Source organism: Oncorhynchus clarkii, chromosome 13 (assembly GCF_045791955.1).
Source record: "Oncorhynchus clarkii lewisi isolate Uvic-CL-2024 chromosome 13, UVic_Ocla_1.0, whole genome shotgun sequence".
NCBI classification, from domain to species: domain Eukaryota; kingdom Metazoa; phylum Chordata; class Actinopteri; order Salmoniformes; family Salmonidae; genus Oncorhynchus; species Oncorhynchus clarkii.
In genome coordinates, this window is record NC_092159.1 from 25,638,429 (window position 1) to 25,748,185 (window position 109,757).

A 109,757-nucleotide genomic window follows, 5' to 3' on the forward strand; every position below is an offset into this window, starting at 1 on the left:
CAGGATGGCAGGACAAGGAACAGGGTAGGCAGAATGGTCAAAACCATGAACCAGACAGGCGCAAGGAGAAACCACTGGATGGGAATGGCATTTAAGGACATAGTGTGTCCTTTATTTGATAACATTTTGTTAACTAATATTGATTAATTTATAACTACAACAGACTACATATTTCAGCATGATATAATATTTAAGTGTGATTAGAAATTAATAATTGAATGGTTATGAAGTCGTTAATAATTATGTGGAGTATTATGTTTACACGTGACCTTTCAGTTCTGCAATAATTAAATTATGTTTATTTTGAATCATGGCATATTTACAATACATTAATGAACTATGCCAGTAGATTATTATTAAAGAGTAGAATGGTGATTTCCTATTCCCTCGCCTTGATGCTTGACAATGTCTGTATGTTGAGAATCTCTTTCAGTGGCCTAAACATTTTCAATTAAAATATTTGAATCAAGAGCCATGTGTCATAGATTAATCAGTTAATTTGGGAAATTTGGATTGTGGATTGTTTCAAATTAAAATGATTGAGGATTATTATAGACCTAAAGAGAAGTATGCAGTACAGTATATTTTCGTTGCTCAGTTGACCAGCTGCTTGAATGGGAGAACAAGTGATGGCTCACTCTTCTAACTGACCTAAAAGAAGCCCCCAATTTACTTGAGTCCTTTTCTATTAAGGTATCTTAACGTTTACTCGAGTATGGCAATTGGGTACTTTTTCCACCATTAACTACTACTCAGTAATTCTACAGCCAGTGCCGATGGATTTTAGATGCAGACTGTTCTCCGCTTGTTCATGAACTCTAGTATGCTCTGCTTCTCAAGCAGTGGAAAAACCAAAAGCTCTTGTTGCATGCTGGGTAATATTCGGAGAGAGAAGGGGCCAAAGTAGGATCATCATAACCGGCTGACTCAACCTAGTTTTCTCAGTCAGAGCGAAACCACTTTGCTGTCTTGTTTTAAGTCTGACAAGTGTCCACTTCATCTGAACCATGGGAATGAATGGTCAAGATCTTAAGGTATGCCGAAATGTTTATTGGTACACTGCCAACCAACCCGGATACGATGAGACTAGCTAAAGCAAGCTAGCGAGAGACGGGAGGACAACTTCATAGATAGCAAACAGTTAACGTTAGCTACAAATGTCAGTGTATTAGCAAGTTAGCTAGCATCATAACTACCTACCTACCTAGCTAGTTAGTTACTTTGTCACTCCTGTCCTCATATCGAATCAATGTAGAAAAAATATTTTCATAATAATTTAGCCTATTGCTAGTTAGCTATCCATTCGCATAGGCTACCAGGTTGTTGTTATTAGCTTGCTAGCTACGCCATTTGTGCTGGCTAGTGGTAGCTAAATACACAGGCTACGTATCTCGGCTAACTAGCTAACAGCCAGCTAGCTAGCTATCCCACTGCCCTCCCCAGCTGATGGAGAGTACGGTGTATGCCAGCCATGGCCTGTTTTCCGTTCTAGCCTAAGCCTGGAAGGCACGTATGGTGATTTATCTGTTAGCATAATCAACATAGTTAACTAGCTAGCTGAATAAATCATCTGGTTAACGTGAGCTATTTGGCTAGCAACTAATTTGCTTCCAGTTGCTAGCTAGCTACCTATCTTTGCTCGGCTAAAATGTAGCTAAATAGCTAGGTTGTGGGTAGTCGGCAACAAATTATCATAGGAAGGGTTGCGTGCTTTCTTTGTTTAGCTTACCCAGAGGTTTCTAGATAGTGGTCTGTCATCATCTGTCAGTTTTAGGCTTGTTGACAGACAGTCTAATTTGGTGAATGAATAACTAACTGGACAAGACATGGGGTTGGAGGACACCTGTTTCTGATGTGTCAATTAGTTAACAATGTTGTATTATAAAGAGATTCATGTTGCATTATGAATGTTTATGATACAACATATTATAACACATACCATATCATGCAATCACAGAGCCCATAATAAAGCAATAGGCAGTCTTATTTGTTGTGAATAGCTAGCTATCATATCAGATAATTTGTCTTTAATGCCATCTTGCTTTCATACACAGTATCAGAAGCCACTTCAAGTAGCCTAGAGATTTAACAATGTTTCAAATGCCTTCCAAGGTTTCATGGCAAGGCTTACTAGGCCTAAGATATCTAGTCAAGGCTTCGTGGGCATGAATTCTCTGTTCTGAAACATGTCCATATTTGTGTCCAGTTTTGACTCAGAATTGTACTTTCAGAGCTCTAGTCTGGATGCGAGTAAAGCACACTGTGGTCTTATAAGTGCATTGTGCAAGTTCAGCCTTGAGCATCCAAAAATAACATCAATATTCTATGCCCTATGTCTGGTTTAGTGATTAATTCAAAATTGTCAAGGAAATGGATCACAGCTGGACAAAGAAATTGATCACATCTGGAGGCACAACACGCCTAGGCCTATGCTCTAAATCTAATATTTCAAAAGGAGGCATTCTACATATCTTGACGGGCCTATGTCAATATACAAATACTACACACACACAACTCTTAGGTCAATGCGAACACAAATTGGGTACAAAGTTCATTGGTTGAAGTAATTAGGCCAGTTTAGATTAACATAACAAATATTTGTACTGATAAAATAAATTGTAGCTCATTTTCAGTTCCCATTTGCTACTATTTAGGTAGGTCATAAGAAATGAGTGCTCAACTTTGCCTTTCGGGCCTTTTCTACATCACAACACCACTTCACCATTATCACTTAATTACTGTCAATTTGAAAACAATGTGTCCACTCTTAGTCTGGAGAGCTTTGGTAATTTAATTTGGGTTTAATGCTGAAGCAACACACCAGACAAAGAAAACAGCCAAGATCCTAGACTCCCCCAGAGACCGCTTCTAGGTCTGTAGGCAAACACATTGTCGTTTTGTAAATTCTGACCGTTTAGCCTTCAGAAATGTGTTTTTAAGAGGGAAATAGTGTAATTTCTAGCATTTATATGCCCTTCATTGTTTGGTCACACTGACTAGTGTCTTTACTCTCTAGGTGTAACCTCAAGGCGTAGTGTGACTGCTTTAGGACCATGGAGCCGGACGTGATCCGCATGTACTCCTCCTCCCCACCCCCAATGGAGGACGGAGCTGAGGAAGAGGAGGACGAGTTTGGGGACTTTGGAGGCTTCTCTGGAGTTCCGACCAGCACCAGCTTCAATGAGTTTGACACCCCAGCGACCTTCAATCAGACCCCAGCCTTGGCTGCCACTTCACCACCTGAACTCCTCAACAATGGAGTGGTGGTTAGGTTGTCAAACCTCAGTTCAGGTCCCGTGGGAAGGGGTCCCGTGGTCAAGCGCGCCAACTCCAAGTCAAATGGTGTTGTGCCGGGAGGCTGTCAGTACGACAGTCCTTTGGAGAGAACTGTGAATGTGGAGGAGTTAAAAAAGCTTGCCGACCACACTCGAGCCAATATTCATTCTACCTCCTTGGACAAATCTGTGAGGGGTCAGACTGACAACATAGACAAGCCTGTCGACTGCAATGGTGGGGTCCCGGAAGTTCTGACCAACGGCTTTGTGACTTTTGAAATAGAGGGAATCCCATCTTTGCGGAATTCGAACCGCTCTAAAAAGAAAGGAACCAGCACAGAGTGTGCCGACAACTGCCCTCCCAGCAGCCCCGAGGAAGACTTTGCGGATTTCTCTGCTTTTCCTAATGTAGACGTTCAAGGACACTCCAGCGAGGTGACAAACCTCACCAGCGAGAACTTGGACAATAGCAACCGGGACGAACGGCTGGCAGAGGACACCTGCCAGCAGCAGAGGCAGCAGAAGCACTCTAATGTAGAGCAGGGAATCAGGTCAGGGGACGTCGTCAGGGACACTCCCATTACAACTGGATCCAATGACATCGCTAGCTCTGATTCTCTATCGCACCTTGCTGAGGTTCGAGACACTGATGAAGGCTTGAGCAACGGGGACGGGGGCTTTCAAAGAGACACTGCTAATTCTGAGCAAAGGAACATAGAGCCGGACTTTGCACACAAGCACTCTGCTACTGAGGTGATTGTTAGTGAGGATTCTGCCCCAGAGGAGGTTTGTAGTGAGGATTCTACCCAAGAGTTGGTTTGTGGCGAGGATTCTGCCTCCAAGGCACTTTATATTGACGAACCAGTTGCCCAGAACGGTGTGTATTTGGAACAGTCGGAAGAGGAGGCAGAAGAAGAGAAGGCAGGTGTCAGTGAAAACAGGGGTTCGCCCGATACAGACGATGAAGATGGGAATGGCGAGCAAGCAGACGAAAAGTCTGCGTCCGGAAACGAAACAGAAACAGAGACCGAAACGTCTTTCGGCCGACCGCTGTCCACGGATGCCCTTGAGGAGTACGGCGACATCAGCACGACGGGCTCTGTGCCCTCGCCACTGCTCCAAGAGGAGACGGCCACGCCTGCCGACCACAGCCAGCTGCTGGAGGACGACGACGACGGTGAAGACTTTGGTGACTTTGGAGACTTCGGGGACGCGGGCTCTTTTACCGGACAGGGCTTTGCTGACTTTGACCAGCCAGAGTTGCAACTAGAGGAACAACCTGCACCTCCCACACAGGAACTAGTGGACCACGACAAAGACTTTGGTGAATTTGACGCCCCCAACAGCCACATTGGTGGTGGGAAGGCAATTGAGAATGAAGATAGGGGGAAGTTTGCGGATTTTCCCAGCAGCAACAGTTTTGCCGACTTTAGCTCAGCTCCTGTTGGTGCGGACCCTGATCCAGATGCTGGTTGGAATGCCTTTGATGAGCCTGTACAGGGTCAAAAGGAGGGAAATTCCTGGGCTGCATTTGGAGAGGAGCCGACCGCCAATGCTCCTTTGGAAATGGGTGAAGACGAGTGGCAGGAGAATGAACCTGTAGCAGCCCGTTCATCCAGCAGCCATCAGATCAGTAGAAGAGACAGTCAGTCTGTAAGTTTTTCTGTAAGAGTTTGACCACTCAGGGTTTGAACTCGGTTCTCCTGCGCACCACAATAACATATTACGCCTCTCAGCTAAAGGCAAGATAACTCATCACGCAACCTTGTTTCTGAACCACCTCTGTAGCATTCAGAAATGTAGCATACTTGACAGGAAAGTAGTGGTGTTTTAAAAACCCCTCTTACACTAATCGAAGGTGCCCTATTGAATGTTGTTGTATTGTACTATCCAGGAAGAGTATGCTCAATGACACTTAGGGAAATTCTGACGCTCTCATGACGTTTCACTAGAGTTGTAGAGAGCCGTACACCTGCCCTCCCTTAGGAATGTGACCAGGCAGGGAATTCCACCTTTTCAAGTACATACCATTTAACAATGCCCCTCCTTGTCCTTGCTATTGGAGTCAAGCGCTACAATTTATTAAAGATTTGAAATGTGTTGATTGAATCACGTCAGTGTCGGTCATTGTTGGACATAATAGAATACGGCTTTGTTGTCTCGAAGCAGACATGAATATCTGAGCTGTCTATTTTATTGTGCATCCCCTGTCCAGCAATGCAGGCTAACTGCCAGCTGCCACGTGTGATAACAGAAGACTTATTCAACCCGTATCTTATTCAGCAATATTGATTGTTATTAAGTGTTTGTTATATCACTGAACCAGTGTCTTATTCAACAATATTGATTGTTATTAAGTGTTTGTTATATCACTGAACCAGTGTCTTATTCAACAATATTGATTGTTATTAAGTGTTTGTTATATCACTGAACCAGTGTCTTATTCAACAATGTTGGTCGCTATCATGTGTTTGTTATACCAGGTGGCGCTGTGCAGTCGGCTGGAGAAGCTTTTTCTGGACATTTTCCCCGACGCACCTGCTCCGCAGGTGAGGGTGGAGGTGGTCTCCCTCAAAACCCTGCTGGAGCCTCCTGTGAGGTTACAGCAGGAAGAGCATGAAATGATGAGCGGTGTGCCAGACAATGGGTGAGAGAAATACCCCCCTTTTTTTAATTAGGGCTGGGACGATACCAGTATTGCAATATTTTTTTTCTGTGGCAAAAATGAAAACACGAAGCAGGCCAAACTCCTTGATCCATAACCTGCTGTATGTAAAATATTGGAAAATAAACAGATGTGACTGGATGACAACATAATGTTTGTTTCCAGCATTAGGGCTGTTTTCCTAAAGCAATTAAACCACTTCATGTTTTGTTTCCTTGCCATGATGTCAACGAGTATCGGGATGCTAGTATCGCCTCGACCCTAATATCCCATAACTACACACAATCTCATCAATACACAGAAAGACTCTGGTCTGCTCTATCTTTTTTTATACAACAGAAATATACTGTTACTGTGTATACTATGCAGTCAAGAATATTTGCGTACTACTATGACATCTTTTTTTGTTCCTGCTTTGTCATCGGTGTCCGTTGCTACAGGGCCGAGGGGGACGTGTTGTGGAGACAACTGCTGGACATCCACGAGGCATTTGGCCTGCGGCACCAGTGGGGCGGCTCACATAGCAACAAGACACTACTCTGCTCCCTGGGCATCGACATTAGGAACATTGTGAGTTCTGCAGCCAGTCAGAAGTCATCACATTGTCTGTATCCCAAATGGCACCCTATTCCCTATATAGTGCACTATTTTTGACCAGAGCACATGGTGATATAGGGCATAGGGTGCCATTTGGGACATGCCATTCTCCCCCTTTCTGTGACCTTGTCCTTTTTTATTAATGGCTCTGTGAGAGAAAAAACACCAACCGTGATTGTATTTCAGATGTATTGCGAGAATGTTTTAACTTTTTGTCTGTCAAATGGAAAAAGGTTGTTTAAGACTATTTGCAGCAGAGAGAGGAGGAATGATTGTGAAATGTGTTCTGTGTTTTCCCCATAGCTTTTCACAGGTCAGAAGAAGCAGCCAGTGATAGTTCCCATGTATGCTGCCAGCCTGGTGAGTTAACTATACGCTGCAAGGATGTATTCATCTCCCCCTTCAAACCACCCACTTGCTCCCTCAATTGTTTTTGCCCTTCTCGAGGAAACGGAGGAAAGAGACAAATTAACTCGGGGATTATAAAATTGAAAAAATTCTGGTGACATTTTTGTCAATTGGTTGCAAAATGTTACAACATGGTTACAACAGGTTTTAACCAAAATTGTTCAACCCTATACACATACCAGTATTTAGTACGTTTAGGATGTAACCCTGCCTCTCTGTTACCTAGGGCATGCTGGAACCCACCAAAGAGCCAGTAAAACCCATATCAGCGGCAGAGATGATCACGTCCATAGCACAACAAGTACCTCCAGTGGCCCCAGCAGAGATCATAAGCACTAGTCCACCAGACACAGCCCAGGTTGGACTCCTACATTGAATCACTATGATCCTTTTGGGGCACAATGTTTGGAATCTTTTATATTTTGTGCTTTTTTTTTCAGGCCTTTTTAGATGCATTTCTTCTCATCAGTAGTCGTATGAGTATATACCAGGGCTCTCCAACCCTGATCCTGGAGAGCTACCATCGTGTAGGTTTTCAACCCTAATCTAGCACACCTGATTCTAATAATTGATTGATTGATCAGCAGAACCAGGTTAGTTTCAACTAGGGTTGGAGCGAAAACCTAGAGGAGGGTTGCTCTCCAGGAACAGGGTTGGAGATCCCTGGTGGTGTATACTGTATTGCAGAGGAGGCTGGTGGGAGGAGCTATAGGAGAACGGGCTCATTGTAATGACTGGAATGGCATAAATGGAACAGTGTCAATCCACATGTTTGACTCTGTTCCCTTTATTCCATTTCAACCTTTACAATGAGCCCGTCCTCCTATAGCTCCTCCCACCAGCCTCCACTGCTGTATTGACTGTAAGGCCAATTGTCACAACTGTATACAATGAATATAGAGTGTGTTTGTATGTGTTCTACAGTAATTGGTCTAATGTAGAACCTGAGGTGCTTTTCAAACAAGTTGGATAAATGATTTGGCTAGATCAGGTATTCCCAAACTTGGGTACGTGCAATGCTGTCGGGGTTACGCCAAATAAAAATGTGATACATATTTTCTTTATTCTTCACATTTTCAAATAGTACATTTATATTTTCCAACGGGACTATACATTAGGGTGATGTTTTTTTTTCTCGCCTGAGTAGCCTCGTTTCACTGCCAAAAATAAAATGAAACCATCTAGTGTTCAGTGAAATAACAACACAATGTCAAATAATTAACATCCAATCACATTAACCGTTATTCTCTCGCGAGAAACCTTCACTCTTGCACAGACATTTAGAAACTAAACATGACAATTTGAAAAATAAGCCACGGGAGTTTTTTGAGTGAGAATAAAGACGACTTTTGAATAAAGACGTACAAAAGCAACAGGTACCATTAATAAGAAGGGGCTAGAAGTGTCTTATATGGTGAGCTCCTGAGTGGCTAGGACAGGCAAGCCCCATACTATTGTGGAGGACTTTATTCTTCCTGCTGCCGCGGATATGGCTGGGACAATAGGCCAAAAAAACTATACAGACAATGCCTCCAAATAACACTGTTTCACGACGCATCAGTGACATAGCAGGAGATGTTTTGAAACAATTACTGTGTCGCATACAAGCCAGTGAATTATATGCGTTACAGCTGGATGAGTCAAAAGACGTGGCAGGCCTGGCACAGTCCATTACGTTTATGGGGGGGTCAATTAAGGAAGACATCCTCTTCTGGAAACCAGGACAACATGAGAGGATATTTTAAGTACTGGACAGCTTTGTGATGTCAAATGGACTTTGGTGGTCAAGATGTGTTGGTATCTGTACTGATGGCGCAAAAGCCATGACAGGGAGACATAGTGGAGTGGTAACACTCGTGCAAGCAGTTGCTCCCGACGCCACTTGGGTACACTGCAGCATCCACCGAGAGGCTCTTGCTGCCAAGGGAATGCCTGACAGCTTGAAAGATGCTTTGGACAGTACGGTGAAAATGGTTAACTTTGTTAACTTCTTGCTCCTACTTGAGACGCAGATGTCTCAAGTAGACACCTGGAAATGCAAATGCGCTACGCTAAATGCTAAATGTACTCGTTAAAACTCAAACGTTCATCAAAATTCACATGCAGGGTATTGAATTAAAGCTACACTCGTTGTGAACCTAGCCAACAAGTCAGATTTTTAAAATGCTTTTCGGCGAAAGCATGAGAAGCTATTATCTGATAGCATGCAACACCCCAAAATGCTTGAATGCGATGTAAACAAAGATATAGCTTAGCCGGCGCAACACAAAACGCAGAAATAAAATATAAAACATTCATTACCTTTGACGAGCTTCTTTCTTGGCACTCCTATATGCCCCATAAACATCACTATTGGGTCTTTTTTTCGTTTAAATCGGTCCATATATACCCAAAATAGCTTTCTATGGAAGCTGTGTGATTCAGAAAAAAACATTGTTTTAAAATTAAAAAAGTCGACGATAAACTTTCACAAAACACTTCGAAATACTTTTGTAATCCAACTTTAGGTATTAGTAAACGTTTATAATCTATCAAAATGATTACAGGGCGATGTATATTCAATAGCTCCTCGTCTTCAAATCAATGGCTGCCAATGTGCACATTCAAAACATCCTGGTGGAGACCGGAAGAAATTGAAACCAGTTAGTTGGATTTACCAAGAAAAAAGTCCCTGGAAAATGACGACAATGGCGACATCGTGTGGAATCTGTAGGAATTGCATGCAGGTCCATAATTAATTTTGTGCCCTTTTAACAACCCATGAAAGTGACGCATGGAAATAATTTTTAGCTTTCAGAGAGCAGTTTTTCTTGCGCTTTTCGATGAAACACACAATCTGTTATAGTCACAGCCGTGATTTAACCAGTTTTAGAAACTTCAGAGTGTTTTCTATCCACACATACTAATCATATGCATATACTATATTCCTGGCATGAGTAGCAGGACGCTGAAAAGTTGCGCGATTTTTAACAGAATGTTCGAAAAAGGAGGGGGTAGACTTAAGTTAAAGCACATCTTCGACTGTGTCATCAACTGATAGATTGCTATACCATATGATGTTGGTTAGCTGATACATAAAATACCTATCAGGCATTGTAATATTTGGCAAGCGTCAGCAATGCCTTGGCAGAGAAACGTGCCCATGAAGTGGTAAGCTGATTTGTTAAATACCTATCCAGGCGTTGTAAGATATGGCATCGGTCTGCAATGTAGTCTGGTAGGAACTCAATCTTAGACTGCTGAGTTGATGTAAGGGTAGAAGCCAGTGGAGGCTGCTGAGGGGAGGATGGCTCATATTAATGACTGGAACAGATTGAATGGAAGGCCAAATGTTTGATGTATTTGATACTGTTCCACTGATTCCTCGAGCCCGTCCTCCCTAATTAAGTTGCTACTAACCTCCTGGGATAGAAGCAGATCATTAGCAGCCTTCCTGACCACCTGCATAGGCGAATCACCTGTTGACAAAGCTGTTCACTTTTACTGAGTGTCACCACCCTCTTCTGAGCTTGTTTGTTCCTCCTCACCAGGAAGTGCTCCCGCCCGTCCAGTTTGACTGGAGCAGCAGTGGCCTTACGAACCCCCTGGACGGTAGGTCCCTCCCCCAAACCACCTGCTGAGATAATGAACCATTGTCCCCATTGGCTCTATCCAGAGCTAGCCTATTCCTTTTTTCCACCACTCTATCTGTTTTGTCCAAACACACAAGCAGCCTAGACCTGTTTTTGCCTGCTGTCTTCCATTGGACAACCTCATTTTATGTTTATTTCATCAACCATTGGTCATTACATGTTATAGTTTTACACAGCGTTACATGAATTTTGTTTTAAAGACTATAGTATAAGATTACAGACAATTCTTATCCACATGCGCCACGTTTTTGTGTATTTCATTGCCATATTGGACCATTTCTGATTTCACTTGTCATATCCATATGCATAAAATATATTTATCTCATCAAATCTTCTCCTTATGCCGTTTGTTAGCAACACATCATTTAGCTAAATTGCAAAATCATTTGTTCTGGACGGTTCATGCTACAAAGCCATGATGCCATTCATACTTCAAAAATGTCAATGCAGATTTTTTATTAACCTGTAGATAGAATCTCACAGTATTTTCTCATTAACACAGCTACGTCAGTTAGCTTGCCCTGGGTCATGTTCATTAGGCATCAAATGGAATAAAACGGAGGGACTACCTGGATTTAAGAACTCCTGGAGTTTCTTATTTTTCAGTCGCAAAATGTTTTCAAACCTTTCGTGCCTACTGAACATGAACCCTGTGCGCTTTCTTTGTAACTAACAATAATGACCAGCTCATCTGCATGTCTTTTAAGTGCGTCTCTTTCCTGACTTCTTCTCTGTGTTATAACCCACTGCCGCCTCGGTCTGCCTCTCCGCTATGTTGAATGTCAAGCGAGCGGAGGCTCGTCTCTGCTCAACCTCGATTTCTTTGGGCCCGTGGAGGACTCTGGGCCTAGCAGCTCCACCTCCATCCCAGGTCAGCACAGGAAACTCCAACCCCCTGACTGCCAGACTGTGATTTTTTCATAAATTTGTCTGAATCCCAAATTGACTGTTTCCCTCTACACCCTATGCAGACACCGGAGAGGATTGTAATAGCGGTAAAACAATACAGTGATAATTCCACCTATCTGATCGTAAGGCAAGGTTGACCTACTATCATATATGGCTTACACCGATTGAATCCTCATGGATCTTCAGAGGGTGTAGAGGTCTAGGAGTCCATTTGGGATAAGGCCTTATTCTTTCCCCGATTCCTCTTACCTCTGTCAAAATGCACTGGGGGAGGTCAGAGAGGAGGAAGCTTGGATCTTCTCCAAATTAGTTTTGGGAAAGAGGCGAGGACTGAAGGATGATGCGAGGAATGATAATTATTAAAGAGCCTCTGCCATACTCCGCTTTCTCTTCTACTATTTGTTTTAGATGTCTTCTGGTCTTCGCTTTTAGATACTGACCTCACTAAATCAAGGTCTTGTTTTTTCTGTGTTAATATTACCAACTGAATCAAACCTCCAAATCAGAATATCTACCAAAATATTTGGGAATTGGCTACACTGAAGTTGAATAAAGTGCATCCCCCTCCCTTGTTCTGAGTGGACTAGTAGACCATGTATGTGTCTCAACTAGCTCCCTATTCCCTATATAGTGTACTACTTTTGACCAAAGTAGTGCACTATATAGGGGATAGGCTGCCATTTGGGGCATATCCAATATAATGTGTTTGTGTGGTTAGGTGTGGACCCGGAGCTGTATGAGCTAACCACCGCTAAACTGGACCCCAGTGGCTCTGGGACCCGTGTGGCTGATGCCTTTGCCCGCCTTATGTCTACTATGGAGAAGACCAGCACCTCTACCAGGTTGGTCTATTACTGCACCTCAAAAATATTTCAGGGGGAAGGTGCTCAAAATGAAAATCCCCCCTTAAAAAAAAAAAATCTACTTTCATAAATCATATCCTGAAATTCATAACATACTAACTGACTCTGTAGTGCACATTTTTAAGCAAGCTACTTACAGTGCCTCCTAAAGACATGATTGACATAGGGGGGGACCTCTGAGGTACCAGAGCGCATTATATATGTATTTTTTAAACCTTTTTTATGTTAAAGTATTGCCTGCGTATCATTGCATTTACGTAGTGGCGTAGAGGAGCTTACAGAAGTTGCACACATGGGGACCATTTATAGTAGACTAGGGTCTGGGAGATGTGCCTTCTTTATAAACACATTTCATGCAATTCTACATCATTTTAAATGGCTGGTTGCAATCTTTTTTAATAGCGCACAAATGATTGAATTGACAGGCTATTAAACTGAGCATCAGAGATTAATACAAATGACCTTGTCTTGAATCCATCAATAGCTTAGGCCTAGGTGAGTGGAGACACATTTGCACAATAATAAAGAGGAAATTATAGTCCTAAAACCTTTTTTATAGTGCACTACCGTTGACCAAAAGTAGTGCACTATAAAGGGAATAGGGTGCCATTTGGGATGTGGCCAGACTCAATTGCAGCCCTTGGAGATGAGAATAGCAAAACAATACAAATCTAACACAACCAACATCTCACTCCCAAACATTAAATCAAGTTTTATTTGTCACATGCACCGAATACAACTGGTGTAGACTACTGTGAAATGCTTGCTTACGAGCCATTCCCAACAATGCAGAGTTTAAAAAAAGAGTTTAAAATATGAAGTAGTAACAAGTAACAAGGAATAAAAATGCACAATAGATTGGAGCTATATACAGGAAGTACCAGATCAGTGTGCAGTAATTGGGTAAGCAATGATGATATAAAGAGGATAACGTTAATATATTTGCCGTTAGTTAGAGTTTATACTTTTTTAAAGTCAAAAGTTAGTTAACCCTGGTATTTCTAGACATGCAGGGCTGGAATGACTTTAATTTAACCACATTCTAGTGGGGACCCTTTGAAACCGTTGGTCGACTAGATGGAGACAGATTTTCTAACGTCACTGTCGGAACCCCTTACATTTTAAACATTTACATTTTTATTTAACTAGGCAAGTCAGTTAAGAACAAATTCTTATTTACAATGCCGGCCAAACCCGGACGACGCTTGGTCAATTGTGCGCCGCCCTATGGGACTCTCAATCACGGCCGGATGTGATACAGCCTAGATTCGAACCAGGGACTGTAGTGATGCCTCTTGCACTGAGATACAGTGCCTTAGACCGCTGCACCACTCGGGAGCCCTAAAAATAGTCCACCCCAGATGGAACACGAACCCACAATCCCTGGCTTAGGAGGCCAGTGCCGTATCCATTAAGCCACTGGGGCGCGTGCATAAGCATGCAGACAGGCTGTATACGGGGGCGAGACAAACACATCTGTATTATCAGCCAGAGAGCGCTTGCTACATCTTGGCTTTCTCAATTCTCTTTCCTTGATTCCTCGTGACCCCTTTTTCTCCCCTCTGACCTTCTCCAATGTGTCTCGAGAAGGAGGTGAGGAAAGAGGAAAGACACATGAGAAAGGGGCGAAGCCCATTTAGAATCTGACTGTGGCTCATTAATTTAGTGAAGGGGGAAGGATGAAGAAATGTGTCCCTATTCCATTTGCACCTTGGTCAAACCTAGTGTTCCACAAAGGGAATATTGTGCTATTTGGGATACATTGTGTGTGTGTGTGTGTGTGTGTGTGTATGTGTTCTCCAATAAAAATGGTGTCCCTCTCCTTCTGCAGAAAGCCCCGGAAAGAGGAGAACTTAAGTGAGGAGACGTTGAAGGTGATTGCAGGGCTACCAGACCTGTCTTTCATGCAGGCCAAGGTGCTGATGTTCCCCACCACGCTGACCCCCCTGGGCTGCTCCTCTGACCCTGACCCCACACTCGACTGATCCACCCCGCCTCAACTCCATCAATGCCTCTTCTCCTCCTTATCACCGTCTGTCATTCTATCACTATATCATGAAGTTATATCCTTTTTGCTTCCATGCCATCATCCTTTTTTGTCATTTTCTCCCTTTTTTTTATTTGTTATTTTCAGTTTTAATCTTTTTAATCAAGTGAAGCATTTAGCGATTTGTCCTTGTGAATGGAGAATGTTTAGTCAGACCTGGACTAGGCTAAGCCTGTAAAGCGAAGCTTTGTCAATAGCAGAGCAAGAGAACATATTAAGGCAGTTTAACTTCTAGATCAAGGTCCTTGAGAGAGGCAGCTTGTTTATGATAGGAGAATCAATGTGTACATAATCAGGGACGAATTGTGTTGGTTTTCAAAGGTGGCTTTTACGTTTCTCATTGTGGCGGGCGTGTGTCAATGTTTGTCTTTGTGAGGAAATGAAACACTGGTTGAACCTCTTCAAAGCGAGGCTTGAGTAAAGTGAAGTGGGATATACACTGAGTGTAGAAACCATTAGGAACACTTTCCTAATATAGAGTTGCACCTCCTTTTGCCCTCAGAACAGCCTCAATTCGTCGGGGTGTGGACTCTACAAGGTGTCGAAAGCGTTCCACAGGGATGCTGGCCCAATGCATACCACAGTTGTCAAGTTGACTGGCACCCACACAATGTCTCAATTGTCTCCAGGCTTAAAAATCCTTTAACATTTCATCTACACTGATGGAAGTGGATTTAACAAGTGACATCAATAAGGAATCATAGCTTTCACCTGGTCAGTCATGGAAAGAGCAGGCAGTCCTAATGTTTTGTTCACTCAGTGTATGACTTGAAACCACACTGCCTGCAAAATCCAGCTGAATGTTTTTTTCCCTGTTGTGTTAATGGCCTTAGTTGTTTTGTCCTTTTACATAAGGCCTAGGTTTGATTCTTAACTTGATTTCTTAACCCATGGCTAAAAATGCGCTCTTAATGTATGCTCATTCGTTAAGCAATTTAACTGTAGCCAGTTTTTCTTGCGTCTCCCATTGATGCAGTCAAACAGCCATGAAAATGGCGGTATGTCACGGACGACTGTGTTTTGTGTTGAATTCTATTCTTTAGAACTTTATTCTGTTTTGGGGACGGGTGGTAAAAAGAGGGGGAATCATGGTTTAAACCACTGACATAGTCATTCGTATAATTTAAATAGTTTATATCAGTATAGCTGGTCTGAGTGAAGGTCAGCCTACATTACAAGGGAATAAGGGACCAATTTCTGCTTCCATGTGTCTGGTTATACACTTCTGAAGTAATTTTTATTTTGTTTAGTTTTGCTGACATTCTCTACCAATTTTTTTGTTGTTGTTATACCACTGTCAACCTGTTCCCGGGAGGATTTTGCACATTGTAAAGATGAAATGGATGTAATCATAGTTCACTGTGGCTTTAGACTGTGTACTATGGACTGTAAAATGTATGGGGAAAATTCCTATGGAAAAAAAATAACTTGAAGAGCCTGTGAAAAGGTTAACATGCATGTCCGGGTTCTTTTCAGACTTTAAGTGTGTAAATTTTACTTTTAGTGTACACAAGAAATTAAAATAATTTAAGAGGAAAAAGTACTCAGTGGTCCTTCATGCACCATTACTTCTCCCAACAAGGAATGAATGAACAATGAATTCATATTCATACAAACTTGTCTCTTGTGCATTTTATATTTATTAATTCCCTAAAACTCCTCTACTAAGTGGGCCTCATTTAAGACCAGGCCTAGAGAAACTGTTTTAATTCATAGCCATTGGGCTTGGTCCACAGTAGTTCTGAAAGGGAAAGTATGGGTAGCAGTGTGGTCTTACGAAGAGGACATGACACACTAGACTTGGGGCCAGGACTCTAGACAGCCAGACTACTGAAAATCCAATGCTTGGTATGTCTAGGTGTCCAAGGACTGCCCAAAAGAGTCAACCTGTGTATAGGTATGTACCTTGAGGCAGGCAGCTTAGTTTCTGAACTTTGACCGGCAATGCTGACCACCTGGAGTGATGGCAAGTATATTAAAGAAATCAAAAAGGTCCGTCAAAGGGATTCGGGTCCCACATCAGTTCAATCCGGTTTGATGTGCAGGAGCAGACCAAACGACCAGGTCCAACCCTCTCACCTCAAATGGGGTTTTGAAAAGGACAGGAGTCAAGAGCCTTTGCTCAATTCCTGTGTCTTCGCTCTCCACCTTTTTCAAAAATAATGAGGTAGCGAGGAGAGGGAAGGTCGACAAAAGGTGCTTGTTTGAAATGAGATGGTCCTTCACTCACGTGTCATGTTGATGAAACAATAGCATGATTTTCTACTCCGACAATCAACAGCTGATTCAAAGGGGTTGGGGCAGATAAAGCTTCTTTTGTGGGATACACTGAAATCACGTCGAACCACATCGGTTTCCGGGTCACAGAGAACAGACTTTTGACCAAATGAGAAAACCCTAAGGAAATGCAATTGAGATTCTCCCATGGAAACCAAAAGTCTTAAACCAAAGAGTGCACACTAGCCAGGCCCTTTGTCAACTCCAAAACAGGAAATTACCTCAGAGTACCTTTGATTGTCAGGTTATATTATGGAGGGAAACCAGACTGTGGTATACCAGCACAGGCCACAAGTAGTCATGGGCACATTTTAGAGCAAAGGTATTCAACTTTTATCTTAGAGGTCCGGAGCCTGCTGGTTCTGTTCTACCTGATAATTAATTACACACACCTGGTATCCCAAATCTAAGTCAGTCCCTAATTAGAGGGGGACAGTGGGGGAAAAAAAGCAGTGGAACTAGATATGGAGGTCCAGAGGTGAGTTTGAAAGTTATAGAGTGAGTATTAGTTCAAATGGGACACATGAACAGGCTGAGAATTGTTGACATTTCATTTATTGTATAAAATAAATCTACAAAAGTATAACTGCATTAAAGTCGTATGCACATTTATACATAAAAATAATCAGATTTTTCAGACCAATTAATACATATTGCATAGAACAAGGCACAGATTGAAGGTCAGTGTTAAAATACGGCCATTCTTGAAAACAGGTCAACTTAAAAACAAAATCGGCGAGATGACTGGAAATGACCACATTTGCTTCCATTTAAAAAAAAAAATAAGAATAATAAACAATAATGCAAAGAACAATAAGCAGCATAACATTTTTTTTGCCACTGACTGACGAGAAATGCTTTGTTTTAAAAGGCTTTGGATTACTACAGTAAATCACTGACAAAGTTGTTGGCTAACTGCTTCCCGACTGATCGATTGCCAAACACCAGAGACATAGCCCACCACACTGACTACCGGCATTTACTTCCCTGAAAAACAAAACCAGGGTCAAATATATTACACAGCATTTCTTCACACATTACTAGCAGAATTTGACTGCATGTTCTGTACAACCCAAATGTTAGTGTCGTGTTTTGAATAAATATGTGGTACACCAGAAATTAATAATAAATAAACTTCATAATCACTTAGTACAGATTATTTTCAACATTTCTGGATGTCTGCAATTGTGTTTGAACTGTGAACTAAAGACTTTGCAAGGTTACCCTTGTATATTTCACTTGATATCCTTTTGAGTCAGATCAGTTAAGCAAATTCAAAAACATGCCATAAAGGAAACCTCCATCTACAAATAGAGAGTTGAAAGGTCATACACAGCAGTATGATAAATTCAACTAACAAATAATGAATAATACATTAAAATATAGAAGAAAAAAAATAAACTTGAATGAGGCCTATGAAAAAGGTCAACGTTGATAAGCTGTCCACATACAAAATATTGTTAAAGTACCCTCAATTTGGACGCATCGGTGTATACCCATGGTGCTGTGTGCAAAAGATATATAATCTTTGCATTTGGAGAAGAGAAGAAAATTGTAGTACAGACAAAGGCACTCAAACTGCAATCAAATAAATGCATTCCATACAGTATATTCAACATTTTGTTTCCATTTTGGAAAGGCGAGCACAACGCATGCACAGTGTAGTTAAAACGTCTCTGGTGAAGTCTCTTACAATTTCCGGACATAGGAAAAAAAACTATAATAATTGTAACATTGCGCCGCCTACGGCACTTTTTATCGAGTTTGTCGTGTTCCTTAGGGCACACTGTAGCAAAACGGAAAATGTAAATGAGCATTTCTTATTGGACAAGCAACTTGCCGTTTCATTCAGTTTTCTTCCTTTTTGTGCCTATTGAACACGATCCCGATGTCAGTCAAGACCCCACCAGGACTTCCATAATGTGGTCGAGCTCAGCCAGGTCCATTTTGAAGGGCTGGTTTTGAGTCAGAGGGGGAGAGCCCGCCCCTCCCCCGCTGTAACTGGACAGAGTCTTGACCAGGTCGTCCGCAGTGACCATGGGGGTCGTTTTGGACACCCCCAAGTTCGGCGGTATTGAAGAGGCACCGCAGGGGAGGTTAAAGTCATACATGGAGGTGTCGATGTCCGTGAATAGAATGTCATCCAGGGCAAAGTCAGTGAGGAAGCCCCCGGAGGAGGGCGATATGTCTGCGTGGGCGCTGGGAGGGTCTGTTTTTGCAGCCTGACTTTCGTCCAGCAAGAGCGACTCCTTGTCCTTCGGGCTGTATGTCCTCCCTTCCTCTTTCATGTCTATCCCTGCTGGTAGAGAGAGTGGGGGCTGGGGTGAAGGTGGAGGAGACAAAGGTAGGGAGGAGGTAGTAGAGGTTGTCACTGCGATGGGGCACAGCTCCTCGATCTCCTCCAAAGCTGAGGAGAAGCTGTCCTTGGCAGGAGGCGGGGGGGGCTCTGACGGTCTCGGCGAGACAGGGTGGTGACCCAGGGGGTGGGGTGAGGACGGCGGCAAGGCGAAGAACAGTGGCGGGTCATCGTCCAGGAGCGAGGCCGGGGTCAAACCGACGACAGTGACGTCCAGCGACGACAGTGGCGAGAGGGGCGGGGAGAGGACGCCGCCGAACGCAGATGTCGGAGCTTCGTGGTAGCCCTCGTCCTCGGTGATGTTCGGCGCCGGCGGCGGGACGGCAAAGAAGTGTGCGCGCAGCCCCGCACCGCCTTCCTCTTTGAACTCGTGGTGGATGCGGCGGATGACGTTGTTGATGAGCACGCGGCGCTGCAGGGCTGGCTCAGTGGCGGGCGTCCGCGGCGGCCCATACAGCTTCATCAAGGAGATGTTTAGCACCGTCTGGCGCTGCAGCGTGTAGTTAACCCTCGAGTGGCTGCCCGCTGCTCCGGCCGCTGATGTGAGGAGCGCCTTGCCCTCCTCCAGGCCGTCCTCATCCAGTTTGCGCTTCACACCGTTACCCAACATATATCTGTGGGAGAGACCAGAAACAAGGTGTCAGGAGAAAAATGTATATGGTTGCTTTTACGTCATATGTGAAAGAGTGAGTAGTAGTCAGTGAGGCACAGCTATTATGAAAGAATGACTGCTGGGAGACATACCACATCAAAACGAAGTGAGATAGATGTCAGTTACACTTGTACGTGATATGAGTGTTTAAAATGAACAAACATCTGCGAGAGGAAAATCCCTCGTTCATCGTTTTATCAGCAATATAACAAGTGGAAAACACCCACTTCTCACTCAAACTACAACACAAGCTTCCTGGAAGCAGAGGGGCTTCCTTGCAAACAGTGACAAGAAATTAAATGAGCAAGCAGCGAACACACGCTCAGCGTCAGTGTATAGGGGGGGGGGGGTTGTGTCAGCTGACCAACTAGCATGTGAGGCCGCGTCAGCTGACTAGGTGGGTGGCAGCAAGCTCTGACAAAGTGGAATAGTCACAAATGGCACCCCATTCCTTTTATAGTGCACTACTTTTGACCAGCTCTATGGGCCCTAGTCAAAAGTACTACACTAAATAGGGAATAGGGTGCCATTTGGGACATAAGCAAGTTCCCAACTGAACCACCTGACTCAATCAGAATACGGTGCTAACAGACGTGTCAGCACAGGAAACTGACTTCCTGCCCGGACACAGCATAGAAATTGGGCAGAAATGGACCTGCTGTTTTATCGATTTACGCTTAAAATGGTCACATTTGGGCTTTAAAAAAATATGTATATAATATTATTTTTTTTAAAGCCCAAATGTGACCATTTTAAGCGTAAATCGATAAAACTTTTTACATGTTGCGTTTTTATATTTTTGTTCAGTATGCATGTAAGAGAGATATATCTCTTACATACATAATCAGTATATACAGTTGAAGAAGCGTCTCTCTCAAATGTTGTCATCCCTGTTAGTGACCATTTCTCCTTTGCCAAGATGATCAGTACGTCCAACTGGCTTCACAACCACGTGTAACCACGCCAGCCCAGGACCTCCACATCCGGCTTAGTCACCTGATTGATTGTCATTTTTTAAAATACATTTACAGACACACAGCGCAACATAACCGGACCCCCTGTCCTACCTATTGCAAACTAGGTAGGAAAGGAGTAAAATGCATAGATAATTATCATTGAGGTGTAGTTTCTGTCCTCATATCAATTCCAACTCATTCACTCACCTCCCGTATTTATCATCAGCTTGCCTTTCTGAGATGAGAAACAGATAGAGGTCAGAAAACAAAGAGGGAAAGATAGTATCATACACACTAGGCCAGGGGTTCCCAAATGTTTTGGGGCCATGACCCCATTTTGATATCTGAACTTTTTCAGGACCCCAACCATGGGAATTGTTTGTTGTTGTAATTCCTATCCAATGTTTACTTTTTTATTTGGGGCTATGGCAGTCAATTGATAATTTGTCTGACATAATGAATCTTCTCACCTCTGCTGTCACAGCCAACCTGGACCGACAGTAGATTTGAATCCAGACGAGAGCACCGATGGCGCTTTCAAGACAACTGGGAACTCTTAGAAATATGGAGGCAAAATCATGACGTCAGTGATCTTCAGGTCGGACAGTCGGAGCTATAGAAAGAGGCCCCGAGTTCCCGAGCTGGTGTATTCTGAGACGGATGACCATTCAAATACATTTCCCCCACATTTTTTGGGTTCCCCCCCCCCCCCTTGCTCTCCAATAATAATAATAGTTCTCTCTGGATCCACTGATCTGTAGAATGTTTTTGTATTTCCCCTGCATGCTTGTGTTCAGTTTCCCAAATATGTCTGTTACAAAAGGCAAGGAGACACTCTTTCCATTACACAGAAAGTCAACCAAGTCAATTTTCTTTTACAGCCATTGTGAATGACAACAGCTCCTCTCTCAAAGCGAAAAAAAATATTTCCAACACTCCCCCCCCCCCTCCCCCCAATAGCCCCAAGCCTCAATCTGAAATAGAACGTTGTCATGCTCTGATCTCTTATCTCCACAGTTTTGTGAACAGGCGTGTGCGCAGTGAATGTGGTTTGATGTACTTTACAAATCAGCTCTTTTACCGCCAGTTGCTCTCGATGTATCACAATGCATCCATATGGCAGAGGGCACTAGAGTGCAGAGTCCTGCCCGCCATAGATGGCGCCCCCATCTGTGCAAAAGCCCATCATTCAATACCATGGAACCTGTTTTACGTCAATATAGCCACGCAGCACACTTAACACGCCCTGTGACGTTTCATGCTCGTGAATCATGAGACAGAACAATATGTCCTTATGAATGACATCTCACCACATGTATAGCGAACAAAAAAGTAAATGCATAATCATCTCAGCCCTCACACACGGTTTTCACCATATCAATTGCGGCCGGTCTGCAGTAGTGTGCGGTTTCATAGCGTAGTGGGCAACGACTAAGTGCAATGACTAAGTGCGGCGCTCTCTGGTTTAATTTTATCTTCCATTTAGATTTTTAAAAGGTAAACTACATTACAATGATTGAGATAAAGACATCATATATATATATATATTTTTTTTAGAATGATGATTTCTTTTCAGGATTTGGGAAATTCTCCCACGGACCCATTTTCGTATCAGGGACCCCTAGATTGGGAACTGCCGCACTAGAATGCCTCCCAAACTGTCACCTAAGATGGAGCACAGAGCACACCTCTCCTGCAGTGCATTGTCTCACTGGTACGTGTAACTCTACCCCGCTACATAAACTACTGCACACAGCCTGCGAGAGACTCGCCCCTTTCAGTCCGTTGTGTAACGTGTGCTACCTTTATGAAAGCCAGAGGAAAAGAGATTCCCTATCCCATTTCCAAACCGTGTTCTTGTAGAGAACATTGCTGTGTGAGAGAGTGAGTGACAGTGAGAAAGAGAGAGGGTTTGAGTGTGTCAGCTTTGCTTAGAGCCACACACGCCAACTTGGACTCTGAACACTGAGCACACCAACCCCCCCCCCTCTCCCCGGGGCCCACACACGGAGGGAAGTGCATGCGTGTGGCTGGGGATAGCTCCACACTCGCCTGTTACCATGACGAATACAGTCAGCTGGGAATCCAGGGAGAGAGGGGGAGGAGGTATGGATGAGGTAGGGAGGAGGGACAAGCAAAGGAGGAAAGAAAGAACCAAAATGTTTCTTCACTCAGGCTGCCATCACCATTGCCGCTAGTGCTGCTGCTTAGATATGGAAGTGGAGGTAAGAGAGCAACTTGGAGTGCATCCAAAATGGCCCCTTATTCACTAATGCACTACTTTGATGTAACTAGGCTACATTTTGTAGTAGTTCCCTCACTGCAAATACTATGCCTCCCCCACTCTGTAAAATGATTCATCAGCCCCGTATTCCACCCCTGCTCCGTTCACTTATTCCTTTCACACGTGGGGCCCTTTGACGCTGCCATCTGCTGACACTGTCTGAAGTCAGTTGAGAGATGCAGAGAGAGAGCGAGAGACAGAGAATAGAGAAGACTGACAGGGGATTTCGGCTGACCGGGAAAAACAGGGGTGACAGAAAGACAGAGGAAAGGAAGGTGAAAGGGAGAGTTGAGAAAGAAGAAAAAAAAAGAGCAGCAATATAGAAATAGGAACACACCTTCCGTTGACAAAAACAACACAGAAGTGTCTGATTACAACAGCATTCCAGGCACACAGAAGGCTTTCTTTCACGCCATACTCGCAGCAGGCTTACAGCGATGGCACTCAGATTACACTCAGTTTGGGACGAGGCAATGTCCACCCCTCGAGCACATGACCACTTCAAACTCATGTCCCAACATGAACTTCTTGGTTCTCCCAAGAGCTCTGTGTTCCGATATACCAGGGTCATATTCATTAGTGCACACCGTAGCACAACGTGCTTTAACTGGAGAAAAAAATATATACTAAAACAGGAGTTCCTTATTGGACAAGTTCAAGCAGTCCCTCCCTGTTTGCTTCCTAGTGAATACGGCCCAGAATCCATCCACATGTTATTGATAATTATTTAGTAATGTTATTTCAGTGTGTACTTCCATGAAGTGCCAAGGATTTGTAGAGCCCCATCTGGGACAAGGTCAAAATGTCATTGGATTATATATTTTTTTAGGGTGGTAGCAGGCAGCTGCATGCCTTACATACTCAGCAGGCATCGTCATCTTGAGGAGGGTCTCGGTTGCACACCGATTTCTAATACAAACTCTGCTGTGCACACTTAGGCTGGAAGAGCAATTCCAGATCCTGCACCTTTCTCAATGGCACACAGTGCAGCCTGCACCGGAGATTGCAACCCTCATTCATCAACAAGCCTAATCATTCTATTTCCCACACTACTTCTTTAAAGTTCTGTCAGACTTCCAAGTCCTTCAAGATTGCAGTAAAAGTTAAACATTCATATTTGGAATGCAAGCATTTTCGGCCTCAATTTTGCTCAGAAGGTTCCTGGAAGATAATAATTTTATGCCAGGTTGAAAGACAAGGTTCACTGTTGGGCTCTGGTCATGCGAGAAACCACACTCAGAAGCCAGGCTGGCCTGGCATTAGGATTGTTTGCCTAGGTTTCTCCAGCAGGCAAGTGGATGCTTGTAGCACTGATTTACTGGGCTTGTTTGGAAGAGACTCCAATTGCGTCTGAAACGGCACCCTATATAGTGCACTACTTTAGACTAGGGCCTTGGTCAAAATAATCTGACTATACAGGGGATAGGGTGCCATTTTGGAAGGACCTAAGCTTGTTTGGAAGAGACGCAGAGTTACGGAGAGTTATTTTGATTGATCACCAAGAGAGAGATTTCAGAGCCAATTTGCTGAAATATTTAGGTGAACTTCAGCCCTCCTGCTCGCATAGTAGAAGAAAAAGGAAAAAGAGGAACGAATAGTGTTTACTGGAAACCAGAGCAGACAGAGTCAAGGAAGCAAAGGTGGACTTTAGTCACAGAGATGGAATGCTGAGTCTAGTAGTAGTGTGGACTGTGTGCCTACTGCAAATCTGTGCAGATTCCTTGTGGTTGATCATTGCATGTTGGTAACCCTTTGGGTGATTTCTTACTATTCTTTTTCATATTTTAATTAATACCTCACTCCAATTATTTTGTGTTTTTATGGGCAATTCATGCACATGTTAAAATCTTTATCATTATTAAATCAAATTAAGGAAATGTTGCATTAGGCCTCAGAGTTGAACTACGGCACAATCATTTCCAAATCATGCAACCGAACTCTACAAAAAGAGAAAACATCCATATTTCCCTGTGCAAATATGAATGTCACTCAGCCCTGCAGTTGAAATGCAAATAACACTTTGCACTGTTAGGTTCCTACAAGGCAGCAGCCAGAACTAGCCCTTTTTTACCACCCACATCTCTGAACCATCGCTAAACTATTTGGACATCTTTACAGCAGTAGTTAAAAGCTTCACAAAACGGTAAAACAAAACCAGAGGGCTGTATCAGATTAATTCAGAGGCCCCATTCCCCCAGTGAAGTCTGTAAGTATGGCGTACTCATTAACTTTTAGCCTAAACAGTTTGAAAAGGCATGTATGCCTTCTATTTTCTAAACTACTAGTTTAGCTTCCAGGACCTATGGCTCATCATATTCCTATAAAAAGGTGACAATGAGTCACTCAAACAACGACAATGTGATGACCAAATCTATATCCGATGAGTCACAACAAAGCTATGGGCAAGTCTCAAATGTAGAAAATATGCAACATTACATAACGCTCCTGTACTTACAAAGTAGCAATTGTACTGGGACCCACATGAACGGCAACGTTTTCAGTGAACAAAGCTATATTGGTGTGAAGTTCCTCCTCCCACTCCCTCAACGACTTACATGCCACCAAAAAGTGGTTCTGAAGCCAAGGCCCTATGATCACTGTTGGTATGACATGGCTCTAGCATTTGAAACGAAACTAAGTCACGCGTGGGTGTCACTTGCTCTTTCAAAATGTCAGAAAAACATTATTCAGACATTCCCACTACTGGAGCACTAAGACTGCGGGAAATGGTATGGATGACTAGCCTACTAACAACGATTGTATTTTTGATGCATCTTATACATTGAATGGTTTGGGTTCTCTTGATCAATTCACTGTATGAGCTGTCACTGACGTATTACTGTAGCTGTCACAACAGCTGCCCTTGACCTCCAAAGGCATACGCCACAGATAGCCTATGGCTGTGATGGGGGCGCCATAGCCTACTCACCGCCACCTGCCACAAAGTACTCAGTCGGCTCTTCACTGAACTGGAGACTTAAAAACAATATTACGTTCTGGTTTCAAATATTAGGGCCTCCTTCCACATGCAACGTAACAGACAAGTAGCTAAATGTAACAACAAAAAAAGCCACTCAGACAGAGGTGCTTTCTCCCTCTCGACTCAAGACACAGCAACAAAATGCGACAAAATGCTTATTTTTTTTTTTAAGAGAATGGCAAGCAGGTCAATAACGGCTAATAATTCATTTATACGTAAATTAACGCGTAATTATTCCATGTTGAAGCGTGTTTAAATAATTCTAACATTGGTGAAAGCAACGCAGTCATAAACTTACCACATGTAGTTCCAGCAAGGGTTTCAAATCCTGCATCGGGGTCAAATTGACGCCAAGAACATAGGCTCTACAACGAGGAACACCAGACATCGAACTCTTCGCCGTCTATACTTTCATTTCCCCGCCGCGGTTCTCCAAAATAGCCGTGGAGCTCTACACAATGGCAAGCTGTCGAGGAGACCGTTCACTGAACAGCAGGACAGGCACTGTCGGAGCTATTTTTTTAAATCTGCAGATAGACCTACAACTACACTAGCTAGGAATGACGTAAAGTGAAATTACGCTCTGAATTGACAGTGTTGACTGGTACGGTGGCACACGCCTCGCCCCCATGTAGCTTGGGTAGCCACTAGTGGGTGCTATGGATCTCAACTATCGTCTGGGCTTAATGTGCCCAACCGGTAACACACTAGTGTCCCCCGGCGAACGGATTGTATTTAAAACATTCGCAAAGGCTTCGATTTCCTCTGTAACTCGATTTAATGTCAAGGATACAAAAACGGGGAAAATATGCGTACTTTCTTTTTTGGAAACACCATTTCCCACCACCATGCTAAAAGTGACTAAATGTTAGTCTCAGATATAGCGTATCACGCTCAGCCAATCAGGTTGAAGCAGTCTGTTTTTTCCACCCCTAACATAGCAGCGTAAAAGAAACAAGGATAGTCGTGCTAAAAGTCGTAATAAAAGTCGTGCTTACTGAACATAGTTTTAAATGACGTATTGGATTTGTTGGCATGAACTCGTTTACAGAACATTATGTGTGAAAAGTGAAATTATAAAGTTACAATTTGATTGAGTAGAATGTATTTTTATACCCAGATGCAATATGCAATTAACGTAATTCTAGTTTTGTTTACAGGTTCATTACATTATATGTTCATAAACGTGTGCAATCTGAAAAGTGTAATTAATAATGAAAAAGATAAAACAAATCGGATCCGAATGCTCTTACTAATCACCCTATTTCTCTCTCTCTATGCCCGAGGACACCCTGGCCTGATGATCCCTCCTGGCTTTGCCTGTCTCAAGCCCACCGGGTCGTGCAGCTGACTACCTGGCGTGCCCTGGACTGATCCCTGACTACAATGACACTTACCACCACACCTACATACCTAACTTGCTAACTTAATTGCATCATCGGTGGTAAAACATATGTATTCTACTCTAAACCTCGTTTTAACTTTATAATTTCACTTCACAAATGTTTAACATTTTGCATTAAAACTGTGAACAATGTTCTGTAAAATAGTTCATGCAAAGAAATCCAATACATGTCATTTAAAACTGGATGTTCAGTGGGTACAACTTTTATTTCGAAACTATCAGACCAGGGCTGCAGTCCAAATATATGTTGAACCCTTCAGCCATCGCGCTAGCCACTTTCCCATGGGGAATCCACGTCGAAACCGGATGCAGGTCCAATTCACTAACGACGTTGCCCACTCGGCCATCGATTTAGCTCGACGTAGAAAGTGAAGAACTTTGATCACTTGTGGGGTTGATATGAACCACAATTCAACGCAAACACGATTGAATTTTCGGCAAGTCAGACAAAATTATTAAATTAGCTTGCTAAAAATATATATATAGATGGCACTGATTTTAGCGTTGGCAAATTGGCTTATTCTTGTAGTGAGGACCCATTAAAACTTAGCTAGCTCCATAAATATATTTTGGGGAATTCTGAAATTTATTGGAATAAATTACAAAACTATAAAACTAGTTAGCTAAAATTAGCTTGCTAGGTACATTAGTTACATTAGGTTAGGTGTGAGAAAACAGACTGCTGCAACCTGATTAGCTGAATGCGATATACAGTGTTGCCATAACTCCTCAGTAAGGAAAGTAGCTATTGGCTGTCCTAAAAGTCACTAAATTACGTCATCACATAATTTGCATAATTGGCCATGTGAATGTAATTGTGATGTACGCTGTAGGAGAGAGGAATAACGTCGTGGGAGAGACAAAAAGTGAGTGAAAACACCCTTAATATGTTTAGAACTACAAATTAACTTTCTTCTGTCGATTCTTGTTTTTTTAAATGTCACAATTCCAACCCTCCTCCTTTATCCAGGCTTGGGACCAGCAAAAGTGACCCAAAAGAGACAATGGCGGAGTTACTTAGTTTTTTGTTTGTTTTTTTGTTTATTTTTCTTAATTTGGTTTTTAACCTTATGGTCCACTTAGGAGCCTACAACAAGTCACAGTAAAACATGAACATACATTTTTTTGTATACAGTCTACATTAACAATCTAAAGAGACAATAGAAAAAACTGTCAATGGCAATGTGAGAAAATTATGGTAACTAGTCTGGCCCTAATTCAGGTTAATTTTTTTATGTAAGCCGGGGTGGGATCAGCCAGCAGCGGCTTCCAGCATGCGCGGTTCATTTCCAGTCTGGTCGCGGAGGGGTGAACATCGCCTCCTCTGACTGCAGCTGGGATGGGACCCACGGCAGCACCCGCTGCTCATTGAGAAGAGTAAGAACGATAGTGCTTTCCAATAACACCAGAAACAGTTGCTAGTCGCTTTTTTGAAAATGTGTCGCTAGAGGGGTCTCAATAAATCAAATCAAATGTATTTATATAGCCTTTCTTACATCAGCTGATATATCAAAGTGCTGTACAGAAACCCAGCCTAAAACCCCAAACAGCAAGCAATGCAGGTGTAGAAGCACGGTGGCTAGGAAAAATCCCTAGAAAGGCCAAAACCTAGGAAGAAACCTAGAGCGGAACCAGGCTATGAGGGGCGGCCAGTCCTCTTCTGGCTGTGCCGGGTGACTATAATACAACATGGCCAAGATGTTCAAATGTTAATAAATGACCAGTATGAGGATTCTGTGTTATGCACTATAGCCCGTTACCATATATGTGATTGAATATGATCTGCTGTTGGCTTGTGTGTATGTGTTATGCAACATAGTTGACTTGAAACATTGTTAACAGTTTCAGGGCCATGGGCCTTTCTCATGATGGAGAAATACAGAATAACATGAAGACAGGAACTGTGCAATGAGTTGGGGGGGCACATTCAGAATGTAGTGTTGCGAGAACAAACAGTATTTTGTTAGATAACAGGAGCCAGGTGCGAGGTAACGGTATCGAGCATGAGTGCATAGATATTCTTCACAGCAGCAGTTACATCTATCAACTGGAGCGCCCGGGGGCCGGGACCAGCTCTGCGCCAACGATAGGCTGGGTGAGTCTAAACCACACCCAGTCTCTACTCTGACAGGCCGGCTCGGAAGCAGGAACTATTTCTGTCAGAGTATATTTATAATATCTTTGTCAAGAACAAGTCAGTTCTCTGTTTTGCCCTGCGAGGTAGGACAGAGAGCCCGTATATACGAAAAATTGCATTTACCACTTAATGCTTAGCTAATAAACAATACATACCATACAATCGGTGACTCATTGTCATATTTATCCTGATACCAGATTCGAATTGACGCAACCCTGACACCAGCATGGTCAAATAATAATAATCACAGTTGTCGAGGGTGCAACAAGTCAGCACCTCAGGAGTAAATGTCAGTTGGCTTTTCATAGCCGATACTCTCCATTATCTCTACCGCTCCTGCTGTCTCTATAGAGAGTTGAAAACAGCAGGTCTGGGACAGGTAGCACGTCCGGTGAATAGGTCAGGGTTCCATAGCCGCAGGCAGAACAGTTTAAACTGGAGCAGCAGCACGGCCAGGTGGACTGGGGACAGTAAGGAGTCATCATACCAGGTAGTCCTGAGGCATGGTCCTAGGGCTCAGATCCTCCGAGAGAAAGAGAGAATTAGAGAGAACATACTTAAATTCACACAGGACACCGGATAAGACAGGAGAAACACTCCAGATATAACAGACTGACCCTAGCCCCCCGACACAAACTACTGCAGCATAAATGCTGGAGGCTGAGAAAGGAGGGGTCAGGAGACACTGTGGCCCCATCCGATGATACCCCAGGACAGGGCCAAACAGGCAGGATATAACCCCACCCACTTTGCCAAAGCACAGCCCCCACACCACTAGAGGGATATCTTCAACCACCAACTTACCATCCTGAGACAAGGCCGAGTATAGCCCACAAAGATCTCCGCCACGGCACAACCCAAGGGGGGGCGCCAACCCAGACAGGAAGACCACGAATACTCTATAAATATAGCGACAAAGTCTCTAAGTTGGCAACACTGGCATTTAGCCACTCTTGCATGGTTGTGGAAAATTGTGTTTCATGAAGAAAATATGCACATTTTCAAAAATGTTCCGCCTTCTAGCCATTAAATCAAGTTAAGGAGGAAATCGAAATCGAAGCCTTTGCAGCCAGAATGGTTTTTAGTACGAATTGGTCGCCAGGGGACACGAGTGTATCACCGGCTTGGCACATTAAGCCCAGTCTATAACGGAGATCCATAGCGCCAACTAGCATCTGCCCAGGCTACCCCAGGCTAGACATACATAATAGCCTAAAATAAAACAAACATCTAATGTTGGATTTTGCTGCGCTAGTGTAAATATCCTAAGCTAGCGTATATAACAAAACCCATTATAAGTGTAGGCTGCTTTCAGGCAGAATAATAATGATAACATGTAATTGAGAGAAATAGTCATAGCTTATTCTTGGGAGTATTTGTCAAGTTACTTGTCAAGTAGTTTTTCTGTAAGTGAGCAACCACAACTATGTAAGGCATCCAAGCTATTCAGCGTTAGACATCTTGGTATTAGCCAGTGCAATATTGTAATGCATTATTTTTGTTTGCTGGGGAAATTAAATGTGTTGACAATGATCACTCGTACAACGTAGCTCTAACGTACATCACAAGGTGTATTTTTTATTTTTTTTTATTTTTTATTTCACCTTTATTTAACCAGGTAGGCTAGTTGAGAACAAGTTCTCATTTGCAACTGCGACCTGGCCAAGATAAGGCATAGCAGTGTGAACAGACAACACAGAGTTACACATGGAGTAAACAATTAACAAGTCAATAACACAGTAGAAAAAAGGGGAGTCTATATATACATTGTGTGCAAAAGGCATGAGAAGGTAGGCAAATAATTACAATTATGCAGATTAACACTAGTGATAAATGATCAGATGGTTATGTAAAGGTAGAGATATTGGTGTGCAAAAGAGCAGAAAAATAAATAAATAAAAACAGTATGGGGATGAGGTAGGTGAAAATGGGTGGGCTATTTACCAATAGACTATGTACAGCTGCAGCGATCGGTTAGCTGCTCAGATAGCAGATGTTTGAAGTTGGTGAGGGAGATAAAAGTCTCCAACTTCAGCGATTTAGTATTACTTTTACGTCAAAGTGTAATTTGTTCCATTATAATGCTTAGAAATCAAACAAACCTTTTCTGAAACTCTCAATTGGTTTTAGCCAAATGCCATCTGTCACTCTGGCAACAGCTTCTTCAATGATAACTGGAGACAAATTTCAACTCGTCAAACAGGTTAGAACTATGCTGCAGCAGAGAGCTTCAAAGACAAACGCATGGCCACATGTCCAAAACACTTAGATAATAGAGCATAAGCAAACTGCAGAAATAATAATTTTTATCAAGGGATTTATCAAATGCTCATATGCCCAAAATGGACGTGGGTCGTTATGCGGCTATGCGCACACCTGTGTATCTGTTTGTGTGCAGATGCTCATTTAGGAAAGAATGATGTGAGCGCCATACTACTCCATTCTCTGGCATCTGTTCAATAATGTGGTGGTTATCCCCGAGTTAGGCAGAGCATGACATAATTGCAACCAGATGGCAAGAATAAAAACCGGAGGACTCTCCAACACAAGCAGCTGATTCCCTTCAAATTATTGCAGGAGCTGAAGATATGTCATTCCCCATCTGTGACCAGTGGAACCCGTAATGAACTTTGGACTGGTTCAAAGTTACGTTTAACACCTCAGTGTAAATCAGCACAAAAGCCAAGGTTTAAAGTTAAGGCCAGAAACAGTACATGAGTACTAACTAAGGGAAGTCAAATGAATGTAGTACAATTTTAAATAAAGAAAATGACAATGGCCATTAGGGCCCTGAAAGCGATGGCAATGCCACAGCTGGTAAACAGTCGTGACAGAAGGGCAGCAGTAGTCCGGGCTAGGGGTATTTCTGTCCCTACTAGGGGCAAGAGAGGGGGGCCTGGGTTGCCAGTTGTGAGCGGAACGAGCGCTGCTCTCCTATTTTGGGCCTGGCACCAGTTGAGACAGGGCTGCACGGCTCCTGCGGTCATCATGGTTTCTCTCCCCTCTCACATTTCACCCGACTGTCCACCCACAGACAGATGGACCTGAGACTGTACAGAGAACTGCCTTATGACTTCAACCCCAATCAGAGCCCATGCAGTAAATTAACATATCGTTACACATCACTTGTAATTACACGTGGAAACGAAATGAAGCTGAATGAAAGACGCAGCCCTGAGGGATGCCTACCTTTTGACACGCCAATAGAGTAGCAGTGGTCTAATCACAACAACCATGATGGTACTGGAGCAGAGTGGAAAGGCATGGCGAGAGACAGACCTCTACTCTGAGAATTATGTTTCTTGTAAGCAACTGGAAGCAATTTTAGGACAGGTTAGAGAACGGAAGAGGGTTGAAGTTACCCATATTTCATGGAACTGCCAAAGAAATACACCAAAGGTGGTGTCAATTAAGGCTCCTATTTTCTGCATACATCCTCCAGATTTAGTTTTGCGTCAACGTTTGGCAGATCCTGGGGTCAGTTCTTTTGGGCCTCTTACTTACAACAGACTCTCTGGAGCCAGTTCCACCACATAGAAAAACGCACGACTGGCACCCGGGCACTATTTTCAAACAGACCCCCCCCCTCCATAACGAACTGCCAAGGTTGACAATTAGCTCCCGAAACCCCATCCCACCCATCTCTTCCTCCTCCTGCTCTGAGAGAGAACACTGAGGGAGGGCCGTCAGGCTGGGATCAGGAAATGAACGGCTGCAGTTTAAGGTTGGCTCCTCCGCCGCGGGCATCCATCCATCACTATATTTTTCTTTGTTTTTTTTGTCTTGCCTAGCAAGGAACTACTAGGAGCTACTTCAGAGTGATATAGTATCGCCATTTGCTTTTTTGAGAGTAGCTAAAAGAGAGAGAGGGGGGGGGGGTGTAGGTCTCGCATGAAAGGATTAAAAGCCAAAATAAAATCTAGCATAACGGAGGCCTTCAATTTAAAGTGTGGCCTGGCTGGAATGAGCGTGTAGATGTTGAGGGGGAAAAGAGAGACATGTCTTTGATTATTTAGCACTCACTGTGAGGTAAATGAAATGGTGAGATAGTTGACATATTTGATGAATCACACCCCCAAATGCTTTCACTGGAGCTCACTGTACATGCATGCATGAACAAGAGGGTCGGGCACGGACATACTGTAACTAAAGCTAATAGGCAGCTCAAGTCATAGTCACTCAATTCATCACTGCTGCAAATTGCAAGATGCCCTTGTGGCAACTCACTTCCTGGAGATATGCTTCTGACCAAAGCAGCTTTAAACTCCCTGAAAAGATACATGTATGGTTAAGTCAGTGTCGCTTGAATAGTCAGGAATGAGTCATCCTTGTTTATGGGCTGTGTAAATACTCAAGGGGAGTGTATACATATGTAGGTTATGTAAAAACTCAAGTCAACTGAATTTTTGTTAATCCTATAGTCGGTGACTAGAAACCAGGTATCTTTTGTTTGCTCATCTTGCCCTGGCTCCCCCCCCAAAAAGTGTCAATGAAGTTTAAAATAGGCTGCCTTGTAAAATAAACACGCACCACTTACTTTTAGTCTACAGTGAATACAAGGAGGCTGAGTTGCAATAAAATAATGTGTTAGAGGCTAAATCCTTCAAAGGCAAGTAGTTGTACTGTTTACTCACAGTACTATAGCAGCGACTAAAAGTCAACCGCTTTGAGAACAGAATGCAAAACAACTTAGTTCCAATTCTAACAGACAGAAACAGTCACTACCGGTAGTCTAATTCACTGAGCGGTCCATGTAGACTTGTATTATATGTCAGTCGTTTCAGGCTGCTGCTAATTCAGATTCATCCAAAGAGAATCAACTGTGCTCTGCTGCACACTTAGCCATTGTTCAAAAGGGCGTCAGGCATACAAATGGGACTCCCAGTAGGGCAGCATGCTGTTCAGTGCTAGCTGACACACAGTCCACAACACCTCTCACTCCATTTGATGATGTTACACTACAAAGTATGGCCAAAGCCTGTCTCAAGTGCACACCTGCCGTCTAGGCATGAGTGAAAGAATTAAGATTGACATAATGGGGGCTTGATTCTCCATCTCTTATCCACAAATCCAGCTCACCTTTTTTGCTGTGGGTATTGTCTTGAGTGAACTTCACACATGGGCTAACGAGCTCCCTCCCTATCCTCCCCCACACCCCTTTCTCACTCTCTCTCTCTCTCTGTATTTTACCTACAGGGCTTCTTCTCTAGATCGGGGGAAAGGCTGCGGCCCCTCTACAGCTGTCACAGATGCTTTCCCCCTTCCATTGCCCGGCAACCATGAACAAATAAAGCCGGCAAACAGCCCATCCCTCCTCCCTCTTGCGCCATCAACTCTAAACCCCTCCTCAGCGCCGTTGCTGCTGCTCCCCATCCCAACTCCCTCTGAACCTCACAGCAAAACATCTAGCCCTTTGTCCACGCTGACCGGCTGAATGTAGGTTTTGTTTTCACTTAAAAGCAAATTGGGGTTATGCCTAGGAAAAATAGAAGACTCCAGTTCAACAGCTAAACAAGAGGCTGGCTTCACACTGCCTTTTACTATACTCCATTGACATAATTACAGGGGTCCGCTAGAGGGGAGGAGGGTGGAAGGGAGCATGCCAAGCAGTTAAGAGTGTGCCCCACCGCGGGCACCACCGCAACGCGGATGAGAGGGTCAGATGTTAATCAAGCGGGCACACAATGGGTACCAATCACAGGATGATCTGGTGGGTGCTCTACCTTGGGTATGATACTAATTCTATGACAAGGTTGGTGTGAAAGAATAGATTAAGGGTATCGATCACAGCCACAAAACAATGCCTTTGTCATGGACGTCAACGTCACATCAACTCAGATAGCCGTTCAACATAGAACGCCATGGAAAAGCCAATGTAATTCACGACAGCTGTTGGGGATGTGTAATCTAATTACTATTCGAATGAGGGCCCATTCAAAGTCATTGATTTGAAATTGTCCTTAACTCAGATTAAGAAATCCAAACTACTGGGAGACAGACAGTACAGCTTCAGAGATGAACTAAGCCACCTAATGCTGCCCTCCACTGGTACAGACCTGTACCAGGTTCAGTGTTTCAGTTGTCTTACTGGGTCCCTATGCATCTACGAACAGGATTACTGTCTTAACTCAATTAGCCACGAAATCCCTAGTTTGTTTTTCTGGTAGCTGTGCTGCGGCATTTTCCCCCACGTGGGCCAGCCCCCTAGCATTCGCATTCAACCAATGAGCTTCAACCCCTCACCATTTGAGTGACAGCTAGCAAGAGACATCATGAACACACAGCAGAGCGAGAGTAACGACGTGGTGCACAGATCTGCACATATGTTACGTAGTACACAATTTTAAGGGAACACTTTCAAAACTACTGGCTAAAAAGTATATTAAAGTACCAGATAATCCTATTAACTGTAATGTACACTTGTTGCTGGACAGACTCAAAAGTAAGAAGTAAAAAATTGTGTTTTGGCCCCGGCAGGCACAAAAAAAGTGGTTGAGCTGGGTAAGAGAAAGTCTAAACGTGATCCTTGGGTTGTCCAACTGACATCACCCCATTGAAGGCAAATTTTAAAGGTGAAGTTTAGGTAAGGTTAATGGTAGGGGTTAGGGTATGGACGTCTCAAGTTCAGCACAACAGCACCATTTACTGGACACAATGGAAGCTAGGCCAAAGATCATACCATTCAGCTTATGAAACAAGAGCACAAAAAGTCTGTCGCATTTCAGAGACTCTGCCTATTTCAGTGTGAAATGTACATGCTGAACAGGTGTAACTATCAGGAAATAATTCCAAGACAAATCTTTATTAAAGAATCTCTTTCATTGTTTAATAGTAGACATTGTGCCACAAAAATGTTAAGTCCTCAGCCACAAATCACATGCCGAAATTAAAATGTTCAGCTACTTTTCATGATGTCATATTGCACTTGCTTCTCTACAGGTTTAGCTAATCAGTTCTTACATATGTATAAATATATACAGTTGGTAGAATTATTTCAGCGTTTGGTGAAACTTTGTGCTGTTGGTTGAGAGACTGGCGGAGGAAATTATTTGGGGCAACATTATGAAGTTGGACCACGTGACATTGAATGATATTTCCTCTAAATAATTTGGGTTGATTACAGTGAGCAGACGTGCTAAGTCATGATGAGTGCATTCCAGATGCATTGTGGGTAAAGTAATCAGTTCTGACAACATGCATAAAGCTCTTTAAAACATGTGCTTCATTGGGAGTGCTTCCTAAATCATTTTTGAGGAGATCAGGCCAAAGTCGTGCTGATATCCACAGGAAAATAAGGAGAACAAAACCATCGTAGAAAAATGTATTATTAACTAGCAGACCTGGAGTAAAGAGTCGGACAAGGTTTATTCATATTCCTCTCATTCATAATTATCACTTTGTGCCTTGTTTAAAAATGTCTGGATAAGTTGCCACATCTTAATTTGTATAGGTATGTTTTGGTAATACGTAAAAAATATCCCACATAATGTTAGTGTGTTTCTGTGGGTGTGGATGGGCTTACCATCCTATTGCGGACCTTGGTGGGGGGGGGGTATTGCAACTGCACACACAATCCAGGCCACTGTCTTCCCTCTCTGTCACTCTCCCCCCATTTCTCTATCCCTATGGAGCATGGTAATTTTTTTGATTAGTAGGTAGGGGTCTGGGTGGATGGCGTTTGGGGGGCTGAGGGCCCTCAGCAGCAGCCTCCAGAGGAGGTCTTGACTGGCGTGCTCTGGATCTTGACGTTGGACTTGTCCGAACCTCCGGCTGTGGCCCCAGGGCCCATTCTCTTCTTGATCTCAGCTGCCATGGTCATGAAGGCCTGCTCCACGTTGGTGGCACTCTTGGCGCTGGCTTCCAAGAAGGGGATCCCTAAATTGTCAGCAAATTCCTGAGGGAGGAAGAGAAAAAGACAGGGGACATGAGAGAGAGAGGCAACAGTAAGGTCTGAGTAGGGGAGAGGCATATACACACCAAGAAAGAGGCAAAGAGACGAGAAAAGAGTGGGGGACAGAACAGGAGTGAGAGAAGATTCAACTTAAAAATATAACTTTTTTGTTTGTTTTCATTCTGTAACCAGGTAGAGCGTTACCTTGGCCGTTGTGTAGTCCACCAGTTTCTTTGTCGTCAGGTCACATTTGTTGCCTACTAACAGCTTGTTCACGTTTTCACTGGCATAACGGTCAATCTCCTGTAGCCACTGTTTCACGTTATTGAAGGATTCCTGGGGTGTGACAGGAGAGGAGACAACAGTTGATAACTCAACAACCGATGCAATAGACAGCATAACCAGATACACTGAAACTTTGTTAACTTACACAGGTTTGAGAACAAGGCTATCTGCTATGTAAACTTGTTATAGAAAGTGAAAAAATTGAAAAAGCGAATGAGGGATGGATTTACTTGGTCTGTGACGTCGTACACTACAATAATGCCATGCGCTCCTCTGTAGTAACTGGATGTAATTGTCCGGAACCGTTCCTGTCCAGCTGTGTCCCACTGGGGTCCAAATGAGAGCAAAGTCAGACCCAACATCATATACAAATCACAATGTTCCACTTCTGACATTCTTGTGACTCAAGTCATGTCAGCCATAGGTACTCACAATCTGAAGTTTTATGGTCTTCCCATCTAATTCTATGGTCCTAATTTTGAAGTCCACTCCAATAGTGCTAATATAGCTCTCTGTGTATGTGTCGTCCTGAGGAGAAAAACAGAAAATCCCTATGGGTGTTCAAAGTACAGTAAAGTTCCCAGGACATCAAACTATTATCTCTCAAAATATCAACACGGCAAAAACACACCTAGACAGAGGAAATCTACTTACTGCAAATCGGAGGAGGAGGCAAGACTTTCCAACGCCAGAGTCGCCAATCAGAAGCAGCTTGAATAAATAATCACTGAAAGGAGAGTAGACATTTCACAGGTTAAATAAATGTCAATTCAATTTGTTGAAAGTCAAAAACAACAAGGCAATAAATTGTCACATAGTAACTAGTTCTGGCTACTTTAGTGACAATAGCCAGTCAATCAATAAATGCATTTGTATCACACAACAATCAAAGTAGCCTTGAATAGAATTAAACACATAGCTAACTAGATAGCTATATTATTGGGCAATTATGGTTAAATTGGTCAGCTGATTTTTTTTTTTTTTACACATGTTCATATTTGAAAAAGTCAACAAAATAGTTGACGTTTTAACTAGCTAATGTAACTAACGACGTTACCTAACTGGCCAGCTGTGATGGTAGCTAGCTAAATTAGCTACCAGCTGATATTAGCTAGCCTATGTATGGGTAGTTAGCTAGCATTCATGCTAGCTGGCGTTTGAACGTAGCTAGGAAGATAAAAACTGGCCCTAATTCTCACATTAATAGTCAATATAAAACATGTCTAGAGTGGAGTTGATACAGAACATACCTTATGTCATTGATTTCATATTTGTAAAGAAGACAAAAACAAGTATCTTAAACTAGCTGACCGTTAGCTAGCATAAAAAAACAGGCTGTCATCATTAACCAACAGTGTTACTTACTATTCGGGATTCATCGTTGACTAAGCACGGTAACGTTAAGCAGTTATTCTTTAAAAGATTGCTATCATTTGTCGTGGAAAATGTGTGTAATATAATCCAACAATTTTTTTCAGAACAACTGCAACTGGCTAGCTAACTACTCGGAGCCGAGATAATCGAATCAAATATGGCTGCCCTCCTGACCAGGAAATGCCAAACAAACCTATGGGGCTACTGGAAGTTGTAGTCAAATCGTATTAGGCCTACATTATTTATGATCCATAATTTATTTATTCATTATTTCCACTCCGTGCATTATCATGGGCTAAAGAGAGATCCACACAACTGTCCGATTGTTAAGGGATGCAGAAGAGAGGTAGCCCAACACAGGGCTCGTATTCTTATTGGCAGACTCAACAGCCTTGGTTCCTCAAATGACTGCTTCGCCTGGTTCACCAACTACTTCTCAGCTAGAGTTCAGTGTGTCAAACCTGTTGTCCGGAACTCTGGCAGTTTCTATGGGGGTACCACAGGGTTAAATTCTCAGGCCGACTCTTTTCTCTTTATATATCAATGATGTCGCTCTTGCTGCGGATGATTCCTTGATACACCTCTACGCAGACGACATCATTCTGTATACATCTGGCCCTTCTTTGGACAGTGTTAAAAAAAACTCCAAACGAGCTTCAATGCCGTACAACACTCCTTCTGTGGCCTCCATCTGCTCTTAAACGCTAGTAAAACTAAATGCATGCTTTTCAACCGATCGCTACCCTCACCTGCCCGCCCGACTAGCATCACTACTCTGGACGGTTCTGACTTAGAATATGTGGACAACTACAAATACTTAGGTGTCTGGCTAGACTGTAAACTCTCCTTCCAGACTCATATTAAACATCTCCAATCCAAAATTAAATCTAGAACCGGCTTCCTATGTCGCAACAGAACCTCCTTCACTCACGCTGCAAACATATCCTCGTAAAACTGACCATCCTGCCGATCCTCGACCTCGCAATGTCATTTACAAAATAGCCTCCAACACTCTACTCAGCAAATTGGATGCAGTCTATCACAGTGCCATTTGTTTTGCCACCAAAGCCCCATATACTACCCACCACTGCGACCTGTACGCTCTCGTCGTCTGGTCCACGCTACATATTCGTCGTCAGACCCACTGGCTCCAGGTGATCTATAAGTCTTTGCTAGGTAAAGCTCCGCCTTATCTCAGCTCCCTGGTCACCATAACAACATCCACCCGTAGCATACGCTCCAGCAGGTATATCTCACTGGTCATCATCTTTGGGGATGACCAGGGAGATATACCAATGACTGGAACAAAATGCAAAAATCGCTGAGGTTGGAGACTTATATCTCCCTCACTAACATTAAGCATCAGCTATCTGAGCAGTTTACCGATCGCTGCAGCTGTACATAGCCCATCTGTACATAGCCCATCCAACTACCTACCTCATCCCCATATTGTTTTTATTTACTTTTTTGCTCGTTCTACTTGCACATCATCTGCACATCTATCACACCAGTGTTAATTTGCTGAATTGTAATTACTTCTCTACTATGGCCTATTTACTGCCAGCAGCATACCACCCTGCATACCACTGCTGGCTTGCTTCTGAAGCTAAGCAGTGTTGGTACTGGTCAGTTTCTGGATGGGAGACCAGATGCTGCTGGAAGTGGTGTTGGAAGGCCAGTAGGAGGCACTCTTTCCTCTGGACACTACCCTGTGTAGGGTGCAGTCTTTCGGATGGGACGTTAAACGGGTGTTCTCAGTCAACTTACCTGGTAAAATAACGAATAAAAATGTATTGCCTTATCTCATTTGCACACACTGTATATAGACTTTTTCTATTGTGTTTATTGACTGTACGTTTGTTTATTCCATGTGTAACTCTGTTGTTGTTTGTGTCGCTTTGCTTTATCTTGGCCAGGTCGCAGTTGGAAATGAGAACTTGTTCTCAACTGGCCTACCTGGTTAAATAAAGGTGAAAAAAATAAATACTGGATCATTAGAGGAATATACAGTTGAGGGAACTCACTGACGGATGGCTGTATCGCACAGGAGGTTGGTATCACCTTAATTGGGGAGGACGGGCTTGTGGTAATGGCTGGGGCGGAATTGGTGGAATGGTATCAAATACATGGTTTGCTGCCATTCCATTAGCTCCGTTCCAGCCATTATTATGAGCCGTCCTCCCCTCAGCAGCCTCACCTGATGTACTGTACCATGCATTTTGCTCTTCATGCTGGTGGTACCTTATTGGCTCAACCAGTTTCTTCTTGATTGCTGTAAGGTCTAAGGTCAAGGATAAAGAGCTAATTCCCATGCTTCAAAGCACAGCCAGTGGTGCTAGGAAAAGTAAACACAGGGATAGCTTCAGATTAACACCCAGGTAGAACTATAACTTTTGTTTAGCCTATTGTGTGGCTGGGTGCATTCTGTAAAGGAATTGTCTAACATGTAGTTGCTACATCAGTTTAACTTCCTCTCTTATGTGTGCTATTGATGGACCTGAGGAATTGATTAGCCATTAGTCACTGAAATCATAGGGCAGCAACAGCACTAGATCTGGGATTAATGACAGATTATTTTGTTAATTTTGAAAATGAAAAAAAAAAGATTCAGGGGAGGGTCCTCTTCAGACAGACAACTCTCCCAACAAATCATAAGGTAGACATAGAATGTTTGCAGGCAAAATCTTTGCAGTGTTTTTAGTGAAGGTAATTGATGCAACCTAGCCAATTGCGAAATGCAGTATTTAAAAATAACCTCTCGCTAGCTACTATTTTGTGTCCGGGAGATGTTTATGCGAGGGCAATAAGCGGGCAAAGCAGTGAAAGCTGGATGTCCCAACTCCGCCCTTTCCTCTATGCTGGCTAGGCTACTCAACTGTAACTTTGGTTAGCTTTCAATAAATTGGCTAAATGGTCAACGGAGTTACCTCTTCATATGACCAAGACCATTTGTATTGCATGCTGCATATTTCAAGTGAACTCAAACTGATATTTATCTATTTCAGTCTTTGGGAGCTAACGTTAGTTATTCTTAACACACTAGCTAGAGTTTAAGATGGGGGGGATTAAAAAAAAAAATATATATATATATATTATTTGACGAAACATTGAATTCGGCCTGCTCATACAGTGGGGCAAAAAAGTATTTAGTCAGCCACCAATTGTGCAAGTTTTCCCACTTAAAAAGATGAGAGAGGCCTGTAATTTTCATCATAGGTACACTTCAACTATGATAGACAAAACGAGGGAAAAAAATCCAGAAAATCACATTGTAGGATTTTTAATGAATTTATTTGCAAATTATGGTGGGAAATAAGTATTTGGTCAACAACAAAAGTTTATCTAAATATTTTGTATTGAGCAATATACCCTTTGTTGGCAATGACAGAGGTCAAACATTTTCTGTAAGTCTTCACAAGTATTTTGGCCCATTCCTCCATGCAGATCTCATATAGAGCAGTGATGTTTTGGGGCTGTTGCTGGGCAACACGGACTTTCAACTCCCTCCAAAGATGTTCTATGGGGTTGAGATCTGGAGACTGGCTAGGCCACTCCGGGACCTTGAAATGCTTCTTACGAAGCCACTCCTTCGTTGCCCAGGCGGTGTGTTTGGGATCATTGTCATGCTGAAAGACCCAGCCACGTTTCATCTTCAATGCCCTTGCTTATGGAAGGAGGTTTTCACTCAAAAGCAGCCTGGTGCAGGTCTACAATTTTGTTTCTGGTGTCCTTTGACAGCTCTTTGGTCTTGGCCATAGTGGAGTTTGGAGTGTGACTGTTTGAGGTTGTGGACAGGTGTCTTTTATACTGATAACAAGTTCAAACATGTGCCATTAATACAGGTAACGAGTGGAGGACAGAGGAGCCTCTTAAAGAAGAAGTTACAGGTCTGTGAGAGCCAGAAATCTTGCTTGTTTGTAGGTGACCAAATACTTATTTTCCACCATCATTTGCAAATAAATTCATTAAAAATCCTACAATGTGATTTTCTGGATTTTTTTCTCATTTTGTCTGTCATAGTTGAAGTGTACCTTTGATGACAATTACAGGCCTCTCTCATCTTTTTAAGTGGGAGAACTTGCACAATTGGTGGCTGACTAAATACTTTTTTGCCCCACTGTACATGGAAAAACAGACAAAAATGTAAAAAATATATAAAGGAAGTTTGACTGTGTTGGTGTGTGTGGACCATGATAGATCCTTAGTAATGTGGACACAGAGGAACGTGAATCTCTCGACCCGCTCCACTACAACCCGTCGGTGAATGGGGGCGTACTCGGCCCTCTGTTTCTTGTGGTCCAAGATCAGCTTCTTTGTCTGGCACCACACTGCCAGGTCTCCCACCTCCTCCCTATAAAAAAAAACACCCCCCCCCCCCCTCCCTATAAAAAAAAACAACCCCCCCCCCCCCCCCCCCCCCCTATCCATTGCAGCGCCATTCTCGGATCCCCCATGACCCGGTTGGACATGACTCCAACAGCGTCACCAGGAGGGATCAGCTAATGAAGTTGGCCACTAGAGGCCTCTATCATTTTCTATGGTTGAAATATACTTATTCTGAGAAAATGTGCAAGAATTGAAGGTGCCAACAAATTTTACAGTAATTATTAGAATATTTCATTGTCATATAAAAAAACAGATGCTCTTCCCTCGACGTAGATCGATCAACTTCACTGTTTTCGGCGTTGGCCCACCAGGCCACCACCTAAATGCGTTGATAAAGCTTGCATTATGGATATTTCCAAATTCTGATTGACACAACACCGTCAATCAGTGGGATTGTCGAATAGAAAAGTGTATGGAAAGGCGTTGCCATCCGTAATTGGCTGAATTTCTTAGCTATCTCTACCCTGATAGGTGTGTGTAATATGGGCATGTGTCATACATTCCGGAAAAAGCCCTTTGCTAGAGCCGGGGTGCTGTTTTCCGCCTTGCCGAAGAAAGTTGTGCCAGGGAGGGTTGCTGGTTTCTGTATTCCGAGAAAATGGACAGCCAGGGAAGGAAAGTGGTGGTTTGCGACAATGGGACCGGGGTAAGTTTACAAACAGACCGTGTTCTATCGTCAAATTATGAGGGTTCCGGCTTTTGTGCAATTTGGCAGATGAGATGGGGAGGAACAGGAAGTAGCTCGCTTCATTGCTAGCTTGTGTAGCCACGGTCTGTCAGTTTGTCAATTAGTTATGCATTCATTGAGGTTGGTGCATCTGTCAATTAGAGGTGGCAAGGTTTACACCGGTCGGTGGAATGTTTAGAGTACCGATTGTTGACTAGAATTCGTGAATCAGTGGGAGTAGCCATAAATATTGTTATCGCTGCTGTCGGCTGCTCGTGCTGACATTGCGAACTCGAATCGTCTCGAGCTAGTTAGGTTGCTGGCCAGCAAACTCAATAGCTAGCCTTAAAATGTACAAATCGCAGTTATTGTTTTATAGCATGCTCCAGAGATCACTTAAATCTCGTGTTCTGCCACATTTAGCTATATCATATGTATTCATCAGACATTTTCCTACATTTCCACCCCTTGCTTCGATTTGATTGTTAACTCAAACTAACGAGAGCTCTCTTTTCGAACTTGCCAGCGTTATTGTTAATTGCAACAAATTGGGCAAGGAAAAGACGTGATCTATTGCGATTTATTCAGGAACTCCACATTTTTAGATACTGTTTGGTGTTGTTCACAAAGAATGATGATCCAGCATCTGTAGCCCAGCCCTCACCCGAAACCTCTTTGTACTTGTAGCAAGTATTTTACACTGCTACGTTGTTGCGTAATTGGATGAGGATTTACGCATATAGTTTAACTAAACCAGGCACCAACAAACAAGTATCACAATTAAAGTATTGCTACCAACTGTTGAACAAGTTAACCAACTTGTCTCGAGCAGTAGATAATGCGCATGCCTCATTCTTGTACAGTGAGGAAGTTTGAAACCATTCTTCCATGTAAGGAGTTCTCAGATCAATTGCAACTCTCTTGTAAAATATGTTTGTAGACATGAGTCATCTGTTTGAAATGGACAAATAACAATTCATTTATGCTGTTTTCACCTCCATCATTTTACCTTAGTATTTAGCTGGACTATTCTTTCATCCATCTTTTTTTTCTCAATATTTTTGTTGGCTGTGTTCCATTCAGTGGTTAGCTGACTTGTCTCTCTCCAGCTACCTACCACAGAGAAACTATGCTGCTTACAGCCTTTGTTCACACTGCAAATAAAACAGCCTGATAGCTATTCATAGCTCGGAGAGTGTAAATGGGACACGCTGTACACTGTAGCCTACTTCCTGTCTTTATTCTTGTCTTTGAGTTACCCCTTCCTCTCCGGGCTGATGATGTCATGTCTACTTGATGATGCATGTCATACACTTATTTTATTCTTCTCACCGGCAGGTTGAGGATATGGTCATTTATGTAATGTAACGTAGGTGAAATGAAGATTATGTCATTAATCATTTATGTAGGCCTAAATAAAGCCCAAAGGATCTTTAAACATGCATGGAGAAGCGATCGTATTGTTTCATGCGCTAGGCTATTCCTTGAAGCCAAGCGCCTAGTACAACCTAACAGGTTTGAATGAAATTCCCTGCATAGGTTCTCTACATAACTTCCTAAGCATGCTGCAGGTCAGGCACGTCGGGTAGTGATTGTGGGAGGGTAACACTACCAATGCTGTAACTTTCTCTGTAATCCCTCAGTGTTCACAAACAAAGTAGGGTGGAGTTGCTGGTGCTGGTCTTTTGTCAGTTTTGCATTTCCCTCACTAATGGTTAGGATTTGGGGAGGGCAAGCTGATCATAAATCTGTACCTAGGGGCAACTCAAACAGCGCCATGTGACTCAGAGAAAGTAGATAAGGCTCTAACTTCTGGCTAATGAACAAGACACGTGAAGTGCATTATTGATCTGGCTAGGTTATGTTAGAGTTATTGGACTAAAAGGTTTTATTTTAATGTAGTCTGCTAAATGCTTTGATGTGACTCCTAGTATTTGGCTCTAGGCTTATTATTAATCTTTATACATTTTTTTATCATTCTGTGTGCTATGAAAATGTATTTGACCTATGTTATTTACCAACTTGCAAAAAAGTATGTTTGTCACTGACCCTGCCCTTGTCTCTCCCTTTAATCCTAGTTTGTGAAGTGCGGCTATGCAGGCTCCAACTTCCCAGAGCACATTTTCCCGGCGTTGGTTGGCAGGCCAATCATTCGCTCCACAGCTAAAGTGGGAAACATTGAGATCAAGGTAACCTCACTGGTTTACTTCACAGAAGTGTTTAAATCCCTATGATATCTAGACATAAATATGTATTCTTTAGTATTTACTCAAAGTGGTAATAACCTGTTTTTGAAGGGGGTCATATAAACATTGCATTATTTTTTTAACAGGTAACACACTGAATTCTGTGTGAAATAGGTATTAGAATGTGTGTTGAGTGTAATACAGAATTCATTCTAAAATGGGTCCTGTTTTGTCACACAAACAGTCACCAATAAATCCACTATAATTGCGAATTTCAATAAGCATTTTTCTACGGCTGGCCATGCTTTCTACCTGGCTAGCCCTACCCCGGTCAACAGCCCTCCACCTCCCACAGTCACTCGCCCAAATCCAGATAGCTGATGTTCTGAAAGAGCTGCAAAATCTGGGCCCCTACAAATCAGCCGGGCTAGACAATCTAGACCCTCTCTTTCTAAAATTATCTGCCAAAATTGTTGCAACCCCAATTACTAGCATGTTCAACCTCTCTTTTGTATCGTCTGAGATTCCCACAGATTGGAAAGTTGCCGTGGTCATCCCCCTCTTCAAAGGGGGAGACACTCTAGACCCAAACTGCTACAGACCTATATCTATTCTAACCTGCCTTTCTAAGGTGTTTGAAAGCCAAGTTAACAAACAGAATACAGACCATTTCGAATCCCACCGTACCTTCTCCGCTACGCAATCTGGTTTCAGAGCTGGTCATGGGTGTACCTCAGCCACGCTCAAGGTCCTAAACGATATCATAACCGCCATCGATAAGAGACATTTACTGTGCAGCCGTATTTATTGACAGAGTTGAAAGCCTTAGCCAGGTCAATCACAACATTCTTATTGGCAGACTCAACAGCTTTGGTTTCTCAAATGATTGCCTTGCCTGGTTCACCAACTACTTCTCTGATAGAGTTCAGTGTGTCAAATCGGAGGGCCTGTTGTCCGGACCTCCTGCAGTCTCTATGGGGGTGCCACAGGGTTAAATTCTCGGCCCGACTCTCTTCTCTGTATACATCAATGATGTCACTCTTGCTGCTGGTGATTCTCTGATCCACCTCTATGCAGACGACACCATTCTGTATACCTCTGGCCCTTCTTTGGACACTGTGTTAACTAACCTCCAGACGAGCTTCAATGCCATACAGCTCTCCTTCTGTGGCCTCCAACTGCTCTTAAATGAAAGTAAAACTAAATGCATGCTCTTCAACCGATCGCTGCCCGCACATGCCTGCCCGTCCAGCATCACTACTCTGGACGGTTCTGACTTAGAATATGTAGACAACTACAAATACCTAGGTGTCTGGTTAGACTGTAAACTCTCCTTCCAGACTCACATTAAACATCTTCAATCCAAAATTAAATCTAGATTTGGTTTCCTATTTCGCAACAAAGCATCCTTCACTCATGCTGCTAAACATACCCTCATAAAACTGACCATCTACCAATCCTCGACTTCGGCGACGTCATTTACAAAATACCCTAACACTCTACTCAGCAAATTGGATGCAGTCTATCACAGTGCCATCCGTTTTGTCACCAAAGCCCCATATACCACCCACCACTGCGACCTCTACGCTCTCGTTGGCTGACCCTCGCTTCATACTCGTCGCCAAACCCACTGGCTCCAGGTCATCTACAAGTCTCTGCTAGGTAAAGCCCCGCCTTATCTCAGCTCACTGGTCACCATAGCAGCACCCCCCCGTAGCACGCGCTCCAGCAGGTAAATCTCACTGGTCACCCCCAAAGCCAATTCTTCCTTTGGCTGCCTCTCCTTCCAGTTCTCTGCTGCCAATGGCTGGAACGAACTGCAAAAATCACTGAAGCTGGAGACTCTTACCTCCCTCACTAGCTTTAAGCACCATCTGTCAGAGCAGTTCACAGATCACTGCACCTGTACATAGCCCATCCGTAAATAGCCCATCCAATCTACCTCTTCCCAATACTGTATTTTTTTTTTATCTTGCTCCTTTGCACCCCAGTATCTCTACTTGCATATTCATCCTCTGCACATTCTGCCATTCCAGTGTTTAATTGCTACATTGTTATTACTTTGCCACCATGGCCTATTTATTGCATTACCTCCCTTATCCTACCTCATTTGCACATGCTGTATATAGACTTTTCTACTGTATTATTGATTGTATGTTTGTTTATTCCATATTTGTAACTGTTGTATGTGTCGAACTGCTTTGCTTTATCTTGGCCAGGTCGCAGTTGCAAATGAGAACTTGTTCTCAGCTAGCCTACCTGGTTAAGTAAAGGTAAAATAAAAAAATGTGTACCCATCTGGGGAAAAGGGATACCTAGTCAGTTGCACAATTGAAGAGGTGTCCCCCACACCTTTGGATATCTGCCTTAATCTCACAGATGACGTCGATTAACTGCCTTGCTCAAGAGCCGAACTGCAGTTTTATTTTTTTACACCTCAGGGATTCGAACCAGTGACCTTTTTGTTACTATCCCAACACTCTTAACCGCTAGGCTAACAACTTCATAGCCCTCATGAATGATATTTTTCTTTTTTGTGGAGATTTGGGAAAGTTCTGAAATGGCTGCAATGCCTTGTGGCGAAGACTATGGTTCTAAGTTTTTCAGAACATGTAGACCTACCTGGAGAATGGTGCACATTTCTTGATTTTCACTACTTTATGTTAGATTACATTTGGCTTATTCCCTCCACTGTAAACCTGTTGGCGCAATTTTCCTGACACATCCTGGATAAGGAAGCTATTTCAATGGAGATATTTAATTGACCATGCTTTAGTCCAGGACTAGCCTTAATCTGTGTTTGGCGAAACCAGCCCTTTGAGTTTAGTTTCTCATAGTATTTGTGAGTAAAAAAAAAAAAAAAAAAGTGTTTCCTCATTGAGTGTCCTTTGGAAATCCAACATATCCAAACACTGGTCCCTGATATTTACAATGGCTGTTCGAGTCCAAAATGGCACCCTATTCCCTACACAGTGCACTACTTTTAACCCTATGGGCCCTGATCAAAGGTGGTGCACTGCGTAGGGAATAGGGTGTCATTTGGGAAGCTGGCCATGATTTGTTGATTTGGCCTAATGTCGCACCTTGTCTTGCTATCAGGGTGTTACACCTGAACATTTCCTCTTGATAACATCGCAGCGTTATGAGAGGATGGGCGGGCGTAGGCCATGGTTTTTGTAGGACACGCACGGATTCACCTCTGACCTTGGCTCCTCTGACCTCTCTCTCTCTGTTCTATCTTCTGACCCTGCTTCATCCCGCTCTTCCTCCCACCTCTCCTCCTCCTCACCTGTTGAGGTAGAATAACAGAAAGATGGTAAGTGTGTATGTTTAGTTTCATGGGTCCCTGCTGTCTGCTCAGACAGTGAAATGGCTGCTCTCATCATCTCTCCGACAAGAGTGGTCCTTTTTTAAATTCTATCTGTCAGTTTGGCGTTGCTTCCTCATTCCCCCTCTACTACTCTTTCCCTGGTTTTCTGTGATGAAATGGTTGTTTCGGCTAACCTTACAAACTGTATTACCTCTGTCTTGTTTTTTTTGTTGTGTTTTTTGTTTACAAATCAACATGTTAAATACAGTGGTCTGAACACACTGGCAGACATTCATGGTCTTGTGCACATACAGGCAGTTGCAGAAGGAAACCGTGATATCAATAGTAGAGGTATCATCATATACCTTTTGGAGGGGAAGTCATGACAAGGGGAACATGTCTGCTGAAGCGTCTCATGTTAAAATTAAACTTGCAAGCTGCCTCAGAGCAAAAAAAAAAAAAAAAAAAAAAAACGACCTCATTTAGCATTAGTTTGCCCATGCAGTTCTCTGCCAATATGAGTGACATGTTTATTTGGCAGTAGACAGTCAGGCCTATTGAGTTTGCCTATACTATAGGTTCTAGACACTTTTCAATAGGATCTGCATCCCAATTAACCAGATGGACTCCGCTCTACTAACAGTGTGCTCTGACTGCATGGCTGGAATCTCTATCTAATGTGGCCTCCTCTACCACCTGCTCTCTGGAGCAGGGCTGAACGTATCGTCAGCTCACTAAAAGCAATGTGCCCGCAGAATGACTAGATGTTGACCACAAGGGATGTTTGACTTGTTTATTGTGGCATGCAAATGTCCTTTTTTTTAGGGAAGTTCTTTACGTTTGTTCTGTAGAGTGTTTTACGATGGTGGATGTCCTTTTGTGACATTGTTACCTTAGTACCCAGAGCTATCCAGCATTATTTTTGTTGTATAACTGTGGTCAGTCGGCACTGACACTGTGACAGTCAGTTTGTTGCTGTGGTACGTCAATGACTTGGGTGGAGGTCACTGCATCGTTTCCATGCAGTAATATTCAGTGGCTACTGCGCTGTTGGGGTTCCTCCAAAACAGCGGGTTCATTTTAAAAAGTCACGCCCGTGTTTTAGCTGTGGTCTGAAACTCTGCTCTTTATCCCCTCCCTCCCCAGGACCTGATGGTGGGGGATGAGGCGAGTGAGCTGCGCTCCATGCTGGAGGTGAACTACCCCATGGAGAACGGCATCGTGAGGAACTGGGACGACATGAAGCACCTGTGGGACTACACCTTTGGTCCCGAGAAGCTCAACATCGACTCGCGCAACTGCAAGATCCTGCTCACCGAGCCGCCCATGAACCCAACCAAGAACCGCGAGAAGATCATTGAGGTGTCTACATTTTCTTTTAAAAGTGTTTATTTTTGTTAACCCACGACGACTAAATCCGTTGTCAGAGGACAATTTCATTAACATGCTTTAGTTTTGAAAGTGTGTATTCTGGAGTGTACCCGGGAACGGCTGGAGGAGATTTCCTGTAAGGTCTTTTATAAGGTTCCATTGTAGATCTTAAATGATTCATCGGTCATAACAGTGATGTCCGTAGCGGGAGCGCTAGTGCCTCCTCAGCACAGAGCGTTTATCTTGGAGTTGCAACTTGCCAGTCATTGTGACTAAGGCAGCAGCACTGCCTGGCAGACCTGGGTTCAGCAAGTATTTGAACTCTTTCAAACACTTTATAGTTTGATTGAGCCTGTCTGGAGTTTCACATGGTGGACATTGCACTTTTGGGACTACTCCATTGTTTCCATTGTGCCAGGCAAGGTCAATCAATCACAGCTAAAGTATCTGAAAGATTTGAAATGGTATTTGAACCTAGGTCTGCTGCCTGGCGACAGCTCCTCAGTGGGAGTCTGTCAGAGCCACTGTTATTGAGTCGGGGTGGCCAGTCATGGCTAAATGTTTTGAGTGCAAGTCCTTTTTACCCTTTTCAAATTGAGGTTTATGAACATGGAGGTCTATTCCTTGTGATTGGAAGCTGAGGTTAGATTTGTTGTGGTTTTCCTAGCAGTGCAAAAATGCTAATACAAATTACCTTTATTTTTGCAAGATGTTTAACTTTTTGCATTGACTACATTTTCCAGTGACATACCCTCGCACTCCCTACCTCTTTCCTAGGTGATGTTTGAGACGTACCAGTTCTCTGGGGTTTACATAGCCATCCAAGCTGTGCTCACACTCTATGCTCAAGGTAGGTTCTTTAAAGCAAAATGATGCAACTAGAAGGAAGGTAGGACACCTAAAACCAGTGAAGAGCACTGGGCACCTGAGATTTCACTCCAACGAATTGCAAGTTAAAGTACCTTTCAGAACACATGGAGGAATGTAGGAGGTTAAACCCAGTAATTAGCTTTTGTGACGGCAACAATTATTTGGGGCTTAAACTTAAACTTTTTCCGGAACAGAAAGTACCAGATATTGACTTTATATTTTTAAATGGTTATTAGTTAGTAGTTGCACAATAATAACCTATGAGTTCCTTGTTTTCTTTGAGAAACAAATTAAAACAATTGATTTGGTACCAGATAGTTACCAATTATTTTAAGTACCAGAAACTACCCATTGATACCACATCCTTTTTCCTACCGTAGTAAATACCTAGTATCATAAAATAAAGTGCTTCCATTTGCTTGTTTGTAACATTGGTCTTTCTCTGAAAAAAAAAAAAAAAACACAGCTGTGGAATGAGGGATGAAACACAGGCTGTGCTAATGTGTGACCCTTTCAGTAGCAGGCCGAGAGTTGAATATGCAGTAGCGCGTAGCTGTGTACTTTGTGTTCTATACTAGACTTTCGTTTGTAGGATGTAGGCCTTTCATTGGCCCATGCATTTTTTTTAAAAATTTTATTGAACCAATGTATTCTGACGGAAAACTCGTTGACACCAAGAAATCGGTAATGACAATTAATAAAAAGCTTTCCGTTTCAAACGAGTAATGACAGATGGTCTATAATGTTTATGGGCTTTGGAAACGATGGATGGGTTTTCTCACTGGCCCTATTCTGTTGGCGCTGCAGTTTAAAAAAAACACTATTTTTTTTAGGTCTCCTGACCGGTGTGGTGGTGGATTCTGGTGATGGTGTCACCCACATCTGCCCTGTGTACGAAGGCTTCTCCCTGCCCCACCTGACCCGACGCCTGGACATTGCAGGACGGGACATTACGCGCTACCTCATCAAGGTACACCCTCGTTCCCCACGGGTGACTCAGGCTGTCTTAGAATGTCCTGTCCAGAAACAACTCCTAGCCCCTAGCATGTGTAGATGTGAGAAGACTGAATAAGGCATTATGATGGATATTGCACCTTGCCCATTGGTGCTTCCACCATATATATTTATAACTATCTTGCCTAATAATATTAGTTTTGCAGTCCTTTACAACCTATGAGATCTCTGCAAACCAACCAAACACATCCCTTACCTCTGACTTTTATCCATCATCCAGTTGCTGTTGCTAAGAGGCTACGCCTTCAACCACTCGGCAGACTTTGAGACGGTGCGCATGATGAAGGAGAAGCTGTGCTACGTGGGCTACAACATCGAGCAGGAGCAGAAGCTGGCACTGGAGACCACCGTGCTGGTTGAGTCCTACACGGTCAGTAACATAGTCCTACAACGTCATCATCCTGGTCGAGTCCTACACTTCCAGTCCTTATTGTACAACCCTGTTTCAAAGTATTTTCTCTTGTTGTTTTTGGGCATTCTGAGCCCAACCCTGATTTGTCATCTACAGCACACCAGATCAGTGTTTGGACGAGTTACTTAAAGTCATATTACTAGTTAAAACCTCTTACTTCTACCCCCTCCTTTTTCGAACATTCTGTTAAAAATCGCGCAACTTTTCAGCGTCCTGCTACTCATGCCAGGAATATAGTATATGCATATGATTAGTATGTGTGGATAGAAAACACTCTGAAGTTTCTAAAACTGGTTAAATCACGGCTGTGACTATAACAGATCGTGTGTTTCATTGAAAAACGCAAGAAAAACTGCTCTCTGAAAGCTAAAAATAATTTCCATAAGTCACTTCCATGGGTTGTTAAAAGGGGACAAAATTTAATATCGACCTGCATGCAATTCATACAAATTCCACACGATGTCGCCATTGTCGTCATTTTCAATTGAATTTTTTGTTGGAAAATCCAACTATCTGGATTCCGTTTCTTCCAGTCTCCACCAGGATGCTGTGAATGTGGACATTGGCAGCCATTGATTTGCAGACGAGGAGCTATTGAATATACATCGCCCTGTAATCATTTTGATAGATTATAAACGTTTACTAATACCTAAAGTTGGATTACAAAAGGATTTCGAAGTGTTTTGTGAAAGTTTATCGTCGACTTTTTTAATTTTAAAAAATGACGCAGCGTTTAAAAACAATGTTTTTTTCTGAATGACACAGCTTCCATAGAAAGCTATTTTGGGTATAAATGGACCGATTTAAACGAAAAAAAGACCCAATAGTGATGTTTATGGGGCATATAGGAGTGCCAAGAAAGAAGCTCGTCAAAGGTAATGAATGTTTTATATTTTATTTCTGCGTTTTGTGTTGCGCCGGCTAAGCTATATCTTTGTTTACATCGCATTCAGGCATTTTGGGGTGTTGCATGCTATCAGATAATAGCTTCTCATGCTTTCGCCGAAAAGCATTTTAAAAATCTGACTTGTTGGCTAGGTTCACAACGAGTGTAGCTTTAATTCAATACCCTGCTTGTGAATTTTGATCACGGTTTGAGTTTTAACGAGTACATTTAGCATTTAGCGTAGCGCATTTGCATTTCCAGGTGCCTAGTTGAGACATATGCGTCTCAAGTAGAATCAAGAAGTTAACGCGTTACATTTAACAAAAGTATGTTATAATATTATCGCCAGTACATAGATGTATCGAAGGCACATTTGTCACTAGACAGAAAAGCCTAGAGGCTTTCCCATCACAAGTGATCAATGGCAAATATAAGAGTTGCACCCTCTATATATTTCTATGGAGACCGGCTGCCATGACATTTCTCCAAACAGCCTTTCTCTGCTCGCTCGAGAATTAACTGAAACAATTTGAGATCGGCTCATGGGAAATGCGCCCGGTAGAGGGATGATTCTGAAAGTAACGCACACGTTGTTTGACAGTAACTGTAATATTACCCAATTTGAAAAAGCTACAAGTTACATATAAAAGTAATCTGATTATGTAATGATTACTTTTAAAAACACATTACCCCCAACACTGCACCAAATTCTACTTATTAAAGTCTTGCATGGTAAGGGTAACACCATCCTACACCAAGAATAATAGGATTCATCTGTATTTGAAGCCTGGCTATATGGTAACACTGCCTTCTTATGGACATAATGTATCATGCAGATGATCAGGTTATAATTTTAGAGCATTAGAAGCCATATTTAGTGTGGGAGGAGCTCTTGAACCAAGCTCTGGATGCCCCCAGGTTACTTAGTCAAGTCAACCACGTGTCCAAATCCCTGAGCAACCCGGGTTCAATGGCCGGTAGGGGTCCCTGTGATGTAAAGAGGGAGTGGACGGAATTTTTCATGTGTGGCCGGCGGCGGCGCACCTCCTTGTTTCCCTGCCCAAATCCTGGAGAGAGAAGGAGAGGCGGAGGACATAGGATGGAACAAAAGCACTACTGTAGTGTTGAAGAAACATCATTTCCTGTACAACCCAGACTCCCACGCCACGTGCTGACCTGGTGTCTGTTTCCTCCTCTGGACTCCAGACTGGAGCCGTCAATGGGCCCTTTATGCTCCCTCCCTCAATGTTCCACCACGCTCTGTAAAAGGCCTACTGTATGTCAGCCGGCTCCATCTGACCAGAGGTTGAGAGACTCTTACTTAACGTTGCCAGTTCCAAACATTGTCTATTGTCCATCTCTAGCCTAGCATTGCCTTCAGATTTCCCTAGCGGTGTTCAAGCAGAAGAAAGCCATCTTAATGTCAATTAAATGCTTTCCGATGTGTGAATGTTGTTCCCCTTTCTGTGTCCCCAGCTCCCCGACGGCAGGATGATCAAGGTGGGAGGGGAGCGGTTCGAAGCCCCTGAGGCTCTATTCCAGCCCCACCTCATCAATGTGGAGGGAGTCGGGGTGGCAGAGCTTCTCTTCAATACTATCAATGCAGCAGACATCGACACCAGGTAACTCCACGACCGACTCCCCCTACTTACTAGTGACCTAGCAGTGTCCAACCCTCTTTCACTTCTTTGTCATTTCATTAGTTAACATTCTAGTCATTGAGTGGATTTTAGAGAAACAACAAATGTCGGGACATACACGTGTCTTATATCGGCTGAAAGCTTAAATTCTTGTTAAAGTAACTGCACTGTCCAATTTACAGTAGCTATTACTTCGCAAAAATGCCATGCTATTGTTTGAGAGCTCCTAACAACAAGTGTTCACCGCGATAGGTTTGATAAATTCACCTCTGAAGGTGAAATGTGTACTTACATTCTGAAATCTTGCTCTGATTTATCATCCAAAGGGTCCGAGATAACATGAAGTTTTGTTAGATAAATATCCTTTTTCATATCCTAAAAAGGTTCATACAGCATGCACAATCAATTTTGTATTTCCACTTGTTGAATTTGCAAAGAAAGGAATCTGTGAAAATTTCATAAGAATGTTGTTTCAATAAGTAAAATCACATTTGTATATATTCCTCAGATCCTAGAAGGTAACAAAACTTCACAATTTCATTAGGGGTGTAGTATATCCTATAGGACATCATATTTGGTCAGAGAGTGCAGCCTTCATGGCACGCCAAAGATGCGGTTGGCCATCATTTGAATGACTATCTTTGTCAAATAAGCACCAATCGGAGTCAAACATAGCTAGCTAGAAAACCAATGAGCCGGGCTTTACGGGAGTATCCGGAAACCATGTATATGTTGTCATATGTAGCTACTAACCTTGTACGACAGCATGCCTTTTCATTTTGGACAAAAATTCTAAGGATATTCAGAGTTATGAAACTGTTTTTTGCAAATGTTGAACTTATAATTTGGCTACTTGTACTTGGTAAGCTAAATCAAAGTCCAAGTATACAGATTTGACGATATTCTTGCAGAAAAATGGATATGAATGCAAATGTCTCCTTCACGATTTGCCCAAATGTGCCTGGGTACTTCACACAAAGTGTTGTAGGTCAGTCATTCTTCAAGTAATCCATCTGAAACTTTGCACATACACTGCTGCCATCTTGTGGACACTATCGGAATTACAACCAGAGTGATGGCTAGAATTATGATCTTTCTCTTGCATTTCAAAGATAGTGGTAGAAAAATGCTTTTTCTCTCTCTCTTTAGTATTTTTCTTATACCAGATCTATTGTGTATTATTCTCCTACATTCAATTCACATTTCCACAAACTTCAAAGTGTTTCCTTTCAAATGGTACCAGGGATATGCATATCCTTGCTACAGGCAGTCAGTTTTGGGTTTGTCATTTAGGCGAAACATTTAAAAAAAAGGAGGATATCCCTAAGTAAAAACAAAACAAAAAATGACTGAGTGACTAGCACCCAATGCTAAAAATTCCCTCAACCCTTGCTCTCATTACTTGACATGTATGCGTCTCATGCACGTGACCAATAAGGCCTGCCCTATAGCATATCATAATCGCATCAATAAATTGGTTCTAACAAACTCTGAAACGTGACAGCGAAATGGATGCAGAGGACATGACAAATAAACTAGAAACAGTTGAATGTTTGCTGGTTGCTCAGGAGGTAAAGGGGAAGTCAAATGTGTGGAATAAATTTGACTAGTTGTGGAAAACACTGGAGATCAAGAAAAATAAGTTAAGGAGGAAGTGCTGGGTGGATATTATGTGTTCCAAACAGGTACTGTTAGGTTATAATTGTTCTAACCGTTTGAAACAATATAAGCAACACAAAATAAATTATAAGCGGACCAGAGAGGCTTTTGTAACGTTTTATCTGTAAAGCCTTTATTGCAGCAAAGACTAAACCGTAGCATTCATTCGTTAATGCAATTCCCAAATGGAACGGTTTAGGCCTATTTGTCTTTATGCTAATTATTCAATATTCGCTTTATTGTATTTTAACTAAAATGCTTGATTGCTTTTCAAATCATGAATGACTTGTATGCTGTGTGATGACATGAACTAATAAATTATTGATTGATACGGTAGCTTATAAGTATTGAAATATAGGCCTAAGTAAGTTACGGTATTAAGACGAAACAGGATGTGCTCTTTGGCCTACAGCTCGATGATGGTTATACAAGGCTGCTATACTAAACCTACTTATGATAATGACTACTTATTATTATGATGTTCATAATAATAATTAAAAATGACAATAAGGGGATCAAGGAAAAAGGAGGGTTATTATAAATCTACTATTTTCTGACAATTTTGGAAAGATGTAAACACTAAATGGAAAAAAGTGTAAAGCCTTTACAGCATAGCAAAGATTTTTTTTAAAATGTGTGAAATTGTTTATCGACGTGGTTGCATGAGGCTTGGTACTCACGGAATCAGTAGGCTATTAAACAAACACTCAAACAGGCAACAGAAGTAGGATCTGTCTTTCTGTAGATGTACCAGTCAAAAGTTTGGACACACCTACTCTTTCCAGGGTTTTTCTTTATTTTGACTATTTTCTACATTGCAGAATAACAGTGAAGACACAAACTATGAAATAACACATATGGAACCAAAAAAGTGTTAAACAAATCCAAATATATTTTAGGTTCTTCAAAGTAGCCACCATCATTACTTTAAGACATGAAGGTCAGTCAAGCCGGAAAATGTCAAGAACTTTGAACATTTCTTCAAGTGCAGTCGCAAAAACCATCAAGCGTTCTGATGAAACTGTCTCTGAGGAATGCCACAGGAATGGAAGACCGAGTTACCTCTGCTGCAGAGGAGAGTTACCAGTCTTAGAAATTGCAGCCCAAATAAATGCTTTACAGAGTTCAAGTAACATACACATTTCAACATCAACTGTTCAGAGGAGACTTTGTAAATCAGACCTTCATGGTCGAATTGCTGCAAAGAAACCACTACTAAAGGACACCAATAAGATGAAAAGACTTGCTTGATGACAGCTTTGCACATTCTTGGCATTCTCTCAACCAGCTTCATGAGGTAGTCACCTGGAATGCATTTCATTTAACAGGCGTGCTTTAAGGTAATTTGTGGAACTTAATTAATGCGTTTGAGCTAATCAGTTGTGTTGTGACAAGGTTGGGTTAGTATACAGAAGATGGCCCTGTTTGGTGAAAGACCAAGTCCATATTATGTTAAGGACAGCTCAAATAAGCAGAGAGAAATGACAGTCATTACTTTTAGACATTAAGGTCAGTCAATCTGGATAATTTGAAGAACTGAAAGGCTGCTGCCTACATTGAGACTCAATCACTTGCCACTTTAATAAATTGATCACTAGTCACTTTAAACAATGCCACTTTAAATAATGATTACATATCTTACATTATTCATGTGTATATACTGTATTTTATACCTTCTATTGCACCTTGCCTATGCTGCTTGGCCATCGCTCATCCATATATTTCTATACACATATTCTCATTCACCCCTTTAGATGTGTGTATTAGGTAGTTGTTGGGAAATTTGTTAGATATTCTTACACTGTCGGAACTAGAAGCACAAGCATTTTGCCACACTCGCATTATCATCTGCTAACCATGTGTATGTGACCGATACGATTTGATTAGAAATTTCAAGTGCAGTCGCAAGAGCTATGATGAAACCGGCTCTCACGAGGACCGCCACAGGAAAGGAAGACCCAGAGTTACCTCTGCTGCAGAGGATCAGTTCATTAGTTACCAGCCTTTGCAGGCCAAATAAATGCTGCAGAGTTCAAGTAACAGACCCATTTTAACATCAACTGTTCAGAGGAGACTTTGAATCAGACCTTCATGGTTTAATTGCTGCAAAGAAACCACTACTAAAGGACACCAATAAGAAGATACTTGCTTGGTCCTAGAAACACCAGCAATGGACATTAGACCGGTGGAAATCTGTCCTTTTGGTCGGAGTCCAAATTTTAGATTTTTGGTGTCTTTGTGAGATGCAGAATTGGTGAACGGATTATCTCCGCATGTGGGGTGTTCTGCTGGTGACACTGTGATTGATTTAGAATTCAAGGCACACTTAATCAGCATGTCTACCACAGCATTCTGCAGCAATACACCATCCCATCTGCGTTGCTCTTTGTCCCACTCATTTGTTTTTCAACAGGACAATGAACCAAAACACACCTCCAGGCTGTGTAAGGGCTATTTAACCAAGATGGAGTGCTGCATCAGATGACCTGGCCTCCACAATCACCCGACCTCAACCCAATTGATATGGTTTGGGATGAGTTGGACTGCAGAGTGAAGGAAAAGCAGCCAAAAAGTTCTCCGCATATGTGGGAACTCTTTCAAGACTGTTGGAAAAGCATTCTAGGTGAAGCTGGTTGAGAGAATTGCAAGGAGTGTGCAAAGCTGTCATCAAGGCAAAGGGTGGCTACTTTGAAGAAACTCAAATCTAAAATATATTTATATTAACATTTTTTGTTGGTTACTACATGATTCCATATGTGTTATTTCATAGTTTCGATGTCTTCGCTATTATTCTGCAATGTAGAAAATAGTCAACAAAAAACACCAACCTTTGAATAAGTGTGTCCAAACTTCTGACTGGTACTGTATATGGATGATTAATAAAGCAAGACACATTTAACAGTTGGGTTGTTGTTTATAGACCTAATTTAACTTCTTGCTCCTACTTGAGACGTCTGCGTCTCAAGTAGGCACCTGGAAATGCAAATGCGCTACGCTAAATGCTAAATGTACTCGTTAAAACTCAAACGTTCATTAAAATATACATGTAGGGCATTGAATTAAAGCTACACTCGTTGTGAATCTAACCAACAAGTCAGATTTTTAAAATGCTTTTCGGCGAAAGCATGAGAAGCTATTATCTGATAGCATGCAACACCCCAAAATGCCTGAAGGCGACGTAAACAAAATAATTAGCGTAGCCGGCGCTAAACAAAAACGCAGAAATAAAATATAAAACATTCATTACCTTTGATATTCTTTGTTGGCACTCCTATATGTCCCATAAACATCACAAATTGCTCTTTTTCCCGATTAAATCCGTCCATGAATGCCCAAAATATCCATTTGTATGGCCTGTCTGCATCACGAAAAAAGCTCTCTTCCAACACGCAACGTCATGTTTAAAAATTAAATAAGTTGCCTATATTCTTTGACAAAACTTCAACCTACTTTTATAACCCAACTTTAGGTATTTGTAAACGTTAATAAGCGATCAAATTGATCACTGGGCGATCTGTATTCAATAGCAGCTACAAAAGAAAAGTGTCAATTTTTCAATCTTCCAAAATCGATTGAGGTAGGCTGGATGGAATCAAGGATCTATTCGTAATGTCTCAATGGATTTTTGTCAATGAAAATGACGTTTTTGGCGACATCGTGTGGAAGCTGTAGGAATTGCATCCGTCTCCATATTAAATTTGGTTTCCTTTAAATAATCCATGAAAGGGGCGCATGGATACTTTTTTCAGATTTCAGTGACCAGTTTTTCTTGCGCTTTTCGATGAAACACACGCTCTGTTATAGTCACAGCCGTGATTTAACCAGTTTTAGAAACTTCAGAGTGTTTTCTATCCACACATACTAATCATATGCATATACTATATTCCTGGCATGAGTAGCAGGACGCTGAAAAGTTGCGCGATTTTTAACAGAATGTTCGAAAAAGGAGGGGGTAGGATAAAGAGGTTGTTGTGGTTTCCTCTCGCCTCACTTTTCTTAGACAACTCCGCTGCTACCTCCGATCGTCTCCCAACTCCGCTGCTACCTCCGACGCGTTGTTCTCAACACCAATATGCTGGTTAATTTTGCTATTATGCACATAGCAACATGGTCTAGGAAAAGGCGTCAATTCAACAGCGCACTCATGTTTCACGACCACGGACAGTGACCACTATCCAACGAGAGACCGCATTTGTTATAAAATAGTATTTTTATTAGTGGTGCACCATTGTTCTAATGTAATATACAATTTCAGCAATGCATTTTTTGCTACTGCTCAACTAATAAAATCTGTTGGCCAACAGCCAATTGACCAGTCGACTAAATGGGGTCAGTCCTAGATTATCAAAATGTTTCTCCATATTGTATTTTTTTTGTCTAATATTCTATACATCCCTTTTTCTCTTCTGTAAACATCCTCACTTTCTCTCCTCAGGGCTGAATTCTACAAACACATTGTGGCAAAATGTTCTCTTTTTTCCTCTCTCCATGTCGCCCTTCTTATTCACCTTAAGTTATTTCTCTCCATCACCTCTTCCTTCATCCAGGTCTTCTCTCCTCCCTAAACGTCTTCTCCTTCGCTCCACAGGTCTGAGTTCTACAAACACATAGTGCTGTCAGGGGGCTCCACCATGTACCCTGGCCTTCCCTCTCGACTGGAGCGTGAGCTCAAGCAGCTCTACCTGGAGCGCGTGCTGAAGGGAGACGTGGATAAGCTCTCGGTGAGGGCACACACAACGCCATTTGTATCTTCAAAGTAGCATGCTTTAAGTACATGTCATATTTTATTGTTGCTGTTTTTAGTGCAGGTTTTACTGTCCAATTTTTGACTTTTAACAGATGGACAACTACTAACAGACATTTAACAATCCATTTTCTCACTGCAGTCATTTGATCAGCCACCAGGAGGCGGTGTTGCCCTAAATTGAAATAGTGTACACAACACGAGCACTGAGTGTTTCAACACTGAGAGGGAACTATCTTTGTCATGGGACCATGTTTAAATCATGTGCTCAACAACTAAATTAAAATATAATGTCTCATTGTTCCTCACTCATTCCTTTACACACTGATTGCTAAATTTGGCAACAATATCCACTTCAGCATTTTCATTGCCAGGCCTGCTGGTTCAGTTCATGTAATTATTAGACGATTTCACACCTATTTTTAGCTAAGGTTGTTAAGACAGACATTTTTCCTCCCACTCTTTGCTCTCTGCCCCTTTCCCTTTCCTTATTTCTCCTCTTCCCCCTATTCTTATGCTTTTGCTTTCCCTTCTCACACTCTTCCCTTCTCCTTATCTTCTATTCTGGCTCCTCCTTTCCTGCTTGTGTGCAGAAATTCAAGATCCGGATCGAGGACCCCCCTCGGCGCAAGCACATGGTGTTCCTGGGCGGGGCCGTGCTGGCCGACATCATGAAGGACAAGGACAACTTCTGGCTGACAAGGGAGGAGTACCAGGAGAAGGGGGTTCGTGTCCTGGAGAAGCTGGGGGTCACTGTCAGATAAACCCCCCCAAGATGCACATGTCTGGGCTAAGTCTAAAATGGCACCCTATTCCCTTATTGCACTACTTTTGACCACACCCCATAGGGTAGTGCACTATCTCGGGAATAGGGTGCCATTTGGGATGTAGCCTTGGTCTTGTCTCCCGCCCTCCTCCTCCGCTACGTCCTCCACTTGATATCCATCTACAGCTCACTTCTTAGCGACCCGATCATCTGTTTTTTACCACCCCTGTCCCAGATTTGCTCGCTCACTCTCCAAGGGCATGTTGTGACAGACGGTTGGGGATGTGGGAGGAGATGGATGAGGTGCTGACAACATGTCTCCTGGGAATAGTTTCAATCACGTTGCCCAACTTATTCTGGCAAAACATGATCCCAATGATCATCAAGATGAAGTCAATTATTATTAGGGATTCATTTATAGAGGGGGTGTCGGATTCTCCTGTGTTGTGGGCACAGGGTACACAAGGGGCCTCCATCAAAGGCAAGCTGCCTTTTAAAATTGTTTTAATTCCACCCTTCTGCCTACCTTTTGTCTTTTTGTCCAGTCTTAATGAGCAGGTGATTTCTTGCTCCTCTTGAGGAGGTTGTGTTAATGTTGGGGGGAGGTCAGGGGGTGATGGTGGATTAGAGTGCAGGTGGTTTTTGGGGCATGTTTCTCCTTCTCACAGGGTCCACCTGCCCACTTGTCTGAATCCCATATCTAGTCTGTTGCCATTGTGTCGTAAGAGGGATGTGATGATGACAAAAAAAACGGTTGGCCTTCCCTCACAATAAAAAAAGGCACTTCATTCCACTGATGGCTAAATATTTGCCATGTATTCAATTCCAATGAGGACTGCTCAGCCTTTTCTTTGAAGTCATGTTTTGTGCTCACATTAATTTTGCTGATGCGCTTTCCTTTTGGAGGAGAAGTGGTTTTGCCTTTCGTTTTGTCAGACGGACAAATAACGTCTTGTATTTTTTTTTTGCAGTGCATTACTCCGGTGTTTTTTTTTTTCGTAACGAGTGAGGATGTGTTGTCCTCATCATGGCTGTTGGACACACGAGTCATTCGGTTTTTAAGGTCTGGGTTACATTTTGCCCTCAACAGCAGGTCTAGGATCTCTATCCCAGGCCTATCCTTAACCATTGTGAGCTGAACAATGCATCAGACCTAGGACCAGTTGTTAAGGGCATACTGAACCGTAACCTGTTTAGAGGGGCAGTCATTCTGAGACCAGTAGGAACTCTCCCTAGTCTCCGCTCCAGTGAAGATTCTTTTTTTTTTTTTTTTAGGTCGGGGGGTTGTTGGGGGTGTTGAACATTTGTAATATTAATAAGAATCAGTAGACATGGAGACCACATAAAAGCTGGTATTTAAGGTTTTCCTTTTTTGGTTTTCATATGTATATGAACTTACACAATATGTGTGTATCATTTTATTTTTTCTCCAAACAGTCATCCAGTGCCAAGTGCAGTTTTTTTTGTTTTTTTTCATAGCATAACTGCCTACCGCTGATTTTTAAATAAAGCAAAGTGATTTATAAATACCTGGTGGTGCTCTGTCTTTGAGATGTACCATGTGGTCGCCATAAATACTTGTGACATTATCGTCGTTGTCGGCAGTGATCCTAAATAAGACCGAATTAGAAGGCAGATGGAATTGCCTCAAAAGAATGAAGTTGGTACATTCACGTGTACGGATGCATGGGTGTGCTGTGTAACTATGTGGTCATATTTAGAATGAAGGCTGCAGAGAACAAGAATGCGAGTGGCTTTGTGAGTCTGTCAATTCTATTTGTCACATGTTCGTAAACAACCGGTGTAGACTAACAGTGAAATGCTTACAGGCCCTTCCCAACAATGAAGAGAAAGAAAATAGTAAAACAAGCAATAATAAATACACATGAGTAACAACTTGGCTATATGTACTGGGTCCATATGCTGGGGCACGAGGTAATTCCGGTAGATATGTACATATAACTTGAAATAAAGTGACAAACAGTAGCAACAGCATATGTGATGGGACAAAGTTAGTTAAAGGGTCAATGCAGATAGTCCGGATAATTATTTGGTTAACTATTTAGCAGTCTTGTGACTTGGAGGTAGAAGCTGTTCAGGGTCCTGTTGGTTCCAAACTTGCCTTGCGGTAGCAAAGAGAACAGTCATTTGCGTGACTGGAGTCTGACAGTTTCTTTTTTAGAGCCTTCTGACACTGCCTGGTATAGAGGTCCTGGATGGCAGGGAGCTCGTCCCCAGTGATGTACTGTGCTGTACGCACTACCCTCTGTAGCGCCTTGCGGTCGGATGCCAAGCAGTTGCCATACTAAGCGGTGATGCAGCCAGTCAAGATGTTCTCAATGGTGTAGCTGTATAATGTTTTGAGGATCTGAGGGCTCATGCCAAATCTTTTCAGCCTCCTGAGGGGGAAGAGGTGTTGTCGTGCCCTCTTCACGACTGTGTGTGTGTGGACCATGATCAGCCTTTCATGGCTATAGAAGAGACCGCTACGGGGCGATAGTCATTTAGACAGCTTACCTTGGCGTTCTTGGGCACAGGGACTATGGTGGTCTACTTGAAACATGTTGGTATTACAGAGTCCGCGAGAGGTTGAAAATGTGCAGTGAAGCCACTTGCCAGCTGGTCAGCGCATGCTCTTGAGTAGGCGTCATGGCAATCCGTCTGGCCTTGTGAATGTTTACCTGTTTTAAGGTCTTACTCACATCCACTATGGAGAGGGTGATCACGCAGTCATCCAGGAAAGCTGGTGCTCTTATGCATGGTTCAGTTTTGCTTGCCTCGACGCAAGCATATAAGGCATTTAGCTCATCAGGTAGGCTCGCGTCACTGGGCAGCTCGCTGTTTCCCTTTTGTCATCCGTGATAGTTTGCAAGCCCTGCCACATCCGACCAGCGTCAGAGGCGGTGTAGTAGGATTCGATCTTAGTCATATATTGATGCTTTGCCTGTTTGATGGTTTGTCGGAGGGTGTAGCAGGATTTCTTATAAGCTTGCGGACTAGTCTCCAGGTCTAGCCTTTAGCTCAGTGCGGATGTTGTCCATAATACATGGCTTCTGGTTGGGATATTTGTGTACGGTCACTGGGCACGATGTCGTCGATGCCCCTATTAATGAAGCTGGTGACTGATGTGGTAAACTCCTCAATGCCATCTGATGAACCCCTGAACACATTCCAATCTGTGCTAGCAAAACTGTCCTGTAGCACATCACTGGTACTTCCTGTTTTGAGCTTTTGCTTGTAAGCAGGAATCAGGAGTATAGAGTTATGGTGAGATTTTGCCAAATCAATGGCGAGGGAGAGCTTTGTATGCGTTTCTGTGTGTGGAGTAAAGGTGATCTAGAGGTTTTCTTTGCCTTCAGTTGCACGTGACATGCTGGTAGAAATTACAGTGCCTTCAGAAAGTATTCATACCCCAGAAAGTATTAATATTCCACATTTTCTTGTTACAGCCTGAAATCAAAATGGATGAAAAACATCTACACACAATACACCATAATGCCAAAGAGAGGAAAAAAAGTAGATTTTTTTTTTTGCATAAATATTAATTTACATAAGTATTCACACCTCTGAGTCAATACATTAGAATCACCTTTGGCAGTGATTACAGCTGTGAGTCTTTCTGGGTAAGTATCTAAGAGCTTTGCACACTTGGATTGTACAAAATGTGACATTCTTTTAAATTCTTCAAGCATTGTCAAGTTGGTTGTTCATTGCTAGACAGCCATTTTAAAGTCTTACCATAGATTTTCAGTCCAATTTAAGTCAAAATGGTAACTTAGCCACTCAAGAACATTTCATATTGTTTTGGCAAGCAACTCCAGTATATACACTGTGTACAAAACATTAGGAACACCTTTCCATGACAGAATGACCAGTTGAAAGCGATGATCCCTTATTGATGTCACCTGTTAAATCCACTTCAATCAGCGTAGATGGATGGGAGGAGACGTGCTAAAGAAGGATTTTTAAACCTTGAGACATGGATTGTGTGTGTGTGTGTGTGTGTGTGCCATTCAGAGGGTAATTGGGCAAGATCAAAGATTTTCGTGCCTTTTGGACAGGGTATGGTGGTAGGTGCCAGGCGCATCGGTTTGGGTGTGACAAGAACTGCAACGCGGCTAGATTTTTCACACTCAATAGTTTCCCGTGTGTATCAAGAATGGTGCACCACCCAAAGGACATCCAGCCAACTTGACGCAACTGTGGGAGTCAACATGGGCCATCATCCCTGTGGGACACTTTCAACATCTTGTAGTCCTTGCCCCGATGAATTGAGGCTGTTCTGAGGGCAAAAGGGGGTGTAACTCAATATTAGGAAGGTGTTCCTAATGTTTTGTACACATTGTAATTTGGCCTTGTTTTAGGTTATCCTTCTGAAAGATGAGGTTGTCTCCCAGTATCTGTTGGAGAGCAGAGTGAACCAGGTTTTCCTCTAGGATTTTGCCTATTGATCTCCATTCCATTTTTTAATTTTTTTTTATCCTTAGTCCTTGCTGATGACAAGCATACCGATAACATGATGAAGCCACCCCCATGCTTGAAAAATATGAAGTGGTACTCAATGTGTTGTTGGATTTGCTGCAAACGTAACTATTTGTTTTCAGGAAATGAAGTTAATTTCTTTGCCATATTTTTTGCAGTTCTACTTGTGCCCTTTTGCAAACAGGATGCATGTTTAGGAATATTTTTATTTAGTTCCTTTTTACTGTCATTTAGGATCATATTGAGGAGTAACTATGTTGATCCATCCTCAGTTTTCTCCTATCACAGCCATTAAACTCAGTTTAAGTCACCATTGGCCTCATGGTGAAATCCCTGAGCGGTTTCCTTCAGCTGCGGCAACTGAGTTAGGAAGGACGCCTATATCTTAGTAGTGACTGGCTGCATTGATACACCATCCAAAGTGTAATTAATAACTTCACTATGCTCAAAGGGATATTCAACTTTTTTTTTTTTAAACAGACATTGAATCTACCAATAGGTGCCCTTCTTTTGCAAGGCATTGGAAAACCCTGGTCTATGTGTTTGTAATTCACAGCTCGACTGAGGGACCTTACAAATAATTGCATGTGTGGGGTACAGTGACGAGGTAGTCATTAAAAAATCATGTTAAACACTTATCGCACACAGTGAGTCCATGCAACTTATGAAGCACATTTTTACTGCTTAATTTATTTAGGCTTGCCATAACAAAGGGGTTGAGTACTTATTGACTCGAGATATTTCAGCTTTTTATTTGTAAATATTTCTAAAAACATAATTCCACTTTGATATATTATGGGGTATTGTGTGTAGGCCAGTGACACACAATCTCAATTTAGTCAAGGGGTTTACTTTCTGAAGGCATTCTAGGTAATACAGGTGTGTGTGTCTAAGTGTATAGGAGAGGGAGATTCTGCTAAGATATTTGGGGGTGTGTCAGGGTCTGTAGGTTGAAAACCCCTTTGGAGGGGCACTGTTGCAGACCCAAACCGTTCTGCCGCTCTCTTTGATGTGGCACTGTTGCCGTGGCACTACACAAGGAATTCCCACCCAAGGTCTCCAAGACGATGGCCTTCGCAAACAAGACTGACTCCACTGGCAGTTCGGTATGGAACCGTCCCACCTCAGTTCCTTTCTCATGGTTGGTGGTGTTTAGCATTAGGCTAAATAGCATCACGCTAAAACCCACAGGACGTTTACCTGACGGTTTGGACAAGAGTGGTTCTTATCTCCAAATCAGAGACATGATAAGAACACCAAAGAGAAAAGACAGCCAGGACAAGCTGAAGCCAAGGGGTGTGGCACAGTGTTAGTGGAGGACCCTTTGAATTCTGAGGGTCTCTAGACACCGCAGGGAGGTTAGAAGGGGAGGCAGACTGTTCTCGGAAGCTGGATGGAAGAACATGCATGGCATCCCTCTGTCTACCAGCGCTTTTTTTTTGTTTTTTTTGCATGGCATCACATTTGAAAGGGTGAGGCTCATTTAATTATTTTTAGGCGGGAGAATTTGCTAATTTCCTCTGGAGGGGGTGATCATGCACCCAAAACACACCTTTCCCACCATGCTCCTCCACTTAGGGAACACTTTGTCAGGGATTAACAGAGGCCCCAAAATCCCCTCTGAACCCACAATGATTCTTTAATCGTTAGAGCATTTGCCTCATGGGCTCAAGCCAACCAACCAGGCTTGAAAATGGCACTTAGTAAGAAAACCACATACTAAATACCGCAACAAAGATTATTTGGATAATTGTAATTCTGAGAAAAAACAGATTGCCTGACTTCTCATATATGCCTCTTGGTACAGATGGTTGTTTTCTAACACAAAGGGGGAAACTAAAAAAGGGTTTGCATGCCTTTTAAACAATGTAGCAAGAAAGCAACAAGTTCAGTGAGTATAAGGGGGTTTGGACCAAGATGTTGCATGTCCAAAAGAAGGAGGAGCAGTTAAGACTGCAACTGCAGTTATACTGAAACAAATAATAAACACAACATGCAACAATTTCAAAGAGTTTACTGAGTTACAGTTCACAAAAGGAAATCGGACAACTTAAATACATTCATTAGGCCCTAATCTATGGATTTCACATGACTGGTAATACAGATATGCATCTGTTGGCCACAGATACTTTTTTTTTAAGTAGGGGGCGTGGATCAGAATTTGCCTCATGCAGCACAACAAATCTACTTCACATTGAGTTGATCAGGCTGTTGATTGTGGTCTGTGGAATGTTGTCCCACTCCTCTTCAATGGCTGTGCGAAGATGCTGGATATCGGCAGGAACTGGGACATGCTGTCGTACACGTCAATCCAGAGCAACCCAAACATGCTCAATGGGTGACATGTCTAGTGAGTATGCAGGACATGGAATGCCTGGGCCATTTTCAGCTTCCAGGAATTGTGTTCAGAGGCTTGTGACATGGGGCCGTGCCTTATCATGCTGAAACATGAGGTGATGGCGGCAGATGAATGGCAACACAATGGGCCTCAAGATCTAGTCACAGTGTCCCTATGCATACAAATTGCCATTGATAAAATGCGATTGTATTCCTTGTCGGTAGCTTATGCCTGCCCATATCATAACCCCACCACCACCATGGGGAACTCTGTTCACAACGTTGACATCAGCAAACCGCTTGCCCACATGATGCCATATATGCGGTCTGCCTTCTGCCCCCTACAGTTGAGGGATTCATCAATGAAGAGCTAACTTCTCCATTGAGCATTTGCCCACAAGACGGTTACGACGCCAAACTGCAGTCAGATCAAGACTGGTGAAGATGACGAGCATGCAGATGAGCTTCCCTGAGACAAATTGTCCCCCCCTGACAAATTGTTCAGAAATTATTTGGTTGTGCAAACCCACAATTTCATCAGCTCTCCGGGTGGCTGGTCTCAGACGATCCCACAGGTGAAGAAGCCGGATGTGGAGGTCCTTGGCTGGTGGTGTTTACGGTTGTGAGGCCGGTTGGACGTACTGCCAAATTCTCTAAATTGACGCCGGAGGCGCCTTATGGTAGGAAAATGTACATGACATTCTCTGGCAACAGCTCTGGTGGACATTCCTGCAGTCAGCATACCAATTGCACGCTCCCTCAAAACTTGAGACAGCTGTGGCATTGTGTTGTGTGACAAAACATTTTGGTGGCCTTTTATTGTCCCCAGCACAAGGTTCACCTGTGTAATGATCATGCCGTTTAATCAGCTTCTTGATATGCCACACCTGTCAGGTGGATGGATCATCTTAGCAAAGCAGAATTCTCACTAACAGGGATATAAACACATTTGTGCAAAAGAAGAGTGAACTAAGCTTTTTTGCGCTTATTGAAAATTTCTGATATTTTATTTCAGCTCATGCAACATGGAACCAACCCATTACATTCATATTTTTGTTCAGTGTAGTACAGTAGCTCTCTTCCAGGATAGGAGAGGGTCATCTTCCTCCTCTGGCTTTCCTGACAAACAACTAATGGCCACCAATACCAGAAACCATAGAGAGAGGTGAATAGGCAATTAGCAAAAAAGGGAAGCTTATAAAAAGTTAATGCTGTAAGGAGCCTGGTGGGGAGTTAACCAGGAACCCACTGTGCGTTAATTTCGGTCCAAGAAAATCTACACATGGCTCCGTTTGAGATACGAGGGAGGCAGCTCGAGGGGAGGGTTGGGGGACAAGAGGGGTATCGTGTTCACATTTGTTTCAGATTTCATCCATGTAAACAAAGGGAGGCAGGCAGACACGCTGGGGCCTATTTAAATTAGGCCCAGACTAACATCCCGTCAGAAGTTCCTGCCTCACGCCCCGCGCATGCTAGGCCATCAGCACTTTCTGACTCGCTACGGCTTTGATGAGATCACTCAGTGCTCTTGTGGCGGGGGTAAAACTAGTTATTTCGTTTTTTGATGCAATTTTCCCCCTGTTTATTACAGTGGATGAGAGGCTTCTTTGTGTGTGTGTGTGTGTGTGTGTGTGTGTAATGCTCTCTCTTTTGCTTTTGTTTCAGCCTTGTTGGAGTCTACACAGTTCATGTACAGCACTGACGGAGAATAAGTAGACCAGTACAATCTCTCAAAAAGGCCTGGGGGGCTTGTTGGCAAATTTGACGTCAATTTGGTAAGCATTTGGGTTCATCTAGATCCAGGCTACAGCTTCCCCCATTGGCTGTTGATGTAGTGTGCATACACAGCCTGTACAACTCAACTAGCTCCAGCTGTATGAAAATGACCACCAAGGCCATTCTGGCAGTGGAGCATTAATTTGTAACTAGGGTGGAACATTCAAGTAACTGAGGTGAGTGGGGGCAGGGTTCAGATGGAATAAAGTTAACAGTTAAAGTCCACTTCCTTCCTCCTACCGGCCCAAAGCGAAGCATTGGGAACTGAAGCCTTTCTGTGCCTCCGGAGTTAACCCCAAATGTGGCCGGAACGGCAGACAAACTCTCGATACAGGCGTCCACAAAAATAAACACTGGTCGTATTATTTTCACTCCACTTTTCCTGTTGGTTTGATTTAACACTAGAGCTACACCCAGTCGCGCCAACAGACACACACCAGGGTTTGGTCTTTTTGGAAATAACTCTGTGTCCATGTTGACCACATGAGTTGAACTGGCATGGGGCACGTATATAGAAAACCCAGGTTTAGACTGGGAGATCGGCAGTTTGTACAAAAAAACAGGCATCCAATTCCGCCTGATTTGTGTGTGTTGGTCTTGCTTGGACTGGCCAATGCAAATAACCTCAGATCCTATATTTTGTGTCCACTGCACACAGGTTGTTGCTTGGTTCGTGGAGTATGCATGGGCATTGTTGAACAAATTGGGGAACGACTACTATGTGTGGAAAAGACTACATTTTCTGAATACTAAACTCAGACGTCCCCTTTTCAGGACCCTGTCTTTCTAAGATAATTAGTACAAATCCAAATAGCTTCACAGATCTTCATTGTAAAGGGTTTAAACACTGTTCCCATGCTTGTTCAATGAACCATAAACAATTAATGAACATGCACCTGTGGAACGGTCGTTAAGACACTAACAGCTTACAGACGGTAGGCAATTAAGGTCAGTTATGAAAACTTAAGACACTAGAGGCCTTTTTACTGACTCTGAAAAACACCAAAAGAGAGATGCCCAGGGTCCCTGCTCATCTGCATGAACATGCCTTAGGCATGCTGCAAGGAGGCATGAGGACTGCAGATGTGGCCAGGGAAATAAATTGCAATGTCCGTACTGTGAGACGCCTAAGACGGCGCTAAGGGGAGACAGGACGGACAGCTGATCATCCTCGCAGTGGCAGACCACGTGTAACAAACACCTGCACAGGATCGGTACATCCGAACATCACACCTGCGGGACAGGTACAGGATGGCAACAACAACTGCCCGAGTTACACCAGGAACGCACGATCCCTCCACTGTCCGCAATAGGCTGAGAGAGGCTGGACTGGGGGCTTGTTGGCCTGTTAAGGCAGGTCCTCACCAGACATCACCGGCAACAACGTCACCTATGGGCACAAAACCCAACGTCGCTGGACCAGACAGGACTGGCAAAGTGCTCTTCACTGACGAGTTGCGGTTTGGTCTCACCAGGGGTGATGGTCTGATTTGCGTTTATTGTTGAAGGAATTACAGAGGCCTGTACTCTGGAGCGGGATCGAGGTGGAGGATCCATCATGGTCTGGAGCGGTGTGTCACAGCATCATCGGACTGATCTTGTTGTCATTGCAGTGAATCTCAACACTGTGCGTTACAGGGAAGACATCCTCCTTCCTCATGTGGTACCCTTCCTGCAGGCTCATCCTGACATGACCCTCCAGCATGACAATGTCACTAGCCATACTGCTTGTTCTGTGCGTGATTTCCTGCAAGACAGGAATGTCAGTGTTCAGCTATGGCCAGCGAAGAGCCCGGAACTTAATCCCATTGAGCACATCTGGGACCTGTTGGATCGGAGGGTGAGGGCTAGGGCCATTCCCCCCAGAAATGTTCGGGAACTTGCAGGTGCCTTGGTGGAAGAGTGGGGTAACATCTCACAGCAAGAACTGGCAAATCTGGTGCAGTCCATGAGGAGGAGATGCACTGCAGGACTTAATGCAGCTGGTGGCCACACCAGACACTGACTGTTACTTTTGATTTTGACCCCCACTTTGTTCAGGGACACATTATTCCGTGTCTGTTCGTCACATGTCTGTGGAACTTGTTCAGTTTATGTCTCAGTTGTTAAATCTTGTTATGTTCGTACAAATATTTACACATGTTAAGTTTGCTGAAAATAAACACTTTTTTTTTTTTTGCTGAGTTGGCTAGGCTCACCTGAGAATCATTTTCATTGAATCTTTTCAGATCCTAATCAAGCAACCCCTGAAGCCTCCTGCTTGCACACAATGATTGAACTAACTCATCATAGAACAGTCTTCATAACTGGGAGAAGCCATTTATACAGGTATAGCGATATGCACGGTACAGACTTTATTGTTCAGAGAGAAGCCAACTATCAACAACAAGCGCTCCTGAAAGGACGAAATCGAGAACCACTTCTTTTGGAGTTCACTCTCCCTGGCCGTCAATGACTTTTGCTGCCAGATAGCTGGAGATGGTAAACAAAGAAGGCACTTGTGGAGACAATGCCACCGCGCCCGTTGCTTTCCTCCGACTCTTACCCCCCCCCACGGCCCCTGAGCAGTGTGGGAAATCACCTCCCTCGCCTCTGTCCATCGGAGGATGGAGAAGCTCCCTCTCTGTTGTGATATGTGCACAATAACATCCTGATAAATGTCCTGCAATGTTCCCACCGGTGAGGAAACGGTACACAAACAAAGCCCTGAAGTTCTTTGGCTAAGCACGGGATGGGATTGGAGCCAGGGGTGTGTCCACCATTCGGGCTCTGGCAACGAGCACACTACTGGTGGGAGGATGGATCAGTGGGAAATGAACAGCGAGTTTTTAATCCCTAATCCTGCAGCAGTGGGTAGTACTGTATAGAAGTTCTAGAACATTGCTATGGGGGGGTGCACGACTAAAGCATGCACCGCCCATGTAAAAGTAGGCCAACTGGACAGATAAGGACTGCCAAGAGGGTGTCCAACTGTACCGTGGTGGTAAACAGGAGCATCACTTTAACAACGGATGCCACAGTTTAACCATGTTTTATAAAGGTTGTGGGGGGGATATCATGGAGGTGGATGGTGGACACAGCGCTTAGTGTTGACCTAAGACCACATGGATTCTTGGCCATCGGTCACACATTCACACAGAACAGGTTCAATGGCTATGGTTCAATCGGCTATGAAAAGCCAACTGACATTTACTCCTAGATGACCCTGCTGGTCATCTATGAACATTTTAACATCTTGGCCATGTTCTGTTATAATCTCCACCCGGCACAGCCAGAGGAGGAGTGGCCACCCCTCATAGCCTGGTTCCTCTCTAGGTTTCTTCCTAGGTCCCGGCCTTTATAGGGAGTTTTCCCTAGCAACCGTGCCTCTACACCCACATTGTTTGTTGTTTGAGATTTTAGGCTGGGTTTCTGTACATGCGCTTATGTACGGGGCAGCAGAGTAGCCAGGGCAGAATTAGAGCAGAATTAGAGCCCGACACCACTCGTCTGGGGTCACATGATGGACGACATCGTTGGTTCTCACCAGTCTCTGTTGTGAACTCCTAGGCTCAGGTCAGGGTGGTAAAAATGTGTGTGGTGTATGGTATGGTGGCGCCCATCTTGGACTGGGTTATTTAGAAATATTTGAATGACACTAATGCATTTGCAATAATTATTAGGCATATCCAGTGCTATGATACTGAGAGCAACAACCAGGTAGTGGACTACAATAAGTTCCGTGATAAGTCCCATTCTCAACCCTATGAAATAGGCTAGCTTTTGCTGAGGAATAGTAAGCTAACTTGACTTCTCAAAATGTCTCCTGTTTTCCCCTCTAAAATAAGACACTTAAAATGTTTTTTGGACTGAATGGCTGTAGCTGACGTGTGCCGAGCTAGCTAGCTAGCTAGCAATGCACAGCACACATTTGGCAAAACGTGTGCTGTTATTCTTGACGTCCACTCACAGCTAGCTTGCTAGTCAACTTGTTAGCAGTCACACTGACAAACCTTTATAAAACACTCACCTCAAAGAATAATGGTGATGTTGTCCAATTGAGTCAGAGACCACTTCCAGTGTTAATTGGCAGACATTTTAGTGTGTGTTATAAACCATTTATTTAAGCCTATATGAATTAGTCATCTAAGGTTACCGGTATACTTGCTTGCATGGGCTTGCGTATACCCCTGACAAAAAAAAAGTGCTATTTTGACACCTAGAAACAACTATATGCTCAACAGTGCTGAAAACCTCTGCGGGGAACCAAGTGAAAGGCCTACTCCTTCCCATTCCATCATCATACTGTAACATTTTGTATTTCAAAACACGTTCATCTGTGTTTTAGGATGAGGTTAATATAAATCTATACAACTATTTTAAGGGGGCAGGCAAAGAAAATCACAGTGCACAAGCCTTAAATAAGAAAGGCGAAGATGGCATTTTTAGTGCTGTTTTTTTCTTCTATCAAACCCTGATTCAAAAGAGGGGAAGGAAAAAAAAAGTGACCTCATTAGAATAAAGTATGCCTTAAATGGTTTGCACATGTTGAAGTTTGATACTATTTGCAGTCGCCGAGTTCCGTAGCCGGCCAGGGCCTTCAGGGACCTTTTTTTCCTCTCGCTCGCTGACTGTCTTCCATATGCATTTCTCGAGACCCACAGAGCAAAACATTGGTGTACACTATAGATTATTTTAGAGACTTGCAGAGCATGGTACAGCTCTGTGAACCTGTCTAGCGCCCAACGCGTATATTTCCGTCTTGACAGACAAAGAGGGGGGAAAAAATACTCTGGAGCAAAGACAGGATCTGACTGCTGCAGTCATTCCTTCTTTATGATACACACACACACACACACACACACACGATAGAGATGTGTGTTTTAAATCGAGAACATGCGTGTACTCAAACAAACGCTCACACACCCCCTCAGGCCATGCCCTGGCCCATGTATGGATTACCGTGTTGCAGCAGGATGGGACAGTGCCGAGTAGCATGAGGTCGATCAGCAGCCCCCCTCAGCAACGCTCCTAAAAGATGCAACACAGGGAAGTGCTGGGCTACAAGCTATGTATATGGGATAAAATGTACAGGCTGTATGAGATGCCACTGTAACATGGTTAAATCTCTCAAAACCACATCTCTGTAAAATACAGTGGAAATGAACACACGCACACACGGAAAAGTACTTACTATCCAGGCCATGCTTCTGTTAGTTTCCATATGATGTATTGGCATTTATACAGATGTTAATTTCTCTTTTCTCATTTTTTCTTTTTAAAAGCAAAGAGTCGTGATGATCATATTGGAAACAATACAAAAATAGAACTTAAAATGTACATCATACACTTGATAGATATATATATCTATATATATTTTAGCTTTTTTTTTTTACAGAGGTAAAAACTTAGATTGTAAAAAAAAAAAGTAAACAATCGATTTAACTGTTTCTTTAAACATAAAAAAAAAACTGTTTTTACTAAGTATACATGAGATAGATGAAGAGGATGCTTCAGGCACTTTCCTTTAATAGTTAAATGTGTGCAGGAATTAGACACTGCACCAAAACAGACAAACTGCTTTTGGTTAACTTTTCTTTTACCACAGATAGAAAAATAAAAACTGGGATCTTCTCTACAATGAATGGCAACAGTATTGCAAAGCTGACAAACAGGGACACACAGCAGAAAAAGGGAAGGAAGAAAGGCAGCGAGAGAGAGAGGGTAAAGAGAAAGACGGACACAACGACAGCTTTTGTACAGAACCCGCAACGCCATGATGCTATCACCCATTTAACTCCAGACATGGCTCGGAACTCGAATGGTTATGACGATTAGTTAATGTATGATTGCGATCGATCGCATAAGATGTATTTTCTGCCACGTTGATACGACTCGAGACCGGGTACTTCACAGGAATTTGCGCATATTGTTCATGAGGTTTTTTCTGATTAGTGTTGTGCTTCCTACAGGGAAAAAAAAATCAAACAATGTTCCTCCCACGAGGTGAGTTTACAGGGTGGTTTTAAATGTGAGGCTAGTTTTTGTTGTTTCAATACATATATACAGTTGAAGTCGGAAGTTAACATACACTAAGGTTGGAGTCATTAAAACTTGTTTTTCAACCACTCCACAAATGTCTTGTTAACAAACTATAGTTTTGGCAAGCTGGTTAGAACATCTACTTTGTGCATGACACAAGGAGTTTTCCCAACCTAAAGCCATTTTGCCATAACTTTGGAGGTATGCTTGGGGTCATTGTTCATTTGGAAGACCCATTTGCGACCAAGCTTTAACTTCCTGACTGATGTCTTGAGATGTTGCTTCGATATATCCACAATTTTCCCTCCCTCATGATGCCATCTATTTTGTGAAGTGCACCAGTCCGTCCTGCAGCAAAGCACCCCCCCCAATATTTTTTTTCTGAGGTCTTGGCTGATTTCTTTTGATTTTCCCATGATGTCAAGCAAAGAGGCACGGAGTTTGAAGGTAGGCCTTGAAATACATCCACAGGTACACCTCCAATTGACTCAAATGTCAATTAGCTTATCAGAAGCTTCTAAAGCCATGACATAATTTTCTGGAATTTTCCAAGCCGTTTAAAGGCACTTAGTGCATGTCAACTTCTGACCCACGAATTGTGATACAGTGAATAAGTGAAATAATCTGTCTGTAAACAATTGTTGGGAAATTACTTGTCATGCACAAAGTAGATGTCCTAACCGACTTGCCAAAATTATAGTTAACAAGAAAGTAGTGGAGTGGTTGAAAAACGAATTTTAATGACTCCAACATAAGTGTATGTAAACTTCCGACTTCAACTGTACATATGTTGATGTATATTCATGCTGTAGCGTCCATTTTATTTGTGTATATATTTTGACACCATCTTGACTGATGCGATTGGCTGACAGACAAAAAAGAAGACCAGGGAGAGGGAGTTATTGGACTACAGAAGAATAGATTCAACACTTCTCCACTTGTCTCCAACTCTGGTCTTGGGAGAGCTACTGGGTGTGCAGCCTTTCGTTCCAGCCCTGCAGTAACTCACCTGTATCAGCTAATCGTGGTATAAACACGATTAGGTGATTAGTTGATTCGGGTGTGCCAGCACGTCCCTTTGTTGGAGAACCCACTATCTTATACCCTTGTGGGGAACGATGAACAACCAGATCAAAGCGGTTTGTCTGTCTCTCGAGCTAAAGTTTAGCAAAACTCTATAGATCGCGATTCCCTGACAGTTAGCCTCGTTGAGTATCCTTTTGAAAGACAAAAGAAAAAGACACGCATAAGAGAGCACCAATGACACTGTAGTGTGGACAGGGTCATCATCCATCTCAAAAAGGTGACAAAAATCCCTCCTCTTCCCCTCTTGGCTGTGTTTAGTTTACAAATGGGACTGTTCCCTTCTTCTTAACCCCCTAGGCTGGTGTCTAAATTTAGCAAGGCAAATAAATAACTATATCAAAAGATTATCATCAAACACCAACTGAATAAAAAGTTACCGAAGGCTTGAGTTCTCCTCCACTGTAATAAACGGTTGATTGAGGATTATTATCTTTAAAAATAAAAAAAAAGACAAATTTAGATACTCTATATAAATGCTGCAGCTTATTTTGCCTTTTTGGCTTTTAGTTGAAGTCACAACAATAGCAATCAGGGATACATTGCTGCCCATTCCATTTTCCAGACTTTTGCACATAGGAAGTCACACAGACACACACACAACCCTACAGATTAAGTGTCTAAAGCAGAGTTTCCCCATCCAATACTCAAGTACCCCTGACCCATTTTAGATTTTGTTCTGGGTCGAATCCACAATACAGTCAGTCTAATTTGACCAAGCAGTATAATGTTTTTTTCCCAGGTGTCTCTCCACTGACATTAGGTTTAATTTGGTTTTAAAAACTCTGTATAGCCAGGGGTAGCCTGGCCCCAGGTCTAATTGATCTGGGAACAGGCTAGGTCAGGAGTAGGTCTAATTGATCTGGGAACAAGCTAGGTCAGGAGTAGTCAAGGTGCAGAATGAGGAAACACTGGTTAAATGTTTGCCTTTTCTTTTGTTTCATTGGCTGGGAGGGGCAGACGTGATCACAGTTGGGCTGCATCCCACATGGCACTCTATTACCTATATATTGCACTACATTAGACAAGGGCCCATAGGGCTATGATCAAAAGTAGTGCACTTCATAAGCAATAAGGTACCATTAAGGACACACCCTTGACTTAAGTGCCTCTGCTTTACAGGCGGGAACCAGCTTGATCTGTGATTGGTGGTGAGCCATGCGAGGGGAACACAAAGTGAGAGCCCCCCCTCAGAAAACAACGCTCACACTGACCTCACACAAAACACTGGTAAAAATATTCAAGCCTTTAAAACATGAGTGTAAAAATATAAAGTACCTGTTTATATAATATTTATATATGAATATTCATTGTTTTAGTCTTTGTAATGCAAGGACGTGGAAGCCGTAGGCAGGGTACCCCTATAAAAAACAACAAAAGGAAACATATTTTTTCTTTCTTTCCACCGAGAGAAATTTCCAAATCGAAAAGATTGGGGACAAGCCAATTGTTTTCCCATCTGGAACTTGGCCGAGAGACACAACAGCGAAAACAAAAACACAAAACAAAAGAATAGCGGGGCCACCCTCTTCCGGTCCAGTCCCTTCCATGGGTCTCTGTTCTACTCTCCCTCCTGGCACTCAGCCCACAGCTTTGTGCTTGCCCCCGCAGCAGTGGCAGGCCACCCCGCAGCGGTAGCAGGCGCGCAGGGGGGCATAGCAGCACATGCAGGGGGCCAGCAGCGACAGCCCAACCAGGGCCAGCCAGCGCAGGCAGAAGCGCTCATCGCTGGTGTCGCACGAGCACGGGTCCGAGTAGTCGCCCTCCGGGTCTGACATGCAGTGGTAGAGCAGGCTGTCCGCGCACCACATGAAGCTGACCCGGTGGATGCACGTCTGGATTGGGTCCGGCGCCTCCTGGCACCGCCCGCGCCTGTTCTCCTCGTGGTTGAACATGTCCCGGCAGTAGACGCAGCGCGAGCGCTCGCCGTCTTCCTTCCGCCGCTTGCCTTTGAGCTGGAGGGTGCGGGGCTGGGCTGTGACCACCGCCCTGTGTCCCCCGATAAGGCCGCCCCCACCAAGTCGGTCCACGCAGCCTATCTTGGGGTCCCTTGCATGCTGGTGGGGATCAAGGCCCATGGGGTAAGGGTAGGTGTAGTCGTGCTTAGGCGGCTCGCTCTTGGCGAAGTGCACGTAGGCGTCGCCGTCCTCGGGGTGCTGGATGAGCTTGTCGCGTGTGGCGGTGGCGTGCCGGTAGTCCTCGTACCCAGTCAGCCAGGTCCGCTCGCGAGGGTTGATGCGCACAATCTCCTCCTCCTCCACCTGGAAGCTGACGTGGCGTGGGAACATGGGAACCGACTGTAGAGATGAAGGAGAGCAAAAAAAGATGAGAACTACACAGACCAGTCTATAAAACTACAAAACTAACATGGGGCATCTAAACATGTCTTCCAACAAGCAGGTAACTTCCAGGCCCAACTTGAAATACATCACACTAGCACCATAGTTTAGGCTTCAAGAACACTCATTCCCTCTGTCCCTCCAACCTACCCATTGTAGTAAAGAATATAGCCGCAACCCCCTAGTTCCAACACATGATTTATTTTTTTCAACTAACAAAGTTTTGGTGACCCACCTTCGCCACTGTCGTCCCCCAGCCACCCACCTGATCCAGGAAGTAGTGGTCCGAGGGTCGGTGCTGGTCGTAGAAGTGGCCCAGGATGCAGTGGTGGCGGCGCGGCTCGCAGAAGCTGGGCGGGGCCAGGGTCTGCAGCTGCAGGGGCTCCTTCTTCTGGGAGTGGGAGGAGTTGGACGAGCTGTCGGTGGCATTCTGAGAGACAAGACCAAACCGAACATGAGTCAGGACAGGGTCCTGTTCATTAGGGCAAGCAACAGACATTTTGCATGTCTTATTGGACAGCTTTAGATCGCCCCTCCCGTTTGCCCAATTTCTTCCGCTTGATGTTTAATGAACACGACCCACGACTACACAAGGAATATCCGGCCAAGCTTCACAATAGAAAACATGCTTTCTGGAACATTGTGTTTGGTTACGCTTAGCGATGTAATGAACGATACCACAAATTTTGGAGATGGGGAGATAACGACACCCTCGATTGGGCACGAGAACCCGTGCGGGAGGCAGACTCCCATTGGCCCTTTACACAAAGACCAACAAACCGACCTGCACATGGCACATGCTCAGTGGGCCATTGCTAAGGTAAAAGTGTGTCATGGCTCAGTCTAAATCTCTCTACTTCTGTATGCAATTAACCAACAACCCCCCACGCCTCCCAAGAACAAAAGAGTGGTAAAAAATGGTCTTGAAGACTCCCCCTTTTTTAATATTGAGTGTAGGTTAAATTAATTCCAGCTCGGAGAGTTACGACTTACAGCCCCTTTAGCATCGAGCAAGACCAGAAGTGTGGTCGATTGCGTCACCAGTTGAGGCCGGCACGAGGCACCTCTTTCATGTGGGGGGGGGGGGGGGGGGGGGGGGGGTTGCATGCTTTTGAGCTAACTCGGTTCCCTCGTTCGCCTCACCACAACACTGCGTGCCAGAGGACCACTAGACTGCGGTAATCAGACGAGGGAATCAGGCCACGGCATATGATCTCAAAATGAGAGCACCACCTCTCTCGTACACTCTCATTCACTTTGGACGGTTTCTGGTTTCTTAGTCCCAAGTTTATAGGACAGACAGACTCTCTTGCTATAGAGGGCTTTCGGCGAGCCCCGGCCAAAGCTAAAAGTGGTATCCCTTCCCCGGGCGATGCCAAGAGCTTGGTTAAGGTTGAGAAAGGTTCTTTAGGAGGCGAACCGGGGCCCGTCTGATGGAGATGATTACAAACACAGACCCTGTTCAGATATTTACTCCCGACAGTGGGGCTTTCGAGGGGAAAAAAATTATAGAGGGAGAAAGAAATGCTCTAGAGCACTAATAGCGCAAGACCTTTGGAATGTGAAAGGGCTAAATTGCCCATGTTCATCACAAAAGCCACGGAAGTCCACCAGGCGTGTTGCTTGGGAGAGATGTGAGATGTGTGTGGCGCAGCGTCTGATTTCAAAGGCATACCTCTTGCCTTGTTAGAAGATTTTCATCATCTCTTGGTTTGGGCGTGAATGGAGGTGAATAAAGATGGGAGATTAAGGCAAGGGGCTGCATCTGGTGGGGGGGGGGGGCCTTTGATGTATTTACAGAGTAACAAACGCACAAGCCAGCTTCTAGCCACTGTGCCCTAGAGCACAGGAAAAGTCAAATGGTAGGAGCTGTGTGTGTGTTGTGCTAAGTGTAATTACTGTGGGGCAGGTTGGGGGATGTGTGCGACAGGGTCTACTTGTGAGTGTGTTTGTGTGTGCGCGCATTTGTAAATGTGTGTGTGTTCCTGTGCTTGGAATGATTTCTGTGGTTGGGGAGGGGTGTATTTGTGGCTGAGCTAATTATCAATTTAGCCTCCAGACCAGACACAGGAATGGAACTCGCGGCAGCTGGCGATTCTAAAACTACCCTCGGCCTCATCGACACTACAGAGTGGACAGTCTACTCACCAGCAGCCCATTCAAAAAGACCCTGATGTCCAAAAGGGTAAGACTACACACACACACACACACACAGTGTGAGAAGTTTGAGCCTCCTGCACCCTTGTTAAACATCCCCCCCGCAAGCCCCAACGGGACACATTCCAACAGTCTGTCCAAATCTCACCAGTCACACCAGACCTTCCAAAAAGAGGAGGAAGTATTGCATCATCCCAGGGAGTGTCTTATTTACTCTTGACTAATATTGTTCTAGCGCCTGGAGGGGGTAAAGGTCATTTGTCATTGTCCTCTCTCCTCCATCTGTGCCCGGACTTCAGTTCCCTCAGGCTTTTCAAAAAAGACAGATCCTATCGAATACAATGTGACCTTCCCCCTCCTTCAGGCTAGCTCTCTGGGCCACAGGGGAATGAGGCTAGATTCCAAAATAAAAATTAAAAAAAACAGGGGGGCTGCAACCGAGGCGAATTGAAGCGTTCCCTTGAGCGGGCCTGCTTTTTCTAAGTAGGGCCAGCTATGTAAACAGGGAGGCAGTGACGGATTACTGATGGGCCCTCTTCCCTCCGACTGGACATCCTGTGGAAACGACACACTAGGCCCTTTTCCGCTTTGATGCCATCGGAAGGGAGAAGGAGGAAAAAAAGGAAGAGAAAGAGGGTTAAGCGAGTGTAAGGACCTGGACTTCCCATCACCATCAGATTTAGGATAAAGGCTAGGTACGCCAGACAAGAAAAAAAGCAAATTAGTTACAATGGACGGATTCATTAGCCTAGGTTGCTATTATTAACGTTGAGGGAATAAAGTTGTGTAGCAGTGAAGGGCCATCTCAGTTTATTTTAGTAGTAGTGTAGTACTTAACCATTTCTTAGTTGTGTTCTTAAGTGGCGTCTTTTCTCTTGAGCTTGGTAGTATTGTCAGAATCACGTTTGAGCATGTTTAGTAATGTGTTAGCATGTCTGCTAGCGTAAAGGGACACTGCAAGATTTCTAGATTTAGGTCATCTTTCTACTTACCCAGAGTAAGACGAGCTCATTGAAAACCATGTTTTATGTCTCTGTGTGCCGCTTGGAGAAGATTCAAGTTAGCATATCGTTAGCTTAGAGCAATTTCTGGAAGTCTCCCGGGTACAGTAGCCAGCGCCGATCAAAAGCAGGGAAATAGATCTTCCAACTATTCCAAAACGTATAGTCTTACAAAGCTAAACATAGCACATTTGTTACTTTGACTGATCTTCTATCCACGTCGTTCTCTTTCCCGTCGTCACAAAGATCTATAGCGATCGCAAAGTTTTATCGGTCTCAATGGCGCTCACAGGCACCACAATGGTAATCATATAATGTTCTGATATCTATACATCTCTATGTGACAACGGGGGACAGAGAAGTGGATAGAATCACGTTTCTTATGATTATCAGTAAAATAACAAAATGTATAAAATATTGTTTACTATGTATAGATTTTTGTAAGACTAAAATGACCAACCACCCAGCTTTGGTTCAGTTGTAAAAGTCTATTTCCATGCTTTTGAGAGGAGCTGGCTACTGTAATGGGAGACTTCCAGGAATGGCGAAGGTGTATACCGATCGATGCACTTACCACAAATGCCTTGTTGACCAAGTTTGCTCTGTGTTAGGCCTACTCTTTTTTTTGTATCGTCAGAAGCACAGTATACATGATCCCAATTTAAGCTCCAAGACACTAGCAATATCAAAAACTTTAAAAAAGTTCACAGTGCCGATTTATTGACACATTGAACCATGTTGCTCACTGTAGTTTAAAAGCTTCATGGGTAGTGTTAAAAACCATGACGTCATATCGGAATTCCGACATCTTTATGCACCTTCGACTTTGCCCTAAACTAACGATATGCTTACGTCAATAATCTCCAAACTGCACGCAGTGACTTTGGGTAAGTAGAAAAACCAAAATCTCAACATTTCAGTGACCCTTTAAGTGTGAGTGTGTCTGCTTGATAAATAAGTAACATATTAAGCATGTCCGCTAGGCTAGCTAACAGTGTGTAGTCAGAGTACAGTGGTAGTAAAGGGTTAGCATGTCTGCTAGGATAGCTAACTGCGTGTAGGCTGGGTACATTACAGTGGGTCAGGCAGCAGCTAGCAGCAGTTGGGATGGAGGCTGCCAAGCAGAGGCCTCCACTGCAGATGACTCATATACAATCTCCTCTCCCTGGAAATTAGGGCTATTCAAAACCCTGTGATATAACAGCAACACACACTGCAGTTATAGCTGTGCAGGAATGTATGCCTTACTGGACTGATGCTTTTGATGCCTTGTGTGAGGTTTTCATGTTATTCATGCCAGGAACGGAACTGGCATTCAGGGCAGTGATCTAGTGAACTACCGGAGGTGGCCACATTCTAGCTAGCTCTGGGTAGGGATGGGTATTTGAAATGTTTTGACTGTTTGAGTATTCGCATGATTTCTTTTCAGTACTTGTATGGAAATAAAAATCAATTTTTAAGAACACAATGCACGGGGGAAAATGTTTTGCGCATTTATCTACAGTGCATTCGGAAAGTATTCATTATGGGGTATTGTGTGTAGATTGATAAGCGGGGAAAAAAACGAACATTTTAATCCATTTTAGAATACGGCTGTAACGTAACAAAATGTGGAAAACTCAAGGGGTCTGAATACTTTCTGAACGCAGATTAGATTCTGTAAGTACTTTATGTGCCCATCTCATTGATATCAAATTATTAGAGATACACAAGTTGTTTTTGAAATAGGTCACTGGAATTATTTCTACGGCCACCAAGCCTCTTGCGAGTAATGGACATATGGGCGGGTATTCCAACAATCTTTTTTATAGTTGCCTAGGTTTTTAACTTGAAACCATTTGTATATAATCCTTTATGTACCTCCGTGATTAATTATGATTGATTGTGCACAAAGGTGAATTGAATTGTTTCCGCACCCACCATGTGTCATGTGCGTAATGGTCATGTGACGTAAAATGGGTATATTTTGGGAAGTGAGCGCTCCGTTTGTTAGTTTGAACTGACGAAGATCCATTTCAGATTGAAGCGTTGTCAATAAAGCAGTGAATTGGGAGCTTGAAGAGTGTGCGGGCTTTCTTGTTCTTTTAACCTGTATTTAAATAGACAAGTCCGTTAAGAACAGATTGTAAATAACAATGACGGCCTACCCCGGCCAAACCCTAACGATGATGGGCCAATTGTGCGCCACCCTGGGACTCCCAATCACGGTCTGTTGTGATACAGCCTGAAATCGAACCAGGGTCTGTAGGTGACACCTCTAGCACTTTTATGCAGTGCCTTAGACCGCTGCGCCACTCGGGAGCCCTTAAAGAGATCTTAAATAGATGGAAGTGGCCCATCTTGTCTAATGTGTCAAAGCTGGTAGCTTGGGAACCTGAACTATGCTAGCCACATGCCGTTTCACAGCTTCTGCACTTGAGTAAATTAGCATGTTTAATCAGCTCGAGCATTCGCAATGAAGTTATTTAGACGTTTGCTTCGTAACGTGCTCTTTCAACATGCCCAATTGCTGGCTAACAAAAACATCCATCTGCAGAAATCCACAACGGAGGCAAATCAAAACACAGCTGAAGGAAGAATCAGTGTGCGCACACGCACAGCAACTCCCTCTTCCAAGAGGGCTGGCCAAAAACCCCCAGCTCTCTCCAGACTGTTCAACATGAGAGAGAGAAACACAAGGCGTTCCCTTCTCTCAGTCCTCCCCTCCTTCCCCCTCCCCTGGTGTTAAATCACAGAGGCAGTTTGCTAGGAAGCAGCTGCTAATGACAGTTTTAGAGGAGGGGGGGTGGGGGGGCAGGAAGAGACCTCGCGACCCCCGCCTGCTGCACCTTATCTCCTGTGACGGCGACAAACCAAAATGCCAAGCGGCGGCGGAGTCTGGTCAAAACACTACAGGATACCTACCCCTCCTTCCTTCCTCCCTTCCTTCCCCCCCCCACCCGCCTGTTACTATCACACCAGCCATCTCTTACTCAAAAACAAAGGGCCATCTCTTCCCGAAATGGGCCAAATAAAAATAGCTGCCATCCCCGCTTTTGGGGGAAATGTTCACACGTACTTCCAAAAATAAAAAGGACTATAAGCGAAGGCGAGAGAAAAGTCCGACCAAGCACAGACTAGAGGTGATCTTGCAGACGGAAACAATATGGAGTCCAACATGCAAGTGGACAGCCATGACCATAGATGGGAAACATACCATCCATTGATATGAAGCCCAGAGTTTTGGGTGGGACTAAAATCCTGACCCTAACCAAAAAAGACAAACTTGGATTCTCTCAAGTGTTCATAATGTCCCTGAACTTGCTGGTGTTTAAAACTACAATAGAGGAACTCACAGTGAAAACATCGTCGTCACCCAACTCGGCCTCGTTCTGGATGGTCGAAGAAGAGGTGGTAGATCCTGGAAAACAAAGATGGCAGAACGAGCCAATAGTCAGTAACCTGCAGCGCAGGAGGCTGAAAAACTTCAGCTGGACTGCCACATCCCCATAGTATCAAACATCTTCCTTTTCTTACTATGATGATCTGAACGCATTTGAGTTAAACCAACATGGTGGTTACCAATCCACCTCTTCCACCTATCAGTGGCTATTAAAATATGTATACCATTCAAGAGCATTGAGACACAGTCCTCATAGTCCTCGCCTTCCTCTCCCGTACCTTCCGTCAGATCCTCCATGGCTTTCCTGACCCCACGGTCGAAGGCGCGTGCGTCGGCCGGGCTCTGGAACGTCAAGCCACACTTCTTGTTGTCCACTTTCCAGTGGTGAAATGTGGGCGTGGCCTTGGTGTACACCAGATCCTTCTTCAGGAAGCATTCCAGAATCACCTGGCAGGAGGCACACGTTTGAATGGACTATAAACTAAACCATGTTCCTAACAAAGTATGATCGAACTACAATCCTCTTTACATCAATCCCACACTGATTCTACTACCTGAATTATCTATAAAAGGCACAGAAAAAGCAACAGAGAAAAAAAGCTGAGGACCGATATCTGACAAACACATTTGGGTGACATGAACATTCCCGAAAAACGTTAACTGGTGACAATAAAGGATTTGTGAATACATTCTAAAATGTGTGTGACAGAATTGACCCTAGTCTGCCCTGGACGGGATTCGATCCCACTTTACCAACGACACTTCTTACTTCGGAAGCTAGTGAGCTAATTGTTACTGTAACAACTCGGGATTTGGGTCTGGGTGCTAGCTGGGTCTTCACCTGTTTGTCTTTGAGGCGCTCGCCGTGGATGAGGAAGCTGCTTCGGCCCAGCAGCTCGGCCGACAGCACCTTGCACACGCCCACACGGCTGAGGCACCCACCGTCCTGGGCCAGCCAACCGCCACTCGAGTCGTCCCGGGTCATGACCACCGCTTTGACACGCACAATGTAGCTGTCACTGTATGGTTGCCAGAGGGAGAAAGTTGGGGTCAGTCAGTTAGCATGGGAAAGAGGGACAGTGAAATTGTAGAGCAGGTGCTCACACATACACACACAACCGTTCAAAAGTTTGGGGTCACTTAGAAATGTCTTTGTTTTTTAAAGAAAAGCATAAATGTTTGTCCAGTAAAATAACATCAAATTGATCAGAAATACAGTGTAGACATTGTTAATGTTGTAAATGACTACTGTAGCTGGAAACGGCTGATTTTTTTAAATGGAATATCTACATAGGCGTACGAGGCCCATTATCAGAAACCATCGCTCCTGTGTTCAAATGGCAGTTTGTGTTCGCTAATCCAGGTTTATAATTTAAAAAAAGGCTAACTTATAAAGGATAATTAGAAAACCCTTTTGCAATTATGTTAGCACAGCTGAAAACTGTTCTGATTAAAGAAGCAATAAAACTGGCCTTCTTTAGACTAGTTGAGTATCTGGAGCATCAGCATTTTATGGGTTCGATTACAGGCTCAAAATGGCCAGAAACAAAGAACTTTCTTCTGAAACTCGTCAGTCTATTCTTGTTCTGCAAAATGAAGGCTATTCCATGCGAGAAATTGCCAAGAAACTGAAGTTCTCATACAACGCTGTGTACTACTCCCTTCACAGAACAGCGCAAACTGGCACTAACCAGAATAAAAAGAGGAGTGGGAGGCCCCGGTGCACAACTGAGCAAGAGGACAAGTACATTGGAGTGTCTAGTTTGAGAAACAGATGCCTCACAAGTCCTCAACTGGCAGCTTCATTAAATAGTACCGGCAAAACACCGGTCTCAACATCAACAGTGAAGAGGCGACCCCGGAAGTTCTTCTGTTCAGTCTCTGTTCTTTTGCCCATCTTAATATTTTATTTTTATTGGCCAGTCTAAGATATGGCTTTTGCTTTGCAACTCTGACTAGAAGGCCGGTTTTATTGCTTCTTTAATCAGCACAACAGATTTCAGCTGTGCTAACATAATTGCAAAAGGGTTTTCTAATGATCAATTAGCCTTTTAAAATTATAAACTTGGATTAGCTAACACAGTGTGCCATTGGAACACAGGAGTGATGGTTGTTGCTAAATGGGCCTCCGTACGCCTATGGAGATATTCCATTAAAAGATAATCTGCCGTTTCCAGCTACAGTCATTTACAATATTAACAATGTCTACACTGTATTTCTGATCAATTTGATGTCATTTTACTGGACAATTGTTTTTGCTTTTCTTTCAAAACAAGGACATTTCTAAGTGGCCCCAAACTTTTGAACAGTACACACACACACACACACACACACACACACTTAGGTTAGAGTCATTAAAACTTGTTTTTTAACCACTCCACCAATTTCTTGTTAACAAACTATAGTTTTGGCAAGTCGGTTAGGACATCTACTTTGTGCATGACAAGTCATTTTTCCAACAATTGTTTACAGACAGATTATTTCACTGTATCACAATTCCAGAGGGCCAGAAGTTTACATACACTAAGTTGGCTGTGCCTTTTTAAACAGCTTGGAAAATTCCAGAAAATGTCATGGCTTTAGAAGCTTCTGATTGACTCAAATGATGTCAATTAGCCTATTGGAGGTGTACCTGTGGATGTATTTCAAGACCTACCTTCCAACTCAGTGCCTCTTTGATGACATTTTCATGGGAAAATCAAAAGAAATCAGCCAAGACCTTAGAAAGAAAATGGTAGACTTCCACAAGTCTGGTTCATCCTTGGGAGCAATTTCCAAATGCCTGAAGGTACCACGTTCATCTGTACAAACAATAGTATGCGAGTATAAACACCATGGGACCATGCAGCCGTCATACCGCTCAGAAAGAAGACGCGTTCTGTCTCCTAGAGATTAAAGTACTTTGGTGTTAAAAGTGCAAATCAATCCCAGAACAGCAACAAAGGACCGTGTGAAGATGCTGGAGTAAACAGGTACAAAAGTATCCAATCCACAGTAAAACGGCAGGTAGCCTAGTGGTTAGAGCATTGGACTTGTAACCGAAAGGTTGCAAGATTGAATCCACGAGCTGACAAGGTAAAAATCTGTTGTTCTGTCCCTAAACAAGGCAGTTAACCCACTGTTCCTAGGCAGTCATTGAAAATAAGTTAACTGATTTGCCTAGTTAAATAAAGGTACATTTTTTTTTTTTTTTTAAACGGGTCCTATATCGACATAACCTGAAAGGCCACTCAGCATGAAGCCACTGCTCCAAAACCGCCATTAAAAAAGCCAGACTACGGTTTGCAACTGCACATGGGGACAAAGATAGTACTTTTTGGAGAAATGTCCTCTGGTCTGATGACCCTTTGGCCATAATGACCATCGTTATGTTAGGAGGAAAAAGCTGGAGGCTTGCAAGCCGAAGAACACCATCTCAACCATGAAGCATGGGGGTGGCAGCATCATGTTGTGGGTGTGCTTTGCTGTAGGAGGGACTGGTGCACTTCACAAAATAGATGGCTTCATGAGAAAGGAAAATGATGTGGATATATTGAAGCAACATCAGTCAGGAAGTTAAAGCTTGGTCACAAATGGTTCTTCCAAATGGACAATGACCCCAAGCATACTTCCAAAGTTGTGACAAAATGGCTTACGGACAACAAAGTCAAGGTATTGGAGTGGCCATCACAAAGCCCTGACCTCAATCCTATAGAAAATTTGAACTGAAAAGGCGTGTGCGAGCAAGGAGGGGTACAAACCTGACTCAGTTACACCAGCTCTGCCGGGAGGAATGGGTCAGAATTCACCCAACGTATTGTGGGTAGCTTGTGGAAGGCTACCCAAAACATTTGACCGAAGTTAAACAATTTAAAAAAAACAATGCTACCAAATACTAATTGAGTGTATGTAAACTTCTGACCCACTGGGAATGTGATGAAAGAAATAAAAGCTGAAATAAATCACTACTATTAATCTAACATTTCATATTCTTAAAATAAAGTGGTAATCCTACCCGACCTAAAACATTTTTACGAGGATTTAATGTCAGGAATTGTGAAAAACTGAGTTTAAATGTATTTGGCTAAGGTGTATGTAAACTTCAGACTTCAACTGGACACACACACACACACACACACACACACACACACACACACACACACACACACACACACAGTACCAGTCAAAGGTTTGGACACACCTATTTGGACTATTTTCTACATTGTACATTCTACATTTGAAGACATCAAAAATATGAAATGAATCATGTAGTAACAAAAAAAAGTGTTATACAAATCTAAATATATTTTAGATTCTTTAAAGTAGCCACCCTTTGCCTTGATGACAGCTTTGCACACTCTTGGCATTCTCTCAACCAGGTTCATGAGGAATGCTTTTCCTTCACTCTGCGGTCCAACTCATCCCAAAACATCTCAATTGGGTTGAGGTCGGGTGATAGTGGAGGCCAGGTCATCTGATACAGCACTCCATCACTCTCCTTGGTCAAATAGCCCTTACGCAGCCTGGATGTGTGTTATACACTGAATATACTACATTGATCAAAAATATAAACGCAGCATGTAAAGTGTTGGTCCCATGTTTCATGAGCTGAAATAAAAGATCCTAGAAATGTTAGTTATGCACAAAAAGCTTATTTCTCTCAAATGTTGGGCACAAATTGGTTTACATCCCTGTTAGTGAGCATTATCCTTTGCCAAGATAATCCATCCACCTGACAAGTGTGGCATATGAAGCTGATTAAACAGCATGATCATTACACAGGTGGACCTTGTGCTGGGGGAAATAAAAGACCCCTAAAATGTGCAGTTTTGTCACACAACAATACCACAGATGTCTCAAGCTGAGAGAGCGTGCAATTGGCAGGAATGCCCACCAAAGCTGATAGAGAATTGAATATTAATTTCTCTACCATAAGTCAAAGTTGTTTTAGAAAATTTGGCAGTACGTCCAACCGGCCTCACAACCACAGACCATGTGTAACCAAGCCAGACCAGGACCTCCACACTCGGCTTCTTCATCATTTGTGTCCAGCCACCCGGACAGCTGATGAAACTGAGGAGTATTTATCTGTAATAAAGCCCTTTTGTGGGAAAGAAATTCTGACAGGCCTGGCATCCATCGATTAGGGCCTAATGAATTTATTTCAATTGACAAATTTCCTTATATGAACTGTAACTCACTAAAATCATTGCAATTGTTGCATTTATATTTTTTAACAAAAATATAAATACAACAATTTCAAAGAATTTACTGAGTTACAGTTCATATAAAGAAATCAGTCAACTGAAATAAATTAATTAGGCCCTAATCTATGGATTTCACATGACTGCATCTGTTGGTAACAGATACCGCACCTTAGAAAAAAGTAGGGGTGTGGATCAGAAAACCAGTCAGTATTTGGTGTGACCACTATTTGCCTCACGCAGCGAGACACATCTACTTCGCATAGAGTTGATCAGGCTTTTGTGACCTGTGGAATGTTGTCGTGCTCCTCTTCAATGGCTGTGCGAAGTTGCTGAATATTGGCGTGAACTGGAACACTCTATCGTACGCGTCGATCCAGAGCATCCCAAACATGCTCAATGGGTGACATGTCTGGTGACTATGCAGGACATGGAATAACTGGGACAATTTTAGCTTCCAGGACTTGTGTAAAGATAATTGCAACATGGGGCCGTGGATTATCACGCTGAAACATGAGGTGACACGAGGTCACAATCGTGGACCTGCTTTGCAGTGCAAACACAACAAAACAAAACAACTGATACAAATGAAACCTACATATTTGCATACAGCCACAGGACGAAACCCCTTTTTCGTGAACAACCCTCCCCTGAAAATTATGAGGTCACGCGTACATCTGCGCTGTGAAATTGGTCCACGAACGTACTCTGCATCACCCCCTCACCTTCTGCCATATTTGAACAGACACAAACTAGCACCAATTAAACACAGCTATTAAGAAGAACTCCCATTAGCAGTGGTATGGCTTTGCATGACATAGTATTTCAAATGATATCGCCAAGCTGCTGAAAAAGGGTACCAAATATCAGCTATTCAAGCAGCTGCCCCGAAACCAGATATGAAGAACGCAGATTTACAAAAAGTAATGGCCATCGAAATCTCCATTGATTCTCAACCTGTCACCTCCCTAATCGCACCCTCACACTACTCCTCATGCACGTTTACATTTGTCTTTCTAGTCATCACAGCCTCTCAAAGGGATACTGAGGCAAGCCTAGTCCTGTAAGAATCAGCGTTGCTATACCATGGGTACAGCACAATTGTGCGCATGACACTACCTCAGATCAAGCTATTTGGTGATATATTGGGCAGGAATTTTACGCCCATAGCAGTTGAAAGATGTCTATGTGCCCACGGGTTTTAATATGGTAAACTAGCTGTCCATCTGGCATTTGAAGAGAGCATGGGTGATGGTACACCTCCACTAACACTCCCACACATACACCCTCAGACAAGCTAGGCCCAACTCAGACATGTACCTACCATGCCAAGACGCATGAGAAATGCACACCAGAGATATAAGGACACCTAACTAGAAGCGAAAATGCAAAAGGGTTACAAATGAATTAAAATCAACAGCAATCCATATATATACACATATATATCATCCCAGAGAAATACACCAGTGCTTATGAATTGGGTGTATGTGACACTAGATACGGTCAATTCTTTGTCAAATACTGAGGGACAAGCAGTTTTGATATCATATGAGGGATGATGACTCCACAGCCCGCCCACCCCCAGAGCACGATAAGCTCGGGTTTTGTTGACACCCCTGGAATGCAGCGGCCATAATAGTACATACTAAAGAGGGGAGTAATTCCTCTCCCTCTGCAGAGGTCACCCCTCTCTCCCACATCTTCTCTGTCACACACACACACGCCATATGATTATCCCAGATACCCTGGCGGCACTTACAAACACAATGAATATTTATTGAGTTTTGACCAATAACCTGGGAAAAAAGGAAGATAATGTCTGAATAAAGCTCGTCTTTGCAAACAAGGCAGACGATCCGTCTCCCTGAGATCCATGAACATGGAGCCCACATGGATGATTCATAACAATCTCGCAGAGTGCCAGCGAATGTACTCACCTATAATTACACATCTAAAGCCCTGAGAGCACAAGCCAGAGAGAGCCCCGGGCGTTTACGGAAACACCAAATCTCCTCTGTAAAAGGTGGCAGCATTGCTTCGCTCATCTAACCTATTCTGCCACAGCCAAAACAAAACCGTATCCTAACCAAGCAGTAGTCACGAGCAGCAGCCCCTCCAGCAACAGCCACCCAGAATATGAGCGAGGAGGAGAACACTGCAGAGTAGACACAGAAAGACATGGCTAGCAGAAACCAGGGAAGCAGCAGAAATACAAAACCCGGGCGGCTTGCCTTTTATAATTGGACATCTCTCCTACACCCCGCGGCCACGGTCACAAATTCCTCGTGGTCTCCATCGGCAGACGGTCGCGGTGTGCGAAACGACGCAACATCCCAATCACCAGTCTGACCATGGTGGAAGCAGCAGCGGCCGTGCCTAATTTCCAGGCTGTTTGCTCAAAAGTGCTTCCCCATGTACCGTATGATTCAGTCTCCTTGACAAGCAGATGGCGCTTGTGTGTGTGTGTGTGTGTGTGTGTGCGAGAGACAGAGGGAGCGAGAGAGTGGAGTGTGTGTGTGTGTTGAGCATGAGTCATCGCCCGGCAGCCATTCCGCATTTGCCGGCAGTGGCACACAGCACACTCCATCCTCATCCGTCAAGGAGGGGTGAGGGGAGAAACATGGCCCAAGTCCACCACTACCTAAACACACATGAGGAGTGGGCTTATTCTCACACACAGGATCCTCACTGAGCACTAAAGGAATTTGAAGCAACTGAAAAACAGAGAGCAAAGAGCATGTACATTCCATGGCTCTTGCTAGCAAGCAGGTCAGAAGAATGTGGGTTGAATATTACTCAGCTCTGACTGGACTTCTATCAGGAGTGTTTGCCCGGTGTCCTAACTTTGTCAGGCTCATAACAGGAGGTTAAAAGGTTTACAATGTACAAACCCAACCCACGGGTAGGTGTGAAAGACCTGGGGTGATGTCATCCATGGCTCAGAATAGAGGAACATAGGTGATCGATAGTCCCCTTTATTTCCTCTCCCTATCCTTTTTCCCTCTCTGGCAGCTCCCATCCAGGACAGCTCATCGGTTTCCCCTCCAAGCTCTTCTTTCTCTATCACAGGCCATCATAAACGGCCCAAGCATATCTGGTGATGAGGATTTTGTACAAGGTGCCGGCCGGTAACGAAGTTAACGTCATGGGATACTTTCCTTGAGTTTGAGGTGTGGAGAAGAGGCTGTTCTGTTACTTGATGAACCAGACAAAGCAAAGCAGTGCAGAAATGGGTCCATCGAGGCTCAGAGGTTCATAGACAACTGTACATGAAATAGGTCGATTTTTGATTGGGATAAACGATTCCAACAAACAAGTAGGGTTAAGGCCTAAATATTCATATTCTAGCCCAAAATAGGCCAGTCCCACCAGAACTGAAACCAATGGAGTTATTGTATGCTAATGGTGGGATCTTCTCTTTACTCTCCATTAGAGGTCGGCCGATTAATTAGGGCCGATTTCAAGTTCATATAACAATCAGAAATCTGTATTTTTGGGCGCCATTTTTTTTTATACCTTTATTTAACTAGGCAAGTCAGTTAAGAACACATTCTTATTTTCAATGACGGCCTAGGAAGCATCTTCACAAGGTCCTTTGCTGTTGTTCTGGGATTGATTTGCACTTTTCGCACCAAAGTACGTTCATCTCTAGGAGACAGAACGTGTCTCTTTCCTGAGTGATGTGACGGCGGTGTGGTCCCATGGTGTTTATACTTGCGTACGATTGTTTGTACAGATGAACATGGTACCTTCAGGCATTTGAAAATTGCTCCCAATGATGAACCAGACTTGTGGAGGTCTACAAATTTGTTTCTGAGGTCTTGGATGATTTCTTTTGATTTTCCCATGATGTCAAGCAAAGAGGCACTGAGTTTGAAGGTAGGCCTTGAAATACATCCACAGGTACACCTCCAATTGACTCAAATGATGTCAATTAGCCTATCAGAAGCTTCTAAAGCCATGGCATCATTTTCTGGAATTTTCCTGTCAACTTAGTGTATGTAAACTTCTGACCCACTGGAATTGTGTTACAATGAAATGTAAGTGAAATCATTTGTAAACAATTGTTGGAAAAATTACTTGTGTCATGCCCAAAGTAGATGTCCTTAACCAACTTGCCATAACTATAGTTTGTTAACAAGAAATTAGTGGAGTGGTTGAAAAACTAGTTTTAATGACTCCAACCTAAGTGTATGTAAACATCTGACTTATATATATATATATATATATTAAAAAAAATGTGGATTGGGCATAAGGTAGGTGAACTCTATAATAAAACTCAGTGGTCATCTTTTTTCTTAATATAAATACGTATGCATGCATGACTCCACGTCGACTGTTCGCCTCCTCCAATATCTACACCACAGTTTCGCCCCTTTACTATACAACATCCCTCTCCCTAGACATCTCCAATTAGTATAGTACGCTCTAGTATTTACGGGACCTTGATATGGAAGGTATACTAAATTCAGAATGAAGATGTCATAGTATGGCTGGCAGCTGAAATTGGATAGAAAATGAGAGGCATGTAATCTGTGGCTAACAGACCCCATGCCTGGTAGTGGCACTGCAGACAGAGTGCAGCAACACACTTGATTAATATACTCCAGACACACAACACCACTACTACTACAGGAAAGGAGATACTTCTTTACTAGAAGATTCCATGTGTGTTATTTCAGTTGATGTCTTCGCTATTATTCTATAATGTAGAAAATAAAGGAAAAACCCTTGAATAAGTAGGTGTCCAAACTTGTGGCTGGTACTGTAGTTTAACAGCACTTTTCATTTTGCATACCGAAAGATATTTGCGTACAGAAATGTAATTGTTACCTAAACAGCTGTTCCATAACCACACTGTCAAACCTACTGCCAAAATAAACAAATAAAATAAAACAAACTGACACACAGGGATAAAAAAATAAAAAATAAACTAATTGTTCCAACCTCTGCACCCTTTCGCTGATAAGAAAAGGATGTGATACGGCCTCCCTAATCTTACCTCATCTGCCTTTAACCCCCAAAACACACACAATCGCATAAAATCCAATAATCTATTAGCGAAGAAGCCTGTTGGTAGTGTTGATTGGTCCTCAATGGGGCATCAAGACTGAGTATGTTCGTGACAATTTTCTACTGGATAAGTTATTGTCTTGAAGTTGTATACACTTCTAAAAGAAGCTTCTGAGTTTTTTTGGGTGCGATTTTTTTTGGGGGACAGTCTTTTCAAACCTCTATTGGGGCAAATGTACTGTACATTGGGATGGGAATAACTAGGAATATAACTAGTTCTTTGCTACAGTAAACTGAACTGCCTGTTACCTGCCCAAAACTAATATCTGCTAAACTAGTCATGTCAAACCGTTGACGTGGGGCCTTGCCATTGACGCTGCTAAAGCGAACTTTGCGCCAAAGTCCCACCGGCTGGATGTACAGGTTCAGCCATTCCAGCACACTGTTGCCTCAGGTGGTCCACTGACACCGGGGAAAACTAATGCAAACTCCACACATGCTTATGACATCACCCCCATACAAAATGGTCAAGATCTCAGTTCCCCTCTCAGCGGAGAGATGGAGCAGATGGTGTTTTCACTTGGTCACTGCCAAACGCTGAGAATGAGTTCCCTCGCCATCACAAAGAGAGTGACTATGCTCTTTAACCAAGTCAACCAAACCGGGGAAAAAAAGGGAAAGGGCACTCTGTGACCTTGGTGCAGCGCTTTCACATGAGCTCCCCCGTCCACAGATATCCAAAACGCGAGCAGGTCGATAGAGGCAGAATGTGGACATGTGCGATGCCACTATTGAACTGAAGTAAAGGAAATCCATCTTCCATTAGTCATGTCACATGGCCTGTAGCCCAAATGGCAAACATGGAGAATGACTTCCCAATCACTCGGAAAAAAGCCCAACAGTTTTTGTAGTGTAGAGGTTGGCCACCTTTGAGTCCCTCAAAGTTTGGGACAGTTTAAGTCAGGATCAAGACCTTAGAATGAAAGAGACAGTCTACAAGTAAAGCACATGAATGAAGTACAGTATTATTCATGTAATAACAAGCTTTGTATCATTGGTGATAGACAATAAGCCTATGGGCAATGAGGCATCTTTTTAGTTGACGTTCAAACAACCTTTCGGTAGGGGGGAAAATGACAACAGCAACAATTTGGCTCCAATAGTTTCATCTCTGCCGTTGTTGAGCTGAACTCTGCCGGCCCAGCTCATGGAGGGGGAGGGTTGATATGAAATCGATCCAGGGCAGTAATGGGGCTGGGAAGCTGGGGACAGTTGTGTTGACCTTTCCTCAATGTCATTTTCTCCCCTCGGTGGCATTATTGACAGCTCAGAAATTGTTGGTTCTGTGGCGTCATTACTGTGATCAATAGCCAACCAAACCTCCGGAAACGGGGGGGGGGGGGGGGGGGGGGGCATGCAATTGGGGGATTGCAAGGCAACGCCTCACAAATTTGCTGTCTAGAATAGTACAGCTGAGTTTTATTGCACTTAGACCAATAAAACTGGACCACATTTAGCCATTTGGGTAGATATAATAAAACAGTCTAACAGTTGTGTACTGTATGCAGCTGTAATTTGCAGGAACACTGTTGTGTAACTACTCTGGCCTGTTGCTCAAGGGTATTAAAACCTGTGATATCATTAGAGAACTTGAGCATCCCACGTATCCTTTTGTGCACACATGAAACGTTGCCAAGGCCACTTTGTTCCAACATTCCCACCATTCAATCATGTTCAATTGCTTAAGAAATGTCAACGCCAACAGTTATGGATTGAAGTAACCTGCTTCTTTTAGCACTTTCAGCTTGGGTAAATATTTCCCAAGCTCAAACTATTCGATTTCCCTTTACATTACCATCCGAGTCATGTGTTTACCTATAGGTGTGTGTGAGTGTACCAGAAATCATTGTAAGAAAAGATAACCCATGACCTGAAGGAGTAGGCTATTGCCAAATCTCTACACGCAAGACAAAGGACATAAAGCTATGGCAACAGAACCTTTATTGCCAAACCTCCAAGGTGTACTCTACACCCAGAAACATATGCCTTATAGAACGTGTAGGCCAGTTGTGGTGAGTGCCATTTAATATTAGGGATGATCAATGTATCATTTGTTGGGCTAACATGTTGGCTAGACATCAAAAGACATTACAGAAGACCGAAATGCAAAAAATGTCCCACTTTTTCTGAATTCACCCTGGCCTACAGCATGGATGAGTGTCATTCATATTCCATTCGCCCAGCTCAGTGTAACAGGTTTTGGCTACTACATGATAATCGAATTTGCCCTATACCCATCATGAGGTTGCAACAACCTAGCCTACAAATGAAAGTTTATATCGTAGGCGCACCGGTCGAGAGACAATTGGAGTAATCAAAGTGACTGACACATTCAATACCGCCTTGCACATGCTTGCCTGCAACTAGCTGATCTTATCACCCACAGTTCACTTTCATAGCAGCCACATACAGAATCATCACTTAATTCCTTCGATCTACGCTACTCCTCGCTCCTTTCCCCTTTGCTTGTGGAATTCAGTGCACAACAGAACAGATGCCTGTGACCAGGCACAATAAACCTCTAACAAGCCGTAACTTCTAACCGCTACACAGCCTACATCGCTGTCACCATATTAACATTATAGTCAACAAACTAGAACTAACATGTTAGTAAACCCAAAATGCAATCCATGGTGTACAATCAAACAGTAGTGTATAGCAAGCAGTTGGTGGGCCACAGTGGCAATAAATGAATGAAACCAAAAGCGTATCTTGACTTGGAAGAGTTGAAGTGTTGGAAAGCTTAAGCCAGGTCAGGTTGTTGAGTAGGCTAAATTTGCTACATTAGCTAAGTAAGTGAAAGGTAAACTAAGAAGAAGAAAAAATACAACAAGTATACATATGGTTAGGGTTAATGTATAAGTCTATGGAAGAGTGAGAACCATGAGCCTCCTATGTTTTGTATTGAAGTCAATGTACTCAGAGGTGGACAGAAAATAGCTGTCCTCTGGCTACCCCAAGGTGCTGCCCTAGAGGGTGCTGTTGAGGCTACTGCAGACCATTGCAAACAGTGTGTTTTAAATCGGTTATTTGGTAGGGATGGGTGTGAGTAATTTGAGTACAGGAACGGACATCCTAACTATCTTTAACCAGAGATCACGTTTTTCAAATACTGGAAAAACATTTGGTCGAAACTCATCTTTGAAGACAACGTTACTTTGCTTCAACTCGTGTTCAATTTGTACATATGCATTTGTGGGGCAAACAAAAACTAAACCAAGTGGGTCCCGTGTGGTTCAGTTGGTAGAGCATGGCGCTTGCAATGCCAGGGTTATCGGTTCGATTCCCAAAGGGGACAAGTATGAAAAAGTATGTAGGCCTATTAACTACGGTAAGTCGCTCTGGATAAGAGCGTCTGCTAAATGACTATAATGTCAAATGTATGTATCAAACCGTTCTTCTCCCCAAATGTCCTTTCCCACCGTGTCTCACTCAATTGCGTTCCGACCACTCCCTCTACACATGCTAAGTGCCACACACACAACCTCCCGCTCGGCCTTCTGAAACAAATGCCTATAAAAATGTATCTAACTGATGGGATACACAAGCTACGTTCCTTGCCAAATAACAACAGTTTTATCACAAATTCAAAATGGACTGGTTGACTGAAGTAAAGAAATCTGTGTTCCAACAACAAGCTGTAGTTTTGGAATAATTGCACCCAGTCTAATTTCCGCTCAGGCTACTAGTTACCACAGCCACAAAGTCAAGATGGTCTATATTGTAAAAATGTATGAAAACGAAAACTTTGGGACATATTTTAAGATTAGGCATAAGGTTAGGGTTAAGGGTTAGGTTTAAATCTGATATTAAGAAGAGAAATTGTACAAATAGGCAGGGTTTATGACTATGGCAACACTACTTTGCAAACTGCTAGTGCCGTTTAGAATTGGTTAGCCTGTGCTATAATTGGTTAGCCTTTGCCCTAAGCATAGACAGGTTCCACACTGAAAATATGCAAAACATTAGTTTGATAAATAGAAATGGCATATTTTCTTGAGAATCATTAAGCCTAGGCCAACTACATTGTATGCACGTATATCGAAAAGACATATTTTGGTTTGTAACCCTAAAAAAATGGTATTTCAACTCACCAAATTGAGCCTGGTAAAAAATAATCACTCTGAGAATAATTGTTCCAGACTTGGAGATGTACATCACTTCACACTATTCTGTTCTATTTTATTCTGTTCTATTAAATCATGTTTTTTTTACTATAATTTAGGTGTATCTTGACTGTGGTAACGGCTTGGGAAATAAAAGAGAGTCTTAGGTGCAATTCTATATATTTTTTAAACAACGCTATGGCATAGGATAGGATTCTACAAGCAAATGCCACTGCTGAGGTTACTAACTTTTTGAAGATTGTGTCCCACGATATAATATAACCAGGTGAAATTACCGTTTCAATGAATTCATTATAAAACTGCACTTTTTTTTTTAAATTGGCGACTGGGGCATTTTAGCTATTAGGATTTGTTATTTGTAATGGTTATGATAAATGATGAATCGTTGGCATATAGATAAATGCGCACATACATTTTTCCAGTGTGGACCTTTGTTTTTCAAGTAATCAAATTAAGAAAAACATATCATACATATCATATCAAGTACTCAGTCAAAAAAAGTTGCAGTTGTCCATCCCTATTATTTGGTGAAATGTGAATATATTTAGTACATATAGTGTTATCTAAAAATTATAACTTTAAGTGTTTCACTACTTTTATGAAATTCAATGAATAGGATGGTCCTCCGCCTCCCTTCTGAGGAGGCTACAATAGGACATCTATTTTAAAAAGCAAAAGTGTGTAGCCTATAAGTAAGATGGAATGGACTTTACATGAGAAAATGGCTCGTGTGAAAATGGGTTTCCCAGAAGAAATAGAGAGAAAAATTAAACAATATGTGCATTAGAAAGAATTCCGATGTATTATTATTGCAGCAGAACTTATGAACAATAGCCTAACGTAATGTACAAGGTCCTTATAATAAAATCAAAAAGCTTTAGGGCGGAAATGTGGTAATTGCAGTAAAATGCGATGTAATCATTAGACTGAATCAACAGGATTAACTTTCCAACTAGACATTCATATTTGATCCTACTTAGAAAATGATTAAATATTCGCGTAGACTCTGCCAACGCAGCGCGCACCCCCTCGGCATTTTTATGAATGAAGGACAGTATGCAAATGAGAGCGATTCCAAAAAGAAATGGCGGATATGGCATATCAGTCCTCCACAAAGAAAGACTTTCTAGCCAACAGCGTCACAATGCAAACGAAAGCTACTTTTCCGTGACCGTGCACCCAGACCATTTTACATAGCGGTCAACATACAAAGTTGTTATACGTCTGCCGTGTTATTGGCATGGCAAATGGTAACATGAAGTGCAGTTTTGAAACTTTTCACTGTAAACCCTTTACAAAATGTTTCTGATCCAACCCCTCCCCCCCCCCCTTCTCCCTCGTTCGAGACTGAAGTCGTTCAGGAGGGCGAGGGGGGGGGGCCTAACCATCCCGCTCCTCTGTCCACTAACGTTACATTGTAACAAAGCATTTTCAACTTTGGGGAAAAACTTCAGGTCCACCACTCTCGTTATGCATAACATGTGTATAATTAGAGAACGTATCACATGCAAAATAAGAATTACGGCTACTTTTGTCAAGTAGCTAATGTTATAGGCTACTCACTCGTCTGGGTGTGTTTCCTCGGTCATTTTTTTTCGTTTCACCTACAATAATATCCCACCCGAGGGTACATTGTGTGGTGTCATCATTTTGTCTTGCCCTTCTCGTCCAACACCTCGATCACACACCCGTAGCAGTAGCAGCCTAGTTTTCCGAGTGTTTTTTTTCTGTTTGTTTGCGTTATTTCTTGCTTCTCTTCTTCGTCTCTCAGCGCTTCACTACAATTATTCGAGTGCATCCACGAGAGTGTAAATCCCTTTGGAATACCTCCACCGATTTAATCCCGTCGCGCCCCATGCTGAAAATTGCGGTAATTGAAATCGTGCGTTGATGTCGGTGAGGATGGCCCCGTACGAGCCCCATCTCTGGTTACTCCATGTTGGATTCTGTCGGTAGAAGCCAACGCCGCCGACACTGGAAGTGGAGGAGGAGGGGGGGGGGCTTGCGGAAGTGATGACGTCAGACCCGAAGGACTGCAGACCGTATAGGATTTTTTGGGATGTCCAAAAGCCAACAGTGGACTAATTGGCTATACCAAACTATGATGTATGAGTTTCCCTATTTCTACTGTTCCACACAATGTCACTCTCAGGACATTGCATTTACATCACAGTTTGGACTGTACTTTATCATAGGTGCGTCCTAGTTACATTTATAAATAGTGCTGGTTGGTATGTTATGAAGATTTGTATACAGGGTTTATGATACCTAATGTAGCCTATTTATGAACTAGTGAGTAACCCGAATACCTCAATCATGATTATCATGCATTCATAACAGCTGAAGTTACTGGAATGCAACATTTTTGATTGCACCATCAATTATTTGCCAAACACATCTGTCATTCACTGACACAATAGGTGATGAGAAAAAGAAAGAAAATATATATTTGAGGGGTCTTGTGTAGAACAGCTGTAGATAGTTTTCAATTAAGGTCATTGTATCACATTACCGCTGTTTCAGCCTTAGTGACAATGAAAATATATTTTTTTATATTGTCAATAAACTATTGTTCCATTTCTCACACATAGAAGGCTCAACGAACCATGGTCCAAACCTCAATAGTTGTCTTCTACCACCACCTAGTGGTCAACATATGCATTACATTCATTTGCCGTTCACAACTGTCCAGATGAAATTTTAGCAGTGGTGAAAAAAGTACAAATAATGTCAAACGGAATAAAAGTAAATATACCTTAATAAAAAAATTACTCAAGAAAAAGTGAAAGTCACCCAGTAATATACTATCTGGTATTAAATGCAGCCTACTTAAGTACAGTGGTGGAAAAAGTACTCAAGTCATACTTTTTATTTTTTATTTAACCAGGTAGGCTAGTTGAGAACAAGTTCTCATTTACAAGTGCGACCTGGCCAAGATAAAGCAAAGCAGTGCGACACAAACAACAGAGTTACGCATGGAATAAACAAGCGTGCGGTCAATAACACAATAGAAAAAGCCTATATACAATGTGTGCAAATGAGGTAGGATAAGGGAGGTAAGGTAATAAATAGGCCACAGTGGCAAAATAATTACAAATATAGCAATTAAACACTGGAGTGATAGATGTGCAGAAGGTGAGTGTGCAAGTAGAGATACTGGGGTGCAAAGGAGCAAAATAAATAACAGTATGGGGATGAGGTAGTTGGATGGGCTATTTACAGATGACCTACGTACAGGTGCAGTGAGCTGTGAGCTGCTCTGACAGCTGGTGCTTAAAGCTAGTAAGGGATATATTAGTCTCCAGCTTCAGTGATTTCTGCAGTTGGTTCCAGTCATTGGCAGCAGAGTCCTGGAAGGAAAGGTGGCCGAAGAAGGAATTGGCTTTGGGGATGACCAGTGAAATATACCTGCTGGAGCGCGTGCTACGGGTAGGTGCTGCTATGGTGACCAGTGAGCTGAGATAAATGACTTATAAATGACCTGGAGCCAGTGGGTTTGATGACGAATATGAAGCGAGGGCCAGCCAACGAGAGCATTCAGGTCACAGTGGTGGGTAGTATATGGGGCTTTGGTGACAAAACGGATGGCACTGTGATAGACTGCATCCAATTTGCTGAGCAGTTTGTAAATGACATCGCTGAAGTCAAGGATCGGTAGGATAGTCAGTTTTATGGAGGGTAAAAGTAAAAAATGTAATTGCTATACATCAAATTCCTTATTAATCAAACCAGACGGCGGGTTTTCCTTTTTATTTACGGACAGACAGGGGCACACTCAGACATAATTTACAAATGCAGTATTTGTGTTTAGTGAGTCCACTAGATCAGAGGCAGTAAGGAGGACATCGTGCCATATAATAAATAGATGTGTGAATTGGACCATAATTCTGTCCTGCCTGAGCATTCAAATTTTTTTTTTTTTTAAAGTGAATATTTTCTGTAGGAATGTAGAAGGGTAAAAGTAAAAGTTGTAAAAAAAATGTATATAGTAAAGTACAGATACCCCCCCAAAACGACTTAAGTAGTACTTTAAAGTATTTGTACTTAAGTACTTTACACCACTGCAATTTAGATCCGATATATTACATTTGTGTAAAATGACCTTGCATGGTATGCTACTCTTGCATTGTACTTTAACATTATTGCCTTGTGTCACATGTTGGTAGTAATACTTTTAGTTTGACATCAACGTAGCTAGATCATATGTTTTGTTATACACCACTTTGCTTTATATATTTCTGTAAATTATATTATTTGTTGTTTTTGAAAACAGATAACACAAACAAAGTGAGGGCTATAAAAATGATTTACAATACCAGAGCAAATTGCATGTTATGGCACAATTCAGTAGAGGGAGCCAGTCTGTTGGATGCCTCAATCAATGGTTAGTGCTGGCAACATTCAGATTCTCTACCCTTCTCCCGAAGTGTAACATACTAGTGTACTATAGAATACTACGGTACTTACTATAGAATTCTGTAGCAAACTGTAGAATACTATACACTGTAGTATCCCTCAATCATGTGTAGTAGTACTTACTATAGAATTTTGTAGTGTACTGTAGAATACTATAGTAAATACTACAGACTGCAAAAACTGTACAGCAAATTCCAAAGTAATGTCCACAAAAACAATAGTTTGCAAAAACACTACAGTAATTACTAAAGTATATACTACAGTATTTAATGTGCATATACCAGCTATAGGAGGACGGTCTCATTGTAATGGCTGGAATGGAATAAATGGAACGGTATCAAACACATGAAACATATGGACACCACGTCTAATGACTCCGTTCCTTTTATTCCATTCCAGCCATTACCATGAGCCTGTCCTCCTTTCCCACCAGCAAATACCCTGTCCCATATCTCAATTTGTGCCACCCATAAGCAAGAAACCTACATGCCAAGTATAGACCATATATTGTGTTCCCTACAGGTTACAGAAAAGAGCAGAAGCTCTGAACTATCATTCCAAAATATTACAGTAAATAATAGTCTTCAAAAACACTACAGTAATTACTATATATATATATAAAAAGTGTGTGTGTGTGTGTGTGTGTGTGAATATATATATATATATATATATATTCACACACACACACACACACACACACACACTTTTTTACTACAGTATTTATTTTCTATTACAAACCAGGTGGTTCGAGCCATGAATGCTGATTGGCTGAAAGCCGGGGTATATCAGACCGTATACCATGGGTATACCATTTAAAAAATAAAACACTTTTTACTGGTCTAATTATGTTGGTAACCAGTTTATAATAGCAATAAGGGTTTTGTGGTATATGGAAAATATACCACAGCTAAGGGCTGTATCCAGGCACTCCACGTTGTGTAATGCTTTAGAACAGCCCTTAGTCATGGTATATTGGCCATATACCACACCTTCTCGGGCCTTATTGCATAAGTAAACTGTAAATACTACAGTGTACTGCAATCGTGTCCGCAACACTACAGTCAATACTACAGTAAAGTTAGCAAAAACACTACAGTGAAAACTATAGTATTTATATCATAGGTTACTATAGTATTTTCTCATGTGGGCACTCATAGATTTAAAAAATAAATAATGGACTGCTGTGAGGAATATGTTGGAAACACTCTCCAGTCACGCTTGCACCAATCCAATGCTTTTAAATGTATGAGGGGGAGTGAACGAGTGCACGAGCAGAGATTCCGAATGTAGCCAATACTCTTCAGAATCCCAAAACAACCCCTAGCCCCTACACCCTAGGCACTCAAGGAAGTAAATCTGAGACGATTAGATAGACTTTGGCATTATGGTAATACATTTTGCATTTTGTATATTAAACCAAATCAAACCATCTGAATAATTGACCCAAGTGCCCTACACCCTTGTCACTATTGTCGATCTCAGAGGACTAGATAAATGGAAGCAATATGGCAAGTTTGTGTGTGTGTATGCCTGTGTGTCTGTACAGTGCCTTCAGAAAGTATTGTCACCCCTTGCCCGGGCCCTACGTTTTTTACTGGTTTGCGATTCACTGACGCTGCCTCTGGTTAAAGGGGAATAAAGCAGCCCAAGAGTTAACATATACAGGAACTTTATTTAAACACACTGAGGAAGATGAACATAGAGATGAAAAGTGGGAGAGGTAGTGGACTACTAGTGGTTCTGTCGAAGGAATTGAAAGGCAATGAATATGTTGTACATGAGACCTCACAAGAGGGGTAAAAACAGTCATTAAGGACTGTATAAATGACATATAATCCCTGAACATGTTTGCAGGTTACAAGATATACAGAGGCAGCATAGCGAGGACATGACGTGTCCCTGTCCTGACACCGGTGCTCAGGTTGGAGAGGCAATATAGTCACATTCGATGGTCACAGTCATACCTGGCAACGGTGCCAGGGCCGAAGAGACGACTTCTTGCCACTGTCCACCATGACTGTCCCATGTTCTCCACTGCAACCTACTCCACTGATAGGAGGAAGCCTGGGATCTGGTCTTCTGTTGTAGAATGTGAAAAATACTGTGTATTCTGCTCAAATGTGAAAAATACTGTGTATTCTGCTCAAGTTGGGCAAAACGAGCTTCCTATAGTCATGACATATGCAGCGATGTCCACAACGTTGTAACTCCCTGGGACTCCAATGTAGAAGAACAATCCAGACATTGGGTTGCTGGGGTTGTGGCCCCATCTGGTGCTGAATAGTATCCCGTAGGTGGAGGAGAAGGGCCACAGGGTCCATGCTGCACCGTCAGCAGGCGCGGGGCTCTCATAGGCTCCAGAGAGGGGGTATAATCCACATGGTAGTAATTCACTGGATAACCCGGGGCCATACTCCACTGGACCGCAGGTGGGCAGTGTGGAAAGTACCCTGTGTGGTCTCTGTGGGCCGCCGTGCTGTAGTGGTGTCAGCAAAGTCACAAATCCGGCGAGACAAAGGACCTTGAAAGAGAGTGACCCGGGTCTGTGTATTTAACTGGATTGTGACTGATGCGGCCCCGGTTAAAGGGGAATACAGCATGTCATGCAGTAAAATGCTAATTAATTACTTAAAAATCATACAATGTGATTTTCTGGATGTTTGTTTTAGATTCCGTCTCTCACAGTTGAAGTGTACCTATGATAAAAATGACAGACCTCTACATGCTTTGTAAGTAGGAAAACCTGCAAAATCGGCAGTGTATCAAATACTTGTTCTCCCCACTGTATATCCATATAAATAATCCCTGAACATGTTTACAGGTTACAAGATATACAGAGGCAGCATACATAATGCAACAACAACAAACTATTAAGAACAATATGTTACACAACTCACCATCCCACCAGTCCAGAGATACAGTATGACTGAGTCCAGTTGTTGATGGGCAGAGACGGATGTTGCTCTCTGCCACTGTTTGAGGGATACTGATAATATTGTGTGCCCTGTCTCGTCAAGAGGATGGGCAGATGTCCGGCCCCCTAGTAACTTCCCTAGCAACCTATCAGGGCACAGGTCACACAGGTCAAGGAGAGTTTGGGAGCCAGGTTTATGGTACCCCCTAGACTCTCAGGCTCGGGTCATGAGGGATGAAGAGTGGAGCCTTAATCTAAAATCAATTAAATAAAACAAATTCCTCATCAATCTACACACAATACCCTATAATGGCAAAGTGAAAACAGGTTTAGACATTTTTGCACATTTATTACAAATAAAAAAACAGAAACACCTTATTTACATAAGTATTCAGACCCTTTGCTATGAGACTCAAAATTGAGCTCAGGTGCATTGTGTTTCCATTGATCATCCTTGAGATGTTTCTACAACTTGATTGGAGTCCACCTGTGGTAAATTCAACTGATTGGACATGATTTGGAAAGGCACACACCTGTTTATATACACAGTTGACAGTGCATG

At 42.9% G+C, this 109,757-nt stretch overlaps 5 protein-coding genes across 7 annotated transcripts; 2 read left to right on the forward strand and 3 right to left on the reverse strand.

Moving 5' to 3' along the window:
• Nucleotides 1–864: 864 nt before the first annotated feature.
• On the forward strand, nt 865–15,936 carry LOC139424702 (aftiphilin-like). 3 transcript variants are annotated; one of them, XM_071176784.1, is made up of 10 exons: nt 865–1,034; nt 3,017–4,928; nt 5,759–5,922; nt 6,381–6,510; nt 6,841–6,897; nt 7,172–7,303; nt 10,476–10,536; nt 11,365–11,448; nt 12,205–12,328; nt 14,181–15,936. In XM_071176784.1, exons 2-10 carry the CDS (start codon nt 3,054–3,056, stop codon nt 14,332–14,334), a joined length of 2,781 nt encoding a protein of 926 aa, XP_071032885.1. In that variant the 5' UTR covers nt 865–1,034; nt 3,017–3,053; the 3' UTR covers nt 14,335–15,936. The 3 variants fall into 3 exon arrangements, with proteins under 3 accessions (XP_071032885.1, XP_071032887.1, XP_071032886.1); XM_071176785.1 differs by lacking the exon at nt 11,365–11,448 and adding an exon at nt 10,111–10,162 and having other exon boundaries at nt 881–1,034; nt 7,172–7,296; XM_071176786.1 differs by lacking the exon at nt 11,365–11,448 and having other exon boundaries at nt 867–1,034.
• A 1,274-nt stretch (nt 15,937–17,210) lies between these two features.
• LOC139424703 (SERTA domain-containing protein 2-like) lies at nt 17,211–26,523 on the reverse strand. Its single transcript, XM_071176787.1, has 2 exons — nt 26,200–26,523; nt 17,211–19,643 (listed from the first exon to the last, which is right to left on the reverse strand). The coding sequence occupies exon 2, from the start codon at nt 19,637–19,639 to the stop codon at nt 18,569–18,571; it is 1,071 nt and encodes a 356-aa protein (XP_071032888.1). The 5' UTR covers nt 19,640–19,643; nt 26,200–26,523; the 3' UTR covers nt 17,211–18,568.
• Nucleotides 26,524–36,243: 9,720 nt separating this feature from the next.
• Nucleotides 36,244–39,168, reverse strand: LOC139424706 (ras-related protein ORAB-1-like). The gene is made up of 6 exons (XM_071176789.1): nt 38,985–39,168; nt 38,274–38,346; nt 38,052–38,147; nt 37,850–37,945; nt 37,539–37,670; nt 36,244–37,337 (listed from the first exon to the last, which is right to left on the reverse strand). Exons 1-6 carry the CDS (start codon nt 38,996–38,998, stop codon nt 37,140–37,142), a joined length of 609 nt encoding a protein of 202 aa, XP_071032890.1. The 5' UTR covers nt 38,999–39,168; the 3' UTR covers nt 36,244–37,139.
• A 4,713-nt stretch (nt 39,169–43,881) lies between these two features.
• Nucleotides 43,882–64,431, forward strand: LOC139424705 (actin-related protein 2-A). Its single transcript, XM_071176788.1, has 10 exons — nt 43,882–44,025; nt 46,125–46,235; nt 50,689–50,904; nt 51,691–51,763; nt 52,617–52,753; nt 53,018–53,167; nt 55,572–55,717; nt 61,983–62,115; nt 62,732–62,921; nt 63,011–64,431. The coding sequence occupies exons 1-9, from the start codon at nt 43,978–43,980 to the stop codon at nt 62,900–62,902; spliced, it is 1,185 nt and encodes a 394-aa protein (XP_071032889.1). The 5' UTR covers nt 43,882–43,977; the 3' UTR covers nt 62,903–62,921; nt 63,011–64,431.
• A 12,547-nt stretch (nt 64,432–76,978) lies between these two features.
• Nucleotides 76,979–103,841, reverse strand: LOC139424707 (sprouty-related, EVH1 domain-containing protein 2-like). The gene is made up of 6 exons (XM_071176790.1): nt 103,429–103,841; nt 88,324–88,501; nt 87,761–87,929; nt 87,436–87,500; nt 81,208–81,372; nt 76,979–80,900 (listed from the first exon to the last, which is right to left on the reverse strand). Exons 1-6 carry the CDS (start codon nt 103,452–103,454, stop codon nt 80,184–80,186), a joined length of 1,320 nt encoding a protein of 439 aa, XP_071032891.1. The 5' UTR covers nt 103,455–103,841; the 3' UTR covers nt 76,979–80,183.
• Nucleotides 103,842–109,757: the final 5,916 nt, after the last annotated feature.

Bases quoted from the DNA above. Each gene is read 5' to 3' on its own strand.
- LOC139424703 (XM_071176787.1), bottom strand. From the start codon at position 19,639: ATGTTGGGTAACGGTGTGAAGCGCAAACTGGATGAGGACGGCCTGGAG.
- LOC139424706 (XM_071176789.1), bottom strand. The intron at 37,671-37,849 runs GTAAATCCATCC...GTCACACCCCAG, and splicing joins TGTACGACGTCACAGACCAA to GAATCCTTCAATAACGTGAA. The intron at 37,338-37,538 runs GTAACGCTCTAC...TTCCTCCCTCAG, and splicing joins TGGACTACACAACGGCCAAG to GAATTTGCTGACAATTTAGG.
- LOC139424707 (XM_071176790.1), bottom strand. From the start codon at position 103,454: ATGACCGAGGAAACACACCCAGACGA. The intron at 88,502-103,428 runs GTGAGTAGCCTA...GCAACCATACAG, and splicing joins GAGGAAACACACCCAGACGA to TGACAGCTACATTGTGCGTG. The intron at 87,501-87,760 runs GTACGGGAGAGG...TTTGTTTTCCAG, and splicing joins CATGGAGGATCTGACGGAAG to GATCTACCACCTCTTCTTCG.
- LOC139424705 (XM_071176788.1), top strand. From the start codon at position 43,978: ATGGACAGCCAGGGAAGGAAAGTGGTGGTTTGCGACAATGGGACCGGG. The intron at 50,905-51,690 runs GTGTCTACATTT...CCTCTTTCCTAG, and splicing joins ACCGCGAGAAGATCATTGAG to GTGATGTTTGAGACGTACCA. The intron at 62,116-62,731 runs GTGAGGGCACAC...GCTTGTGTGCAG, and splicing joins GAGACGTGGATAAGCTCTCG to AAATTCAAGATCCGGATCGA.
- LOC139424702 (XM_071176784.1), top strand. From the start codon at position 3,054: ATGGAGCCGGACGTGATCCGCATGTACTCCTCCTCCCCACCCCCAATG. The intron at 6,898-7,171 runs GTGAGTTAACTA...TCTGTTACCTAG, and splicing joins CCATGTATGCTGCCAGCCTG to GGCATGCTGGAACCCACCAA. The intron at 12,329-14,180 runs GTTGGTCTATTA...CTCCTTCTGCAG, and splicing joins AAGACCAGCACCTCTACCAG to AAAGCCCCGGAAAGAGGAGA.